At 45.4% G+C, this 144179-nt stretch overlaps 1 protein-coding gene and 1 long non-coding RNA gene across 3 annotated transcripts; one reads left to right on the top strand and one right to left on the bottom strand.

Moving 5' to 3' along the window:
- Positions 1–64088: 64088 nt before the first annotated feature.
- Positions 64089–82897, bottom strand: LOC129711372 (uncharacterized). 2 transcript variants are annotated; one of them, XR_008725831.1, is made up of 3 exons: positions 82760–82897; positions 81688–81769; positions 64089–64604 (listed from the first exon to the last, which is right to left on the bottom strand). It is a non-coding gene; the product is annotated as an uncharacterized LOC129711372 (long non-coding RNA). The 2 variants fall into 2 exon arrangements; XR_008725832.1 differs by lacking the exon at positions 64089–64604 and adding an exon at positions 73880–74600.
- On the top strand, positions 82792–116438 carry LOC129711371 (Krueppel-like factor 9). The gene is made up of 2 exons (XM_055658990.1): positions 82792–83242; positions 111627–116438. Exons 1-2 carry the CDS (start codon positions 82792–82794, stop codon positions 111938–111940), a joined length of 765 nt encoding a protein of 254 aa, XP_055514965.1. The 3' UTR covers positions 111941–116438.
- The last annotated feature ends 27741 nt before the right edge of the window (positions 116439–144179 follow it).

The raw sequence follows: 144179 nt of genomic DNA, 5'->3' as shown, positions 1-144179 counted from the left end.
ACTGAAGTGCAGGAGACTAAATGATAACCTGGCAGAGGTTATATTATTATGAGAATCATAAGGACGGTAAATGCTAGGATGCCATCTATGCAGATGCCAAAATCCTGCTAAGAACACAAAGTGTTGGAGTAACCCAGCATGTCAGCCAGCATTTCTGGAAGGCATGCAACATTTTGGGACTGGATGGCAGATATCAGAGTGTTTTTCCCAGGCTGGTGGGTATAATATTAGAGGGCATAAGCTGAAGGTGAGAGGAAATCTGAGGGGCATGTTACATTGGCCGGCAGTGGTTATATGGAAATGGTCAAAGGAGATGGTGAAGGCAGGATTAATTAGAACTAGACTAAGTGGGACCCGTTGGGTCCCTGTCACATGGGAGGCCTGGTCCCCCAACGCAACCCGTTCCCCAATGCAATATTCCACCATTCAGCCATAGCTCCCAACGGTGCAGGCGTGGCTCATTCCCCTCATTCCCTAGCACTCCCTCCCCTCCTCTTCATCCTCCCTCTGCTTTTCCCTCTCCTCCTCCCCTCCCCAATCCCTCCCTCACCTCTCACTCCCTCCCTCCCTCCATAACTCCTCTACCCCCCTCCTATCCCTCTATCCCCCACTCCTCACCTCCTCCTCCTAACCACCCTCCTCAACTCCCCCACTGCCATCCTCTCCCTCTATTCCCCAATCCCTACCTCCACTCCTCTCCCTCTATTCCCCCTCCTCCTCCACTCTCCCTCCTCACCTCCCCAGGATCTCGAGGTTGCCGCTCCTTTCCCCCGGAGCAGCTGTGGCTGTGGCCGTCCCCTCCGGCCGCTTCTGGCCAACTGGCTGTGCACCTGTGGTCGTGTAACGCTGGGCGAGGCGGGTCCCGCCGGTGAATGACAGGACAGGAGACCAATCTGTGTGCCAGTCTCTGACAGAAGAGACCAATCTGCGCATGCGCGTTTTTAAAGATTTTCAAACCTAAATAACTTTGAAACTATACCACCGATTGGAACAAAACTTGGTACACTTGAGCACAGGTGAATGGTGAGTAAGGTGACAAAATCATAGCACTGTCGTTTACCGTTTTTGCACAAAGAGATAAAACGCAAACCGGAAGAGCACAAGATCAGAGTTTTAGTTATGTATAGATATCAAAAGACATTTGGACAGGTACTTGTATTAGAAAGGAGTGAGAGGAATATGGGCTTTACGTAGGTGAAGAGGATTAAAGTCGATAGTTGTAGGACATTGTTTCCTGAAAGTGGCAACACGGGTAGACGTTGTGGTGAACCAAGCATTTGGGTCTCTTGCCTTCACTCGTCAGATCATTGAGTACAAATGTTGGGACATTATGTTACAAGTATACAAGAAGTAGGTGAGACCACTTGTGTGTGTGAATGAAGGGCTTGAGTTACAGGGAGAGTCTGGATATGCTGGAGCTTTTTTCCCTGGTGCGTAGTTGCCCTGAGAGTTGTGTAAAAATGTAAAATCAGCAGGGGCATAGATGCGGTGAATCATCACCTCCATTTTCCTAAGGTAAGATATTTTAAAACCAGAAAGCATGGATTTAAGGTGAGAAGAGAAAGATTTAAAGCAAATCTGCGGGGCAGTATTTTCACACACAGAATGGTGGTTATAGAGTCATAGAGTGTTAGTGTGAAAACAGGCCCTTCGGCCCAACTTCCCCACACTGACCAACATATCCCATCTATACTAGTCCCACGCCTGCTTTTAGCCCATATCCATCTAAACCTTGCTGAAGTGAAACAAGCTGTTAGGGGAAGTAAAAACAAAGAATTATTAATACTGGTTTTCCAAAAGATAGACGATAGGTCCTGACCCGACAAGTGACCTGTCCTATTTCTCCAGAGATGCTGCCTGACCCGCTGAGTTACTCCACCACTTTGTGTCTATTTATTGTTAGAGGAAGTACTGTAGTTTAGGAAGGTACGACTACAACATTGAAAAGACGTTTGGACAGGTACATGAATAAGAATGGTTTAGATGAATATGGACCAAACACAGGCAAATGGCGCTCACTCTGGTAGGCAACTTGATTAGCATGGATGAGTTGGACTGAAGTGGTCTGATTCTATGCTTCATGGCTCTATGACTATAGCATTACAGTCAGCATGGACAAGTTAGCCCATTTCTAGGAAGTACAGTTTTCTTGATTCTATGACTCTACTCTGGCTTCATTTAACATTGAAAAGTACAGCACGCCTTGGCCCACAATGTCTGTGCCAAACACAATGTCAAGATAAACTAATCTCCTCTGCCTGCACATGATCCATTTCCCTCCTCTATCTGCATATCCATATGCCTATCTAAAAGCCCCTTAAATGCCTCTATCGTATCTGCCTCCACCACCTTTCCTGGGAGCACATCACTGGCACTGTGTAAACAATGTACCAGACATATCGCCATGGAACTTTGCCTCTCTCATCTTAAAACCATGCCTTCTAGTCTTTAACATTTCCATCCTGGTTCTATCCCATATCTCTCCACTCTTTTCCAAGCCAAGTACTTGTCCAAATGTATTTTAACATTCTAATTGTATCTATCTCCAACACCTCCTCTGACAACTCGTTCCATATAATCACCATTCTCTGTGTGAAAAACCTGCCCCTCAGATCACCTTTAAACATATCCAATCTTTGTCTCTCATTATTGTATGTATTTTTATCTGGTCTCCCCTCAACCTCTGGTGTTCCAGAGAAAACATCTTTCTACACGGGCAGCACAGGGGCACAGCGGTAGAGCTACTACATTACAGCGCCAGAGAACCAGGTTCGATCCTGACCACGGGAGCTTGTCTGGACAGTGTTTGTATGTTCTCCCCGTGACCTGCGTGGGTTTTCTCCGATATCTTCGGTTTCCTCCCACACTACAAAGATGTACAGGGTTGTAGGTTCATTGGCCTGGTGTAAATGTAAAACAAGAATTGTTCATGGTGTGTTAATGAGCGAGGATCGGTGGTCAGTGTGGACGCGGTGGGCTGAAGGGCCTGTTTCCGCACTGTATCTTTAAACTAAACTAAACTAAACTAAACTAAACTAAACTAAACTAAACTAAACTAAACTTGATGGGATACCTAAAATTTAAAATTATGAGAGGCACATGAAATTATGAGAAGCTTTTTTTCTCAGGGTGGAAATATCAAAGACTAGAGGGCATAGCTTCAAGGTGAGAGGGGCAAAGTTTAAATGAGATGTGCAGGAGATGTTGTTTGCACGGATGGTGCCTGGCACGCACTGCCAAGTGTGGTGGTTGAGGCAGATACAATAATAGCATTTAAGAGACCTTTCGGTAGGCGCATGGATATGCAGGGAATGGAGGGATATGGATTATGTACAGGCGGATAAATTATGGTCTTGACATCATGGTCAGCACAGACAGTATGGGCTGAAGGGCCTGTTCCAGTGCTGTAATGTTCTATGTTCTATCTTCCATGCTCCACTGGGGGATACAGTCAGTTGAAATCGGAAAGCTACAGTCTTGAAGTTGACTTCAAATGATATCATTCATTTCCTTTGCTACTTACACCTCTCTAATGCTGTGAGAGCAGGGCTCACTATTCAGCTCCCAACTTGTGAAATCCAGTGCTGTTCTGCAGAAGGAGTACAAATAAGGATGAGAGAGAGTACAGAAAGGAGATAGAGAACATCGTAAACTGACTACAACCTTTCTCTAAATGTCAGCAAGACAAAGGAGATAATGCCCGACTTCAGCGATGTACATATTCTGGTTTACATTGACGGTGCCGAAGTAAGGATGGTTGAAAGCTTCAAGTTCGGAGTAAATATCACCAGCAACCTGTCCTGGACCAACCATATCAAAGCACATCAACGCCTCTACTTCCCCTGAATACTTGGGAAGCTCAACATGTTTCCAACAACTATCACCAACCTCTACTGATGTTCTGTAGAAAGCATTTTATCTGGATGCATCACAGCATGGTATGGGAACAGTTCCATCCAAGACCGCAAGGAATTGCAGAGAAATGTGGACGCAGCCCAGGCTAGCACACAAACCAATCTCCCATCCATTGACTCCACCTACATTTCACGCAGCTTCGGCAAGGCCAGCAGCATAATCAAGGACATCTCGCCTCAGTCACTCCCTCTTCTCCCCTCTCCCATCAGGCAAGAGGTACAGAAGTGTGAAAGCACACATCTCCAATGACAGGGACACTCAAGTCAAGTCAAGTTTATTTGTCACATACACATACAATCCGGTAGGCGGCGCGACTCTCGTCAGCAGCGGCCTCTGCAGCCCGTCCGCGTTTTTATTATTTTTTGTCTATGTTTTTATGTAGTTTTTGTTATTTTTTGTTGGGGAGGTGGGGGTGGGTGGGAGGGAGGCAGGGGTAACTTTTAAATCTCTCCCTGCACAGGAGACCCGACCTTTTCTTGTCAGGTCTCCGTTATCGTTGGGGCTGCAACGAGGAGCGGCCTCCAACAGGAAGAGACCGGGGACTCTGGTGCCGACGACTCACCTCACCGTCGCGGAGCTGGCCGAGTCCGGAGCGGGTGGAGCGGTGGAGGAGCGCTGCTGCTGCTGCGGCCCGACCTCCGGAGATTCGGAGGCTGCAGCTGCGGGTCTGGTGGACGGCGGCATCGGGAGCCCGCGGGTCCCTGGAGGGAGACCGCTTTTCAGGGCTCTCGCAACGGCGACTTCTCCCGCCCGAGTTGCGGGGTCGAAGAGCTCCTGGAGCGGGGCCTGACATCACCGCCCCGCGCGGCTTGGAATGGCCGCGGGACTCTGCGAGCGCACGCCGGGGGCTCTAACACCAAGACCCGGTGTGCGACCTCGCACCACCCGGCGTAACTTTAATGGCCGCGGGACAATCACCATCGCCAGCCGGGGGCTTTGACTTTGACTGACATGGGGGGGGGGGGGGGGAGTGCAGTGGAGAGATAAGTGTATTTGGCCTTCCATCACAGCGATGTGATGGATGTTTGTGTAAATTATGTTGTGTCTTGGGTCTATTTGTTTGTAATGTATGGCTGCAGAAACGGCATTTCGTTTGGACCTCAAGGGGTCCAAATGACAATTAAATTGAATCTTGATCTTGATCTTGAAGATGTGCGGGGAAATGAAAGTGGCAATGCTTGCGGATTGTGCAAAAACAACAGAACAACAGAACAGAACCAGTATTTACATTTTAGAAAAAAAAATTAAAAAAGACACAACACAACAGTAAATTAGTAAATTAGTCCCTGGTGAGATAAGAGTTTACAGTCCTCATGGCCTGTGGGAAGAAACTCCGTCTCATTTTCTCCCCAGTTGTTATCAGGCAACTGAGCCATCATATCACCAACAAGAGAGCAGAGCTGAGCTACCATCTACCTCATTGGAATAACTTAGACTATCTTTCATCGGATTTTACTGGACTTTATCTTGCACTGAACATTATTCCCATTATTCTGTCCCAGTACTGTAATCATGCATAGTCTTCCCGCTGACTGGATAGCATGCAACCAAAACGCTTCTCACTGTACCTTAGCAGTTGTGGCATGGTTTCTGTGTTGCATAGATTTTTTATTCTGAATGGTTTATTTTTGGGAAAAGAAAATGTCATGTGGCCAACTTGCAACTAACGTGGCTGGCTATCTTCACAAGTGGAAATGAGACAGCTATCCAGGTGTGAACATGGTAAATAAACTCTGTTATTCACACATCCAGTAGCTGCCCACTGTCTGATAAAACAGATAGAGATACTGACACAATGCAACTCCTCATGTCAATGGATGAAATGCCAAACTTAGCATTCCGTTGCAATATTTTAGACTTTAGAGTTACAGCATGGAAACAGGCCCTTCGTCCCACCGAGTCAACGCTGACCAGCGATCACCCCGTACGCCAGCACTATCCTACACACTAGGGACAATTTGCAATTTTTACCAAAGCCAATTAATCAACAAAACGGTACATCTTTGGAATGTGGGAGGAAATTGGAGCACCCGGAGAAAACCCACATGATCACAGCGAGAACATACACACTCCGTACAGTCAAGCACCCATAGTCAGAATTGAACCCAGGTTTCTGGCACCCCGTTTTTAGTCATTCTGCTAGTCATTATACTAAACAATGGAGAAACAAAAGCCAGCAACTTTCACCATAACTACAGCAACACAAACTTCCCAAGTATTAATCTGCTCATGAGGGGCATTCAATAATGAACCCAGAGGATCAATTAATATGACCACACTTTAACCAGAGGTCAAAATCAATATTCATTCTTCTTGAAAGTCAGCACTTTGTTAACTATTTTTTTCTCCACAGATGCTGCCTGACTTGCTGAGTATCACCAGTATGTTCTAGTTTTATTTTTAGAGATCTAAACCTGACAGTCCAACACCTCAAATGTGACTTTGTAAAGAAAGTTACCTTTCATGTCTTTGACATATTTTTTAACGATTTATTGGGTCACATTCCAATGGTTTACGTGACAATTGTGCTCCTGAACTGGTTTTGAATCTGGGAACACCCATATTTATTCTTAACTCTATCATCAGCTAGCATAGATAATGGAATGAGAGACACAAAGTAACTCAGCGGGTCAGGCAGCATCACTGAAGAAAAAGCATGGGTGAAGTTTCGGGTCAGAACCCTTCTTCAGATTGAGGTAGATGGATGTATGTTTCAATCTGTTTGCGCTTTCCCGAATGGAGCAGGAGAAAGCCAAGCAGAATTGCTTGAGTGGGTTTCTTCCAAGCTTCCAGTTGCATTGTATCACCCAGGGACAAGGAAGATTGCAAAAAGTGGTGAAGACTGCCCAGGCTATCATGAGTACTGACCTCCCACCATCATAGTGATCTCCAGGAGTTGCTGCCTCACAAAGGCAGCCGGCATCATCAGAGACCCACACCACCCTGGCCACAATCTCATCTCACTTCTGCCAGCGGGAAGAAGTTACAGGAGCGTGAAAATTGTAACGTCCAGGTTCGGGAGCAGCTTCGTCCCAACAACCATTGTGATGGCCAATTCAATGGATATTTTGAAGCTGGAGATTGATTAGTACGGGTGTCAAGGGTTATGGTGAGAAGGCAGAAGAATGGGGTTGATATTTCAGCCACGATTGAATGGTGGAATAGACTTGATGGACCGAATGGCCTAATTCTGCTTTGAGAACTTATGAAACTTATGAAACCCATGCAGTCAGAAGAAGAACACGTAAGGTCCACACAGATAGCACCCAAGGACCCAACTGTGTCTCTGGTGGTGTGAGTCAACAGGTCTTCCAACTACGCTACTGTGTTATCCCCTTTTACATTAAATGTGAGAGTTAAAAATCTGCATAGGTTGCCCTGATTTTCTATTCTGGCTGGGACAGAAACTACGATTAAGTCTTGAGACCATGTCAGGAGATTAGAGTGATATAGCATGGAATGGATCCTTCGGCCCAATGCCTACATCGACCAACATGTCCCATCTACACTAGTCCCACCTGCCTGCATATGGCCCATATCCCTCCAAACCTGTCCTATCCATGTACCTGTCTAATTGTTTTTGAAACTTTGCATTTGTCCCTGCCTCAACTACCTCCTCTGACAGCTCTTTCCTTACACCCACCACCCTTTGTGGGTAAACAATATCCCTCATATTCCTATGAAATATTTCCCACTTCACCTTAAACCAATGTCCTTTGGTTCTCGATTCCTCTACTCTGAGCAAGAGACTCTGTGCGTCTAATTGTGTCATCAAATGTCATGGGATAATGTAGTAGGGAAAATGGCACATTTTGTTTTAGTTCCATTGTCCTTTTCTGACGAAGCACAGATATGCTTATTCATTGAAATTGGGCTCAGTACAAAAACATGTGAAATAAAAAAACAGAAAATGCAGGAAATCCACAGCGGGTCAGGCAGTATTGATGAAGGAGAAACAATGAGTGGATAATATTTCATCATAAGTGATAAAAGTTGGGGATATAGAACGTAGTACAGTACAGCACAGGAACAGGCCCTTCAACCCACAATGTTTGTGTCGAACATGATGCCCATCTATGCTGATCTCCTCTGCCTGTACCTCCATGCCCCTCTATTCCCTGCACTTCATGTGTCTAACTAAAAGCCTCTTAAACGCCACGATTGTACAGAATCTGCCTCCACCACCACCCCTGGCATTGTGGTCCAGACCCCCGCCAAGTTCTGTGTAAAAAACATCCCCTGTACGGAGTTTGTATGTCCTCTCTGTGACCGCGTGGGTTTCATCCGGGTGCTCCGATTTCCTCCCACATTCAAAAGGCGTGTGGGTTTACAGGTTAATTTGCCTCTGTAAATTGTTCTGAGTGTGTAGCATAGAACTAGTGTATAGGTGATTGGACACAAAAAGCTGGATTCACTCAGCGGATGAAACAGCATCACTGAGGAAACGGAATAGGTAACGTTTTGGATCAAGACCCTTCTTCAGATTCAACAGGTAGAATTGGTGAGGCCAATTCTGGAGTATGGGGTACAATTTTGGTCGCCTAATTATAGGAAGGATGTCAACAAAACAGAGAGAGTACAGAGGAGATTTACTAGAATGTTGCCTGGGTTTCAGCAACTAAGTTACAGAGAAAGGTTGAACAAGTTAGGTCTTTATTCTTTGGAGCGCAGAAGGTTAAGGGGGAACTTGATAGAGGTCTTTAAAATGATGAGAGGGATAGGCAGAGTTGACGTGGATAAGCTTTTCCCACTGAGAGGAGGGAAGATGCAAACAAGGGGACATGACTTGAGAATTAAGGGACAGAAGTTTAGGGGTAACATGAGGGGGAACTTCTTTACTCAGAGAGTGGTGGCTGTGTGGAATGAGCTTCCAGTGAAGGTGGTGGAGGCAGGTTCGTTTTTATCATTTAAAAATAAATTGGATAGTTATATGGACGAGAAAGGAATGGAGGGTTATGGTCTGAGCGCAGGTATATGGGATTAGGGGAGAATACGTGTTCGGCACGGACTAGAAGGGTCGAGATGGCCTGTTTCTGTGCTGTATTTGTTATATGGTTATATGGTTATATAGTTGGTCAGCACAGACTCGATGGGTTGAAGGGCCGGTTTCCACGCTGATTCATAAGATCATGAGTTAGGAGTAGAATTATGCCTGTCGACCCATCAAGTCCACTCCGCCCTTCAATCATGGTTGATCATAATTCCTCCTAACCCCATTCTCCTGCCGTCCAATTCCAGAAACTAAACTAATTGGGGTCAGCTCCAGACTCAAGAGTTCTCTTTCTTTTCCAAGCAGAGTGGAGCTGACCAAGTGGAAAACTCACTTGCATTCTCTGGGATTTCATGACCGGGGCGAGTCGGTATTTCTGCTGTGAATGGTGATTCTGAGTTTTGCAGCAAAGGCCTAGATTAACACATGCATTCAAGCCATTCACGATGTTTCAGGTAAATGTAAGCTCGGGGTCAGGGATGTTTACTGTAGAGAAACATCTCTGACGCAGTAGACCCTACCACATATGTCTAACCAGCAGGAAGCACAGTGGTAATGACACCGGGGTGTCACATTCCCCACATTGACCTGTTTACTGTCAAATGCCTGGCAGATAGATGCTTTCATCAAATGATTCATTTATCAAATGCAGTTGTGTTGGATTATGATATCAAATGAGGACGAGGACTTCCTGCAATGGATCAAACATTTTAGCTGAAAGTGCAATGATTGTTTAGCATTACACACAGACATGAATTAGGAGCAGGAGACACCTGCCTGTTGACCATTCTCTAAGATCATGGCTAACCTGACTAGAGTTACAGAATCAAAGAATCATACAATGTGGAACCAGGCCCATCGGCCCAACTTGCCCACACCGAGCAGCATGTCCCTTCTACACTAGTCCCATCTCCCTGCGTTTGGCCCAGATCCATCTAAACCTATCCTATCCACGTACCTGTCTAAAACGTTGTGATAATATCTGCCTCAACAATTTCCTCTGGCAGCTCGTTCCATACACCCACCCTTTGTGTAAAATATTTGGCCCTAAGGTTCCTATTAAATCTTTCCCCCTCATCTTATAGGGGTGGCACAGTGGCACAGCAATAGAGTTGCTGCCTTAAAGCACCAGAGACCACGGTTCGATCCTGACTACAGGTGTTGGCTGTGCCGGGTTTGTACGTTTTCCCTATGACCGCAAGGGTTTTCTCCAGGTGCTCCAGTTTCCTCCCACAATCCAAAGACGTAGAGGTCTGTAGGTTAATTGGCCAGTAGAATTGCAGATTGTCCCTAGTGTGTAGGATAGTGTTAGTGTACGCGGTGATCGCTGGCCAGCATGCACTCAGTGTGCTGAAGGACCTGTTTCTGTGCTGTATCTCTATAGTTTATCAGTTCACTATCAATTTATTTTATTGTCACGTTGACTGGTACAGTGAAAAGCTTTTGTGGCGTGCTAACCAGTCAGCAGAAAGACAATACATGATTACAATGGAGCTATTTACAGTGTACAGATACATGATAAGGGAATAAAGTTTAGTGCAAGGTAAAGCCAGTAATGTCAATTCAAAGATAATCCGAGGGTCACCAAGATAATAGTCTAAAGTCTAAACCGACGTCCTGTGGAACCTTGACTCTGGCACACTGCAACCTTTTAGCTCCATGCTTATCATAAACCTATGCCTTGCTTTAAAGGTGGTCTAAATCTTTGCTTCCCTAGTTTCACTCGGTGAAGAGAGTTGCAAACAACAAAGAAAGTGGAAGCAGGATGTGGCCCACCCTCCTTTGTACCTCATGGTTGACCCAATCGTGGCCTCAACACCTTTCTCTCAATCGTTCTCCATGCCCCATTTCTGCTTAGCAATTCACAAGTCTGTCAACCACTGCCTTGAATATATCTGTGACTCCTCCTCTACAGCTCTCTGTGCTAAAGAAGACATTTGGACAGGCACATGAGCGGCACGGTGGTGCAGTGTTATATCTACTGTCTTACAGAGCCAGAGACCCAAGTTCGATCCTGACTACGGGTGCTTGTCTGTATGGAGTTTATACCTTCTCCCAATGACCTGCGTGGGTTTTCTCCAAGATCTTCGATTTCAGCCCACACGCCAAAGACTTGCAAGCAGGTGAATTGGCATGGTATATATAAATGTTAAAAAAAGGTCCCTTGGGTGCGTAGGATAGTGATAATGTGCGGGGATCGCTGGTCGGTGTGGACTCCATGGGCCGAACGGCCTGTTTCCATGCTGTATCTCTAAACTAAACTAAACTACACATGGATAGGAAAAAGGGTCCTATCCTGAAAAAATGACCATATGGATAGGAAACATTTAGAGCATATGGGCCAAACATGGGCAAATTGGGACAAGTATAGATGGGGCATCTTGGCCGGCATAGACAAGTTGGGCCAAAGGGCCTGTTTCTGTGCTGTATCTATAAACTAGACGCCTTCTGTAAATCTAAATATAAAACATCCACCCTTTTGTTCCTGTTACTCTTCAAACAATTCTAATGAATTGGTCAAACATTTACAAAAGCAACACATTGGCAAGCCTGATGCCAACATTTCCCAATAACCAAGGTTAAGCTCATTGACTTTTTGTTCCCTAGGTTTCGTTTCCTACGTTTTTTGAATAAAGGAATTACATTTGACATTAGCAATCTATTGGAAACTTCCCCCAATCTGATAACATTTAGAAAATCTAAATATTAACTAATTCATCAACAAATGGAGACAGTGAACCTATCTGAAGCTGTTGCCAGATATAATAACAAGGAACTGCAGATGCAAAGAATGATAGAAAATGCTGGAGTAACTCAGCAGCTCAGGCAGCGTCTTCATAAGTTATAGGAGCAGAAGTAGGCCATTCGGCCCATCGAGTCTACGCCACTCAATCATTGCTGAAATATCTTTCCCTCTCAACCCCATTCTTCTGCCTTCTCCCCATAACCCCTGACACCCTTACTAATTAAGTACAGGATCTATCAATCTCTGCCTTAAAAATACTTTATGGCAGCCAACTGTGGCAATGAATTCCACAGATTCTCCATCCTCTGCCTGAAGAGATTCCTCCTCATCTCCTTTCTAAATGTACGTCCTTTTACTCTGAGGCTCTGCCCTCTGGTTCTAGACTCTCCCACTGCTCTCCTGTCAGTGAAAAGACAATAGATGCACACGATTAAGCCAAATACAGTGACAGAAACAGGATACAGTGTATAACAGTTGGTGCAAGACAAAATCTAGTAAAGTCATGGTGTGTTTTCAGGTTGGGATCCTTCTTCAGGCTGATTGCAGGGGCAATGGGCAAAGAAACTTGGAAGAGAATGTCCAAGCATCTCCTCATCTGAGGACATCTGTTGTCTGAAGAAGGGTTTCGGCCCGAAACGTTGCCTATTTCCTTCGCTCCATAGATGCTGCTGCACCCGCTGAGTTTCTCCAGCTTTTCTGTGTAACCTGACATCTGTTGCCAGCTTAGTTTTGTCTGCCCTCTTATCTATTCCAGCTTTGTGTCACGCTCCCCCCAAGCAAACAGTCTGAAGGAAGGTCACAACCTGAAATGTCACATCCATATTCTCCAGACCTGCTGAGTTACTTTACTTTACTTTAGACTTTAGAGATACTGCGGGGAAAAAGGACCTTCGTCCCACCGAGTCTATGTCCCTTTATTCTGCGGGTGTAGCCTCTGGTCCTCAACTCTCCCACTAGAGGAAATATCCTCCCCATATCCACTCTCTTCAGGCCTAAGTGACAAGCTGCACGTCCTGGTAATTTGCAACAAACCCCACCCCTGAGGGGGAGGTATTTGGGGCAGTTGAGTGATTGGGGGGCACCGTGAGCCTGCAGCCCTTTACTTATGACCTCGGAATGAAACGACTTAAAACATTCAACTTGCAAACAATTAATAGACACAAAGGCCTGGAGTAACTCGGCAAGTCAGGCATCATCGCTGGAGGAAAAGGATGGGTGACGCTTCGGGTTGGAACCCTTCTTCAGACTGATCACAGACCCCCCCAGTTCAGAGCCAACCCAGATTACTGACAGTATATCCACAGTGTCTCATAACATTTCTCCTCCGACACCCTGTGTTCCACATTGGCTGCCATGTGGCATCACAGCAGGCCCTCACTCCAACTCTCCCACACCTGTTCTCCAAGTCTGTTCTCCAGAGATGCTGGCTGGCCCGCTGAGTTACTCCAGCACTTTGTATTTATCTTTGACATAAACCAGCATCTGCAGTTCCTTCCTACATATCATTGCAAATGATTAAAATGGCTTTTCAAAATTGGCAAGCTTAATCCTTCATATTATATTATACAGTGCATTCAGAATGACTTTTTCCACATTTTGTTACATTACATCATTTTAAAATGGATTAAATTCATTTCTTTATCATCCATCTATACATAATACCCCAGAACAAAAACAGTTAAAACAGTGTTTAGACATTTTTGCAATGTAATTAAAAATAAACAACTGAAGTATCACATTTACATAAGTATTCAGACCCTTTACTCAGTACTTTGTTGAGGCACCTTTGACAGCGATTAAGCCTCAAGGCTTCATGGGTATGATGCTACAAGCTTGGCACACCTGTATTTGGGTAATTTCTCTCATTCTTCTCTGCAGATCCTCTCAAGCTCTGTCAGGTTGGATGGGGAGCATCGCTGTAAAGCTATTTCCAGATCCCTCCAGAGATATTTGATAGGGATCAAGTCCGGGCTCTGACTGGGCCACTCAAGGACATTCACAGACTTGTCACAAAGCCACTCCTGCATTGTCTTGGCTGTGTGCTTAGGATCGTTGCGCTGTTGGAAGGTGAACCTCCGCCCCAGTCTGAGGTCCAGAATGCTCTGGAGCAGGTTTTCATCAAGGATCTCTCTGTACTTTGCTCCGTTCATCTTTCCCTCGATCCTGACTAGTCTCCCAGTTCCTGCCGCAGAAAACCATCCCCACAGCACGATGTTGCCACCACCATGCTTCACCGTAGGTATGGTATTGGCCAGGTGATGAGCGGTGCCTGGATTCCTCCAGAAGTGACACTTGGCATTCAGGCCATCGAGTTCATCTTGGTTTCATCAGACCAGACAATCTTGTTTAGGTGCCTTTTGGCAAACCCCAAGTCACGTGCCTTTTACTGAGGAGTGGCTTCCGTCTGGCCACTCTACTGTAAAGGCCCGATTGGTGGAGTGCTGCAGATATATTTGTCCTGGAAGTTTATCCCATCACCACAGAGGAACTCTGGAGCTCTGTCAGAGTGGCCATCGGGTTCTTGGTCACCTCCCTGACCAAGGCCCTTCTCCCCGGATTGCTCAGTTTGGCCGGGTGGCCAGCTCTATGAAGAGCCCTGGTGGTTCCAAAGTTCTTCCATTTAAGAATGACGGAGGCCACTGTGATCTTCGGGACCTGCAATGCTGCAGAAATTGTTTTATACCCTTCCCCAGATCTGTGTCTCGACACAATCCTGTCTCGGAGGTCTACGGACAATTCCTTCGTCTTCATGGCTTGGTTTTTGCTCTGACATGCACTGTCAACTGCGGGGCCTCATATACCTGTAGACAGGTGTGTGCCTTTCCAAATCATGTCCAATCAATTGAATTTACGACTGGTGGACTCCAATCAAGTTGTAGAAACATCTCAACGATAATCAATGCCCAAGCTCAATTTTGAGTGTCATAGCAGAGGGTCTGAACACTTATGTAAATGTGATATCTCAGTTATTTCTTTTTAATTACTTTTCAAAAATTTCTAAACACCTGTTTTCGCTTTTTTATTATAGAAACAAGGAACTGCAGATGCTGCTTAACACAAAACAATACAAAGTGCTGGAGTAACTCAATGGGCAGGCAGCATCTTCGGAAAAATAACCTTTCTTCAGACTGTGAGTCAGGGGAGAGAGAAACTAGAGATATGGGTACATGAGTAGGTGATATGACAGGTCGAAACTCTTCTGATTGAGGAAGGGTCTTGATCCGAAATGTCATCTAGCCATGTGCTCCAGTGATGCTGCCTGACCCACTGAGTTACTCCAGCATCAAGTCAAGTCAAGTCAAGTTTATTTGTCACATACACATACGAGATGTGCAGTGAAATGAAAGTGGCAATGCTCGCGGACTTTTGTGCAAAAGACAAACAACTAAACAACCAAACAAATTCTAAACACAATCATAACACACATGTTCTTTTACATAATAAATAATGGAAGGAAAAACGTTCTGTAGAGTTAGTCCCTGGTGAGATCTTGTGTTCTTTTGAAACTCTGCCCCACTGACTGTCCTGTCAATGCTCCGCTCCCCAACTCCTGTACGGTGTCTCTCACCTTCACCACATTTTCTGGCATAAATGACATTTGTCCCATTTTATTCAGAGTAATCAAGGTTTTGTTAAACCTGCTCAGTTGGTCTGCCTTTTCATCAGAAGTGTTAACAATAAATCACTCAGTGCTGAGGTGTGACCACACCTTAGACAGAGCCAGGCAGACTGCCTTTTAATGAGATGACTAACAGCGAGCACCCATGCAGAAGATGTGCCAGTAGTTAAGGCAATAATCCAAATAAAAAACAAGATTGCGTGACCACAGTTCCTCAATAAACACCTTAGTGAATGAACTGCAGGTTGTGCAATCCATCCAAACTGTGGCAAGAGCATCGAGGAAAATCTCCAAGCATCAAAGAGGAACATTTCAGGCAGTACATTAGAACATAGAACAGGACAGAGTAGGAACAGGCCTTTCGGCCCATCATGTCAATGCCGACTATGACGCCGATCTCTCTAATTCCTCATCCTGCACATACAAGATACAAGATATATTTATTTGTCATGTGCCATTTGACACAGTGAAATGTGATCACCATACAGCCATACAATAAAATAAAGAACACAACACCATAGAGTCCAACATAAAACATCCCCACACAGCAGAATCAAAAGTTTCCCACTGTGAGGGAAGGCACCAAAGTCAGTCTCTTCTTCGATGTTCACCCGTGGTCGGGGTCTCCAGAGCCCTCCACAGTTGCAGCTATGGGCAGCCCTCCACTCAGGCCCGCTCGTCGGGATGTTGAAACTCCGACGTCGGGACTGGAGGCCAACCTCAGCGGCTTCGACCTTCGAATCGGCCGCTTGGTCTGTACAGTCGTCAGAAAAGAAGTCCTGATCCAAAACCTCACCTGTCTATTCCCTCCAATGATGCTGCCTGACTGAATGAGTTCCTTCAGCACATTCTGGGCATTGGCAAAACAGGGGTGGCACAGTGTACAGCAGTAGAGTTGTTGCCTTACCACGCCAGACACTTATGCCCCTGTCCCACTTAGGAAACCTGAACGGAAACATCTGGAGACTTTGCGCCCCACCCAAGGTTTCCATGTGGTTTCCGGAGGTTGCAGGTGGTTGCCGGAGGTTGCAGGTAGTGAAAGCAGGTAGGGAGACTGACAAAAACCTCCGGGAACCTCCGGGAACCACACAGAAACCTTGGGTGGGGCACAAAGTTTCCAGAGGTTTACGTTCAGGTCTCCTAAGTGGGACAGGGGCATAAGGTTCGATCCTGACTATGGGTGCTGTCTGTATTGAGTTTTCTCCTTGTGACCTGTGTGGGTTTTCTCCAGGTGCTCCAGTTTCTTCCCACACTTCAAAGACGTGCAGGTGTGTAGGTTAATTGCCGTTGGAAAAATTGTAAGTTGTCCCTCGTGTGTAGTGCTAGTGTACAGGGTGGTCGCTGGTCGGCGCAGACTCGGTCAGCCAATGGGCCGGTTTTTGCACTGAATCTCTAAATTCTAAGGAAACCAAGCATAGACTCGGCAATTATTTCACTGAACACTTGCACTCAGTCCACCATGGACCACTGGATCTCCTGGTTGTTAACTCCCCTTCCCATTCCAACACTGACCTTTCTCGCCTGGGCCTCCTCAATTGCCAGAGTGAGGCCACTGTAGGTACTGGAGGACCAGTAACTCAAATTCCACTTGGGTTGCTTACAAGTCAATGATATGAGTATCGAGTTCTTCAATTTTAAGCCACTGAACCGCTCCACCACCTTTCTCCCACCCCCATCTTCTGTTCACCTTCTGGATTCACACCTATTTCTCTCCTCACCCTCACCTTCCACCTGCATTCTTTCTTCTTCTACCTTCACAACTCGCCACTCTTCAATCCCTTTGTCTCACACATTCCATCTTTACATCTCTGAACTTTGTCCAACCATTTGTCTATCAACACCCCCATTCCCCGCAACTATTACCAGCTTCACTTTGTCCAGCCCGTCCTCTCTTCCAGCTTTCTTGTCCTCCCTACAATCAGTCTGAAGAAGGGTACCGACCCAAACCGTCACCTATACATGTTCTCCAGGGATGCTGCCTGACCTACTGATTTAATCCAGTATTTTGTGTCCTTTTTCTTCATCCAGTGCTTTGTATATTTTTGCTGCATCTAACAAATGAAGGGATATGGGGAGAAGGCAGGCACGGGTTACTGATTGCAGATGATCAGCCATGATCACAATGAATGGCGGTGCTGGCTCGAAGGGTCAAATGGCCTCCTCCTGCATCTATTTTCTATGTTTCCATATTTCTATGTAATCCCTGCCTAAATGTGTCTTAAACCTTGCTATCGCATATGCTTCCACCACCTTGACTGCACATCCCAGGTATGGGACTTTTTTTTCATCTTTTTCTGGCAGTGTTCAGGACAATACATGTAAATTCACGATCTGATGTTTTAAAGCTGAAATTTGCAGTCAGAATGACAGCAGTAAGAAACGAGTTTTAAAGCCATGTGTTCTTGTGATCACACAACACACTCTGTGAACCTGACCCCCTACAGAGCCCAAGCACAGTGCCAGGAAGCATTGGGAGTCTCCATCATGCTAGAAAACGAGGATACCGGAGAGGCCTTCATGCCAGTTTGAGTTTGTGTTTAAGATTAGTTTATTGTCACGTGTACTGAGCTACAGTGAAAGTTGTTGGTTACATGCTAACCAGTGAGCAGAAAGACTGTACATGATTACAATCGACCCAGCCACAGTTTAAAAATACACGATAAAGGAAATAACAAATTAGTGCAAAGATAAAGTCAAGTAATGTCCGATTAAAGATAGTCCGAGGATCTCCAATGAGGTAGATAGTAGCTCAGGATTGAGGTAGATAGTAACTCTCGAGACTGAAGTGTGGAGCATGCGAAGCACCCCTCCCCCCTCCCTGCCATTCTTCTGGCCAATGTACAATTGCTGGAGACCAAGTCGAAGACCCATTTCCTCATCAGCATGTCCCCAACAACCATCACCAACTTCTTGTTCAAGAAGGAACTGCAGATGCTGGAAAATCAAAGGTAGCAAGTCTGAAGAAGGGTTTCGGCTCGAAACGTTGCCTATTTCCTTCGCTCCATAGATGCTGCCTCACCCGCTGAGTTTCTTCATCACCAACTTCTCCAGATGCGAGATACATCACAGCATGGTTTTGAAACAGCTCCATCCAAGACGGCAAGAAATTGCAGAAAGTTGCGGGTGGACATAGCCCAGACCATCACGTAAATCAAACTCCCTTCCATTGACGTCATCTGCACTTCATGCTGCCTCGGCAAGGCCACCAGCATAATCAAGGACCAGTCTTACCCCGGTCACTCCCTCTTCTCCCCTCTCCCATCAGACAAAAGGTATTGAAATTTGAAAACACCTTCCTCCTGATTCAGGGACAGTTTCTTCCCAGTTGCTATCAGGCAACCAAACCATCCTCTCACCAGCTCGTGTGCTGTCCTGACCTCCCAGCTACCTAATTGGAGACATTTAAACTATCTTTAATTAGACTTTATCTTGCACTAAACGTTGTACCCTTTATCCTTTATCTGTGCACTGTGGATGACATGATTGTAATCTTGATTAGCCTTTTCTTTGACTGAATAGCACGCAAACAAAAAGCTTTTCCCTGTACCTCGGTGCACGTGACAATAATAAACTAGACTAAACTATGTTTTGGTCACATTGTTACAGGAAAGATGTTGTTCAGCAAGAAAGAATCCAGAGAAGATTTACGAGGGGAGGCACAGTGGCACAGCGATAGAGTTGCTGCCTTATAGCGTCAGAGACCCGGGTTCAATCCAAAGGGTGCTCTTTGTACAGGGTTAGTAAGTTCTCCCTGTGACCGCATGGGTTTTCTCCGGGTGCACCAGTTTCCTCCCACATTCCAAAGACGTACAGGTTTGTAGGTTAACTGACTTCGGTAAAAAATTGTAAATTGTCCCTAATGTATGCTGGATAGATCGGGTAGATACACAGAGTCTCTTGCCCAAAGTAGAGGGATTGACAACCAGAGAACATATGTTTAAGTTGAAGGGGAAAAGATTTAATAGGAATTTGAGGGGTAACATTGTGGTGGATGTATAGAACAAGCTGCCAGAGGAGATATGTGTAAGACGGAACTGCTTACACAGAAGGATGCTGGTTTAAACCGAAGATAGACACAAAAAGCTGGAGTAACTCTGCGGGACAAGAAGCATCTCGGGAAAGAAGGAATGGGTGATGTTTCGGGTTGAAAAGGGTCTCAACCTGAATCATCACCCGTTCCTTCTCTCCAGAGATGCTGCCTGTCCATCTGAGTTACCCTATCTTTTTGTGCCAGACGAGATAGTTGAGGCAGGAACTATCCCAACATTTAAAAAGCAGTTAGACAGGAACATGGATAGGACAGCTTTGGAGGGATATGGACCACATGCTGGCAGGTGGGACTAGGGTAGCTGGAACATGTTGGCTGGTGTGTGCAAGTTGGGCCAAAGGGCCTGTTTCTACACTGCATCACTCTATGACTCTGTGATAGTGGTAGTGTATGGGGTGTTCGCTGGTCAGTGCAGACTCGGTGACCTGAAGTGCCTGTTTCCGCGCAGTACCTCTAAAGTCTTAAGATGTTGCCAGGACTTGAGGGCCTGTGCTCTATGACGAGATTGAGCAGGCTAGGACTTTATTCCTTGGAGCGCAGGAGGATGAGCATAAAGGCTCGTCCCTCTTGCAGACGTGTTTATGACCATGAGCGAATTAGAAAGGATAAATGTAGAGTGTTTTACCTAAAATAGGGGAATCAAGAACCAGAGAAAATACATGAAGATGAAGTGGGAAACATTTAATAGGAACTTTATGGGGAACAAAGGATGATAGATGTATGGAACGGGCTGCCAGACCAGATAGTTGAGGCAGGTACTTTAAAAGAATTTAAAAAACATTTGGACGGGTACATTGATAGGATAGGTTTAGATGTTTACAGGACAAACACAGGCAGGTGGGACTAGTGCATGTTGGTCCCAGCAAAAGCATCTGTTTCCACTCTGTATGATATAATGACTCTCTGACTCTAAAAGATCGAGACTCACCGAGGCCGTGCTCAGCTAAGCTCTCCAGACTGAAGGCCTTTCCATCCATTGAAAATGGTAGAGCTTTGGGGAGCGTTGTAGAGCAGAGGAATCTTGGAGTGCAGGTGCACGTTTCCTTGAAGGCCGAGTCGCAGCTAGATAGGGTGGATAAAAAGGCTTTTGGCACATTGACTTTGATCAGTCAGAGTATTGAATATAGAAGTTCGGAGGTCATGTTGCAGATGTATAAGATGTTGGTGAGGTCACATTGTGTTTTGTGTTCAGTTCTGGGCACCATGCTATAGGAAAGATGTTGTCAAGCTGGAAAGGGTACAGAAAAGATGAGCTATAGGGAGAAGGTACACAAAATTGCTGGAGAAACTCAGCGGGCGCAGCAGCATCTATGGAGCGAAGGAACTAGGCGACGTTTCGGGCCAAAACCCTTCTTCAGACTGATGAGGGAGGGAGAGATTGAGTTGGCTGGGACTCCATGCCTTGGAGCGCAGGAGGATGAGGGGTGATCTTATTTAGTTTTGGAAACCCTGTTGTTGAAAAGATGTTGTTAAGCTGGAAAGAGGACAAAACAGATTTACGAGGTTTCAGCAGGAATCGACTGCCTGAGCTATAGGGTGAGTTTGAACAGGCTAGGACTTTAGTACTCGGAGTGCGGGGAAATGAGGGGTGATCTTACAGAGGTGTGTAGGATCATGAGAGGAATAGATTGGGTAAATGCACAGAGTCTTTCACCCAGAGTAGGAGAATCAAGTTAGCGGACATACTGTTTGTTTAAAGTGAGGGGGGAAAGATTTAAGAGGAACTTCAGGGCAACCTTTTTACACAAAGGGTGGTGGGGATATGTAAAGGGCCTGTCTCACAGGCGATTTTTTCAGCGACTGCCGGCGACTGTTACAGTCATAACAGGTCGTCGAAAAAGCGTCGACTGGATCCCTCCCCACGACAATGTCTATGACAAGCTACGACAAGCTACCACCTAGTCGACATCAAGCTACTGACAACCGGCAACCCATGAAGACGTCCACCTATGACCACACCTACGACAACCTACGACCACACGTCACCAAAGTCACCGTATGTCCACCCACGACAAGCAAAGACCCTGTCGGCGATAACTGAAGACAATTTAGTTGCCGGTACCTGTCGCTGGTTGACGTCGGTTGACGTAGGTAGTCGCCAATGGAATTCACCGAATTCAGATCCCCACGACAACCAACATCACCTGCCAACAACTTGTGTCGTCATGGCGACAACCTACAACAGCACCTATGACAGAAGAAGACAAACTACGCCAAGCCCACAGTCTCTGAAAAGTTTTGAACATTTCAAAATCCAGTGGTGACCAGAAAAACATTACGACTATTTAGGCGACTTGAGGAGACCACACACGACCAGACAATCGTCACCCCGCGAACATGTCGTGACAGCCTAGTTGCCTGTAGTTGCCGAAAAAGTCGCCTAAGTGGGACAGGGGCTTAATGAGCTGCCAGAGGATGTAGTTGAGGCAGGTACTATCACAACGTTTAAAAAAATACTTGGATAGGTACAAGGATAGAATAGGTTTAGAGGGATATGGGCCACACGCAAGCAGGTGGGACTAGTGTTAATGAGGCTAATTAACTAGTGTTAATGAGGCTAATTGATCTAGTTGGGCCAAAGGGCCTGTTTCCACGTGGTATGACTATGAGTAGGAAAGAACTGCAGAATTTTGGTTTAAAATCGATTCTATGTCTCTATGACAGCTGTGGCAGGGCTTGCACTCCATCTATATAACTAAAAGTCTCATCTTGACAACTTCCTGGCTGCGCTGCATATTGATTTTAGAAAAATGCTACCCTATATCGCTATGATTTTTGGCCATCTTATTCACAGTTCTCCTCCACGGAGGCAGCCCCATGGATTTGTCCGATCCATGAAAAAAAAAGTTGATTGTTTAAAAAAAATCATGTGATCAGCTGATTGGTCCTCATGCCTGTGAATCACCAGGATGAAGGTAATGTCCCTTCTGGGGGGGGAGGAGCAGACCTATAAAACCTGGATGCCCGGACATTAGTCAATCACTCTGAAAGATTGCGAGGGAGAGGCCATAACTGTGACTCTGTGAATCAACTGAACTGTAAGTCTACAATGTACTTGCAATTAATGATTTGTTAGTGAAAATGACATGAGTTGTTTGGCCTGCCCTGTGCTTGAAACTGCAATGGAAATGGAATTGAAGGAAAAATGCAATGAGCTGTTTAGCCTGCCCTATGCTTGAAACTGCAATGGAAATGAAAATGAAATGAAAATGCAATCAACTGTTTGGCCTGCCCTGTGCTTGAAACTGCAATGGAAATGGAAATACTAGCCAGTCAGCAGAAAGGCAATACATGATTTCAATCGAGCGATTTACATATACCACCAGGGGCGCTGGGGAGATGGCAGCCCTGCCGGCGGTCTGTTCGTTTTTACTTTATTTTGTTATTTTTAGTTTGTTAAAAGTTTTGTTTTTAATGTTCTTCGGTTTGTGGGGGGAGGGGGGAGGGGATCGGGGGAAACTTTTTCACGCTCTTACCTTCCCAGAGATGTGATCAATTTTCGGATCAGATTCTCCGGACTGTTTGGCCTAATATCGATGGAACTGGAACCCTCCTCGGACTGTCGTGAGCCCCACTGCGGGGCGTGGACTTAACATCGGAGCGGATCCCTTGCCTGGGATCACTCCCACCGTGGACTTACCAACAAGGCCTCGCAGTCTCGGGAGAGGCTAGTCAGGAGCTCCAAAGCTGCGGAAGGCTCGACCAACTCAGACGCAAGGTTCGTATCGCCCAGCGCGGTGGTGCTGACATCCCCCCGATGCGGGAGCAGATCGCCTCGACGCGGAGGGCCTGAACGTCGCCGGCTACGGGTGTCAAGATCATCCCGTCAACGGAGGCTCGAGGCCCCCGACCGAGGAAGAACAAAAGGAAGGACTTTAACTTTATTTCACCTTCCATCATAGTGAGGAATGTGTAGGAGTCACTGTGGTGGATGTTCATGTTAAAATGTGTTTTTGAGTGATCTTTAATTGTATGACTGACCTGGCCAATGAAATTCCTCGTATGTTGAAAAACATACTTGGCAAATATAGTGTGATTCTGATTCTGATTCTGATTCTGATAGATACATGATAAGGGGATGAGGTTTAGTGCAAGGTAAAGCCAGTAAAGTATGATCAAAGATAGTCTAAGGGTCACCAATTAGGTATTTAGTGGTTCAGGACTGCATTCTGGTTGTGGTGGGATAATTCTGTTGCCTGATAACATCTGGGAAGAAATTGTCCCTGAACCTGGAGGTGTGCGTTTTCACACTTCTATATCTACCCGATGGGAGAGGGGAGAAGAGGGAGTGGTCAGGATGCGACTCGTCCTTGATTATGCTGCTGGCTTGCAAGGAGCTTGACACTTTAAATATGACAAGACAAATAAGGGAAGCACCTGATAAATGTAAAACAATGTCAACAAACGCAATACATGACTGCAATTAATTCAAGCAGAATGTTTAACCGCATTGTCCCAGTGCCAAAGATCAGTTGAAACATGATTACACATGTAACAAGAAGCATCGTTTATCACTGGCAAGGCAGAATGATCTGAATGATGAACTAACTTGTGTATCTGCAGAAACCAGGCCCAAGGATGGTTGTAACCTTCCACCTGGTTATTCAGATGATCTGTAAGCAGTCATTGCTGGGCATGGAATTCACTGGCAAATGGGAGTTATATAGCACAGGTTAAGACCAGGTTATACTGTTTATATATAGCATTTTTTATAAAGAATGTGCACTGCTTTTGGATCAGAGCTGGGAAATGTGATAGATGACATGTGAAGGGGCGGCCTGGTGATGCAGCAGTAGAGTTGCTGCCTTACAGCAGCAGAGATCCCGGTTTGACCCTGACAATGGGTGCTGTCTGTGAGGAGTTTGTATGTTCTATCTGTGACTGCGTGGGTTTTTTCCGGATGCTCCGGTTTCCTCCCACACTCCAGGTTTGTTGGTTAATTGGCTTCGGTAAAATTGTAAATTGTCCCTAGTGTGCAGGATAATGCTCGTGCACGGGGTAATCACTGGTCGGCACGGACATGGTGGGCCGAAGGGACTGTTTACGCACTGTGCCTCTAAAGTCTAAAATCACACGGTTAGAAACAAGACAAAGTGCTGGAGTAACTCAGTGGGTCAGGCAGCATCAGTGGAGAACATGGATAGGTGACGTTTCACAGAGTGCTGGAGTAACTCAGCGGGTCAGGCAGCATCTCTGGAGAACATGGATAGATAGATAGCCTTTTATTGTCATTCAGACCGAAGTCTGAACGAAATTGCAGAAGTCATACATATAATTGACCTGTTTACCGTCAAATGCCTGGCAGATAGATGCTTTCATCAAATGATTCATTTATCAAATGCAGTTGTGTTGGATTATGATATCAAATGAGGACGAGGACTTCCTGCAATGGATCAAACATTTTAGCTGAAAGTGCAATGATTGTTTAGCATTACACACAGACATGAATTAGGAGCAGGAGACACCTGCCTGTTGACCATTCTCTAAGATCATGGCTAACCTGACTAGAGTTACAGAATCAAAGAATCATACAATGTGGAACCAGGCCCATCGGCCCAACTTGCCTACACCGAGCAACATGTCCCTTCTACACTAGTCCCATCTCCCTGTGTTTGGCCCAGATCCATCTAAACCTATCCTATCCATGTACCTGTCTAAAACGTTGTGATAATATCTGCCTCAACAATTTCCTCTGGCAGCTCGTTCCATACACCCACCCTTTGTGTAAAATATTTGGCCCTAAGGTTCCTATTAAATCTTTCCCCCTCATCTTATAGGGGTGGCACAGTGGCACAGCAATAGAGTTGCTGCCTTAAAGCACCAGAGACCACGGTTCGATCCTGACTACAGGTGTTGGCTGTGCCGGGTTTGTACGTTTTCCCTATGACCGCAAGGGTTTTCTCCAGGTGCTCCAGTTTCCTCCCAAAGTACAGAGAGATCCTTGATGAAAACCTGCTCCAGAGCATTCTGGACCTCAGACTGGGACGGAGGTTCACCTTCCAACAGCGCAACGACCCTAAGCACACAGCCAAGACAATGCAGGAGTGGCTTTGTGACAAGTCTGTGAATGTCCTTGAGTGGCCCAGTCAGAGCCCAGACTTGATCCCTATCAAATATCTCTGGAGGGACCTGGAAATAGCTTTACAGCGATGCTCCCCATCCAACCTGACAGAGCTTGAGAGGATCTGCAGAGAAGAATGAGAGAAATTACCCAAATACAGGTGTGCCAAGCTTGCAGCATCATACCCGTGAAGACTTGAGGCTTAATCGCTGTCAAAGGTGCCTCAACAAAGTACTGAGTAAAGGGTCTGAATACTTATGTAAATGTGATACTTCAGTTGTTTATTTTTAATTACATTGTAAAAATGTCTAAACACTGTTTTAACTGTTTTTATTCTGGGGTATTATGTATAGATGGATGATAAAGAAATGAATTTAATCCATTTTAGAATGATGTAATGTAACAAAATGTGGAAAAAGTGATTCTGAATGCACTGTATAATATAATATGAAGGATTAAGCTTGCCAATTTTGAAAAGCCATTTTAATCATTTGCAATGATGTGTAGGAAGGAACTGCAGATGCTGGTTTATGCCAAAGATAAATACAAAGTGCTGGAGTAACTCAGCGGGCCAGCCAGCCAGCCAGCATCTGTGGAGAACAGACTTGGAGAACAGGTGTGGGAGAGTTGGAGCGAGGGCCTGCTGTGATGCCACATGGCAGCCAATGTGGAACACAGGGTGTCGGAGGAGAAATGTTATGAGACACTGTGGATATACTGTCAGTAATCTGGGTTGGCTCTGAACTGGGGGGGTCTGTGATCAGTCTGAAGAAGGGTTCCAACCCGAAGCGTCACCCATCCTTTTCCTCCAGCGATGATGCCTGACTTGCCGAGTTACTCCAGGCCTTTGTGTCTATTAATTGTTTGCAAGTTGAATGTTTTAAGTCGTTTCATTCCGAGGTCATAAGTAAAGGGCTGCAGGCTCACGGTGCCCCCCAATCACTCAACTGCCCCAAATACCTCCCCCTCAGGGGTGGGGTTTGTTGCAAATTACCAGGACGTGCAGCTTGTCACTTAGGCCTGCAGAGAGTGGATATGGGGAGGATATTTCCTCTAGTGGGAGAGTCGAGGACCAGAGGCTACACCCGCAGAATAAAGGGACATAGACTCGGTGGGACGAAGGTTCTTTTTCCCCGCTGTATCTCTAAAGTCTAAAGTAAAGTAAAGTAACTCAGCAGGTCTGGAGAATATGGATGTGACATTTCAGGTTGTGACCTTCCTTCAGACTGTTTGCTTGGGGGGAGCGTGACACAAAGCTGGAATAGATAAGAGGGCAGACAAAACTAAGCTGGCAACAGATGTCCTCAGATGAGGAGATGCTTGGACATTCTCTTCCAAGTTTCTTTGCCCATTGCCCCTGCAATCAGCCTGAAGAAGGATCCCAACCTGAAAACACACCATGACTTTACTAGATTTTGTCTTGCACCAACTGTTATACACTGTATCCTGTTTCTATCACTGTGTTTGGCTTAATCGTGTGCATCTATTGTCTTTTCACTGACAGGAGAGCAGTGGGAGAGTCTAGAACCAGAGGGCAGAGCCTCAGAGTAAAAGGACGTACATTTAGAAAGGAGATGAGGAGGAATCTCTCCAGGCAGAGGATGGAGAATCTGTGGAATTCATTGCCACAGTTGGCTGCCATAAAGGTATTTTTAAGGCAGAGATTGATAGATCCTGTACTTAATTAGTAAGGGTGTCAGGGGTTATGGGGAGAAGGCAGAAGAATGGGGTTGAGAGGGAAAGATATTTCAGCAATGATTGAGTGGCGTAGACTTGATGGGCCGAATGGCCTACTTCTGCTCCTATAACTTATGAAGACGCTGCCTGAGCTGCTGAGTTACTCCAGCGTTTTCTATCATTCTTTGCATCTGCAGTTCCTTGTTATTATATCTGGCAACAGCTTCAGGTAGGTTCACTGTCTCCATTTGTTGATGAATTAGTTAATATTTAGATTTTCTAAATGTTATCAGATTGGGGGAAGTTTCCAATAGATTGCTAATGTCAAATGTAATTCCTTTATTCAAAAAACGTAGGAAACGAAACCTAGGGAACAAAAGGTCAATGAGCTTAACCTTGGTTATTGGGAAATGTTGGCATCAGGCTTGCCAATGTGTTGCTTTTGTAAATGTTTGACCAATTCATTAGAATTGTTTGAAGAGTAACAGGAACAAAAGGGTGGATGTTTTATATTTAGATTTACAGAAGGCGTCTAGTTTATAGATACAGCACAGAAACAGGCCCTTTGGCCCAACTTGTCTATGCCGGCCAAGATGCCCCATCTATACATATAGACCCCGACCTCGGGTGGACTATGAGGAGGAGAACTGGATATTTTTAGTGCCTTCCCTCACAGTGAATTCTGCTGTGGGGGGACGTTTCTTGTTGATTTCTATAGTGTACTGTTCTGTGTCTTTTTTCTTTTTCTTTTTTATTTTATATGGATTTATTGACATTTAATCTATTCAATGAATTTAATCAATCTCTGTAAAGCACTTTGGTTCAAAGTGATTTTGTTTAAAAGTGCTATATAAATAAATATTACTATATTACTACAGGTACTACTATACTTGTCCCAAATTGCCCATGTTTGGCCCATATGCTCTAAATGTTTCCTATCCATATGGTCATTTTTTCAGGATAGGACCCTTTTTCCTATCCATGTGTAGTTTAGTTTAGTTTAGAGATACAGCATGGAAACAGGCCGTTCGGCCCATCGAGTCCACACCGACCAGCGATCCCCGCACATTATCACTATCCTACGCACCCGAGGGTCCTTTTTTTTTAACATTTATATATACCATGCCAATTCACCTGCTTGCAAGTCTTTGGCGTGTGGGCTGAAATCGAAGATCTTGGAGAAAACCCACGCAGGTCATTGGGAGAACGTATAAACTCCATACAGACAAGCACCCGTAGTCAGGATCGAACTTGGGTCTCTGGCTCTGTAAGACAGTAGATATAACACTGCACCACCGTGCCGCTCATGTGCCTGTCCAAATGTCTTCTTTAGCACAGAGAGCTGTAGAGGAGGAGATATATTCAAGGCAGTGGTTGACAGACTTGTGAATTGCTAAGCAGAAATGGGGCATGGAGAACGATTGAGAGAAAGGTGTTGAGGCCACGATTGGGTCAACCATGAGGTACAAAGGAGGGTGGGCCACATCCTGCTTCCACTTCCTTTGTTGTTTGCAACTCTCTTCACCGAGTGAAACTAGGGAAGCAAAGATTGAGACCACCTTTAAAGCAAGGCATAGGTTTATGATAAGCATGGAGCTAAAAGGTTGCAGTGTGCCAGAGTCAAGGTTCCACAGGACGTCGGTTTAGACTTTAGACTATTATCTTGGTGACCCTCGGATTATCTTTGAATTGACATTACTGGCTTTACCTTGCACTAAACTTTATTCCCTTATCATGTATCTGTACACTGTAAATAGCTCCATTGTAATCATGTATTGTCTTTCTGCTGACTGGTTAGCACGCCACAAAAGCTTTTCACTGTACCAGTCAACGTGACAATAAAATAAATTGATAGTGAACTGATAAACTATAGAGATACAGCACAGAAACAGGTCCTTCAGCACACTGAGTGCATGCTGGCCAGCGATCACCGCGTACACTAACACTATCCTACACACTAGGGACAATCTGCAATTCTACTGGCCAATTAACCTACAGACCTCTACATCTTTGGATTGTATCTCTTCCATCCCTTTGTCCCACACATTCCGTCTTTACATCTCTGAACTTTGTCCAACCATTTGTCTATCAACACCCCCATCCCCCGCAACTATTACCTGCTTCGTTTTGTCCAGCCCCTCCTCTCTTCCAGCTTTCTTTTCCTCCCTACAATCAGTCTGAAGAAGGGTACCGACCCAAAACGTCACCGACACATGTTCTCCAGGGATGCTGCCTGACCTACTGAGTTACTCCAGTATTTTGTGTCCTTTTTCTTCATCCAGTGCTTTGTATATTTTTGCTGCATCTAACAAATGAAGGGATATGGGGAGAAGGCAGGCACGGGTTACTGATTGCAGATGATCAGCCATGATCACAATGAACGGCGGTGCTGGCTCGAAGGGTCAAATGGCCTCCTCCTGCATCTATTTTCTATGTTTCCATATTTCTATGCAATCCCTGCCTCAGATTCAGATTCAGATTCAATTTTAATTGTCATTGTCAGTGTACAGTACAGAGACAACAAAATGCATTTAGCATCTCCCTTGAAGAGCGACATAGCAAACGATTTGAATAAATAATAATAAGTGTCCGGGGGGGGGGGGGGGTGGTGATTGGCAGTCACCGAGGTACGTTGTTGAGTAGAGTGACAGCCGCCGGAAAGAAGCTGTTCCTGGACCTGCTGGTTCGGCAACGGAGAGACCTGTAGCGCCTCCCGGATGGTAGGAGGGTAAACAGTCCATGGTTGGGGTGAGAGCAGTCCTTGGCGATGCTGAGCGCCCTCCGCAGACAGCGCTTGCTTTGGACAGACTCAATGGAGGGGAGCGAGGAACCGGTGATGCGTTGGGCAATTTTCACCACCCTCTGCTAAAAGTTGCCTACATGTGTCTTAAACCTTGCTATCGCATATGCTTCCACCACCTTGACTGCACATCCCAGGTATCGGGCTTTTTTTTCATCTTTTTCTGGCAGCGTTCAGGACAATACATGTAAATTCACGATCTGATGTTTTAAAGCTGAAATTTGCAGTCAGAATGACAGCAGTAAGAAACAAGTTTTAAAGCCATGTGTTCTTGTGATCACACAACACACTCTGTGGACCTGACCCCCTACAGAGCCCAAGCACAGTGCCAGGAAGCATTGGGAGTCTCCATCATGCTAGAAAACGAGGATACCGAATAGGCCTTCATGCCAGTTTGAGTTTGTGTTTAAGATTAGTTTATTGTCACGTGTACTGAGCTACAGTGAAAGGTGTTGGTTACATGCTAACCAGTGAGTAGAAAGACTGTACATGATTACAATCGACCCAGCCACAGTTTAAAAATACACGATAAAGGAAATAACAAATTAGTGCAAAGATAAAGTCAAGTAATGTCCGATTAAAGATAGTCCGAGGATCTCCAATGAGGTAGATAGTAGCTCAGGATTGAGGTAGATAGTAACTCTCGAGACTGAAGTGTGCAGCATGCGAAGCACCCCTCCCCCCTCCCTGCCATTCTTCTGGCCAATGTACAATTGCTGGGGACCAAGTCGAAGACCCATTTCCTCATCAGCATGTCCCCAACAACCATCACCAACTTCTTGTTCAAGAAGGAACTGCAGATGCTGGAAAATCAAAGGTAGCAAGTCTGAAGAAGGGTTTCGGCTCGAAACGTTGCCTATTTCCTTCGCTCCATAGATGCTGCCTCACCCGCTGAGTTTCTTCATCACCAACTTCTCCAGATGCGAGATACATCACAGCATGGTTTTGAAACAGCTCCATCCAAGACGGCAAGAAATTGCATAAAGTTGCGGGTGGACATAGCCCAGACCATCACGTAAATCAAACTCCCTTCCATTGACGTCATCTGCACTTCATGCTGCCTCGGCAAGGCCACCAGCATAATCAAGGACCAGTCTTACCCCGGTCACTCCCTCTTCTCCCCTCTCCCATCAGACAAAAGGTATTGAAATTTGAAAACACCTTCCTCCTGATTCAGGGACAGTTTCTTCCCAGTTGCTATCAGGCAACCAAACCATCCTCTCACAAGCTCGTGTGCTGTCCTGGCTTCCCAGCTACCTCATTGGAGACATTTAAACTATCTTTAATTAGACTTTATCTTGCGCTAAACATTGTACCCTTTATCCTTTATCTGTGCACTGTGGACGACATGATTGTAAACTTGCTTAGCCTTTTCTTTGACTGAATAGCACGCAAACAAAAAGCTTTTCCCTGTACCTCGGTGCACGTGACAATAATAAACTAGACTAAACTATGTTTTGGTCACATTGTTACAGGAAAGATGTTGTTCAGCAAGAAAGAATCCAGAGAAGATTTACGAGGGGAGGCACAGTGGCACAGCGATAGTTGCTGCCTTATAGCGTCAGAGACCGGGTTCAATCCAAAGGGTGCTCTTTGTACAGGGTTAGTAAGTTCTCCCTGTGACCGCATGGGTTTTCTCCGGGTGCACCAGTTTCCTCCCACATTCCAAAGACGTACAGGTTTGTAGGTTAACTGACTTCGGTAAAAAATTGTAAATTGTCCCTAATGTATGCTGGATAGATCGGGTAGATACACAGAGTCTCTTGCCCAAAGTAGAGGGATTGACAACCAGAGAACATATGTTTAAGTTAAGGGGAAAAGATTTAATAGGAATTTGAGGGGTAACATTGTGGTGGATGTATAGAACAAGCTGCCAGAGGAGATATGTGTAAGAAGGAACTGCTTACACAGAAGGATGCTGGTTTAAACCGAAGATAGACACAAAAAGCTGGAGTAACTCTGCGGGCCAAGAAGCATCTCTGGAGAGAAGGAATGGGTGATGTTTCGGGTTGAAAAGGGTCTCAACCTGAATCATCACCCATTCCTTCTCTCCAGATATGCTGCCTGTCCATCTGAGTTACCCTATCTTTTTGTGCCAGACGAGATAGTTGAGGCAGGAACTATCCCAACATTTAAAAAGCAGTTAGACAGGAACATGGATAGGACAGCTTTGGAGGGATATGGACCACATGCTGGCAGGTGGGACTAAGGTAGCTGGAACATGTTGGCTGGTGTGTGCAAGTTGGGCCAAAGGGCCTGTTTCTACACTGCATCACTCTATGACTCTGTGATAGTGGTAGTGTATGGGGTGTTCGCTGGTCAGTGCAGACTCGGTGACCTGAAGTGCCTGTTTCCGCGCAGTACCTCTAAAGTCTTAAGATGTTGCCAGGACTTGAGGGCCTGTGCTCTATGACGAGATTGAGCAGGCTAGGACTTTATTCCTTGGAGCGCAGGAGGATGAGCATAAAGGCTCGTCCCTCTTGCAGACGTGTTTATGACCATGAGCGAATTAGAAAGGATAAATGTAGAGTGTTTTACCTAAAATAGGGGAATCAAGAACCTGAGAAAATACATGAAGATGAAGTGGGAAACATTTAATAGGAACTTTATGGGGAACAAAGGATGATAGATGTATGGAACGGGCTGCCAGACCAGATAGTTGAGGCAGGTACTTTAAAAGAATTTAAAAAACATTTGGACGGGTACATTGATAGGTTAGGTTTAGATGTTTACAGGACAAACACAGGCAGGTGGGACTAGTGCATCACTAGCTACTGATCACCCCTCATCCTCCTGCGCTCCAAGGCATGGAGTCCCAGCAAAAGCATCTGTTTCCACTCTGTATGATATAATGACTCTCTGACTCTAAAAGATCGAGACTCACCGAGGCCGTGCTCAGCTAAGCTCTCCAGACTGAAGGCCTTTCCATCCATTGAAAATGGTAGGGCTTTGGGGAGCGTTGTAGAGCAGAGGAATCTTGGAGTGCAGGTGCACGTTTCCTTGAAGGCCGAGTCGCAGCTAGATAGGGTGGATAAAAAGGCTTTTGGCACATTGACTTTGATCAGTCAGAGTATTGAATATAGATGTTGGGAGGTCATGTTGCAGATGTATAAGATGTTGGTGAGGTCACATTGTGTTTAGTGTTCAGTTCTGGGCACCATGCTATAGGAAAGATGTTGTCAAGCTGGAAAGGGTACAGAAAAGATGAGCTATAGGGAGAAGGTACACAAAATTGCTGGAGAAGCTCAGCGGGCGCAGCAGCATCTATGGAGCGAAGGAAATAGGCGACGTTTCGGGCCGAAACCCTTCTTCAGACTGATGAGGGAGGGAGAGATTAAGTTGGCTGGGACTCCATGCCTTGGAGCGCAGGAGGATGAGGGGTGATCTTAATTAGTTTTGGAAACCCTGTTGTTGAAAAGGTGTTGTTAAGCTGGAAAGAGGACAAAACAGATTTACGAGGTTTCAGCAGGAATCGACTGCCTGAGGTATAGGGTGAGTTTGAACAGGCTAGGACTTTAGTACTCGGAGTGCGGGGAAATGAGGGGTGATCTTACAGAGGTGTGTAGGATCATGAGAGGAATAGATTGGGTAAATGCACAGAGTCTTTCACCCAGAGTAGGAGAATCAAGTTAGAGGACATACTGTAGGTTTAAAGTGACGGGGGAAAGATTTAAGAGGAACTTCAGGGCAACTTTTTTACACAAAGGGTGGTGGGGATATGTAAAGGGCCTGTCTCACAGGCGATTTTTTCGGCGACTGTTACAGTCATAGCAGGTCCCCATGAAGACGTCCACCTATGACCACACCTACGACAACCTACGACCACACACGTCACCAAAGTCACCGTATGTCCACCCACGACAAGCAAAGACCCTGTCGGCGATAACTGAAGACAATTTAGTTGCTGGTACCTGTCGCTGGTTGACGTCGGTTGACGCAGGTAGTCGCCAATGGAATTCACCGAAGTCAGATCCCCACGACAACCAACATCGCCTGCCAACAACTTGCGTCGTCATGGCGACAACCTACAACAGCACCTACGACAGAAGAAGACAAACTACGCCAAGCCCACAGTCTCTGAAAAGTTTTGAACATTTCAAAATCCAGTGGTGACCAGAAAAACATTACGACTATTTAGGCGACTTGAGGAGACCACTCACGACCAGACAGTCGTCACCCCGCGAACATGTCGTGACAGCCTAGTTGCCTGTAGTTGCCGAAAAAGTCGCCTAAGTGGGACAGGGGCTTAATGAGCTGCCAGAGGATGTAGTTGAGGCCGGTACTATCACAACGTTTAAAAAAATACTTGGATAGGTACAAGGATAGAATAGGTTTAGAGGGATATGGGCCACACGCAAGCAGGTGGGACTAGTGTTAATGAGGCTAATTAACTAGTGTTAATGAGGCTAATTGATCTAGTTGGGCCAAAGGGCCTGTTTCCACGTGGTATGACTATGAGTAGGAAAGAACTGCAGAATTTTGGTTTAAAATCGATTCTATGTCTCTATGACAGCTGTGGCAGGGCTTGCACTCCATCTATATAACTAAAAGTCTCATCTTGACAACTTCCTGGCTGCGCTGCATATTGATTTTAGAAAAATGCTACCCTATATCGCTATGATTTTTGGCCATCTTATTCACAGTTCTCCTCCACGGAGGCAGCCCCATGGATTTGTCCGATCCATGAAAAAAAAAGTTGATTGTTTAAAAAAAATCATGTGATCAGCTGATTGGTCCTCATGCCTGTGAATCACCAGGATGAAGGTAATGTCCCTTCTGGGGGGGGAGGAGCAGACCTATAAAACCTGGATGCCCGGACATTAGTCAATCACTCTGAAAGATTGCGAGGGAGAGGCCACAACTGTGACTCTGTGAATCAACTGAACTGTAAGTCTACAATGTACTTGCAATTAATGATTTGTTAGTGAAAATGACATGAGTTGTTTGGCCTGCCCTGTGCTTGAAACTGCAATGGAAATGGAATTGAAGGAAAAATGCAATGAGCTGTTTAGCCTGCCCTATGCTTGAAACTGCAATGGAAATGAAAATGAAATGAAAATGCAATCAACTGTTTGGCCTGCCCTGTGCTTGAAACTGCAATGGAAATGGAAATACTAGCCAGTCAGCAGAAAGGCAATACATGATTTCAATCGAGCGATTTACATATACCACCAGGGGCGCTGGGGAGATGGCAGCCCTGCCGGCGGTCTGTTCGTTTTTACCTTATTTTGTTATTTTTAGTTTGTTAAAAGTTTTGTTTTAATGTTCTTTGATATGTGGGGGGAGGGGGGAGGGGATCGGGGGAAACTTTTTTTCACGCTCTTACCTTCCCAGAGATGTGATCAATTTTCGGATCAGATTCTCTGGACTGTTTGGCCTAATATCGATGGAACTGGAAGCCTCCTCGGACTGTCGTGAGCCCCACCGCGGGGCGTGGACTTAACATCGGAGCGGATCCCTTGCCTGGGATCACTCCCACCGTGGACTTACCAACAAGGCCTCGCAGTCTCGGGAGAGGCTAGTCAGGAGCTCCATAGCTGCGGAAGGCTCGACCAACTCAGACGCAAGGTTCGTATCGCCCAGCGCGGTGGTGCTGACATCCCCCCGATGCGGGAGCAGATCACCTCGACGCGGAGGGTCTGAACGCCGCCGGCTACGGGAGTCAAGATCATCCCTTCAACGGAGGCTCGAGGCCCCCGACCGAGGAAGAACAAAAGGAAGGACTTTAACTTTATTTCACCTTCCATCATAGTGAGGAATGTGTAGGAGTGACTGTGGTGGATATTCATGTTAAAATGTGTTTTTGAGTGATCTTTAATAGTAAGATTAAACGAGTACTTACCAGTACGAAGTTTGATCTGTATTTTATGAGGAGTTACGGTGAGGGATTAAGTGAAGACCCCAGCTCCAGTGCGCATGCGGCATACTTCGAAGCAGCGGTGTGAAATCACAGAATAGACACAATATTTGAAGTAAGATAGTAAAGATCACGAGACATCAGTTTACTAGTTCGATCTGTATAATGAGGGTGGGAGCGGCGGGCACTTAATCCCTCACCGTAACTCCTCATAAAATACAGATCAAACTTCGTACTGGTAAGTACTCGTTTAATCTTACTATTTTACTTCGGAGTCACGTGAGTGATTCCGTGAAGACTTCAAAGGTCTGTGATTTCAAACCGTGTAACAGTTTTTATTTCACTCACTGCCGAAGTTTATGAGGGAGGAAGTGTTATCGTAATCAACCAGTGGGTCTGCTTTCAAAAGAAACAGAAAGGTATTTGTTAACAATAACAACATAAAAGAGCTCCTCTGAGCTTAAATTAATATTGCAGTTTGTAATATTCTCCTGCAATTAAATCAGGTTTATCAACGGTTTATAATAAAAATGTTCTGAACGCGGTTCCCTTGACCATTCTGCTGTATTGAAAATGTGGTCAACCGGGATGTCCATTCGTTCAGCCGCTGATACCAATGCTGCCCTAGTGGAATGGGATTAAATGTATTATTATCTATTCCGGCAGCTTTCAGTACCTGTTTGAGTTACTGTGGTTGACCCATAGGCTTTCCTCTCCCTCTAAGATAGTGGGTTGTGTCTATATATAGTAGTAAATGGGTCACCACACTTAACCTGGACTCTGGTGGGTAGGCCCGGAATCCCACCAGTGAATCGGGCGTTCCTGGTCCATATAGCCATATAACGACTACAGCACGGAAAACACAGGCGATCTCGACCCTGCTAGTTCGTGCCGAATCCATATACCTGCGAGTTAGATTTACCAGACCTAAATATGAACTTGATGCGTCTGGGGTAATCACCATGTATCCAGTCTAGTTTATGGAGTGACCGGACTCTTTGAGCGTGTACGAGAGCCATAAGCATGAGCCTTTTTTAAAACATAGATTAAGCAAGCTGAGGGATCTGGCTGGTGCCATTCTCTGAGGTATGTCAATATCACACCAATATCCCATACATGGGTATATACCTGGGTGTTTGGGGCTTATATTATAGTTGCCCTTCATAAGTTTACCTTCAGTGGATGGGATCCCATGCTCTGCTGACATGCGGTTTTAGATAAGCAGATAAGGCGCTCCATGCTGTATTTACGGCACTGTAACTCACCTTTTAGTCATGGTGTAGATGTTCCAGGAACTCCAATACGTCAGTGGTTGAATAGTTCGTTGTCCCTGCGTCGTGGCAGTATTTTACCCATGTTAGCTTTTAGTGACTGTTCGCAGGGATGCCGACATGGTGGTAATGGTTCCTTTGGATAATCCCAGTCCCTGGTAAGGTCTATTCAAAACCTGCACCCAGGAGTTTGATGTTTCCCTGGCATGGGTGGCTTATGCCTGATACTGGGTTGAGTCAGCAACCATGGTCCACTAGGGAAATCCATAGGTGACTCGCCCACCGTGTCGTGATGAACTGGGAACCATGGCTGTAGGCCGGTCGGGCACGTTCAATATCTCGGAGACAGATCCCATCTGTATTGCGAAGTGCCCGACTGATGAGGCAGAAGGGAGGAAGGCAAAGCAGAAATTCCCCCTTCCAGCGTATAGGCATCTATTGCTGCTGCCTCTAATCTAGTTCCTAAGTCACATACATGGGTTACTGGTAATTCCGTCTTGTGCAACCAAATTGATATCTGGCTTTCAAACTGCTTAATAAATTTAGCAGATATTTTGGGTTATGACATCTATTCAATGTAATCATAAATTTTACCCCGTGACATGGTGTCTCCCACTGTGTTCTAGCTCCCTAGGACATAGGCAGCTGATAGTTAAAATGTCTTTTGACACACCATTGCCAGATTTGTTTGACCAATTTGTTGCACAATAATGATTATTATGCTCCCCATATGGTTGATATAAGCCACCACCATAGTATTATCAATCCGTAACCACATATGTACGTGCTGCATTTGAAATGCATATGCTTTTTAGCCCAATAGGCGATCACCAATCCCAAGAAGTTGATGCCCGGTATGTGTAGTAACGATGTTTGTGACTTGGTCCATCTGTTACCTGTGCTGGATATGGAGTTTAGTTGCTCCCCAGCCTAAAGTACTGGCATTGGTTTTTAAAATAACCAAGTTGGGATTGGTGATGATAATAGGGCTGAAAACTATGCCAAATATATGTCTGCCCACCACCTTAATTGTGATATAGCTTCAGTGGGTACATTCATGATTTGATTATAGTGACCCAAGTATCTTGGCAAAGTAACAGTCATATGGACGGAATTATTATTGAAGCCCAGATAATCCTTGGTAGTAACGCTTCAATTCTGGTTTATCTGGGCGTGGGATGAACCTCAGCTTTAGGGAGCTGTTTCGTAGCTAGAACTGCTCCACAGCTAATTCCTTTGTTTCCCCTAATATGAGGATATCATCCAATATGTGCCATGATTATGCTTGTTTTCTTAATATTTTCATGGCCATTTATAATAGTTTAGGGCTGAGGTTTAGACCATATGAAATGCTATATGCTCCCATGGTTGCCCTAACCGGGATATCCATGATCCAGGTAAATATATTTAGGTATCTATAATGATCCTAGTGTATGGTATAAGATAGTTAGCATCTCCCATATCAATGCTCCCCATAGGTATCCTAGGGAGATCAGATGTCTGGCAGTGACAAAACTCCACCTCCATCTTAAAGTGGATATACTCAACAGATTTATTTAGTGATATTAGATAAATGATGATGCTACATTCATCATCTTTTATAGTTTTGGTGAATATATTCGATACAAATTCCAATCCGTTTAGTAATGTGCCTGTTTAGTTCAGCTTGCCTTCTCACTTCTCTTTTCTTAGAGGGAGAAACAGCCCTTTGGGCGCATTGCTGAACTGGCAGTAAAATGCCCAATTTGAATTCGTTTTTATCCTCTAATGCTGTTGAGTATATTTTGGTTATTTGTGACAGCATCCCATGCTTAGCCCACTCCCCATGCAGTTTAGTAGAACACCCTTGTTTTAGTGTAAACTGGGAGGAACCAGACTACCTACCTCCATGCTTGTTGTTTTTCATGAAGGCGTAGTTTGCTGGTATGCTGGTGCTGTCGGTGGGGCGGCGCATCTTCCCACGGCTCCGCTCTGGGCCCCGTCTAAAAAGAACTATGGGGGATCTGCAGCGGTCACCAGGCTTTCACCAGTCCTTGTTTGATATAGCTGGTGGATGCCGAGGGGTGCTGCCAGCTGGGTGTTGGATGTGATGTCCTGCTCGTCCCATAGCCTGCTCCCTCTTCCCCGCAGCAGCGGTTTGCATAGCCCCATATATTCGGGGTTGCGGGCAGGTCTATATGCACCATCGTTCAGTCGAGTATCCCAAATATGGGAACATCTTAGGCGTCAGCACCAAAGGCGAGCAAAGGTGGTAACATCTTGACCTTCCGTAGAATTCGCTGCTTGTCTGTGAGTCTACGAGACCCAGCTGCCTGCGGATTTGCCTCTGGAAAGGCCTGCTCCTGCAGGGCTTTTGTTGGGAAGATGGTCGCGTGGAGGAGCCATGTAGTGGCCCACGACACCCAGTGGCTCTTCCTGATCCTGCTCCCCTGGCATACTGCTGTTCTCGTCCGCCTGCCCAGCGCTTAAGCCAGCCCAGCCCTGGCCTCCTTAGCCCTTAAAAAAGGAGCATAAAGGATGCGCTAAATGGGAGGAGGCAAAGCACTCCACTCCGCTGTTGCATCAATCCCTCGACAAGGGAGATGGCTAGTGCAATAGCACTGGGGTAGGAGTCAGCTCCCTTGGCATTCAGCCAGTGCCCCTTTACACCGGCGGCACAGGGAGCGGCTCGGTGTTGAGTGAGCGGGAGCATTGAAATAGCTCCACCGCTACCGGTGGCTGCCTCCCAGATAAGGACCCTCGTGTGGAGTTGGGCAGGCAGTCCTTCTCCTGGAGGTGAACTTCATGACCTCCTCTGGCTTGGGGAGACAGACATACTTATTTTGCCTTCTCCAACCTGTTCCAGCTTGGAGGAAGATGGCTCCTGTAGAACCTGTAAATTGGTAAGATTTCCCCTTACCTGTAAGTAGAGGCTGCCTGCCGTTTTCCAGGCGGCGTTGTGGCGGTTCCCGGGCGGTGATTCTCCTGGTCAGGAGTCTGCAGGGCTGCCGGTCGGGTTTTTTAAAATTTCCCGCCCGGTCCGCGGCTGTACGGAACAGCTGTTCAGCGGACCGGTATAGCGCAGCTCCTAGCAGCGGTCCGCAGCGTTAGCGGTCCGGGTGGCACCTTTTCCCCGTCACTGTCGGCCCCACGCTGGAGTCGAAACGGGGCCCGCTCACCATGCCTCACTTTGCTCCCCCTGGAGCAAAAATCACAAGGCCCGATTAAGGTAAGTACTTACCTCTCGTCCCTGGATGCGGGAGCTAGCCCGACTCCCGCTGGCTGCCGCGTTCTGCACGCTGTGCGATAATGCCGCATGCGCACTGGAGCTGGGGTCTTCACGGAATCACTCACGTGACTCCGAAGTAAAATTGTATGACTGACCTGGCCAATGAAATTCCTCGTATGTTGAAAAACATACTTGGCAAATAAAGTGTGATTCTGATTCTGATCTGATAGATACATGATAAGGGAATGAGGTTTAGTGCAAGGTAAAGCCAGTAAAGTATGATCAAAGATAGTCTAAGGGTCACCAATTAGGTATTTAGTGGTTCAGGACTGCATTCTGGTTGTGGTGGGATAATTCTGTTGCCTGATAACATCTGGGAAGAAATTGTCCCTGAACCTGGAGGTGTGCGTTTTCACACTTCTATATCTACCCGATGGGAGAGGGGAGAAGAGGGAGTGGTCAGGATGAGACTCGTCCTTGATTATGCTGCTGGCTTGCAAGGAGCTTGACACTTTAAATATGACAAGACAAATAAGGGAAGCACCTGATAAATGTAAAACAATGTCAACAAACACAATACATGACTGCAATTAATTCAAGCAGAATGTTTAACCGCATTGTCCCAGTGCCAAAGATCAGTTGAAACATGATTACACATGTAACAAGAAGCATCGTTTATCATTGGCAAGGCAGAATGATCTGAATGATGAACTAACTTGTGTATCTGCAGAAACCAGGCCCAAGGATGGTTGTAACCTTCCACCTGGTTATTCAGATGATCTGTGAGCAGTCATTGCTGGGCATGGAATTCACTGGCAAATGGGAGTTATATAACACAGGTTAAGACCAGGCTATACTGTTTATAGACAGCACTTTTTATAAAGAATGTGCACTGCTTTTGGATCAGAGCTGGGAAATGTGATAGATGACATGTGAAGGAGCGGCCTGGTGGTGCAGCAGTAGAGTTGCTGCCTTCCAGCACCAGAGATCCCGGTTTGACCCTAACAATGGGTGCTGTCTGTGAGGAGTTTGTATGTTCTATCTGTGACTGCGTGGGTTTTTTCCGGATGCTCCGGTTTCTGCGTCCAGCGTGCAGCTGCGACCAGACTCCGGTGGATGGTGACACCAGGAGCTCGCGGGTCCCCGGTGGGAGACTGCTTCGCGGGGCACCGGCAACGGCGACTTCTCTCGCCCAAATTGCGGGGTTGAGAGTGACCTGGAGCGGGGCCTTACACCGCCCGGCGCTGCTTTAATTTGCCGCGGACTTGCTAGCGCCCGCCGGGGGCTCCAACACCAAGACCCGGGGCAGGGCCTTACATCGCCCCGCGTGGCTTTGAGTAACCGCGGACCTGCTAGCGCCCGCCGAGGGCTTTGACCTCGACTTCGGTAGAGGAATGGAGAGCAGGGAAGAGACAAGACTTTGCCTTCCATCACAGTGAGGAGGAGACTCACTATGATGGATGTTTGTGTAAATTGTGTTGGTGTGTGTCTTGGTTCTTTTCTTGTGTGACTGCAGAAACCAAATTTCGTTTGAACCTCTTGTGAGGTTCAAATGACAAATAAAAGGTATTGTATTGTATATATTGTATATTGTATTGTAACTCAGCGGGTCAGGTAGCATCTCTGGAGAACATGGATAGGGGACGTTTTGGGTTGAGACTATTTTTCTTTTCTTCTAAAATATACTTGGCTATCTATGGATGGACCAAATGCAGGTAGGTGGGACTAGTGTAGATGGGGCATCTTGGTTGGCATGGGCAAGTTGGGCACAAGGGCCTATTTCCATGCTGTATGACTCTCCATGACTAACTTTGTGAGCACATCTCAGGAGCAACCATGCTACAGATTAAGAATGTGCAGGCTGAGAGGGAATAGGAGATGCCAGACAGAAGAAGAGTAATGGGCCTGTCGCAGGCTATTTGGTTAGGTGACTATAGGCGACTAGGCTGTTGCCACATGGTCGCAGGGATGTTGCCAGTACGGTTGTGAGTAGTGTCCTCTGTCGCCCAAAGAATCGTAGCGTCTGTCTGATCGCCGCTGGATTTTTAACATGTTCAAATATTTTCTGCGACAGTGGGTTTGACGCCAATGAGCTTAGCCTGACTTTTCCTGACGTAGGTGCTGTCGTAGGTTGTCGCCAGGATGATGCAGGTTGTTGCCAGGTGACGTAGGTTGTCACCAGTGCTGACAATTCCAGTGGCGACTACCTACGTCAACCTATGTCAACTGGTGACAGGTACCGGCGACTGAATTTGTAGATTATCGTAGCTTGTGGCGGGTGAATGTAGGTTGACTTCGGTTGTTGTAGGTTGTTGCCTGTGTGGTCATTGGTGGAAGTCCTAATGGGTCGCCGGTTGACGGCAGCTTGCTTGTCGTTCCTTGATGTTGACGAGATGGTAGGTTGTCGTAAACATTGTCGTAAACATTGTCGTAAACATTGTCGTAGACTTTGTCATAGGGGGGTCCACTCGCCGGTTTTACGGTGACCTGCTACGACTATGACAGTCCCCGGCAGTTGCCTAAAAAATCGCCTAAGTAGGACAGGCCCATAACAGACAGGGCTAAGAGCAACCCTTGCTCACCAGTACTAGTTTTCATGATAATTATAGTTTTAAAGATACAGCATGGAAAGAGGGCCTTTGACTCATCACCCAACCATCAGTCTCAGTCAAAAGAAGAGTCTTGACCCAAAACGTCACATATTCCTTTTCTCCAGAGATGCTACATGACCCGCTGAGGTACTCCAGTATTTTGTGTCTATCAACGATCACCCGTACACTAGTACTACTCAGAGACGGGATTGTGTCGAGACACAGATCTGGGGAAGGGTATAAGACAATTTCTGCAGCATTGCAGGTCCCGAAGAGCACAGTGGCATCCGTCATTCTTAAATGGAAGATTTTGTAACCACCAGGGCTCTTCATAGAGCTGGCCACAAGGCCAAACTGAGCAATCCGGGAGAAGGGCCTTGGTCAAGGAGGTGACCAAGAACCTGATGGTCATTCTGACAGAGCTCCTCTTTGGTGATGGGAGAACCTTCCATAAGGACAGCTATATCTGCAGCACTCCACCAATCAGGCCTTTATGTTAGAGTGTCCAGACGGAAGCTGCTCCTCAGTAAAAGGCACATGACAGCCCGCTTGGAGTTTGCCAAAAGGCAACTAAGGGACTCGCAGACCATGAGAAACAAGATTCGCTGGTCTGATGAAACTAGGATTTACATTTTGGCCTGAATACAAAATGTCACGTCTGGAGGAAACTAGGCACCGCTCAACACCTGACCAATACCATACCTACGGTGAAGCATGGAGGTGGCAGCATCATGCTGTGGGGATGTTTTTCAGCGGCAGGAACTAGGAGAATAGTCAGGATCGAGGGAAAGATGAAGATTAGATTAGATTAGATTAGATTCGTTTATTGTCATTCAGACCTTTCGGTCTGAACGAAATTCTGTTTCCCTGCAGTCATACATATAATTAAAAAAATGACAAAAACACACAATCAACACAAATTTAACATCCACCACAGTGAGTTCACCAAACACCTCCTCACTGTGGTGGAAGGCAAAATCTTAAAGTCTCTGGCTCTTCCCTCTTTGTTCTCCCTCTGTGCCGAGGCGACGGTTCAAACTCCGCGGGTGGTCGCTGCCTCGCCGCAGCTCAGAGGCCGAGTCAGGTCTCCGCTGCCGCCGCCGCCGCCACAGCTTCGGTGCCGAGTCAGGTCGCTGCTGCTGCCGCCGCTGCCGCTGCTGCTGCCTCGGTGCAGAGCCAGGTCTCCGCCGCTGCTGCCGCCGCCGCCGCCGCCGTCGCCACAGGCTCGGTGCCGGGTCAGGTCTCCGCCGCTGCTGCTGCTGCCGCCGCCGCCGCCACCACAGCCTCGGTGCCGGGTCAGGTCTCCGCCGCTGCTGCTGCTGCCGCCGCCGCCGCTACAGCTTCGGTGCCGGGTCAGGTCTCCGCTGCTGCTGCCGCCGCCGCCGCCGCCACCACAGCCTCAGTGCCGGGTCAGGTCTCCGCCGCTGCTGCTGCTGCCGCCGCCGCCGCCACCACAGCCTCGGTGCCGGGTCAGGTCTCCGCTGCTGCTGCTGCTGCTGCCGCCGCCGCTACAGCTTCGGTGCCGAGTCCGGTCTCCGCCGCTGCTGCTGCTGCCGCCGCCGCCGCTACAGCTTCGGTGCCGAGTCCGGTCTCCGCCGCTGCTGCCGCCGCTACAGCTCCGTTGCCGCCAGCTCCGCCATTAGGCCTCGGCGCAGACGGAGACGGGGGATACGACTGAAGAAAAAGTCGCATCCCCCGAAGGAAGAGGCCAAAGCATGTTTCTCCCACCCCACCCACATACATACACAACTTAATAAAACAAAATGAACTAAAACATGACAAGGAACAAAACGAAAGAAAAAAAAACAGACGGACTGCAGGTGGGCCGCAGCTGTTAAGCCAGCGCCGCCATCTTGAATGGACGGAGCAAAGTACAGAGAGATCCTTGATGAAAAACAGCTCCAGAGCGTTCAGGACCTCAGACTGGGGCGGAGGTTCACCTTGCAACAGGACAACGATCCTAAGCACACAGCCAAGACAATGCAGGAGTGGCTTCATGACAAGTCTGTGAATGTCCATGAGTGGGCCAGCCAGAGCCCAGACTTGAACCCAATCGAATATCTCTGGAGGGATCTGAAAATAGCTGTGCACCGACGCTCCCCATCCAACCTGACGGAGCTTGAGAGGATCTGCAGAGAAGAATGGGAGAAATTACCCAAATACAGGTGTGCCAAACTTGTAGTGTCATACCCAAGAAGACTTCAGGCTGTAATCGCTGCCAAAGGTGTCTCAACAAAGTTTGAGTAAAGAGCCTGAATACTTATGTAAATATTTGTGATATTTCAGTTATTACTTTTTAATTACATTGGAAACATTTCAAAACACCTGTTTTTACTTTTTTATTATGGGGTATTGTGTGTAGATTGATGATAAAAAAACATAATTTAATCCATTGTAGAATAAGGCTGTAATGTAACAAAATGTGGAAAAAGTGAAGGGGCCTGAATACTTTCTGAATTCACTGTAAGGCTCACTCCTCTCTCAGCTTTCTTGCCCCCTCCCCCACAATCAATCTGAAGAAGTCCTGTCCCAAAATGTCATCTATCCATGTTCTCCAGAGATGCTGCCCGACGTGCTGAGATACTCCAGTACTTTGTGTCCCTTTATGTACAACAACATCTGCAGTTCCTTGTTTCTACATTGTAGGTTTCCTGATGGGCACTAATTTACAGCAAGTAGGCTGGAATGATGCGTACACAATGTCGTGAAGAATGAACCTGACCCAATTTCCCGGCTTAAGTTCAACTGAATAATTAAAGGAAATTCCTGCCATGAGGGCATAAACCTGGGAGCATGTTTGCAGAAAAATTGTGTTAGAAATTGACCAGTCATCATGAGCAACACAATTTGTATGTTCTCCCCATAACCTGCGTACCTTTTCTCCGGGAACTCTGGTTTCCTCCCACAATTCAAAGATTTACAGGTTTCATAACCTAATGTGAATGGTTAGAAATTGACCAGTCAATAGATCTGTGAGCAACTACAAAATAATGTGTGCATAACCGCTCCCCATCCAACCTGACGGAGCTTGAGAGGACTACTCTGGTTTCCAAATTACCCAAATACATTGGCGAATGGCTGTAAGCTTCAGGCCAAAGATGCCAAAGATGGTCTCAGCAAGTTTGAGTAAAGAGAGCCTGAAAACTTATGTAAGCTATTTTGTGATATTTCAGTTATTTATTTTTTATTTACATTGCAACATTCAAAACACCTGTGGAAGGTACTTTTTTATTATGGGGTACTTGTGTGTAGATGATGATAAAAAAAAATAATTTAATCCATTGTAGAAAAGGCCCTGTAATGTAACAAAATGTGGAAAAGTGAAGGGGCCTTGAATACTTTCTGAATGCACTGTAAGCTCACATCCCTCTCTCAGCTTTTTGCCCCCTCCCCCACAATCAATCTGAAGAAGTCCTGTCCCAAAATGTCATCTATCCATGTTCTCGCAGAGATGCGCCTGACGTGCTGAGATACCCCAGTACTTGTTCCTCTTTTCACTCCTCACGATATCTCCACATCTCTCCTTTCTACCATTGCAGGTTTCCCGATGGGCACTAATTTACAGCAAGTAGGCTGGAATGATGCGTACACAATGTCGTGAAGAATGAACCTGACCCAATTTCCCGGCTTAAGTTCAACTGAATAATTAAAGGAAATTCCTGCCATGAGGGCATAAGCCTGGGAGCATGTTTGCAGAAAAATTGTGTTAGAAATTGACCAGTCATCATGAGCAACCCAATTTGTATATTCTCCCCATAACCTGCGTAGCTTTTCCCCAGGAACTCTGGTTTCCTCCCACAATTCAAAGATTTACAGGTTTATAACCTAATTGGCTTGGTAAAATTGTAAATTGTCCCTAGTGTGAAGAATAGTGTTAGTGTAGGGGATCGTTGGTCGGCGCAGACTCAGTGGACCAAAGGATTTGTTTCAACACTATCTCTAAACTAAACTAAACATCCATGTCGGAATAGCAAGATGGATTCAACAGTGGCTGAATGGGAGAAGCCAGAGGGTAATGGTGGATGGCTGTTTATCGGGTTGGAGGCAGGTGACTAGTGGGGTGCCTCGGGGATCTGTGTTGGGTCCTTTGTTGTTTGTCATGTACATCAATGATCTGGATGAAGGTGTGGTAAATTGGATTATAGTATGATGATACCAAGATATGGGGTTGTTGGATAATGAAGAGGATTCCAAAGTCTACAGAGTGATTTTAGGCCATTTGGAAAAATGGGCTGAAAGATGCAGATGGAGTTTAATGCTGAATAAATGTGTGAGTGCTACCCCTTGGCAGGACAAATCAAAATAGGACGTACATGGTAAATGGTAGGGAATGAGATACAGTTTGAACAGAGGGATCTGGTATAACCGTGCCCTTCTCCTTTCTCCTTGAAGGTGTATAGATATGGTGGTAAAGAAAGCTTTTGGTATGCTAGCCTTTATAAATCAGAGCATTGAGTATAGAAGCTGGGATGTAATGTTAAAATTGTACAAGGCATTGGTGAGGCCAATTCTGGAGTATGGTGTACAATTTTTGGTCGCTTAATTATAGGAAGGATGTCAACAAAATAGAGAGAGTACAGATGAAATTTACTTTGCCTGAGTACCCTCCTTTTCACAACTAAGGGTAGGGACCTGATAGAGGTCTTTAATATGATGAGAGGATAGACAGAGTTGATGTGGACAAGCTTTTCCCTTTGAGAATTGGGAAGATTCAAACAAGAGGACAGACTTCAGAATTTAGGGAGTTCATTCTTTTCATCCTGAGAAGTAGTAATATGAGGGTAACTTCTTTACGGTTACAGAGTGGTGGCGGTGTGGAATGAGCTGTTTCAAAGTCGGTAAACTAAAAATCCATGGATAGGCTATGGGAAGGGAATGGAGGTTATGGTTACTGCTTTCCCTATCCTCTCAAACATTTGTTCGGCAATCGAATGTTGAAATGTTTATGCTGATCCATGTCCCTCTCCTCTCTCCCACTCCTTACTGCTTTATGGAATCGAATGTTGAAATGCTGATGCATTGTTAAAATAACATGGGTAGTTCACATTGGAAACAAACTGATGAAGTTGCTCCAGGCTAGTGTAAAAAATGTCCAGCGTAATGAACATCAAAGCAAAATACACACACTGACATTTAATACGGTGAAATGGTAATGACTTTCCTTGCCAAGCCTAAACGGGAATAGTCCCTGGAATGAGTGGGTTAACATATGACGAGCATTTGAAGGCACTGGGCATGTACTCACTGGAGTTTAGAAGGATGAGGAGGGACCTCGTTGAAACTTACCGAATAGTGAAAGGTAATGTGAAGATGATGTTTCCACTAGTGGGAGAGTTTTTAGGCCAGAGGCCATAACATCAGAATGTAAGGACGTACTTTTTGAAAGGAGATGAGGAGGAATTCAGCTGGTGTTAAATCTGTGGAATTCATAGAAACATAGAAAATAAGTGCAGGAGTAGGCTATTCGGCCCTTCGAGCCTGCACCGCCATTCAATATGATCATGGCTGATCATCCAACTAAGTATCCTGTACCTGCCTTCTCTCCATACACCCTGATACCTTTAGCCACAAGGGCCACATCTAACTCCCTCTTAAATATAGCCAATGAACTGGCCTCAACTACCTTCTGTGGCAGAAAATTCCAGAGATTCACCACTCTGTGTGAAATATTTTTTTCTCATCTCGGTCCTAAAAGATTTCCCCCTTATCCTTAAACTTTGACCCCTTGTTCTGGACTTCCCCAACATCGGGAACAATCTTCCTGCATCTAGCCTGTCCAACCTCTTAAGAATTTTGTAAGTTTCTATAAGATCCCCCCTCAATCGTCTAAATTCTAGCGAGTACAAGCCGAATCTATCCAGTCTTTCTTCATATGAAAGTCCTGACATCCCATGAATCAGTCTGGTGAACCTTCTCTGTACTCCTTCTATGGCAAGAATGTCTTTCCTCAGATTAGGAGAACAAAACTGTACGCAATACTCCAGGTGTGGCCTCACCAGGACCCTGTACAACTGCAGTAGAACCTCCCTGCTCCTATACTCAAATCCTTTTGCTATGAATGCCAACATACCATTCACTTTCTTCACTGCCTGCTGCACCTGCATGCCTACTTTTAATGACTGGTGTACCATGACACCCAGGTCTCGTTGCATCTCCCCTTTTCCTAATCGGCCACCATTCAGATAATAGTCTACTTTCCTGTTTTTGCCACCAAAGTGGATAATCTCACATTTATCCACATTATACTGCATCTGCCATGCATTTGCCCACTCACCCAGCCTATCCAAGTCACCTTGCAGACTCCTAGCATTCTCCTCACAGCTAACACTGCCACCCAGCTTCGTGTCATCCGCAAACTTGGAGATGTTGCATTCAATTCCCTCGTCCAGATCATTAATATATATTGTAAATAGCTGGGGTCCCAGCAATGAGCCTTGCGGTACCCCACTAATCACTGCCTGCCATTGTGAAAAGGACCCGTTTACTCCTACTCTTTGCTTCCTGACTGCCAGCCAGTTCTCTATCCACGTCAATACTAAACCCCCAATACCATGTGCTTTAAGTTTGTATACTTATCTCTTATGTGGGACCTTGTCGAAAGCCTTCTGAAAGTCCAGATATGACACATCCACTGGGTCTCCCCTATCCACGCTACTAGTTACATCCTCAAAAAATTCTATAAGATTCGTCAGACATGATTTAACTTTCATAAATCCATGCTGACTTTGTCCAATGATTTCACCACTTTCCAAATGTGCTGCTGTCCCATCTTTAATAACTGATTCTAGCAATGTCCCCACTACCGATGTTAGACTAACTGGTCTGTAATTCCCCATTTTTGCTCTCCATCCCTTTTTAAAAAGTGGGGTTACATTAGCTACCCTCCAATCCTCAGGAACTACTCCAGAATCTAAAGAGTTTTGAAAAATGATCACTAATGCATCGACTATTTCTGGGGCTACTTCGTTAAGCTCTCTGGGATGCAGCCTATCTGGCCCTGGAGATTTATCGGCCTTTAATCCATTCAATTTACCTAACACCACTTCCCGGCTAACATGGATTTCACTCAGTTCCTCCATCTCATTTGACCCCCGGTCCCCTGCTATTTCCGGCAGATTATTTGTCTTCCTTAGTGAAGATGGAACCAAAGTAGTTATTCAATTGGTCTGCCATGTCCTTGTTCCCCATGATCAATTCACCTGTTTCTGACTGCAAGGGACCTACATTTGTTTTAACTAATCTTTTTCTTTTCACATATCTATAAAAACTTTTGCAGTCAATTTTTATGTTCCCTGCCAGTTTTCTTTCATAATGAATTTTCCCTTTCCTAATTAAGCCCTTTGTCCTCCTTTGCTGGACTCTGAATTTCTCCCAGTCCTCTGGTAGGCTGCTTCCTCTGGCTAATTTATATGTTTCATCTTTTGTTTTGATACTATTCCTGATTTCCCTTGTTATCCACGGATGCACTACCTTCCCTGATTTATTCTTTTGCCAAACTGGGATGAACAATTGTTGTAGTTCATCCATGCAGTTTTTAAATGCCTTCCATTGCATATCCACCATCAACCCTTTAAAAATCAATTGCTAGTCTATCTTGGCCAATTCACGTCTCATACCCTCAAAGTTATCTTTCTTTAAGTTCAGAACCCTTGTTTCTGAATTAATTATGTCACTCTCCATCCTAATGAAGAACTAAACCATATTATGGTCACTCTTGCCCAAGGGGTTACGCACAACAAGACTGCTAACTAACCCTTCCTCATTACTCAATACCCAGTCTAGAATAGCCTGCTCTATCGTTGTTTCCTCTACATGTTGGTTTAGAAAACTATCCTGCATACATTCCAAGAAATCCTTTTCCTCAGCACCCCTGTCAATTTGATTCACCCAATCTATATGTAGATTGAAGTCACCCATTATAACTGTTTTACCTTTGTTGCACATATTTCTAATTTCCTGTTTGATGCCATCGCCAACTCCACTACTACTGTTAGGTGGCCTGTACTCAACTCCCACTAGCGTTTTCTGCGCCTTAGTGTTTCGCAGCTCTACCCATATCGATTCCACATACTCCAAGCTAATGTCCTTCCTTTCTATTGTGTTAGCTCCTCTCTAACCAGCAACGCTACCCCACCTCCTTTTCCTTTCTGTCTATCCCTTCTGAATATTGAATATCCTTGGATGTTCAGCTCCCAGCCTTGGTCACCCTGGAGCCATGTCTCCGTGATCCCAACTATATCATAGTCATTAATAGCTATTTGCACATTCAACTATATCATAGTCATTAATAGCCATTTGCACATTCATTGCCACAGACAGCTGTGGAGGCCATCAATTGATATTTTTAAGGTGGAGATTCGCAGATTTTTGATTAGGAAGGGTGTTGGGGGTTAATGTGAGAAGATAGGGGAATGGGATTGAGAGGGAGAGATAGATCAGCCATGATTGAATGGCAGAGTAGATGATGGGCCAAATGGACTAACTCTGCTTCTTGAACTTCTAAACATATGAAAGCAATTACACTTGGCTCCATTATACAATAACAGACTGTACAAAGTTAAACCACGGCTTGTGATCCCCTCCCCTTCACATTGAACCAATCTACTTCCAACTTTATCATTAACTAGACTAAGTGGGACCCGTTGGGTCCCTGTCACTCGGGAGGCCTGGTCCCCCAATGCAACCCGTTCCCCAACACATTATTCCACCACGCACCCATAGCCCCTAACTGTGCAGGCGCAGCGGGGCGTGAGCGAGGGATTTGTGGGCGGCGGGGAATGTGTGGTAGGGGGGGGAAGGGAGTGTATGGGTGGGGGGCTTTCGGGGGGAGGGGTGTGGGGACAGGGGTTGTGGGGGAGCGGTGTGTGGTGTGAGGGTTGTGGGTGGGGATGGGGGAGGTGTGAGGGGGTAGGGGTGTGGGGGGCAGGTGGGTTTGTGGGAGGGGAGGGGTGTGGGGGGATGGGGGATTTTGTGGGGGAGGGTGTTGTGGGGGAGGGGGGTGTGTGGGTGTGTGTGGGCGGGGGGGAGGGGGTGGGGGGGGGGGGGGGTGTGTGGGGGGGGGGAGGGGTGTGTGGGCAGGGGGGTTGTGGGGGGAGGGGGTTGTGTTGGGGGGGGAGTTCCGAGAAAAGACGAGGGTTGTGGGGTGAGAGCGGGGTATCACGAGGGAGGGGGGCAGGGGCCAGCGAGGGGGACCAGAGGGGAAGGGGCTGGAGCTGGTGGTGCGATGAGGACTCACAATGGGCGCTGATCGTTCTCCTCCGCCGGGATCAGATTCTCCGCTTTCCGTTTGGCGACATCTCCCGTGCCGGGCCGGGCCGGGCCGATTCCAGTCCCTCAGAAAATTGTGTCCGGTTAGAAACCGCCGGCCATCCTCAGCTCCAGTAAAGACGTGATGGCGCAGGAAGGGGCGGACCGTCTTGCGGAGTGACAGGAGAAAAGACCAATCCACGCGGCGCTGACCACCAGGAGAGGAGATCGATCTGCGCAGCGCGGTTTTTAAGACTTTTAAACCTCGCCAAGTTTTACAATAGACCACCGATCAGAATGAAACTTGGTTCATTCACAGCACAGGAGAACAGTGAGTGAGCTGGCGATAAATTATAGCGCTATCACGTTCTGTTTTTGCACAAATACGCAAACCAGAAGATAACAAGATCAGTTTTTATAGATAGACAGACAGACATCCATGAGGTGGGCCAGCAGGTAAGTTCATAAATGTTAGGAGCAGTATTAGGCCATTTGGTCCATCAAGTCTACTCCACCATTAAATCATGCTGATCTACCTTTCCCTCTCAACCCCGTTCTGCTGCCTTCTCCTCTTAACCCGTGACACCTGTAATAATTAAGACTAACCTAGAGCCACTGCTTTACAGCACTAGAGACTCCAATTCGATCCTGACCTCGGTTGCTGTCAGTGTGGAGTTTGCACATTCTTCCTGTGACTGTGCGATTGTTCCAGGTGCTCCCGCTTCCTTTCGCATCCCTACAACATGCAGGTTTGAAGGATAATTGGCTTCTGTAAATTGCGCCTCGTGTGTAGGAAATGGATGAGAAAGTGGGATAACATAGAACTAGTGTGTGCGGGTGATCGATGGTCCGCATGGACTTGGAGTGTAGAGGGCATGTGACAATGCTGTAGTCTTTAATCTTTAGACATACCTCAACTTACTGAGTCCATGCTGACCAGCGATCAGCCCATACACTAGAACTATCCTACGCACTAGACACAATGTGGTCACAGATAGAACGTACAAACTTCGTACAGAAAGCAGTCAGGGTTGAGTTTCAAAGGTTCAAAGGTTATTTTATTGGTCACATACACGTAGGTGTAGTGAAATGCTTCTTGCCAATGCAGCACATAAAGAAAGAATATAGACATAATACAGACATGTTAGAGAATAAATAAGTTTAAACATAAAAACATAAAAAATTTTGTTGTCAATGCATTTCGTTGTCAATGCATTTCGTTGTCTCTGTACTGTACACTGACAATGACAATTAAAATTGAATCTGAATCAGAATCTGAATCTGAAAAACATCACCCCACAATGGTTCCCATTATGAGGGAAGGAACACTGTCCAGTCCCCATCCCATGTCCACCCATAGTTGGGCCTATTGAGGCCTCCACAGTTGCCTCCACAGAGGCCCGCTGTTCCAGACCCTTCTCGCCGGGTGATGGTGCTCCGGCATCGGGAGAATCCTCTCAGTGGCATAGCAACCCTGGAACGGCTGCTTCCCTTACGACCATTGCTTCCAAAGCCAACAAGGCCGTGCCGGATGGAGCTCCACCACTGGTGATCTCGGTGTGAGATCTCAGGCTCCCGATGTTAAAGCCAGCGCCGCTGCCGCTCCACAGTCCCGCAGCTACGCGATGTTTTTCTCGGCGGTTCCAGCGCGGCGACCCGGGCAAGGCATCGCCCGCTCCGTGATAGCTCTTCTGCGCTGTGCCGACGCCGAAGCCGAGGTACTGGGCGGTGCCCTCAGGAAACGCCGCTCCAGGCCCGCTGGTAGGCCGCGAGGACGGGTCGAAAGTGCAGCCCGGAGAAAAGCTGCCTCTCCGACCAGGTAGGGACCCTGAAAAGCAGTTTCCCCCTCCCCCCCCCCAACCCCCACATAAAAAAGACTATAGCTCCAAAAACAATAAAGCTCACTAAAAATTAAAAAAAGAGTGATAAACGAACAGCTGCATGCTGGGCAGCCATATCACACAGGACGGTTGAACCTGGGTGTCTGGCACTGTGAGGCAACAACTCTACCATTGTGCCACTGTGTCGGCCTACATCTCTAAACTAAACTACAGTGAAGCAGACCATCTAACGGAGCTACTGTTGGATGGCTGCAAAGGCACACCGTTGCTCTCTGTTCCATCTGACAATCATTGTCCTCTCTGCTTGTGCCCTGCCTGATATTAAGGATGGCACACAACCATACATACTGCAACTAGGTGTAATTATGACCTTGGGTACTGTCTATGTGGAGTTTGCATGTTCTCCCTGTGACTACATAGGTTGCATAACATGCGGGTTGTTAGGGCACTTAATGACTTACGGTTGCCGTAGTGTAACTGGCTGGAGGAGAAAGTTGATGGGCATGTTAGGGAATATGGAGAGGGCAGCATGGTGGCGCAGCGGTAGAGTTGCTGCCTTTCAGTGCCAGAGATGCGGGTTCGATCCTGACTATGGGTGTTATCGGTACAGAGTTTGATTCATCGTGTGACTGCGTGGTTTTTCTCAGGGTTTATTTCCACACTTCAAACACATACAGGTTTGTAGGCTAATTTGGCTTCAGTAAAAAAAAATTCTAATTGTCCCTAGTGTGTAGGATAGTGCAGTGTACTGAGATCGCTGGTCGGCGCAGACTCAGTGGGCTGAAGAACCAGTTTCCGCACTGTCTCTAAACTAAACTAAAAACTAGGTCGCAGGATAGAAGTGGAGGCATGGGGAAATCAGTAACTGCAGATGCTGTTTTACAAATGATGGCACAGAATGTTGGAGTAGCTCGGGGAGAATGGACACAGTCTCCGCAGAACAAAAACGTGTGACCATTCGGGTCGGGATACTTCTTTGTTCTCCAGAGATTCTGCCTGACCCGGTGAGTTACTCAAGCACTTTGTGTCCCTTGTTGAAAACTAGCATCTGCATTTACATGTTTCAACAAGCCAATGGTCCTTCTTTCCGAAACAATCTCTCAAATATCATGTTCCCCATTGTTGATTTTGGATTGCATCCAGGAAAATGTGTAGGCTGGTGACACTTATGTTTGAGAATAGAACAAAATGGGGGCTTGGGATTGCTCTTTAGTGTAGTTGTGCTGCACGTGTACCAAGGTAAAGTGGGAAGCTTTTGTTGCGTGTAGCTTTTGTTGAGCTCTGTAAGCAGGTGTAGGTATGAAGGGCCTTCTCTGTCATGAGGAAATATGAGAATTGCGTTCAGCTTCTTTGCCCAATCTACCATGCTCTAATATTAATCTAATTGCTCTAATGTCAATCACCCAACATAAAGTGAAACATTCATTTCATCCCTTCGCCAAGCATTCACTCCCCGAGATGGGTTTCAGCAAAACGAGCCTAGGCTGTCAATGTTGGGAAAGCTGGCATTTTAAACCAATCTAACGACAACTAGTTATCTGCGCTGTAGAATCTGTGTTTACTGAGATAATTGCCATTAGTTTAGTTTACTTCATTGCCACATGCACCGAGGTGCAGTGAAGAGATTTTTGTTGTTATCCAGTCAGTGGAATGACTATACTGTACATGATTCCAATCCAGCCATCCACAGTGTACAGTTACATGATAAAAGGAATATTGTTTAGTGCAAGATGATCAATATTTATACTGTTGGGTTCAATAGACAATAGACAATAGGTGCAGGAGTGGGCCATTTGGCCCTTTGAGCCAGCACCGCCCTTAAATGTGATCATGGCTGATCATCCCCAATCAGTAACCCGTTCCTGCCTTCTCCCCATATCCCCTGACTCCGCTATTTTTAAGAGCCCTATCTAGCTCTCTCTTGAAAGCATCCAGAGAACCTGCCTCCACCGCCCTCTGAGGCAGAAAATTCCACAGACTCACCACTCTCTGTGAGAAAAAGTGTTTCCTCGTCTTCGTTCTAAATGGCTTACTCCTTATTCTTAAACTGTGGCCCCTAGTTCTGGACTCCCCCAACATCGGGAACATGTTTCCTGCCTCTAGTGTGTCCAAGCCCTTAACAACCTTATATGTTTCAATGAGATCTCCTCTCATCTTTCTAAACTCCAGAGTGTACAAGCCCAGCTGCTCCATTCTCTCAGCATATGACAGTCCCCTCATCCCGGGAAACCTACGTTGCACTCCCTCAATAGCAAGAATGTCCTTCCCCAAATTAGGAGACCAAAACTGCACACAATACTCCACGTGTGGTCTCATTAGGGCTCTGTACAACTGCAGAAGGACCTCTTTGTTCCTATATTCAATTCCTCGTGTTATAAAGGCCAACATGCCATTTGCATTCTTCATTGCCTGCTGTACCTGCATGCTTACTTTCATAGACTGATGTACAAGGACCCCCTGATCCCGTTGTACTTCCCCTTTTCCCAACGATGCCATTTAGATAGAGTTTCCCAACTTGACGCCATTTAGATAGTAGGGTTCATAAGTTTCATTAGATAGTTAGGGTTCATAAGCTGCCCATCCAAAATATGAGGTGCTGTTCCTCCAATTTGCGTTGGGCCTCACTCTGACAGTGGAGGAGTCCCAGGACATAAAACGTCTGTATGGGAATGGGAGGGGGAGTTAAAGTGTTTTGCAACTGGGAAATTGCGTAGGCCGAGGTGGACTGAGCGGAGGTGTTCAGCAAAACGATCGCCGAGCCTGCGCTTGGTCTCACTGATATTGGCTTAGTATAATTGTAGATTGTCCCCAGTGTGTGTAGGATAGTGTTAGTGTGCGGCGATTGACCGTAGGTGTCGGTGATCGCTGGTCGGCGTGTTTCCACCATGTATCTCAAAACTAAACTTAACTAAACTACATGCCCTGAACCTTCAAACACTCCTCATATGTTAACCCAATCATCTCTGGGATAATTCTTGTAAACCTCATCTGGACTCACTCCAACACCAGCACATCCGTCCTCAGATATGGGGTCCAAAACTGCTCACAATACTCCAAATGTGGCCTCTCATTAGTAAACCTTATAAAACCTCAGCAGTGACCCTAGGCAAAATCACTGCATTCTTGTAAGTGAAAAAATCATTGCATAAAAAGCATCAGTATTTTGCCCAAAACATTTAGTTGAAGAATATGAATATGAAATCCTACTAGGACACTGGTTATGATGAATAGGAACAGTCCATTGACAGCAGACTTCTAATTACATTTAACACCATGCATTTTATTAATTGTTTTATTTTGTTAATTACTAATGCAATTACCAATATTAATTTTGCTTTTAACAGAACGAAGGCCACTTATCAAAAACCCAAACATAGAAACATAGAAAATAGGTGCAGGAGTAGGCTATTTGGCCCTTCGAGCCAGCACCGCAATTCAATATGATCATGTCTGATCATCCAAAATCAGTACCCTGTTCCTGCTTTCTTCCAATATCCCTTGATTCCGTTAGCCCTAAGAGTTATATCTAACTCTCTCTTGAATACATGCAGTGAATTGGCCTCGACTCCTTCCGTGGCAAAGAATTCCACAGATTCACAACTCTCTGGGTGAAAACGTTTTTCCTCATCTCTGTCCTAAATAAGCTACCCCTTATTCTTAAAAGATTAAGATTCCTATTTGTCTGACTTTGGACTATGGACGTACATTTTTTGAGTCAAAGATGCAAGCCTGACAAAAAGGTCTCTTATGAAAGTTATCACTTAAAACCATTGTAGTCCACTTCATAAAATGAGGACAAGCCCCGACCCAAAACGTCACGTATCCATGACCCCCAGAGATACTGCCTGACCCGCTTTACTCCAGCATTTTGTGTTTTGCTCAAGATTCCAGCATCTGCAGTGTCTTATTTCAGCTCTCCTAGGCTCTCTGGACACGGTGGGGGCCTTGCCACGGTGTTTAAGAAACATTTAACTGCCGCCTCCTGAATGCTGATTATTTTCCAGCTTCGAACATCAACTAATTATAGTAGTTCCAGTCCGTCCCATTTTAATTGTTCTTGTGTATCGGGGACCAAAAATGCATAAGGACTTTATCACACAATTTGCTGATCTTATCTCTAGCTTGTTGCCCAAATTTGACTGGGTCCAGATTCTTGGTGATGTTAACATTCATGTCTGATGTCCTACTAAGCCTCTTGTGAGTGAATTTATGAACCTGGTTGAATCCTTCAATCTGACCCTACTCACCACTGGACCCACGCACAAGCTTGGCCATACACTCCACCTGGTGCTATCGTCTGGTCTCCCAATTTGTAATATAGAAATTATTGATGCCTGTCTGTCAGATCATAGTGCAATTATATTTGATGCATCTCTGCCTTTCTCTCCCTCAAAATCCCATCTCCCTGTTCGCTACTCGCGCTACATCAACTCTTCGACTGCCAGTAAGTTCTCTGAGGCTCTCATAGCTGCTCCCGACATCTGCACCATCGAGGCATCCCCCCCCCCCCCCCCCCCCACCCCTCCATCTCAGCACAGACAACCTCATTTCTTTATTCAATACCACTTGCTCGTCCATCCCGGATTCTGTTGCTCCTCTTAAAATGAAAAAGCCTAAGCCAAAAGGCTGGCCCTGGCTCAATGACACAACCAGAGCCCTACGAAGAGAGTGCAGAAAATAAGAACGGAAGTATGAATCTGATAAGCTTCAAATTTACTTCGAACTTCTGAGAAACAATCTTCTCAAATACTAGGAAGCAGTAATGTCTGCGAGAACACAATACTTTTCTGACCTTATTTCCAAAAACGCCCATAACTCCAAGGTCCTATTTACTACCAATACCTCTGTCATATGTCCTGCCCCCAGTACCAACTTAGCTGGGACACCTGCTAAGTGCGAAGAATTTACTACATGTTTTACCAGCAAAGTTGAGAACATTAGATCAAATATTTCCCCTCCCATCCGTGACCTAGCTGTCTCATTGGTCTGCTCTTCTAAATTAGACTTTTTCCAACCCGTTACTCTACCCTCCCTTGTAAAGCTGGTCTCCACTATGAAAACTGCAACCTGCCCCCTTGGCATAGTCCCCACTGCCCTTCTGAAGGATGTCTTTGCAATAGCCGGTCCCTGTATCCTCTCTATCATCAACAGTTCTCTGGCCACTGGCGCTGTTCCTACCTGTTTCAAGCACGCGGTGGTCCAGCCCCTCCTGAAAAAACCTAACCTAGACCCCATCTTGCCAAGCAACTACAGACCTATTTACAAACTGCCTTTCCTTTCAAAAGTCCTTGAAAAGGTAATTTTAAATCAATTAATGCTTTACCTTAACCAAAATACTATTATGGAAACTTTCCAATCAGGTTTCAGAGCTCCTCGCCATCGACTCCGGCGACTGTGCAATCCTGCTCCTTCTCGACCTCAGCGCAGAATTTGATACTGTCGACCACACCATCCTAATTGACTCTCCGGTACGGGGTTGGTATTGATGGCACTGCCCTGAGTTGGTTCATCTCCTGCCTCAAAGATAGGAGTTTCTCTACCAACATAGGCAATTCTTTCTCTTCCCCAGCTAGGCTTTGCTGCGGGGTTCCACAAGGCTCCATCCTAGGCCCCATTCTCTTCTCCCTGTATATGCTAACCCCTAGGGCACGTCACTCAAAGGCACGGCATTTCCTTCCACTGCTATGCAGATGAAACACAGCTCTTTCTCCCCCTGAAACCCAACAACCGATCAAATCTACTCAGTGTTATGCATTGCCTCGAGGATATAAAGTGTTGGATGGTGCAGAACTTCTTCCAACTAAATGAGAGCAAGTTGGCGTTGGCGGCACGACCAACGTCGCGCGGCCTCTGCAGTCCATCTGTCTTTTTTTATTTTATTGTCCTGTTGAGTGTATAGTTTGTGGTGGGTTTTTGACTGTGCATGTGTGGGGGGCGGGGGGGGAAACTTTTAGATCTCTTCCCTGTACGGGGACCCGACCTTTTCCCAGTCGGGTCACCATTGCCGTTGGGGCCTACCGCCGTGGGGCAGCCTCCAACCAGAACGACCCGGGGGCTCAAGTCACGGAGCCTGCGGAGCTGCGGACCTACCATCGTAGAGCTGGCCAGCTTCGGAGCGTGGAGAGCTGCGGTGGCTGGTGACTTAATAAAACTTAAATCTTTAACCTCAGCATTATTTTCTTTATGGGATCGCGGCCCCAATGCAGCCCCAATACATCCATGTAGCGGAGAGAGAGTTGGCAGATGGTGCCAGTGTATGCCTGAAGTAAGGGCAGTTTGACGTATCCGTTAATAAGGCAGGCAAAGCTGGGGCTCATGCGAGTGCCCATGGCTACACCTTTAACATGGAGAAAGTGGAAGGAATCAAAGGAGATTTTTTGAGGGTGAGGACAAGTTTTGTCAGGTGGACGAGAGTGTTACTGGAGGGAAATTGAGGGGTCCCTTTAGTTTCGTTTTTCCTTTTGTTTAGAGTTTCAGTGCGGAAACATGACCTTCAGCCCATTAAGTCCGCGCAGACCAGCGATCCCCGGAAACTAACACTGTCCGACACACACTAGGGACAATTTACAATTATACCAAGCCAATTAGCCTACAACCTGTATGTCTTTAAACAGGAGTACCCGGGGAAAACCCACGCAGGTCACAGGGAGAACATACAAACTTGGTACAGAGAGCACCCGTAGTCCTGATCTAACCCAAGTTTAGTTTAGTTTTATCCGGCGCTGTAAGGCAGCAACTCTACCACTGTGCCACCTTGTGTAAGAGGGTGAAACAGAGGGTCTTTAAACCCTTAGGTGGGGCTGGAGGTGTAGAGGGACTGAATGTCTATGGTAAAGATGAGGCAATGGGGGCTGAGAAATTGGAACTTGTCAAAAGAGAAGGTGTTGAGGGAACCTATTTCTGCCACTGGAATCACACAAACAGCCAAGTGTTTCCACACGACTTTCATTGGCACCTGGTGAGTGTTAATGGGAGTCAGATGTACATGTGTGTTGATGCAGGGTAGGAGCAGATCACGTGAGGCCTGTAAGACTGCAACAGCTTACCAGCAGTCACTGGCCATGATCACGATCCCTGGGAGAGCAGCCAGAGGGCTCGGACCGGCCAAGTACAGCACCTTAACGTGAATGACCACTGAGCCAGTGAGGATGAAAGGAAAGCGCGAGATGGTTTTTGCGTGCAGTTCCGTCGCCCCATTACAGGAAGGATGCGGAGGCTTTACGGAGGTTTTTTTTGATGGATATATTATTATCACATGTCACGGTGAAATTCTTTGTTTTACTTACCGTACACAAAGTGTGCAAAGAGTCCCCAGGTATAGCGTGCCGACAATGTTACAAAGTCTTCAATGTGATTTCCAATGGTCCATCTTTGTTCTTGACTCCCACCCTGCCATGCCGGAGAGTGAAGGAAAGCAAGGGTTGCTACACACTTTAATTCCCGCTCCCATTCCCACACTGACCCTTCTGTCCTCGGCCTCCTCCACTGTCAGAGTGAGCCTTTCCCCACCCCAGTTCCCTGACTAGTTTCACTGTCCATCTGATTAATTTACTGATTGTATGCCTCCTCTTCAGCTAACAATGAAGCATTTTACATTTCCTTATCCACGTCTGCTTTGATCTGTCATTTTCACGCCTTACCCATCCATATCTCTAGACTCCCCTTCCCGACTCAGTCTTAAGAAGGGTCTCGACCCAGAATGTCACCTATTCCTTTTCTCTAGTTATTCCAGCTTTTTGTGCTAACCCCCTTTGTTCTCAGCACCCCCCCCCCTCCCCCACCCACACCGGCTTCATCTATAAACACTGCATCCTTGACAGACTTCCGTCACCCACCCGGACCTGTCCGTGGAGATTTATCAGAATGCTGCCTGGATTAGGAGCTTCAACTACAGGGAGAGGTTGGACAGGCTTGGATTGTCATCTCTGGAACGTCAGAGGTTGAGGGGAGATTCGATAGAAGCATTTAAAACAATGAGGTGCACAGATAGGGTAGACCGTCAGAACTGTTTTCCCAGGGTGGAAATAGCCAACCCAAGAGGGTGTGGCTATAAGGGGAGAGGGTGAAGTTTTTAAGCCGTGGCCAGCCTCACCAGCAGGCCTGGCATTGCCCGCCATGGACCAGGGACTCGCACAGAAGGCCGAAGAGGAGGAAATCGGCAACAACAGTCACGAGGAGGAAGGCAGGAGGTTACACCCGCCGTGCCTAGCCATACCCTACAGCAGGCCCCGCTCGCTCGCCCACCCAGAGAGGAAGGTCGGACGGAGGGCCGGTAAGCAGACCGGTGGTGGGAGGGAGAGCACTGTCTCGATGGGGGAGTGGGCCACTGAAGGCCCTGCAGCAACCTGGGCCTCGGCTACACCCGCGCTGCTCCAAGAGGCTGAATGCGTGGACTAAACACGGCTTACAGCAGTCGAGTACAACATGGCTACGCTTGGCCAGGCTGACCCTCCAATGTAGCCAGGACAATGGGCCTTCATGGTCAGGTCAAGAACCCAGCATTTAAAACAACTGGGACTTGAAAATGGTGCCTAAAACTGGCGATTCTGTATACTGTCTCAGTGTACTACTGCTATACATTCGTACTGTACCTTAGATTTATGTGTGGTGATACTTGTACCGAATTGTATTCAAAAATGATTTTCACTGTACCTTCGTACATGTGATAATAAAGTTTCAGTTTCAATTTAATTTATTGTCACATGTGCCGAGGTAGTGAAAAGCTTTTGTTGCAGTCTGTTGCTAACCAGTCAGTGGAAAGACAATCTATCTTCTGTACATAATTAAAACTCTCATCTTGTGCTTTTCCGGTTTGTGTTGTATTTACATTTGCGCAAAAACGGTACCCGATGGCGCTATGATTTTTTGCCACCTTGCTCGCCATTCTGCTGCAAGTGCTACAAGTTTTGTTCCGATTGGTGGAATATTACAAAAGTTATTAAGATGTAAACATAGTAAAAAACGCGCATGTGCAGACTGGTCTCTTCTGTCAGTAGATTGGTCTTCTCTCCTGTCATTCGCCAGGACGGTGACGCCCCATCCGGCACCAGCTGTCAATCACTGGCAGCAAGTAGAATAAAGCGGAATGAGCGGAGTGAGCAGAGTAGGAGAACGGGTGGGGGCTGCGTCTGTGTCAACCACCACCACAAGGGAGCTGTTGAGTGAGGCCCAGGGGCCGCTGAGTGAGGCTGGGGCCCAGAGCGGGAGCCGTTGAGTGAGGCCCTCTCTTCCCAATGGCTCTTTCCCCCGTCTTTTCTCCGAGCTCTCTCTCCTCTCCCCCTCCAACTCCCCACTCACACACACCCCCTTCCCCCCACACGCCCCCCCTCCCCCCACACATCACCTGCCCCCCCACACATCACCTTCCCAATACCCCCTGCCCACATACCACCCTCTCTCCCTCACAAACCCCTGCCCACATACCCCCCACACCCCTCCCCCTTCCCCCCCATCCCACACACAACCTCCACCTCCCACACACACACACAACACACAGGCCCTCCCCTCCCACCCAACTCCCCCACCCACACCCACCCAAAGACCCCCTGCCCAGGCACCACTCTCCCCCACACACACCTGAAGCCGTCCGTCCCCAGCTGCAGGACGCCCCCTTCCCCCACCGGCCCCCGCCTGAAGCGATCCCCATTCCCAGCTGCAGGACGCTCCCAACTGGCCCCAGACTGAAACCGGTTGGGGCAGCAGCTGCAGTGGTAGACCATGCCGGTGGGCAGCGATAGGTCACGGCAGTGGTATGCCACCACAGCTGCAGGGGTAGGCAGCGGCAGGGGTAGACCATGGCAACAGTAGGCCACGGCAACAGTAGGCCACGGCAGAGCTCCCCCTCTTCCCCCCCCCCCCCCCACACCGGGACCCCGACTGGGCCTCGTCTGAAGCCGTCCCCGCCCCCCGGCTGCAGAACTCTCCGGCCGGCCCCCAGCTGTGGTCCATTTGGCCCACAACACCAGTATTAGCCCAAGAAAAATCCATTCCACCCACAATATCCGACCTAGCCTTCGGAAACCAGTCCCTTCGGCCCACGACAGCTGTACTCACCCAAAACAAGTCTATCCTGAAGCCATCCGCCTCCCCTGGCTACAGGACGCTAAGCCCCCTCCCCCTCCCCCAAGCCGTCCCCGTCACTGGCTATAGGATGCTTCCACCGGCCCCCACCTGAAGCCGTATCCCTCCAGCTCCCCGGCTGCAGGTTGCTTACTTTTAGTGCTTGTAGAATTTGTACAGAGGATGCAGCTTTAGATCTGTGTGCAGCCTGGATTTCACATACAGGAAAGGTGTAAATGCGTTGGAGAGGGTGCAGTGGGGATTTGTGAGAAAATGGGGATCTGCCCGAAAAATGACAGCTGTAAAGAAGGATTCGGTAAGGTCAGGGTTTACTTTAGTTTCGAGATACAGCGTGGAAACAGGCCCTTCGAGTCCACGCCAACCAGCGATCCCCGTACACTAGTGCTATCCTACACACTAGTAAACTATTTACAATTTTTTACCAAAGCCAGTTCACCTATAAACCTGTACGTCTTTGGAATGTGGGTGGAAACCAGAGCGCACATGGTTACGGCGGTAATGTACAAAAGCCGTACAGACAGCGCCTGCAGTCAGGGTCGAACCTGGGTCTCTGGCGCTGTAAGGCAGCAACTCGACCGCTACGCCACCATGCCGCCCCAGGGTGTATTCTTTGTAGCAGACAAGGCTGGAGAAAGACTTAATTCGGCTGTATACCTAATACAGATAAACAGGAAGAAGTTATTTTTCCTTACCTGGAGGGTTGGGGAAGAGATATTTAAAGAAGCTAGGCACAGAATGCTGGAGTAACTCAAGGGGACAGGCAGCATCTCCGGAGAGAAAGAATGGGTGACGTTTTGGGTCTAGACCCTTCTACAGACTGATTTAAAGTAGTTATTCAGAGAAGATGAAATATCTTTTTTCTAGATAATGGCACATGCCAGGAAGGCTGCCTGAATAGGTGGAAGGCACTGACCCGCACCCCTCACCCTAACAGTGTTATAGCATCACTGAAAATAAAGCAAAATATAAGTTCATAAATTCTAGGAGCAGAATTAGGCCATTTGGCCCATCAAGTCTACTCTGCCATTCAATCATGGCTGATCTATTATTCCCTCCCAACCCCATCCTCCTGCTTTAGCCCCATAACTCCTGACATCTTTACTAATCAAGAATCTGTCAATTTTCGGCTTAAAGGTATCCATTGACTTGGCCTTAACAGCCGTCTGAAGCAATGAATTTCATAGATTCACTATCCTTTGTTTTAAGAAATAGTTAGCCAGACACATGGATAGGACAGGTTTGGAGGGAATATTGGCAAACGCGGGCAGGTGGGACTAGTGTAACTGGGACATGTTGGCCGGTGAGGCCAAGTTGGGCCAAAGAGCCTGTTTCTACGTTGTATCACTATGACTCTTTGACAATTCTTCTTCAACTCCTTTCTAAAGGTACTTCCCTCTATTCTGAGGCTTATAAAGAAAATAAGAAAATGAAGTATCATTGAGTTATGATGTACAACGATGTGTACATTAAGAGCCCTTGTTTGTGGGTCTGTGGGTCTGTCGGGGAATGTCAGGCTGGCCCTGCTGCTCTACTTCAACTGGCACACACACGGTGGGTCAAACAACCTGTTTCTGTGTCAAACTTTCTGTGGTCTCCTACATGCTCAAGAAATCCAAATGCATCTCTGGGCCCCTTGACATTTTATTACACAAGAGAGAAATCTGCAGCATTATTAAAACCCACAATTTCTTCTGAAGAGTAGGCGAATGGGCAGTGGGACTTTTCCTTCAGCAGTGGACTGCGACTCATGTGCCACAAATTGTGCCTTGTTACGTCCGATCTTTGCTTCTAAACTAAAAGACAATAACAATCGGGTTGCTTCCATGCAGGACAAAGCACCATTATAATGTTTCAGTTTTACTCCAAGTACCAATGTGGCACTAGAACCATTTCTTTGAATGAGGTAAACATTCTCTTTATTTGAGTAAATCAGAACAAGAATGAAAGAGGAAATAGTTTATAAAATGGAGTCTTTTATTTATTTATTTAAACATATATTTAAGCATATATTTTTATTATATACAGTATTCATTATATCTATACTGTATTATTTTAATGCCTGGGGCAAGTTGAACCATTGGAACTAATTTGGTTTCTAAATTAGTTCCAAATGGCACTAATTTGAAAATGTTTAAGCTCTTTATAGTTTCAAGAATGAATCTGTCAAATAAAATAATTTCATATGGCAGAATATAATAAATGAATAAATAAAATAATAATAATACTAATAGATGCCTACTGTTCCACTGGAAAAGCTTAGTAAAAATGTGGGATGGAGAGAACCAGAGAGAGGTTTTACCATTGTATAACAGTGACGACTTCAAGTTTTCTAATGCATGTAGAATAATTTGAATAGTGTCTCTGCTGCACCAGAAAAAGGATGCAAATTGCTGGAGTAAATCAGCGGGACAGGCTGTATCTCTGGAGAATATAGATAGGTGACATTTCGGGTCAGGATCCTTCTCCAGAGATGCTGCCTGACTTTAGACTTCAGAGATACAGCGCAGAAGCCGACCCTTCGGTTCAACGAGTCCGCGCCAACCAGTGATACCTCGTATGGTAGCACTATCCTGCACACTAGGGACAATTTACAATTACAGAAGCCAATTAACCTACAAACCTGTACATCTTTGTAGTGTGGGAGGAAACCGGAGCAACTGGAGAAAACCCACATGGTCACAGGGAGAGAGTAAAAACTCTGAACAGGCAGCATCTATAGTCAGGCTTGAATGTGGGTCTCTGGCGCTGTAAGGCAGCAACTCTACCACTGCGCCACCATGCCGCCTCTGTGTACTGACATACTGTATTACTCCAGCACTCTGTGTTATTTTGATTAAACCACTATTTGTTGTTCCTTGTTGCTACAATAAGAAAAAAAGCATTTGTGTAGGCAACAGAACAATACAGTGCAGCTCACAGAGAGAATGGCTGGCAAGCAAACGGAAGAAACAATTAAAAAGGTAAAAACATTCATTCTTCCTAACGCCATTCTCCTGCTTTCTCCCCATAACCTCGGACACTCGTTGATCTCCAGGTAATCCATCATCTACTTCCTCTCATTATCCAGTGGGTAAGAGTGCCGTTATTACACTAAAAACTAGCCAACGTAATGTTCTTGGACCAATTTAGTTGTCAGTAAGCTTAATTGACCCATACTAAGTCATGAGACATTCATTGTTTCACGTTTACTGAAACATTGTGAAAGGAGGGCTTCATTTCTGTACAGGATTGTAATCGCACTCTGTCATCTACGCAAAGGATTCCCAAGCGACCACTTGATCAATGCCTTACTGGTATACATTCCTGCATAACATTAATCTCTTGTTCAGTGCTCCTTACTGATGAATAACCAATCCTAGCTTTCAAAAATCGATCAAGCTCTAAGTATTGGTGAAAACAAAAACATTAAATATGACATTAAACCAATTCGTACAAAAATACATTTATAATATTAGCAATTTCAAAAAAGTATCCTGGGGAATGTGAGAAGAATCCATGTTTGAAACTAATGTACAGTGAAATGAGGGAACACTCTATAGAAACAAAAAGAACTCAAAGTTTTGCAGTAACTAAGCGGGTCAGGCAGCATCTCTGGAGAACAGGGATAGGCAACATTTTGAGTCGGGTCTTTAAAAATGGGTCCCGACCTGAAACATCACCTATTTATATTCTCCAGAGATGCTGCCCGATTCGCTAAGTTATTCCAGTACTTTGTGTATTTTTTTTTTATAAACTAGCATCTGCAGTTCATTGTATCTATCCATAGATGCTGCCTGAGCTGTAGAATATGTTCAGTCTTTAGCAATCTTATTTTTCTTGGTTATTTTAAAATCAATTGCCTCACCAGAGTTGTCTTGTTTCTATAATCACCAACATCTTCTGGTTTCTCTATTCATTTCATCAAACAAGAGGACATGACTTCAGAATTAAGGGACAGAAGTTTAGGGGTAACATGAGGGGGAACTTCTTTACTCAGAGAGTGTTAGCGGTGTGGAATGAGCTTCCAGTGGAAGTGGTGGAGGCAGGTTCGTTGGTATCATTTAAAAATAAATTGGATAGGCATATGGATGAGAAGGGAATGGAGGGTCATGGTATGAGTGCAGGCAGGTGGGACTAAGGGAAAAAAAGTTGTGTCGGCATGGACTTGTAGGGCCGAGATGGCCTGTTTCCGTGCTGTAATTGTTATATGGTTATATGGTTATATTTATTAACTTGGAAGTGAAGGAGGAATCATTAAGTGGGGTGAGCGCAGGCGAAAAAGTTTGATTCTGATGAAGTAATGAATAAAAAAACAAGTTGATGGAAGTGAACTTGAAGGATTGTGACTTGCAGGGACTTGGAACCCAGAGGTGGCATGTAGGATTGGGCTAGATCATTGATAGACACAAAAGGCTGGAATAACTCAGCAGGCCATTAGACAAGTTCTCTGGAGAAAAGGAATAGGTGACGTTTCGGGTCTAGACCCTGAGAGTCAAGGGCATGGGAAATGAGAGATATACTGTAGACAGTGATATAGAGAGATATAGAACAAATCAATTAAAGATATGCAATAAAGTAACAATGCTAAAGGAAAAAGGTCATTGTCAGCTGAGGGCTAGGTGACAACGAGTTACAGTCTATGAGACTCAACAAGACAACTTTGAAGCTAGTATGATTTGGGTGGAGAAGTGATGGAGAGAGAGGGGATACAAAGGTTCCTTGAAGTTAGAGAAATCAAAATTCTTACCATTGGGTTGTAAGCTGCCCAAGCGAAAAATTTCAGATGATGTTGATTGATTGAATTGATACAGCATGGAAACAGGCCTTGCGGCCCATGGAAAGGCACAAAAAGCTGCAGTAACTCAGCGGGCCAGGCAGCATCTCTGGAGAAAAGGAAAGGTGATGTTTCAGGTCCTGACCCGTCATCATACTCACCTATTTATTTTCTCCGGAGATGTTGTCTGACCTGCTGAGTTACTCCAGCCTTTTTTTATAAAAATCTATCTTCGGTTTAAAGCAGCATCTGCAGTTCCTTTGTACACACTTGCGGCCCATGGACAATTACACTAGTTCTGTTATCCCACGCTTGCATCCATTCCCTACACACTAGGGGCAATTTAAGGAGGCCAATTATCCTTCAAACCCACGTGTCTTTGGGATGTGGGAGGAAGTTGGAGCACCCGGAGGAAACCCACATGGTCACAGGGAGAATGTGTAAATTACTTACTGACAGCACAGCACCTGAGGCTAGTATTGAACCCATGTCTCAAGCGCTGTAAGGCAGCAGCCTTTTTATTGACTAGCAGAAACACTGGGCCGAATGTATCATACTGTGTCATACATCATTTCCGCCACTTTCTACATGAATCCACCACTAGATACATCTACTCCCCTCTCTGCTCAACATCCCCTCTGCCATCTCCACCAACTCCTCTTCCCACAGCATTTCCAGTATGTGTGCAGGAAATTATGGACTTTTTCCTTTTTTCCTCTTCCCACCATCCTAGAAACAAAAAAAATCCTTCCATGTGAAGCAGTGACTTCATTTAGAGACCCAGCACGAAACAGGCCCTCCGCTCACACCAACTACTGAACATCCATTCACACCAGTTCAGTTTAGTTTTAGTCCAGTTTAGAGATACTGCACGGAAACGGGCCCTTCTGACTACTGACCAGCAATCACCATCCACTAGCACTATCCTATACACTAGGGACAATTTACAATCTTTACCAAAGCAAATTAACCTATAAATGTCTTTGGACTGTGTGAGGAATCCGGAGCAACCTGGGGAAATGTACAAACTCCATATAGACAGCACCTACAGTCAGAATTGAACCTGGGTTTCTGGCGCTATAAGGCAGCAACTTTACCGCTGTGCCACCGTGCCGCCCTCTATGTAATCCTACTTTCTCATCCACTCTCTACATACTGGAGACAATTTACAGATGCCAATTAATCGACACACCCAAACACTTTTAGGATGTGGGAGGAAACCGGAGCACCTGGAGAAAACCCACACAATCGCAGGGAGAACATACAAACTCCACACAGACAGCACCCGAGATCAGTATTGAACCCAGGTCTTTGTTGACTGGCAGAAACAATGGTCTAAATGCACCCTACTGTGCCATAAATATTCCCTACAATTTGACCTGGTCTATCTACATTATCAATATGGCAAAGAAAGCACATCAGCACCTTTCTTGTGCAGACTACTAAGCACAACTTCAATGACTCTAATCAATTTCTACAGATAAACCATAGAAATCATCCTATCCAAATGCTTGGTTTAGTAAATATTCTGCCCAATGTTGTGAGAACTTATCGAGTTGTGGACGCAGCCCAGTCCATCATGCAAACTAGCCTCCCCCCACTATCAACTCCTTATACACTTCATGCTGTCTTAGGAAAGCCGCCAACAGAATCGAGGATGACACATCCAGGTTATTCTCTCTTGTCCCCTCTCCTGTCGGGTAGAAAGAACAAAAGCTTGAAAGCATATAGCGCCAGATGTAAGGACAGCTTTTTACCCTATTATCTGGCTCTAGAAGAGCCCTCTCATACGCTATAGATTCCAGTCTACCCTGTTGCAGCATTTGCACTTTCTTTACTTGTACTTTCTCTGCAGCTGTAACACTATATTTTGCACTCTATTTCATAGTCATACAGCACAGAGATGAGCCCTTTGGCTCAACTCATCCATGCTGACCAAGATTCCCCATCTAAGCTAGCCCCATTTGCCAGCGTTTAGCCCTCAATACTCTAAACTTTTCCTTTTCATGTACCTGGCCAAGTGTCTTTTAAATGCTGTTATAGTACCTGCCTCAATTACCTCCTCTGGCAGCTCGTTCCATTTACTCATCATCCTCCGAGTGAGAAGGTTTTCCCTTGGTTTGTATCAAATCCTGCCCCTCTCATTTCAAACATATGTCCTCTTGTTTCTGATTCCCATACCCTGGGTAAAAAACATTCGCCATATTAGCCTCATAGTTTTATACACATGACTCATATGATTTTACACATTACATTTTATACATTATCCTCTCATGATTTCTATTCTATATTTGCACTGTTCTATGATGTATGGTATGATCTGCCTGGATAACATGCAAAATATTTTTTTTTGCTGTATCTCAGTATACTTGACAATTATAACTCAATACCAATGACAAATGTGCTTTATGCATGCTAGATTTATGTTTCATTGCAAACATCCAATTTAATCATGGAGTCTTAGTTATGGCCGATTAGGAAAAGGGGAGATGCAACGAGACCTGGGTGTCATGGTACACCAGTCATTGAAAGTAGGCATGCAGGTGCAGCAGGCAGTGAAGAAAGCGAATGGTATGTTAGCATTCATAGTAAAAGGATTTGAGTATAGGAGCAGGGAGAGTCCACTGCAGTTGTACAGGGTCTTGGTGAGACCACACCTGGAGTATTGCGTATAGTTTTGGTCTCCTAATCTGAGGAAAGACATTCTTACCATAGAAGGAGTACAGAGAAGGTTCACCAGACCAATTCCTGGGATGTCAGGACTTTCATATTAAGAAAGACTGGATAGACTCGGCTTGTACTCGTTAGAATTTAGAAGATTGAGGGGGGATCTTATAGAAACTTACAAAATTCTTAAAGGGTTGGACAGGCTAGATACAGGAAGATTGTTCCCGATGTTGGGGAAGTCCAGAACAAGGGGTCACAGTTTAAGGATAAGGGGGGAAATCTTTTAGGACCGAGATGAGAAAAACATTTTTCACACAGAATTCTCTGGAATTCTCAGCCACAGAAGGTAGTTGAGGCCAGTTCATTAGCTATATTTAAGAGGGAGTTAGATGCGGCCTTTGTGGCTAAAGGGATCAGGGGGTATGGAGGGAAGGCAGGTACGGGATACTGAGTTGGATGATCAATCATGATCATATTGAATGGTGGTGCAGGCTCGAAGGGCTGAATGGCCTACTCCTGCACCTAATTTCTATGTTTCTATGCAGCATTGTAACAGGCCCTTTGGCTCCACTTGTCCATGCCAAGCAAGATATTTTTCCAAGCTAGGTCAATTTGCCTGCGTTTAGTCCATATCACTCTGCAATTTTTCTAGCCACACGATTGCCCAAATATCTTCTATACATTGTAATTGTACCCATGTCTACAATCTGCAGCTTCCCCAGGCAGCTCATTCCATATGCACTTCACCCTCTGTGAAAAGTTGCCCCTCTAGTCCCTTTTAAATGTTCAGTAGGAAGGAATTGTTGGTTTATCCCGAAGACAGGCACAAAATGCTGGAGTAACTCAGCGGGTCAGGCAGCATCTCTGGATAAAAGGAATAGGTGATGTTTCAGTTCAGAACCTTTCTTCCAACGCAAAACATTATTTAATATTTTTCTCCAGAGATGCTGCCTGACCCGCTGAGTTACTCTTTTACATCTCTCCTCTCAGATTAAATCTATGTTCCCCAGTTTTACAATCCCCAGCCCTGGTAAAAAAAGACTGTGGCCATCCATCTTGCCTAGGTCCTTCAAGATTTCATACAACATCACCTCCTTTGCTCCAGGGAAAGAAGTTGCAGACTAGCCAACCTCTTACAACTTCAGCCCGTCAGTCCTGGTCATTCAGATATATTCCCTTATCATGTGTCTGTACGCTGTGAATGTCTCAATTGTAATCATGTATCATCTTTCCACTGACTGGTTAGCATTCAGCAAAAGCTTTTCACTGTCACTCGGCACACATGACAATAAACTAAAGCAAAACTAGTAACATCCCTGTGAATATTTCCTGCACTCATTCGAGTGTCATGATATAGCCGGGTGACTAGAACTGCGCATAATACACCAAAGTGTGGTCACACCAACAACTAATACAGTTGAAGACCATATCGCAAATTCCTGTACTCATTGTCCTGACCGATGGACACAAGCAAGCATGCCAAACACTTTCTTTATCACCCTCTCTACCTGTGTCATATCTCTCAGGGAGTCACAAACCAGTACCTACAGTCCTCTCTGTCCTATAAAAAGTCCTGGACCCTGCCTTTACTGTGCAAGTCCTGCCCTGGTTTAATGTACTAACCTTGCCTTTATCCGAGTTAAATTCTACCTGCCATTACTTTGCCCACATCGACACATAGATAACTTTCTTTGCTGACCACTACACCAACAATTATGGTCTCATCCACAAACCTACTAAGCATGTTAACACTGGTGTCATCCAAACCATTAACGTGGATGAGAAACAAGAGTGGACCCAGCACTCATTCCTAGGGCACACCACTGGTCACGGGCCTCCAATCACTATCACATCTCCGCTACCACCAGCCAATTTTGGCATGCACTTGGCTATCTTATCCTGGACCCTATATGATTTAACCTTCCAGACTAACCTGCAATACAGAACCTTCTCAACTGCCTTCTACAGTTAAAATAAACCATAGAACAGTACAGCACAAGAACAGGCCCTTCAGGCCACAATGTCTCTACTGTATGTGATTCCAAGACCAACACGTATCTGTTTGCACATTAGCTACAGTAAATCCTTGCATTTCCTGCATATCCATGTGCCTATCCAAACATCTCTTAAATATCATTATCATTTCTTGCTCAAGCACCACCCCTGGCAGCATGTCCCAGGCATTCACCACCCCCTGTGTAAAATGCTTGCCCCTAAAACTTTGACCCCCGCACCATAAACCTTTGCCCTCTAGTATTTCACTTTTGCATCCTGGGAAAAAGGTCCTGACCACCAATCCTATTTCTGTCTCTCATAATTTTATATACCTCAGTCAGATCACCCTGCAACCTCCATCATTCCAGATAAAACAATCTAAGTCTGTCCAACCTCTCCGTGTAGCTAGTACTCCATAAACCCAACAACATTCTGCTAAACCTCCTCTGCACCCTTTCCAAAGCCTCAACATCCTTCCTGTAACTGCACGCAATACTCTAAATGCTGCCTAAATGCTGCCTAACCCTAAGTTCTATAAAGCTGCATCATAACTTCCCGACTCTTCTACTTAATGTTCCGGCCGATGAATGCATACCACATGCCCTCAGTGGTCTTCTTCATCATCTTTTCAGAAAAAAAACGTGGATTTTTACTAATCAGTCCTTCCCTTTCCAAACCCTGGTAGATCCTGTTCCTCAGTATTCCCTCCAGTATCTTTCACACCACTGATGTTGGACTCACTAGCCTGTAGTTCCCTGCCTTTAGTTTAGTTTAGTTTACAATTTTTAATGCATTCAAATTAACCTACAAACCTTAATGGGCCTGACCTGCTGAGTTACTCCAGCACCTTGTGTCTTTTTTTTAAATACAAACAGCAAATTAATAAAGCAGCAAGATATATTTTTATTATTAGCAGTTATGCCTATATTCTGTTTATAATAAGGTGCCAGCCACTACAAGACATTCCTGCTTTCAGAAGGATTGTGGCGTCATGCAATATGTGGAGTGGGCATAACCATACTGCTCTGCACAAAGTAATTGATTATCATGGGTGATATTGAATGCTGTTGGTGTCATGTGGATTCTGAGTGTCATCCACTTTGCTCCATGACCACCCCAGGGCACCATTGGAGTCTTCCTTTCTTCTGACACGTATTCAAAGAGGAACTCAAAGCCCTCATTTCTGAGCCAAAGGGTGTGTGCAGGATTTACAGTCATGGTGACTCTAAGTCAGCCTGCGTGAGGAAATAAATAAAGGTTGAAGAAAAGCAGACTTCATGAGTAGGAGCAAGCAACTTAAATATAAACAAATGATTGATGCATTACTGACCCAGTCTAATCAATTACTAATGTAAATCAGAAGGCAACGTGCAAAGCTGGTAAAAACCTCTTTAAAAATGCAGGTCAAGTTCGGATGAAGTCATCGGAGCCCATGCTCTGAACACACAGGTCAGAACAGCAGAGGTGCCCTTCCCGTCCCACTTAGGCCGTGCCTACTTGGATTCCACAAGAAGCTGGAAAGAGTGCAGAGATTTACGAGGATGTTGCCAAGGCTACAGGGCCTGAGCTATAGGGAGAGGTTGGGCAGGCGAGGACTTCATTCCTTGGAGCACAGGAGGCTGATGGTTGATCTTATATAGTTGTACAAAATCATGAGGGGAACTTTTTTGGTTTAGTTTAGAGATACAGCCTGGAAACAAGCCCTTTGGCCCACCATGTCCGCGCCGACCAGCGATCCCCGCATAGTAACACTATCCTACACACAGTATGGACAATTTTATTTTACATTTACCAAGCCAATTTACCCACATACATCTTTGGAGTATGAGAGGAAACCACGGATCTCGGAGAAAACCCACGCAGGTCAAGGGGGGAACATACAAACTCCAGACAGACAGCACCCGTAGTCGGGATCGAACCCGGATTTCCGGCGCCACAAGCGCTTTAAAGCAGCAACTCTACGTCTGCTCCACCGGGGAATAGTTGAGTTTAGTTTAGTTTATTTTGAGTTTAGCTTATTGTCACGTGTACCGACGTACAGTGAAAAGTTGTTGCTGCATGCTAACCAGTCAACAGAAAGATAATACATGATTATAATCAGGCCATCCGCAGGGTACAGATAGATGATAAAGGCAATTCCTATTAGTGCAAGATAAAGCCAGTAAAGTCTGATTAAAGATAGAGATACTACGAAAGCCTCCAATTATAGTAGTTCAGGACTGCTCTCTCGTTGTTAAGATGGTTCAGTTGCCTGATAACAGCTGGAAAGAATCTTTCCCTGAATCTGGAGGGTAGATCTTGAAAGATACTGTCTTTTAGATAGAGAACAGGAATCAAGAAGCAGAGGACATAGGTTTAAGGTGAGAGGGGAAAAATTTGATAGGAACCTGAAGGGCAACTTTTTGACACAGGGATGGTGGTGGGTATTTGGAACAACATTGAAAAGACATTGGACAGGCACATGGATAGGAAAGGTTTTGGGGGAATATGGGTTAAACGTGGTCAAGTGGGACTATTGTAGATGGGCCATCTTGGTTGTCATGGGAAAGTTGGGCCAAAGGGCCTGTTTTCAGGCTGTAGGACTCTAAGAGGCTGAGAGGTATTTGTTAATTGATTTTCAGTTCCCTTGTTGGCAAGAGAAACATGAGGGGACAAGAGATGGCAGGTGCAGGAACATGGAGAAAGAAAAATGTATCGAAGAATCTCAGTGGGAAAGTCAATGTTTTGGGTCTAGATCCTGCCTCGGGACTGAGATGTAGAGGGGAGATGTCAGCCTCTGTCATGCCTCTTCCTCTGTCAGCTTGTTCCATATACCAACCACCCTAGGTGTGAAAAAGCTACTTCTCAGTTTTTCATTAAAACTTTCCCCTCTCACCTTAAACAATATCCTCTGGTTATTTCTTCCTATATTCTGGGTGACAATCTCTGTGCATCTACCCTATCTATTCCCCTCATGATTTTATACACCTCTATAAGATCACCCGTCATCTCCTGCGATCTAAGGAATAAAGTCCTAGCCTGCCCAACCTCTCCCTATAGCTCAGACCCTCGAGTCCTCGCAACATCCTCGTATAACTTCTCTGAACTCTTTCCAGCTTTTGATCGAATCCCGGTAGGCATGGCCTTAGAGGGAAGGGAAAGGAAGGGCCCCTCAGGTTCCCATTTAATCTTTCCCCTCTCACCTTAAACCTATGTCCAGTGATTCTTAAATAAACACAAAATGCTGGAGTAACTCAGCGGGACAAGCAGCGTCTCTGGAGGAAAGGAATAGGTGACGTTTCGGGACTAGACCTTTCTTCAGAGTCTGAGCCTGAAGAAGGGTCACGACCCAAAATATTGCCTATTCCTTTTCTCCAGAGATGCTGCGTGACCCGCTGAATTACTCCAGCATTTCTGGTCCCTTACAATCAGAGACAAATTAATTTATAGTGAGAAACAAAGAAATGTCAGAGCAGTTAAATTAGTACCTTGGTTCTGTCTTCATTAAGGAAGACACAAACAATCTCCCAGAAATATGAGGGGACCGGGGATCTTGTGGGAGGGAGGAACTGAAGGGAATCCACATTAGTCGGGAAATGGTATTAGGTAAACTGTTGGGACTGAAGGCACATAAATCCCAAGGCCTGATGGTCTGCGTCCTAGAGTACTCAAGGAGGTGGCTATAGAAATCGTGGATGCATTGGTGATCAATTTCCAATGTTCTCTCGACTCTGGATCTGATCCTGTGGACTGGAGGGTAGCAAATGTAATCCCACTTTTTAAGAAAGGAGGGAGTGAGAAAATGGGAAATTATAGACCAGTTAACCTTACATCGATAGTGGGGAAGATGCTGAAATCGATTATTAAAGATGTTACAGCAGCACATTTGGAAACAGTGACAGGATCAATCAAAGTCAGCATGGATTTATGAAGGGGAAATCATGCTAGACTAATCTGGACATTTTTGAGGATGTAACAAGTAGAAAGGATAAGGGAGAGCCAGTGGATCTAGTGTATCTGGACTTTCAAAAAGCCTTTGACAAGGTCCCATACAAGAAATCAATGTGCAAAATTAGAGTATTTGGGGTAGGGTATTGACATGGGTAGAGAACTGGTTGGCAGACTGGAAGCAGAGAGTAGGAATTAATAGATCCTTTTCAGAATGGCAGCCAGTGACTAGTGGGGTGCCGCAAGGCTTGTTGCTGGGACCGCAGCTATTTACAATATATATTAACAGTTTAGAGGAGGGAATTAAATGTGACCTCCAATTTTGCGGATGACACAAAGCTAGGTGACAGTGTGAGCTACGATGAGGATGCTATGAGGCTGCAGCATGACTTGGATAGGTTCAGTGAGTGGGCAGATGCATGGCAGATGTAGTTCAATGTGGATAAATGTGAGGTTATTCACTTTGGTGGCAAGAACAGGAAGGCAGATTATTATCTGAATTGTGTCAGATTAGGAAAAGAGGAAGTGCAACGAGACCTGGGTATGCTTGTGCATCAGTCACTGAAAGTAAGCATGCAGGGACAGCAGGCAGTGAAAAAAGTGAATGGCACGTAGGCCTTCATTGCAAGAGTATTTGAGTTTAGAAGCAAGGAGGTCCTACTGTAGGTAGACAAAAGTGCTGGAGAAACTCAGCGGGTACAGCAGCATCTATGGAGCGAAGGAAATAGGCAACGTTTCGGGCCGAAACCCTTCTTCAGACTGATGTTGTACAAGGCCCCGGTGAGACCACACCTGGAGTATTGTGTGAAATTTTGCTCTCCTAATTTGAGGAAGGACATTATTGCTATTGCAGGAGTGCAGCATAGGTTCACCAGATTAATTCCAGGGATGATGAAGGAATGGAGTTACTGGGCTTGTATTCACTGGAATTTAGAAGGATAAGAGGATATTTTATAGAAACATATAAAATTATTAAGGGATTGGACATGCCAGATGCAGGAAACATATTCCCGATGTTGAGGGAGTCCAGAACCAGGGGACACAGGTTAAGAATAAGTGGTAGGCCATTTTGAACTGAAATGACAAAAACCTTTTTGACACAGAGAGTAGTGAATTTGTGGAATTCTCTGCCTCAGAAGGCAGTGAAGGCAGATTCATTGAATGCATTCAAAAGAGAGTTAGATAGTGCCCTTATGGCTAGCAGAATCAAGGGATATGTGGAGAAGGCAGGAATGGGGTACTGATTATTGATGATCAACCATGATCACATAGAATGGCGATGCTGGCTCGAAGGGTCGAATGGCCTACTCCTGCACCTATTGTTCAAGTATCTATGGTGGAACTGACATATGATGAAATAATGTGTCGACTAGGCTTGTATTCACTGGAATTTAGAAGGATGAAAGAGGATCTTTTAGAAACATATACACATAGAAACATAAAAAATAGGTGCAGGAGTAGGCCATTCGGCCCTTTGAGCCTGCACCGCCATTCAATATGATCATGGCTGATCATCCAACTCAGTATCCTGTACCTGCTTTCTCTCCAAACCCCCTGATCCCTTTAGCCGCAAGGGCCACATCTAACTCCCTCTTAAATATAGCCAATGAACTGGCCTCAACTACATTCTGTGGCAGAGAATTCCAGAGATTCACCACTCTCTGTGTAAAAAAATCTTAGAGGATTGGACAGGCTCGATGCAGGAAAAATGTTTCCAATGTTGGGGGAGTCCAGAACCAGGGGTCACAGTTTAAGAATACTGGGTAAGCCATTTAGGACTGCGCTAAGGAAAAACGTCTTCAACCAGAGAGTTGTCTTCTTCTTGTGTATATTGTGCACAGCCTAAAGTTGTAGGACAACTTGCTCTATTTGATCTTATTTAATTGTGTATGCCAGGTTGATTGCATTCGCCGAAACAGGGCGGACCACGTGAAGGTTGCAATCTTCCACCCCGACCCAGAGAGTTGTGAATATGTGGAATTCTCTGCCACGGAAGGCAGTGGATGCCAATTCACTGGATGTTTTCAAGAGAGATTTAGCTCTTGGGGCTAAAGGAATCAATGGATATGGGGAAAAAGCAGGAACGGGGTACTGATTTTAGATGATCAGCCATGATCATATTGAATGGCAGTGCTGGTTCGAAGGACCGAATGGCCTACTGCTCCACCTATTTTTCTATGTTCCTATGTCTATATTTGGTATAAAGCAGCATCTTTCTGCACATTTTGTCTGCTTCCCTGATTCTTGATTACCGTTCTAAGGGCAAAAGATTCTACGCATATACCACATGATCTTATACACAGATTCAACCTTTTTGGTACATGAATTAGAGGAGAGGTAAGGAAGGAATATTTACCCAAAGGATGGTGGTTTGAAAAGCATGGCCAACATAAATAGGGAAGGTAGAATCCTCCAAAATGTTTAACAACTACCTAGAGCTTCACTTGTAGAGCTGTATCTTTATAGGGATGTAAATGGCCACCTCCATCCACCATATTTCGCTTATGCACTCTAGGCGGCACAGTGGCGCAGCGGAACAATTCCTGCCTTACAGCGTTTGCAACACCATTTTATCCTGACTACAGGTACTGTCTGTACAGAGTTTGTACGTTCTCCCCATGACTGCGTGGGTTTTCTCCGAGATCTTCAGTTTCCTCCAACACTCCAAAGATGTACAGGTTTGTAGATTAATTGGCTTGGTATAAGTGTAAAACTTCCCCTAGTGTGTGCATAGGATAGTGTTAATGTGCTGGTCGGTGCAGACTCGGTGGGCCGAAGGGCCTGTTTCCATGCTGTACCTCTAAACTAAATTAAACCTATTCCAATGAGGCTTTGTGCCAATTCTGAATTTGAAACTGGTGAAAGAAGAAAATTCAGAGATTGTCCAGTTGATTGTCGCTCGTAAATCCAATAGGATTTTAGAAGCGACTTCACTTAGAGAGGAAAATACAAAGTGCTGAAGGAACTCAGCCGGTCAGGTAGCATCTGTGGAGGGAATGGCCAGCCAACATTTCTGGTCAGTCCCTTCTTCAGGGAGGACTCCAGGGATTACCCAGGGAGTAGTTAGAACGCGACGGACTAAAGGAACGTGAAGAAGGGTCTCGTCCCAAAACCATGTTCTTAGTCAGAGTATTGAGTATTGTTTGGACGTTATGTTAGTTGTACAAGTCATTGGCGAGGCCACATTTGGGGTTTCAGTTTTCGTGACACGCCTTTGAAGGAAAGATGTTGTTAACCTGGAAAAGGTGCAGAGAAGCTTTGCGAGGTTGTTGCCAGGATATGAGGGCCTGAGCTATAGGGAGAGTTTGGGCAGGGGAGGGCTTTATTCCTTGGAGTGCAGGAGGATGAGGGGTGACCCTATAGAGGTGTATGAGAAGAACATGAGGGGAAATAGATCGGGTAATTCAGTCCTTTACCCAGAATATAGGCATCAAGAACCAGAGGGCATAGGTTTAAGGTGAGAGGAGAAAGATTTAATAGGAACCTGAGGGGCACCTTTTTTTACACGAAAAGTGGTGGGTAAATGGAAGGATATTGGCCAAACTCAGACAGATGGGACTAGTGTGGATGTTGGTCGGTGTTGGCACGTTGGGCCGATGGGCCTGCTTCCACAATGTAGGAATCAACAAGAAAATAATGCGAGGGAGTGAAGGTTATGCTGCAAAACCCAAATACAGTGGATGCAAGAAATCTAAAATTAAACGTCTTGCAATACTCAGCAGGTAAAGCAACATCTGTGGAGAGAGAAACAAAATGTGTTAATGGAGAGATGCTTTCTGGATATGTCCGGGATTTATGTTTTTCTGCAGAGGTTTGCAGTGATTTATTTTGAGTGGGAGAGACTTGGAGTTTCAAATGGCTGATATCTGCTTTGTCCATGATATATTCGTTTATTGGCATCTGGGCTCAGCTCTGATGGGCAAGGCAGGATTTCCACACGTACAACAACAGACCCCCCTGAGAGAGGCCCTCTATTCTGAACTCCATCACCCAAGAGTTTAACAGGTGGATAATGGAAAAGGTTCCAGGATGTTCTTAATACCCAAGTGGGAAAAACTCATTCAAAGAATTATTTGGCCTCTGTTGAGGACTGACTGTTGTGCATCCAAAAGATGATCTGAAGAAGGGTCTCGACTCGTAACATCACCCATCCATGTTCTCCACAGATGCTGCCTGGCCTGCTGAGTTACTCCAGCACAGTTCTATCCTTTTGTGGAAAATCTCAAGGAGAGATACAGTATGGGAACAGGCCCTTCAGCCTAGCCAATCAACCACCATTTCCTGGGAAGTACAGAAAAAAAGTCTGAAGAAGGGTTTCGGCCCTAAACTTTGCCTATTTCCTTCGCTCCATAGATGCTGCTGCACCTGCTGAGTTTCTCCATCATTTTTGTGTACCTTTGATTTTCCAGCATCTGCAGTTCCTTCTTAAACACCATTTCCTGGGGATGTCTTCACCGATTCTTGAGGACCCATGCTCCTAGACGATTTAAAATGGAAAAAGAGCATTTGGAACGGTATTGTACAACCTCCAGACCTTGCAGATGGATAAGGTAACATTGGAAACAGCATATTGGTGCAAACCTCCCACCACCTCACGCTTGCCCACTTACAACAGAATCAGTGGCTCCCACCTTGGCTCATCAGGACCCATGGGGAAGCAGGTCAGCACTATCTCCATAACAGCATTTAAATGAAACCTGGACAAGAACATGGACAGGGAAGGTTTAGAGGGATAAGGACAAATGGACTGGCATAGGTGGGGCATGGACCATCCGGGCCGATGGGCCTGTTTTTGCGCTGTGAGTCTCTGAGACAAGGGGGCTTCTTCTCACGTGTAGGGCGATACTCTGGGTGGGTTAAAGGCTCTATTTCCGCATTGTGGATGATGTGTAGTTACTAAACACGTTTCTATTAAATCCCATCTCCCGTCTGACTGTTCTCTGCGGTAACATGTAATTTACCCGTGCACACCCGCCCACATGGAGTGCAGCTCTCGCTGAAGTTAACGACTGGGCCGGGCTGCTGGAGCCACCCCTCCCCCGCGGTAGCATCATCCACCAGTTTCACGAAACGCCCTCGCATACTAGCCGGCGAGAGAAACGATGCAGGCTCTATCTTCACTGCGCACTCGTTTTATGAGCTTCTGACATTTGGAAACCTTCCAAACTGGTCCCTGCCCCTGGGTGGTGTTGCACTCTCTCTCCCTCCCTCCCTCGCTCCCTGCGCCCGGAGACAGGGGGTTTCCAGCGTCACCGAGTGGTTCGCAGCCTGGGATCCGCCCGATCCGCGCGTCACCGCCCGACCCGAGGAGGCGGTCCGGCCCGCAGACAAAGCATCGGGGCCGCGGCGAAGCGGCCTCATTCCGCCCGCTCCCCACTAGCTGCCGTTGCCCCAATCCCGGGCTGCCCGAGGAGGCAGGAAGAAGAGGGGGAGGAGGGATAAAGGTCCCATCTCACATCACACTCACACACAGAGGGGAGTCTCCTTCCATTCCCAGCCATGTCTGTGTTCGCCTGCCGCGACTACTTCGCCGCCGAGTGCCTGATGTCGATTTCCAGCGGCGCGGTGGTGCACCGCTCCCCGCTCAAAGGGGAAACTTGCGAGCTAACTTCAAAGGAGGACAAAGAGGTGAGCGACACGTTGAAGGAAGGCGGCAACCTGCTGATGGTCGCCAGCATTTTGACCGGCTTGCAGAAATCCAGGCCGATGTCTTCCAACTCGGAGAGCAGCAATTCCTCCTCCGGCGAGAGTCTGGAGAGCGGCTACACGACGCTGTCCGAAGGACCCTACACCACCCCGACTCTGATCGCCACAAACTGCACGTCGGAAAAGCGGAAAATCAAGCGTTCGGACAAGTCCTCTGCGAAAAAACATCTGTGTTACTTTACCGGGTGCGATAAAGTGTATGGAAAATCGTCTCATCTGAAAGCACACATGAGGACTCACACAGGTAGGACATAAGGTTTAATCCACATGACCTATGAAACAAAGTTGCCACCACGTTTCATTTTGTGCTCGATGAAGCTCATCGTTTCTTTGTTCTGTGTAATTCACGGGCATTCTTTAGTCTTTTGAAACACCACGCATCTTGTGCTGTAAACCAGAACATAATTTATGGCCATTAACAGTCCTCGGTGATGTTGTGAGTTTTATTTCGGCTTTGTTTTAGATCAACTATAATAGGCATCGTTCCAACTGAATAAAAGTTGCGGATGGTATATTTAAAGAAATATATTGTTGATTGGCATGAAACAAAGAAGTTTGCTTGAAGCACTCTCCCCACCCCACCCCCACCTTTGGACGGTAACATCCCCATTTGCAGACTTACCAATTCTGAGAAGGGGAGGTCACTAGTGGAGCAGACAATGAGAGTTCTCGGTAGCAGGCCCATAAATATTGTATAAATTGGCGGATTCAGTTCGACGCTGGACAAAAGGCAATTGATATTTAACGTTCCTTTGTTGGTGTGGGGTTAAATTTCATGGGTTGAGTTTATTTTGGAATCCGCAGGTTTCAACTAGTGTGGGGGATGTGAGTCTAGGGGTCCGAGGAGCAGAGTTTGTATCCTTATGTAGTTGGAGTTGGCTGCTGTTAGAATTATAGCTCCAACGCCCCCTTTTTTTAAAATTAAATGCCAGCTTGTTCCTTGCGGTCGGTTTAGATAATCTGAAGAGGGGGCGGGGTAGGTCACGCCACCTGTTACTGAGTCGGTTAATTTACAGCCGCCCCCTTTTAACGACTCTCGCGGCAAATGCGGGGAACGTGGTGGGTATGCGTGCCCCCCCCCCCCCCCCCCCCCCCCATCCATGTGGCACGGTGGGGTTTCTGGCTGCGGTTGAGGCAGTCGCGGTGCCACATGGCACTCGGTGGGTGATGGTGCTGCGCCCTGGAGAGGCTGTCTGGGCGTTTCTCCGTCTGATACAACCCCCTACTACCCCACCCACTCCAGTAAAATGTCTACAGCCCGCGTCATTTCCCACCGTGTGCCCTTGGTTGAGGGCTTCATCCCTCTGGGGGAGGGGAGGGGATGGAGCGGGTGTGGCGGGGAGACAAAGCTGGAGGTGTCAGCGCGGAAACACCAGGCTGGCGGGCAGCCAGTGTGCAGCCCTCCGCCCACTCGCGTCGGGCTGGTCAGGGGTGGAGAACTAGCGCCTTTCTGCTTCCTAAAAGGAGGAGAAAAAGCCCATAATTGGGATACGCCGGAACTGACCGTCAGGTGACGGTGGTGGGCTGATTTGCTGGGAGTTTAGATTGCAGGAGATCGTTTGCGGTAATATTGATCCAGGAAGGGCGAGGCGTGAGCATCGGAATAGGGCTTTTTGAGGGGGGAAAAACCCCGAACCGCGTTGCGTGACTTGGAAGGATCAGTGGACCGAGATGGGAGGGGCCGAATTATTTTTTTTATAGAGGCATGTGTGCTAGAGGCAAGCGTGAGTTTCAGCAGGTTTTAACCGAAGATGGACACAAAATGTTGGAGAAACTCCACGGGACAGGCAATATCTACAGAGACAAGGAGTGGGTGGCTTTTCGGGTCGAGGCCCTTCAGACATTGGTTTGAAGCACAGTCGTGAAGACATTTATCTCTTTCCTACAAGGAAAATCAGGATTCCTGCAAATACACAACAAAATATATACTTCATAAGTTCTTCGAGCAGAATTAGGCTATTCGGCCCATCAAGACTACTGTGCAATTCAATCATGGCTGATCTATATTTCCCTCTCAAGCCAATGCTCCCACCTTCTCGCCATAGCTTGTGTAAGAAGGAACTGCTGGTTTACACCTAAGATGGACACAGAATGCTGGAGTAACTCAGCGGGGCAGGCATCATCTCTGGAGAAAAGGAATGGGTGATATTACGGGTCGAGATAGACTTGACCCGCTGAGGTATTCCAGCTTTCAGTGTCTATCTTCGGTTTAAAGCAGCATCTGCAGATGCTTCCTACACATCCATGTTCAGTTGGGTTCTCATGGAATGGTCACCGCCATCCACCATATTTCGCACATCACTCAGGGCAGCACAGTGGCGCTGCGGTAGAGTTACTACTCTTGCATCCATCCATCCATCCATCCATCCATCCATCCATCCATCCATCCATGCTCTGCCAAGTTGCTCCAGCACATTGTATCTTCCGCATTGACTACATTTCCCACAATGCTGAGTAGTTGGTGACACGGTGAGCCAATCAGGAGTAATGGAGGGCGTGGTTTCCATGGCGTGGGCCAATAGGCAGAGAGGGGGCGGGGCTAGCCGCGGGCCACGTGCTTCACCACAGGGCGCCTCCACTCGCTTCCTGGTGACTCAGTCTCTGCAGCCCTCTGCTGCCTCGCACGCCACCACGCTTGTTTTGCAGCATGTGGGCTGTGCACAAGCACGGTTCTCTGGGAATGTGATGCAACCGTTTGGGAGTTTCTGAGAACTGCCTGGATTTAGAAGGCATCCTGTCTCCCCGTTGCCAAGCATGCATTCCGATTAGTGGAATTTCGCCCCTGTTATTTCCCAGAACTTAGTTTGGCTCAGGGGATCGTAGCGATTGCAAATGGTGAAATCCAAAATGTAATATATCACTCCATTTTCCAAAATAAACAACGTTGAGGCAAACAAAATCTGGAACAAAGGAACTGCTGGTGCTGGTTTACAAAAAAATTACAACATGCTGGAGTAATTCAGCAGGGCAGGGGGCATCTCTGCAACAAATGCTGGGAATGAAGAATAATTTACCAAAAAAAAGTTTGTGTGGAATAATGGCCTACATGTTGAATGATTTAATTTGGAATTGGAGAGCTTAGTTTAGAGATGCAGCATGGGAACAGGAATTGGGAGAAGGGGATAGAGTCCTTACAGGAAGCAGGGTAGGAAGAAGTGTAGTCCTGATAGCCATGGGAGTTAGTGGGTTTGTAGTAGATGTTGGTCAGTAGTCTGTTACCTCCCCTTTCGGCTTTCTGCAGAGATCGCTCATAACTCCCTGGTTAACTCGTCCCTTCCTACCCAAGCCACCCCCTCCCCTGGTACTTTCCCTTGCAACTGCAGGAAATGCTACACTTTACCTCCCCCTCGACTGCATCCAAGGACCCAAGCAGTCTTTCCAGGTGAGGCAGAGGTTCACCTGCACCTCCTCCAACCTCGTCTATTGCATCCGCTGCTCACGGTGTCAACTGCTCTACATCGGCGAGACCAAGCATAGGCTTGGCGTTCACTTTGCCCAACACCTCCGCATATTTGGTTTCTCCAATTTCAGGTAGTCCTTGCTTTCTCCCTCCTTCCCCTCCCTTTTTCAGCTCTCCCACAACCCACTGTCTCTGCCTCTTCCTTTCTTCTTCCCGCTCCCACATCAGTCTGAAGAAGGGTCTCGACACGAATCGTCACCAATTGCTTCGCTCCATAGATGCTGTTTCACCCGCTGAGTTTCTCCAGCATTTTTGTCTACCTTCGATTTTCCCGGCATCTGCAGTTCTTTCTTAAACATGTATCTGACTAAGTAGCTTTTAACTTTTATAATTGTATCTTCCTCTATCACTTCCTTTGACAAATTGTTCCATATAGCCTCCATCTTTTGTGAAAATAGTCAGTGCTACCAACTCTCACGCGTTGAGCGTGAGACTCGCGCCCTCAAGCAAACTCTAACGCCCTCACGCTGATCAGAAATTTCTCACGCTCAGTGGTGAGAAATTTTGTGATCAATGAAAATGTAAAAACTCGGATTAACTGCATGGTCTGCGGGTGTTGGAAAGCCGAGGCTGCGGGAGGGATGGGAGCAGAGGCAGTGGCGGGGACAGATGCGGGGAGCCGGGACTCGCAAGTGTTTGCGGGGCTGAAGCTGCAGCTTCGGCCATGGAGCACTCCGGACAGTGCACGGGTCCCGGGCCGCGGAGCCGTTGGAAGTGCTGCTGCCGCGAGAGTCTCTGCCGAAGGGACAGACTCTCAAAGGGAGGGGGAGAGAGAGAGGGGAAGTAGACAGGGAGAGGGGGGGGGGGGAGACAGAGGGGGCGTGAATGGAGAGAGAGAAGAAGGAGAGGGGGGAAGAGAGAGAGGGGTGAGAGGGTAGGAGAGAATGGGGGAGAGAGGGGTGGTAAAAGAGAGAGGGAAAGAGAGAGAGATGAGCGGGAAGCAAAGAGGGGAGAGAGAGCCAGGGGGAGAATGAGGTGGGAGGGAGAACTGGGGGAGAGAGAGGGGGGAGAGTGTAGAGATAGAGGGGGGACGAAGGAGAGAGTGAGAGTGAGGTAGTAGGGAGAGAGGGGGAAGGAGAGAAGAGAGGGGGGGGGAGAGAGTAATGTGGGAAGTGGAGAGAGTGAGGAGTGAGACAGGGGAGAGAGATGGGGGTTGAGAGGGGTGAGAGTGAGGTGGGAGGGAGAAAGAGTGGCAGAGAGGGAGGGAGATAGAGAGGCAGGGTTGCCAACTCCCATGCATTGAGTGTGAGAATCACGCATGTCACCAAATTCTCAATGCTGATCACAAATTTCTCTCGCTTTGTTGTGAGAATTTCTGTGATCAACGAAAATGCCAAAACTCGTATCAACTGCATGGGCCGCGGGTGTTGGAAGCGGAAGCAGCGGCGGGGACAGATGCGGACGGGGAGCGGGGCTGGAGAGTGTTTTCAGGGCTGGCGAGTCGCTCACTGCAGCTCCGGCCATGGAGCAGCCTCACTGCAAGAGTCGGCTGTTGGAGGCGTCGAACCGTTGCGCTGCTGCCGTGAGAGTCTCGGTGCCGAATTCGCCCAGGTGACCGGCATGGATCAGGCTGCGGCTCGGTTCATTCTGGAGGACAACCAGTGGCTGCTGGAAGTAAGTACCAAGCACTGGGTAGATACGGTGGAAGATAGTGGACTTCAAATAGAAATATAGAAATTAGGTGCAGGAGTAGGCCCTTCGAGCCTTCGGCCATTCAGTATATGATCATGGCTGATCATCCAACTCAGTATCCCGTACCTGCCTTCTCTCCATACCCACTGATCCCCTTAGCCACAAGGGCCACATCTAACTCCCTCTTAAATATAGCCAATGAACTGGCCTCAACTACCCTCTGTGGCAGAGAGTTCCAGAGATTCACCACTCTCTGTGTGAAAAAAGTTCTTCTCAGCTCGGTTTTAAAGGATTTCCCCCTTATCCTTAAGCTGTGACCCCTTGTCCTGGACTTCCCCAACATCAGGAGCAATCTTCCTGCATCTAGCCTGTCCAACCCCTTAAGAATTTTGTAAGTTTCTATAAGATCCCCTCTCAATCTCCTAAATTCTAGAGAGTATAAACCAAGTCTATCTAGTCTTTCTTCATAAGACAGTCCTGACGTCCCAGGAATCAGTCTGGTGAACCTTCTCTGCACTCCCTCTATGGCAATAATGTCCTTCCTCAGATTTGGAGACCAAAACTGTACGCAATATTCCAGGTGTGGTCTCACCACTGCAGTAGAACCTCCCTGCTCCTATACTCAAAATGGGGGTGGTTTGTGAAAGCATCCTGCTTGCCTGCTAGATTTTCATTTACTGTAACTGCAGAAGGAATGTTCCCGATGTTGGTGGTGCTCAGAACCATGGGTCACAGTTTAAGAATAAAGGGGGGGCCAGTTAGGACTGAGATGAGAACAAACTTTCTTCACGCAGAGAGTTGTGAATCTGTGGAATTCTCTGCCACAGAAGGTAGTGCAGGCCAATTCACTGGATGTTTTCAAAAGAGAGTTGCATTTAGTTCTTGGGGCTAATGACATCAAGTGATATGGGGAAAAAACAGGAAAGAGGTACTGATTTTAGATGAATAGCCATGATCATATTGAATGGCAGTGCTGGCTCGAAGGGCCGATGGCCTATTCCTGCACCTATTTTCTATGTTTCTATGCTTGAGTATATGGCAATAAAACTCGATCACTTGATTTTGAAGCATTCATGCATGGTGGAGGTATAATGTAGTCATAGAGTGATACAGTGTGAAAACAGGCCCTTCGGTGCAACTTGCCCACACCCGCCAACATGTCCCAGCTACGCCACCTGCTTTTGGTCCATACCTCCAAACCTGTCCTATCCATGTATCAGTCTAACATTTTCTTAAATGTTGGGATGGTCCCTGCCTCAACTACCTCCTCTGGCAGCTTGTTCCATACACCCATCACCCTTTGTGTGGATAAAGTTTCCCCTTAAAAAGTTACCTCTTAAAAATACTACATACAAAAACCATTGAAATCATACTTCTACAGTGCACTAAAACATGATTATAATACATCAAATTTCAAAAAGTTCCTACCCTGGGAGGGGGGATACCCTTCTTCCACACCCCCTCCACACTCGGTTGCTCCACTATCCCCCCCACCCCCCGGTCGCTATACTCCCTCGGGCTTGGTCTCTCGCAATTTCTCACTCCCAACTCTCAACCAATGTTGGCAGCCCTGAAATAGTTGCCCCATGAACAACTATTGTACAGCCCTGGACCAGGTCCTTCAGCCCACAGTTTGTGCAGAACATGATGACAGGTTAAACAGATCTCATCTATCTGTACATGAGCCATAATCCTCAATTCCCTGCACCTCCACGTGCCTGTCTAAAAGCCTCTTAAACACCACCATTGTAACAGGCTCCACCACCAACCCCGGCAGTGTGTTCCAGGTCCTCACTGCACTCTGTGTTAAAAAAAAAAAAAAAAGTTACCCCGCCCACTTTCTAGCTATGCTCTCTAGTATTAAATACTTTCAACTTGGGGAATAAAAGTTCTAACTGTCTACCCTAACAATGCCTCTCATAATTTTACATACTTCTATCGTCTCCCTTCAAAAAGACAGTGGCCAACAATAATTTTCTTTGGCAACCATGATTTTATATCCCTCTATCCCGAGTCATCTCTTGGCCATCAGGGGAAAAAGTCAACCTATCCAGCCACTTGGAACTCAGATCCGGGCGGTATGGTGGCGCTGGGGTAGAGTTGTTGCTTTACAGCGCCATGGCCTTGGGTTTGATCCTGACTATGGGGGCTGTCTGTACGGAGTTTGTACCTTCTCCCCGTGACCTGCATGGGATTTCTTCGGTTTCCTCCCACACTCCAAAGACGTACTGGTTTCTAGGTTCATTGGCTTGGTATAATGTGTGTAGGATAGTGTTAGTGTGAGGGGTTGGCGTGGACTCAGTGAGCCGAAGGGCCTGTTTCCCTGCTGAATCTCGAAACTAAATATCCAAGTGAATCTTCTCCATCTTTTAATTTACAATTACTGGGATCAAGGATGGGATAATTTTAGAATGTCAGGAACACACAATGATCAAAATAAAATAGTGTGTCTTGTGGGACAAATAAATATGATGTATTGCCAAGATTTTCCTTGAATAACTTAAGCAAAATCCTGCTGAGGAAATTTGCAGCTAAAGTAAGCAATGTGCTACACACATCCTGTGCCAGTGGTTTCCAATTTGTAATAAACAATTCTGCATTATTTGGACAATGAACATGTTTGTTAATGAAACTGTCCTGCAGGGATATGGATGGCTTGGTTTGGCACCATATTTAGCAGCCATCTTATGCCCCCTCCCCCCCCTCCCCCACACACACAAGTTGTGCTGGGGGTGGAAGTTAGGACAAGTCTATCTGGGGAAATAGTTGTTCTCTTTGGGGCTATTTACATACGTTTGTCTAAAATGTAGCTCTGGTTTTGCGGTTTACAAAACTAAAGTACTCCCTATTTTTTTTTCTTCCTGTTGTGTAACAGCAAATCTCACTGCTGCTATTTCCCAATGCTAAATGAAGATGCAGTACAGATTTAGTTGTGGAGTAGAGATATGATTTCCAAATGGGCACAGGCAAATTTCCTGAGGGTTGAAGCTCAAAAGCATTAGATGCACGGGGGAAACTTTGCTGATCTTTTAACAATCTTTCAGAATGCAGAGTTTCAATTTAGTTTTGAAATCCATGCCGGCATTGTTTATAATTTAACGTTTGAAAAATACTTTGGTTATTGCAGCTGATAATTTGAAGTTTGCAGATCTGACAATCGTGCGAGTCCACCCACGAGTTATCCCGAGTTTAAAACAAATCAAACTCGTGGTAATCACGTAAAAGGAACATAGCGGGAATGTCGGAGCTCATGGACATAACTTAGTGCCTCGTAACGCTAACGGCAGGTACTCGGGAAACGTGTTAACTTGTGAATTTTTCAACATGTTGAAAGATTTCCACGAGTCAAATATACTCTTGAAGGAAAATGTTGATACTTTTAAACTCGTTCTAATACTGTACTAGCCCGTGAGTTTACCGTATTAACTTGTGGGTACTCTGAACTCGGCAGCTGGACAGAGAAAAAAAAAAGGTGAGTAAAAAAAGGTTTGCCAAGTCTGCCTGTCAGGAAACATAGAAAATAGGTGCAGGAGTAAGCCATTTGGCCCTTCGAGCCTGCACCACCATTCAATATGATCATGGCTGATCATCCAATTTGGAATGATCTCCAGATGCTGGAGACACCTGTGGGAATCTCACCTTAGCCTTTGGAATAGCGGGGGGGGGGGGGGGGGGGGGGGGGTGAAGGGAGTGAATGCATTCCTGTTTGAATAAGTGTAGGAAGGACCTGAAGATCGTAGTTTACACCGAAGACAGGCACACAACGCTGGAGCACCTCATCGGGTCATGCAGCATCGCTGAAAAAAAATCTCGACCCGAAGCGTCGCCTATTCCTTTTCTCCGGAGATGTCGCCTGACCCGCTGAGTTACTACAGATTTTTGTTTGAATAAGATTATTTGAAAATGAAATGATCCACACCAACTCTTAAAAATGAATCGCCTTTATGTGAAAAATAAAGCAATTACAAAACTTTGCCAACACGAAGGGGAATATCCTTTGGGGTCGTTCGCTATCATCCGCAGTCATGTATAAAACAGTGCAGGATATGATAACATGGCCAATGATACAGGTGTGAGGCGAGATCCCTGAAATACCAAATGCCGAGCGATGAATAAACGTGAGAAATGTACTAACCGTCAGCCTATATATTGAAAAATCCCAAAACTCAGGTTCAATGAGTTTTAAAAAGTACATTAGACAAAAAACCTTTACAAATAGCGAAGCTTCACGTATGGCAGCGCACACACTTGGTGAAAATGCCCCAAAGGGCGGAAACAGGCCCTTCGGCCCACTGAACCAGCTGTTAAACACTCATTTACCTCAAACTCATTTCTGCCGCATTCACATCAATTTCCCACCTGAGCCCCATTCGACCACTCACCGACACATCAGGAGAAGGTGACAGTCCTTCAGGTGTTTTTGCCATTCATTTCTCATCGAGTCATGGGTTCATACAACACAGCAGGTGTTGCGGGGGGGGGGGCATTCATACAACAAAGCAGCATGTGGGGAGCGAAAGGGAGCACTTGGCGGAAACAACATAAAATAGTACCGGAGGTTAGAATCGAACCCGGGTCCCTGGAGCAATGACACACGCTGCTCAAGTGAACATATAATGAAATGAATGATGACAGACAATAATCAGATTAATTGAACTCATCAATGGACATAGATTTAGAGCAGCAGTCGGAATGATTTTTTTCTCAACCCAGTAGGTACTGTAGTCGTAATCTGAGAAAGCGGCTGAGGCAGGTTTACAAAGTATATGGGCCAGAACTCGAATAACGGTCAGGAAGGCTATGGTTGGAATGGACATGGTGGGTGGAGGAGGCTGTTTCTATGTTGTGTGGAACCCATGACTCAATGAGAAATGAGTGGCAAGAACAGCTGAAGGATTGTGAGATAATGATCATGGATGACGTTTAATGGAAGGTCCTCCACACATACAGATAGACTGCCAAGAAGAACTTCATATCTACACTCAGATGGACTGGCAGATGGAGGCGAGAGGAGTTGAGAAAAGAGGAAAAGCCCAAGAGAAATACAGGGAAAGGGATATTGGAAAAGACAGATGCTGGAATCCTGAAACGCATGTCAAAACATTTACAAGGTATAAACACATAGCAAATAGGTGCAGGAGTAGGCCATTCGGCCCTTCGAGCCAGCATTGGCATTCAATATGATCATGGCTGATGATCCAAAATCAGCACCTTGTTTCTGTTTTCTCCCCATATCCCTTGATTCCGTAACCCTAAGAAATTTAAACATGAGAGGCTTTTTATAGTGGAAAAAAATCTGCATGGCATCATTTTTATCATGTGATGATTTTTCCACACGTTGGTAGTCGTTGTTGGTTCAAGAGTAACTCGATAGAGGAACTTGGTACATCGCAGAAATTAGAAGTAATCGGCAAACTTAGGCATACACGTGGGAACTCGTTGAAACTCATGAACATGAACTTGGAATCTCGTAGAACACGAGTTTGATATTTTCTTTAACTCGAGAGAGCTCGTGGGTGGACTCGCACCGTGGGACAGGGCTATAAGAAAATCTAGTTTGTAACATCATATAGTTTGGTGTGGTGCGTAGCATGCCTGAGAAGGTGGAATGATTTGCATTTTTGATCTTCACTGCTAAGGTTGCATGACCAATTCCTTTTCTTTAATGCAATTTTTTTTTAAAGCTGATTTCAACAGGGGTGGATCTTTTTTGAAAACAAATTGGCAAAAGTCTTCGTACTTTAGAGATACAGGCACTTCGGCCAGCAATCACCCCGTACACTAGCAGTATCCGATACAATAGGGACAATTTACAGAAGCAAATTGCCCTACAAAACTGTATGTCTGGAGTGTGGGAGGAAACTGGAGCACCCCGTCACAGTATCGTCACCTGGCCATTCTCTTTATAATCATTTTTAATAAAAAGAAATGTTAAACAAAATGGGCAGCACATTGGCGCACTAGTAGTGTTGCTGCCTTACAGCGGCAGACACCCGGGTTTGATCCTGACTATGTGTGCTGTCTCTACACAAGCTTGTTCATTCTCCCCGTGACCTGCGTGGGTTTTCCCCAGGCGCTCCGGTTTCCTCCTGCACTCCAAAGACATTCAAGTTTGTAACATAATTGGCTTCGGTAAAAATTGTAAATTGTCCCTCATGTGTCAGTGGGTGTGGATCGTTGGTCGGTGCAGACTCGATGTGTGGAAGGGCCTGTTTCCGTGCTGTATCTCTGAACTAAACACCAGGAGAAAGGTCGCAGGGAGAACATATCAACTCTGTACAGACAGCACCTGTAGTTGGGATCATGTTCATAAGTCATTGGAGCAGACGTAGGCCATTCGGTTCATTGAGTCTACGCTGCCATTTAATCACGGCTGATTTATTTTTCCCTCTCAACCCCATCCTCCTGCCTCCTCCCCCATAACCTTTGACACCCATACCAATCAAATATCTGTCAATCTCCACTTTAAAAATATCACTTTCACTATTTGGCAAATTTCAATTACCTGTTGCTGTGTGCCATTTTTCTATGTTCTAAGTCTGGTATTATGATAACACTTCTGGCCCATAGAAACCCCCACCCTTTGTAAATTACCAACACATCTTCAAAATCCCCTTCTTCTCAACCTTCCAAATTGAGAACTCCTTTGAATTGGATTTCCACCCCTGTCACAGCACTGAGAGAAAAAGTACAACGTCTGCTGGGAGGTTGGTTAGAAGATTGGGGCAACACTCTAGTTTGTGAGAGAACTGTTCAGAACTCTGATAACGGTGGGGAAGAAGCTGTTCTTGAATCTGGAGGTTCATGTTTTCAAGTTTTTATATTTTCTTCCCGAAGGAAGGAGAGATGACCAGGATGAAAATGTTGACCATGTTGACCGTTTTTCTGAGGTAGCCTAAAGTGTATATGGAGTTGATGGGATTCTGTGGAATTCATTGCCACAAAACGCTGTGAAGGCCAAGTCAATAGACATTCTTAAGGTAGATTCTTGGTTAGTGCGGGTGTCCGGGGTTATGGGGAGAAGGAGAATGGGGTTAAATGGGGAAGATGCATCTGCCATGATTGAATGGCAGAATAGACTTGATATACTGAATAGCCTAATTCTGCTCCTATCACTTATGAAAGTGGGGAGTCTGGTCCGTGTGATGGACTGGGCTACACCCACAACTCTGCAATGTCTTGCCCTCTTGGGTAGACCTGTTGCCAAACCAACTAGTGATGCGTGCCCACATCCAAAACCTATCCACCGTTTTGTAAATACCATCTGGTCAAATTACTCCTTGTGTCTGCAATCTTTGATATCCCTGTAACATTTCAGAATATCTCCGCACCTATGATTTTGGCCTTCACACCATCCTTGTTTTCTGGGCCTTCAGCTGCCAAGGCCAACTCTTGGCCCCTCTACATCCTTTCCTCTGTGAAGCTCATTAAATTGTATCTCTTCGACCATACTTCTGAACATCTATCTTTTGTGACTCAAAATATATATTTTTATAATAGTCCCTGTGAAGTGCATTGCGAGCTTTTGTTCAGATTAATGTGGTTTGTACAATAACAGTTGTGTCATGAAAAGAGCACGTGAATTGATTGGCTGTCTTGGAAATGTGTTCCACGTCTTGAATGCTTGGTAGTTACTTCAATTTCATCTGAACCATTTTAAAATTTCCAGTTTCAGCATTTTTGTGTTCTGCTTTTTTTGTACGCATAGATGGTTGAGATCTCAATGTGAATAGGGCAGTACAGTGGTCCTCATGGACATGATGGGCAAAGGAGCTTGTTTTTGTGCTGTATAAATCCGTGACTGTGTACATTTTGGAATGACAGTGATGCAGTGGTACAGTTGCTGCCTTGCACTGCCAGATTCCTGGGTTCGATCCTGACTATGGGTGCTGTCTAGACAGAATTTGAACAAGGGGAGTGTACAGACAGCACCCCACATCAGGATTGAACTCGGATATCTATCGCTGTAAGGCAGTAAACTCCACTGCTGCACCACTCCGCTGCATCGTGAGTTGCAGAAGCTTCCTGCATTGGAGGTGGTCTTGCTGATGACCCAGGTGGGTTGTCCAGTACTCGCCTATTAGTTGGATACGATACAGAGGTCTTGAACAGTAGGTGGCACGGTAGCACAGCGTGTTTCAGTGCCTGAGACCCGGGTTCAAGCCGGACTACGAGTGCTTGTTTGTATGTTCTCCCCGTGATCTACGTGGGGTTTTTCCAGGAACCTTCGGTTTCCTCCAAAGACGTACAGGTTTGTAGGCTATTTGGCTTGATATTAATATAAGTTGTCCCTAGTGTGTGCAGGATAGTGGTAGCGTGCAGGGATCGCTGGTTGATGCGGGCTCTATGGGCTGACGGGCCTGCTTCTGCGCTGTTTTGCTAAAATAATCTAAACATTGTTTACATGGGTGCCAAAAGTTAAAGGAGTTGATGACAGTGGAGGTGTGTATAAAATAAAGTGGGACAAAATTTAGGCCTTCACAAATGTGAACTTGGAGAAAATGACTGTCCATCCAGCAAACAGTTCTCCTGCTTGCAGATCATCCAGGGGTTGCTGAGGCACTTGCCACTTTCATGTTTTGGTGGAAGCTGTTGTCTTTTCCTTTGGGTGATGTTGGGGAAGGGTCCACTGGCAGATTCCATCTTGGACGGGGGGGGAAGGAGATGTTATTGTGGGCGGGTTTGGGGTTTGACGGGATTGAGAATGGAAGTGATGGAGGAGGCAGATTTGTGGAGAAGTATTGGTGGTGGAACGGAGTTGTCACTTGTGTCCATTGTCAACCATTGCTACAGATGGATGACGAAGAAATGACCTTTGCCCAGGTCACATCACAAACACTTAGCGTTTTGGCCTTTACCTGATCGGAGGGCATTTAGGAATATCACAATGAATTTAGAAAGCTGCGGCAAGTTTTGTTTTGGAAGAGAATATTTGGAAAAATGAAGGAGGAAGGGCAAGTTTGAAGGAGATAAAACTCCTGACTCCGTTTCTGTAGGCAGCAGGATGGGAAGCTTCAGAGGGTGTCGTCGTTGTGGCTATCCCTCGAGGTCAAAGATGATGGTCTATGTTCTGTTATAGACTCTCAGGTGGCTTATGAGTCCAGTCCTGACTTTGAAAGTTCTTCGGCATTCAGGACAGGTAATTCCAGATGGCAGATCGGGCTTTGGTTGTTGCTTCTCTTTCTTTTCTTCTCTTTTCTTCTAATTCTGCGCATCTCTTGGCTTTGAAGGTCGCTGTTCCTTCTTGGATGATGGTTCGCCAGAGTTTCCTGTCCTTGGCATTGCTTTCCCAATTGTCAATGCCAAGTTCACATTTCTTCATGCTGGCTTTTAAGGCATCTTTGAATCTCTTCTTTTGTCCGCCTCTTTTCCGTTTGCCTTCTCTAAGCTGGGAGTAGACGGTCTGCTTTAGTAGACACTTGTCTTCCATCCGAACAACATGACCGTCCCATATTAGTTGATTCTTGATGGCGAAGGCTTTGATGCTAGATTTTTTGCTTCATTCAGCACGCTGACGTTGGTTCTTCTGTCTTCCCAGCTGATATTTAAGCTGCTTCGAAGACATCGTTGATGGAACTTTTCAAGTGTATTCAGATGGTGTTGGTATGTTGTCCAGATTCCTGATGCATACAGGAGCATTGGAATCACCACTGCCTTGTACACTAACATTTTGGTGTCTGTTCGGATGTCACGATTTTGAAAGACTGATTCAAAGACGTCCAAAAGCTGTTCCAACACGCCTATGGTGGATCTCGCCATCAAGGTCGACATTGGATGAGAGGTGACTTCCAAGGTTCGGAAAGTGATCCACATTTTCCATGTTGTTTCACCAAGTTGAATTGATGGTTCTTTCCAATTTGTCTCAGTTGTTGCGATTGGTAGATAACCTGAGTCTTCTTGGATGTAGATATATCACGTCAACATAGAAACAAAACACATTGCTGGAGTAACTCAGCGGGTCAGGCAGCATCACTGGAGAACATGGATAGGTGACATTTCGACGTTGGGCCCCTTCCTTAGACTCGGTTTATGAGGAAGGCCTAGGACAGGTTTAGAGGGACATGGGCCAAACGCAGGCAGAGGGGACATGTTGTGGGTAAGTTGGGCCTTGGGTTCTGTTTCCACACTGTCAGATACTATGACTCCAAAGCCCCAATCCATATTCTCCAGGGTTCTGTCTGACCCGCTGAGTTACTCCAACATTTTGTGCCTTTCCTTGGTAAACCAGCATCTGCACTTCCTTGTTTCTATGTCTACCTAGAACACCCTTTTGCCATTCGGGTCTATCTGGAGAGTCTCTTTGTCATTGTGAACATCTGGAGAGTAAGGCACATTTTTATACCTTGCTCATGTTGAAGAAGCCTTTGCTTCTTTCCTCTCGTGGACTAAAGTGACCGTTGCTCCAGTCACATCACACTTCATTTATCACTTTAATGGTGCTCGTACATATTCCAGACTGGTGGGAATTGTGGATGGCTACACAGGGAGCACACTCAAACTCTGAACTCTAACATGCTGTCGGCACAGTAACTGGTTAAGCACTCATATGTGAATCCTTGTTTCAGGCCCATGTACAAACTCTGCAAAGAGGGAGTAGTGGGACAGGGCACCTGCAGGGTGTTTATTGTCTCGGCCATCTAGAGTTACTGAAAATACTTCCTGCCTAGTTTCTTACACAAGCTTGGTCCTTTCTTTTTTGCAGCGTTGCCTAATTGTGCAACTTCATTTTTTTTCTTTTCTCGCTGGATCATGAGGGGAACTTGTATCTAAAATATTTTTGAAATAAGTATTGGTCTAATCCATTTTGAACTGTGTCCCTCCCTTTGCATTCTTAACAAGTACGCTGAGACTGAATAGCCTTTTTAATAGTTTTCATTGATCTAAATATACTGACACTCTTAATGTTATCGCGAGAGCAAGATTTATTTTTGATTCCCTCCTGGACATGGGCAGCAGTTCATAAGTTCTGGAAACATAATTAGGACATTCAGCCCATTAAGTCTATTCCGCCATTCAATCATGGCTGACCTATCGTTCCCTCTCAACCCCATTCTCCTGCCTTCTCCTTGTACCCCTCAACACAAATCTAGAGAGAAACAGAATTAACATTTTGAGTTGATGTCTCTTTTTTAAATTTCCCGCCACTCCCATCATTTTCAATTTTATTTTGGGCTTCCTACATCTGCAATATTTTGCATTTAAGTGCTGAGACACAATTACGCTTGAGGACGTGACCCTGGGAGCGACTGAGAGACTTGCTGGAATATCAGTGGAGGCCATAGGTGCACAGTGGCACAGCGGTAGAGTTGCTGCTTTGCAGCGCCAGAGACCTGGGTTCGATCCTGATTACGGGTGCTGTCTGTGTGGATCGTTCTCCATGGTTTTCCTATGGTACCTCCAATTTTTCCCGGCTTTCCGAAGACGCATAGGTTTGTAAGTTAATTGGCTTCGGTAAAATTTCCCTAGTAGGCAGGCTAGCGTTAGTGTACGGCGTGATTGCTGGTCGGCACTGACTCGGTGGGCTGTAGTGCCTGTATGCCTCTAAAGACACGTCTAAAAGCAGAATAATGCCAACTACAGTGCCCTCCATAATGTTTGGGACAAAGACACATCATTTATTTATTTGCCTCTGTACTCCACAGTTTGAGATTTGTAATAGGAAAAAAAATCACACGTGGTTAAAGTGCACGTTGTCAGATTTTATTAAAGGTTATTCTTATACATTTTGGTTTCACCATGTAGAAATTACGGGTGAGCAATTTAAATGTTTAACTGCCTCGTCAATGCAGATATAAGAGAACTCTCAGTACCTAGTCTTTCCTCCAGTCTTTCAATCACCCTTGGAAACTTTTATTGCTGTTTATCAACATGAGGACCAAAGTTGTGCAATGAAAGTCAAAGAAGCCATTATGAGACTGAGAAACAAGAATAATATTGTTAGAGACATCAGCCAAACAGGCTTACCAAAATCAACTGTTTGGAACATAATTGAGAGTACTGGTGAGCTTACTAATCGCAAAGGGAGTGGCAGGCCAAGGAAGACCTCCGCAGCTGATGACAGAAGAATTCTCTCAATAATAAAGAAAAATCCCCAAACACTTGTCCGATAGATCAGAAACACTCTTCAGGAGTCGGGTGTGGATTTGTCGATGACCACTGTCCGAAGAAGACTGCATGAACAGAAATACAGAGGCAACACTGCAAGATGCAAACCACTGGTTAACCGCAAAAATAGGATGGCTGTTACAGTTTGCCAAGAAGTACTTAAAAGAGTAACCACAGCTCTGGAAAAAGGTCTTGTGGACAGATGAGACGAAGATGAACTTATATCAGAGTGATAGCAAGAGCAAAGTATGGAGGAGAGAAGGAACTGCCCAAGATCCAAAGCATACCACCTCATCTGTGAAACACGGTGGTGGGGTGTTATGCCCTGGGCATGTATGAAGGTACTGGCTCACTTATCTTCATTGATGATATAACTGCTGATGGTAGTAGTATAATGAATTCTGAAGTGTATTGACACATCCTATCTGCTAAAGTTCAAACAGATGCCTCAAAACTCATTGGCCGGTAGCTCATTCTACAGCAAGACAATGATCCCAAACATACTGCTAAAGCAACAAAGGAGTTTTTCAAAACTAAAAAATGGTCAGTTCTTGAGTGGCCGTCAATCACCCGATCTGAGCCCAATTGAGCATGCCTTTTATATGCTGAACAAAACTGAGGGGGACTAGCCCACAAAACAAGCATAAGCTAAAGATGGCTGCAATACAGGCCTGGCAGAGCATCACCAGAGAAGACACCCAGCAATTGGTGATGTCCATGAATCGCAGATTTCAAGCAATCATTGCATGCAAAGGATATGCACCAAAATACTAGACATAACTACTTTAATTTACGTGACATTGTTGTGTCCCAAACATTATGGTGCCCTGAAATGGGGGGACTATGTTTAAACACTCTTGTCATTTCTATATGGTGAAACCAAAATGTAAAAAAAAAACCCTATATTAAAATCTGACAATGTGCACCTTAACCACATGTGATTTTTTTTCTTTCTAATACAATTTGCAAATTGTGGAGTACAGAGGCAAATAAACAAATGATGGGTCTTTGTCCCAAACATAATGGAGGGCACCGTACGTTGATGCGGAAGTCAGATTAAATAAGAATGAGAAATTCCTAAAGGGAATTGACTAGGTGCGTTTTACAACAGTGTTATTGATTAGTAGGACTGGATGTTACAATCCCTAAGGTTTTTCACTACAATTGATATTTGGTATTCTTGGGGATGACCACTGGGTGATTTTACCATCAATCAGACACATCTTCAGTTGTGTACCTCAACGTCACTGGGTGTTTCGGCCTTTGATCACAAGACACCCTCAGTCGAGGCAGGCCCACTGCAGGGTGATCAACCCTGGGTGTGTGTCTTATGGTTAGCCTCTAGATGGTCACGTGGCAGCCCAGACAGCATCTTTTCTCTTCAGCCACAGCCAGTGACTGCTCCATTCGGCTTTTTTCCTTCGACCTTCCTCTCTACCGCTGACTGTGGCTGGTTGGGCTCCGGACTTGTGTCCGTTGGTGAGACAGTACTTGGTTGAGCTTGGCCTGGGGTGCTGATAACCTGCCACTGGGCTTCACGCGACTGATTGGACCTACCTCTTAGAAAATAATGGTCAATGCGAGGCCCCACACCAAGCTCTCCCGGGCACTTTTCCCTGCCCTGGTGGATCTTGAGACCCTTCTCTGATGTTGTCTTTTCCCAGCCACAGATGCAGCTTTGTAGCTTATGTCCTGCCAGGGCTGCTGCTCTGTCAATTGCTGTGCTAGTTCTCTTATTCCTTCCGTAGCAATATAAGGGTGGATCCACAATGCTGATTAGTGATGGATCCTGCTGGCATGAGGAGCTAGCCCATGCCAGCCCCGGTGGGGTCTATTCCCTCCGGTCAGCAGTCTCTCCAGGCCGTCACTAGGTCTTTCCCTGGTTGTCAGCTGCCCTTTGGCAGTAGTAATGGTAGTAAACGTGAAGCTGTTAACTTGGAATTACAAATATTATTATTCAATTCTGCAATTGATTAAGTTCCTGGGAGAGGTAGTTACCTAAATTTGAAGAATTCAATGTCCATGCTGTTGGGATGTAAGTTTCCTCTAGTTTGCTGTTCCTCCAGTTTGCATTTCACCTCACTCTGACGATGGAGGAGGCCCAGGACAGAGAGGTCAGCGTGGGAATGGGACGGGGGTTAAAATGGTTGGCACCCAGGAGATCAAATAGGCCTTGGGGGGATCGAGCAAAACGGTTGCCAAGTCTGCCCAGCTTCTCCTCTCCTCCAGCTTTCTTCCCTCTCCCCCCTTCTCCAACATCGACCTGAGGAAAGGTCCCAACCCGAAGCGTGATCTGTCCATGTTTACCAGGGATGCTGCCTTACCTGCTGAGATACTCCAGCACTTTATGTCTTTTTATCACATCTGTGGCAATGATGATGAAGAACATTGGATCAGTAATACAGTTCCAATATTACTGGCATAGTTTTCACTCGACCAGATCCTGAGCCAAATGAATTTAACTTTAATGAATAGGTGGCGTGCAAATCTGGCACAGTGCTTTCTGGGGAAGCAGTGGCGAGCGGGAGTGGAAGGGGACATTTAAGGACAACTGGCCAGTGGAAGTGCATGCAAAAATGACAGTGTGAAATAAAACCAGAAAAGCTGAAAACGCTCAGCAGGCCAGGCAGCATCTACGCAACTGTGATAATGTGTATTTGAAAGGGAAGAGAAGCAATAAGTCTTCTCCCCACAGAGGCTGCCTGACCCACTGAATATTTTCAGCATTTTTCTGGTTTGACTAGCTTCTGCATTTTTTCTTATCATGCAGGTGGTGGCGAACCTTGAATGGGGTAAATGGCTCAAAGTTCAATAATATTTTGTGGGGAGATTACTATCACAACATTCGAAAAGCATTTAGACAGGTGCATTGATATGATGGGTTTGGAGGGATATGGGCTAAACACAGGCAGGTTTGACTAGTGTAGAGGGTCATGTTGGTTAGTGTGGACAAGTTGGGCCAAAGGGCCTATTTCCATGTTGTATAACTCTATAAGAGACGTGTATGTCTGAATTCACCTTGTAAGGCAGACAAGCAGATGCAGTATCTTTTATAGCACCAGATTGTTACAAACCATTGTAATAGATGAATCTCGGAGGCCAATAAAGAACAAAGGAGCTGCAAAACTCTGGGCGGTGTAACCCTCATTGAGGGTGAAGAAATCGACCTGATGGAAGCGACTGCAGATAGTTTCGTGGATGCTGATTGCCTAGGGCACTGTTGAAGTGTATTTTCAGTGTACTCTGAATAGCTTTCTGAATGCGCATATTTGCTGAATACAGGTCCAGCATTAATATCCCGGCATCCTTGGTTCCAGAGCCTTTCTGAATTATCTGTTTTTTCTGGACCAACAGAGGTGACTGCCTCCAAGAAGAGCAGAGTTATGGCAATGGATCTGCTGGCTCCGGCCAGGCCAGAGTTCCAGAGCCCCGGCCACAGGGGGGGAAACTTGACCCACCAAACGGCCGCGGAGATCCCGATAAGGTTGAGATTGGCCACCTGACCAGGCCTAGGCGCCATATATATTTGGAGGGGGTGTGGTGGGGACATCCGGGAGGGGAGTTCAAATGCACTATAGTAATTATGTTCGAATTAAAGGAGGTGCCAGACCACCAGTTGCCGGAAAGTCCATGGTGGACCTGTACATGGCAGGGCTGGCCGTAGATTCTGACACCACATTTACTCCCAAGGCTACTATACTGTTGAGTGTTGGCCAGTTAGCAAATCCCGGCATCTTATCAAGCAGAACTGCGATGCCTTCTGGCACTGGTATATTTAGCAGGCTTATTTCTGGAGTGCATTTGCCTTGTTTTTATTTTCCTACTCTGTCACTGCCGCAAAGGCTGTTGGCAACCACAGTTACAATCACTTATAGCTAATGCTTATGTCGTGCATTATAATCCTGGAAACCGTCCCTTTCCCCAGCAGCTGCACAAACCAAGTTCAATGTAGTTCATGTGCTTTGTATCATTAACCTGTCTTTATGTCTTGGTCTTGTCAGTGGCTCTAATGAGCAGTTACTTAACTCGCATTGGATGCCAGTGATGTGACAGGGCTGGATGGTGTAATAGGCTAGAATAAACAGCCCTGTTCACTTCAGTCCTGGCAGATGGGTAAAAGGCTTGTGAGGGTCAAACAACATGCTGTATTCAGCAGACCTTGGCTTAATCGAACTCTGTTGAACAACATTTGGATTTGGTTGTGCCAAGACTCTAGACTTTAGACGTAAGAGATAGTGTCAAAACAGGCCCTTCGACCCACCGACTCTGCGCTGACCAGAGATCACTCAGTAAACTAGCACTATCCTACAAACTAGGGACACTTTACAGAAGCCAATTAACCTACAATCCTGTACACCTTTCGAGTGTGTGAGGAAACTGGAGCACCTGGAGACAACCCATGCGGTGATAGAGATAACGTACAAACACTGTACAGACAGCACCCGTAGTTAGGATTGAACCCTGGTCTCTGGCGCTGTAAGGCAGCAACTCTACCACTGTGTCACCCCCTATGTCTGAATTCCATTCATTCAAATTATTAGTGTAAGCACCAAATTCCCACGAGTAGGTACATTGCCTGAAATTGTGGTGGATTGAATCCGAAGTGGAAGTTCAAATTCCATTGCAATTGTTAATGGATGGAACTGAACTAATCTTCTCAGCCGGCACCAGAGTCTGGCCAAAGCTCTCTAACGTGCGATGTTTCTAATGGGCCTGTCCCACTTTTTAGGTGACTGCAGGAGACTTTACAGTCGCCACATGTTTGCGGGTGGTTGCCGGGGAGTCGCCTTCATGGTCATGAGGAGTTCCCACATTTTGGGAACTAGTTGCAGCCTCGTTATGGTCGCCGAGAATTTTTCAACGTTGAAAAATTAGCAGCGACTAGAATGAGGTCGCCATTAGCGAGAATTCTCAATCCGTAGATGGTGCGCAAGGAGGTCTTAGTGGGTTGACAGGAGGTCGAAGGTTCTCATAGGTTGGAGCCGGTGCTGACTGGTGAATTTCATTGGCTCATTGGGGGGAAAAAAGGTAAGCAGTAGTTTTCAGAAGCAAGGAACCGACCGGTAATGTTAAATGTCCACTGAACTTCACAGCCATGTATCTCTGGCTTCTTAAAAGTTGTCTCCACTACTACTCCCCCAACCCCCCCCCCCTCTCTTTAAAATGACTTACCATACACTGTGCTCAGGGCTGCCAACACTGGGTGAGAGTTGTGAATGAGAAATTGCAAGAGATCAAGCACCAGGGAGCATAGTGACCCTGGAGGGGGGGGGGGGGGGGGGTCTCCTGTCCCATTGGTACAGGGCTTCTGCATTTTTCAGCTTGAAATTGTGCAATCTGGTGCATACTGTAGCAAGTCTTTTAACTTACACTTGAATGCAATATTTATGCTTTAAATTGGATTAGCTATGAATAAGGCTAAATTACATTCCTAATTACATTCCACAGTAGAGCCAGGCTCTGATCAACAGGTGCAGCATATGAATGATCAGTGTATTCATGTATGGAAATCAGATTATAACTTGGCCCATGTTGACCAACCTGGGTCTCACTGCACACCTGGTACTACTCCTGACCCGGACTCCAGTTGCATACCTTCTCTCATTCCTGACCCTGAATCCACCCTTACACCTGGCCCCCTATTTTATGAGGAGTTACGATGAGGGATTACGTGAAGAACCCGTTCAGCACGCATGTGCGGCATATTTCAAAGCAGCGGTGTGGAATAGACACAGTTCTATTCATAGCTGCTTACCTGCTTAGGTTCCCAGTGCTGAACACTCCCATTGTCCCAGCTTTGACTGCACACCCAGTACTATTCCAGACCTTGACTCTGGATGCACACTTGGCCTTGCTCCTAGCTCCTCTGCACTGACAATATATCTGGCCCACACATAAAGCCCCATATCTGACCCCTGGACTTAACCTATTATGTTCAAGTTCACAGGTGCTTATCTAATGCGGTAATCTTTTATGGGGCTGTTCACAGACCAAATTTTGTATAACAAAATTTGCTACATCCATTGGCTTCCTTGTTATCTAACATGCTAGTTACTTTGTCAAAGAAGTCATCAATTGGTTGAACACAATTTCGCATCCATAAAATTATACTCACTCAACTGTATAATTATTCTGTTACCATTTCCTTCATTTTCTTAACAAACTGTCCTGAAGTCATTTTCACCCCCAACATTTTCAGTATTTTGCTGTCTTCCTCTCAGGTGGGACTTTTTCGAAATGCAATAACTATTAATGCAATTCCGAAAGTCCAACAACTATATTTACGCAATATTCTATCAAATGTGATCTTGAGAGTACATAATATTTTCTCTGGTATTCATAGCACAACAATGATAAAAAGATCTTAGTGTCGATAGCACCTACCTACATGCATACATTATTATATTACAGTTAATATGTACCGAGGGCAAATTTTTGTTCCAATGCTCCCCATTCCCAATTACTTTTTCTTTGAAGCGATTGAAATCCAAGTGAGTTTAAATGGCATCATAAAAGTAAAACGTGGTTGGTTGGAGCTCTGTCACTCCTTTAAAATATGCTCCTTCTTTGAACAAGCTCTTAAACATCGCATCTGAAAGTTTACATTTGATTACACTCCTTGAGGATGTTCATCTACGTGTTCAATTAATAAAACAACGAGTTGGGAACATTTCTATTCAACCTGTCAAAGGAATTTAAGAGGGTGGTTTAGAAATAGTCAGTGAGGTAAACAATGAGGGACAAATGACAATAGTGCTACCTTCCCAATAAACTGAAGGAAATAATGGGTTATCAGGGCTGTATGTTGTGACAGACAGCCTGACACCTTGCATGTTATTTTAATATTACACTTATCCCATACCCCTGGATATTCTGGATTAATAAATTAAGGTTTTGTCAACTAATTACAAATCAATCACATTAGCCAACTCCGAAACACGAAGCACTGAGCATTGAGGTCCAGACATCACGGACAAATGGCCTCAGTTCCCCGCTCACATCTGGCAGTGCTCTCTGTCTGAACCAAGGGCCACAGAGCGTTTTTGAAAGTGTGGGGGCTGAGCGATCACTGATCACTCGCCTTGGGGGTATCCGGTGAGGGAGTGGAGCAACTGAGTGGTGGGAGGGTGTGTCCCCCCCTCCCATGGTAGGGACTTTATTTGTATTTGATGTATTAAAATCATGTTTTAGTGCATTGTAGAAGTATGATTTCAATGTTTTTTTGTGTGAAGTATTTTTAAAAGAGGTAACTTTTTAAGGGGTAACTTTTTCCACACAAAGGGTGGTGGGTGTATGGAACAAGCTGCCAGAGGAGGTAGTTGAGGCAGGGACGATCCCAACATTTAAGAAACAGTTAGACTGATACATGGATAGGACAGGTTTGGAGCGATATGGACCAAAAGCAGGTTGTGTAGCTGGGACATGTTGGCAGGTGGGGGCAAGTTGCGCCGAAGGGCCTGTTTTCACACTGTATCACTCTATTATATTATACCTCCACCATGCATGAATGCTTCAAAATCAAGTGGTCGAGTTTTATTGCCATATACTCAAGCATAGAAAATAGGTGCAGGAATAGGCCATTCAGCCCTTCGAGCCAGCACTGCCATTCGTATGATCATGGCTGTTCATCTAAAATCAGTACCTCTTTCCTGTTTTTTCCCCATATCCATTGATTTCGCAAGCCCTAAGAACTAAATGTAACTCACTTGAAAACATCCAGTGAATTGGCTTCATCTCCCTTTCACAGATTCACAACTCTTTGGGTGAAGAAAGTTTGTCCTCATCCTAACTGGCCTACCTTTTATTCTTAAACTGGTTCTGAACTCCCCCAACATCGGTAACATCTTTCCTGCAGTTACAGTAAGTGAAAATCTACCAGGCAAACAGCGTGCTCTCTCCAACCACCCCCATTTGAAGGCCACTATCTTCCACCATTTCTACCCAGTGCTTGGTACCTACTTCCAGCACCCATTGGTGGTCCTCCAGGATGCACCGAGCCGCAGCCTGAAGGGCCTGCCCCACTTAGGCGATCTTTTGGGTGACTACAAGCGACAGTGGCAACAATTTTTGCTGTTGGAGGTTGTCGTGAGGTGTCGTAGGTGAATGCTAGAAAAACTAGTCCCAGGCAGTCAACTAAAGAGTCGCCTCAGTGGGACAGGCCCATAGGTGCGTGGGAATAGCGTAGATCAGAGGAGTTGTGACCTGCTGCATCACTCACTGTCCAGCCCACTCTGCAAGGCACTGATAGATACAAAAAGCCGGAGTAACATACAATTTCCTCTCTGTGTCTGTGGATCGACTTCAAGCACCAGAGGCCCATTGATCTGCGGTGCTGTCAATATGTGATTGGCTTTGTGGAGATCAGAGCCAGATGCCATCGTGTCCCGGCCCTCGGTCCTACACAGCCCTGCTAGCCGGACAGGGTTCAGTTTAGAGATACAGCGCGGAAACAGGCCCTTCGGCCCACCGAGTCCGCACCGACCAGCGATCCCCGCACATTAACACTATCCTACACACACTAGGGACAATTTACACTTATACCAAGCTAATTAACCAGACTTTCAGTCTGAAGAAGGGTCTCGACCCGAAACGGCACCCATTCTTTCCCTCCAGAGATGCTGCCTGACCCGCTGAGTTACTCCAGCGCTTTGTGTCTATCAGTTTTAACCAGCATCTGCAGTTCCTTCCTACTCATGTACCTGTCCAAATGCTGTTTAAATGTCATTGTGGTAATTTCAAGTGTCGAATGAAGACAAGAGTGTATAGTTGTCGCATGCAGCGACATCAGAACAATGACATTCTCAGTTGCTGCAACTTAACAGGCCGGTTAAAGCAACAACACACAGATACATGTAAATAGATTGATTTAGTTTACTATTGCCACCTGTAGCGAGGTACAGGGAAAAGCTTTTGTTGCGTGCAATCCGGTAAATGCAAGCAAGCCGCTCACAATGTACAGATAAAGGAGAACGGGCGCAATATATATAATCAATAATACAATGGATTAATAATCAGTAATATTGGGTAATCATCCCGGCATATCAGCGGAGGCCCAAGTATTAGCATTACTATTAATGCCCCACAGCGCCGGAGACCCGGGTTCGATCCTGGTCTCGGGTGCTGACTGTGTGGAGTTTGACCGCGTGGGTTTCCGCCGGGTGCTCCGGTTTCCTCCCACATCCCAAAGACGTGTGGGTTTGTAGGTTAATTGGCCCTCTGTAAATTAAAAAGGAGTAATATGATTATTCCAGTTCTCAGCAATCCCTTTCCCCACCCTCCAGCTTATTTATTTTAATCTATTTTCTTTCTCAGACCCATCAACACCCCTGCCCCTGCCGAAACCTCCCACCGCTGGCCTACTTTCGGGGCAATGTACAGTGGCCAAGTAACATTTAAAACTGTGTAGGATGGATCTGCATACTTTGGTTTATATCGGCTATAGACATAAAGCGCTGCAGTAACTCAGCGGGACAGGCAGCTTTTATAACTTTTATAACAACATTTATAACGCCGATCTTTTGGGACGTGGAAGATGAAGTGTGGCACCTGCGGAAACCCATTGCAGTCCCAGGGAACATGTGCAAACTCCACAGTCGAGTTGCACTTGCTGCCTTGGCAGGAGTAACCTTGCCATTAGTCCCTGAGCTAACCCGGGATAGACTGGTACAAAACTCCCTATCCAAGAAACAAGTGGACCATTGTTATAATGCTATTATAACCAGGCAATAATCTACTAGCTCAATGCAGATTTGTGTGGGGTGCCCAACAAAGTGTGCCTAGTCAGAGTTCTCACTTGCTGTTGTGTGGATATGCTTTGAACAATTTATTTTAATCTGTTGCGTGGAAAACATATGGGTTCGAGTCTAATGGTTGTTTCAACAATCTGCTTAATTTTATTCTTCTGCGGCAGGATCTAGAATCACAACATTTAACCCATTGTTGGCACACTGTGCTGGAGTAACTCAGTGAGTTAGTCAACATCTCTGGAAAACATGGATAGCTGACGTTTTGTGTCGGGCATCTTCTTCAGACCCTCTTTTGAATGCAGAACAGTCAATTCTCAACAGAGGCCGAATATAAGTTTGAGTTTTTCCACTTTTGTCGGTAGATGCGTCCCAAACCGAAATATATCGTACCCATGTTCTCCAGAGATGTTGCCCAACCCACTAACCTATTCCATCGCTTTGTGTCAATTTGTGTAAACCGGCATCTGCAGTTCTTTGATTCTACATTTATACCATTCTGTTCGTTTTACATCTGGCAAGTTGGAGTGATACAGATTGGAACAGGTCTTTTGGCCACACTGAAACCGTGCTGCCCAGCTATAACCCCGTACACTAGCACTATCCTACCACACTAGGAACAATTTACAATTAACGGATGCCAAATAACCTACAAACGTGCAAGCCCACAAGTGTGGGAGGAAACTGGAATACGCAGAAAAAACCCCACACAGTCACAGGGAGAACCGACAGCACACGGGATTGAACCCGGGTATCTGGCGCTGTTAGACAACAACTCTACCGCTGCATCACCATGCCGCCCATAGTTACCCCCTTGGATTCTAGTCTTCAGACCTATCCATGTTCTCCAGAGATGCTGCCTGACCCGCTGAGTTACTCCTGCACTTTGTGTCCTTTTGTGTAAACCAGCATTAACACTTACTTGTTTACATATTTATCTGAGTTTGTTGGTTAGTTAGACTTAAGTTAGACTTAAAATTGCCCCCTTGGTTTCTAGACTCTCGTGCCGGAAAATCTTCCATTATGCATCAGGCAGGAAGATGAGTTTGTGTACCCTGCCTGATGCATATTGTGAGAGAGCTGGGGTTGGGGGTTTAGTGAGGAGGGGCTACAGAATAGTTTCTGTGCGTTTGTCAATGTATCACAGCTTGGTTTAGGCACAGCTCCGTCCAGGACTGCAAGAAACTGCAGCAAATTGGGGACGCAGCTCAGACTATCACACAAACCAACCTCCCTTCCATTGACTCCATCTATACCTCTCGCTGCATCAGCAAGGCCTACAGCATAATCCAGGATGAGTAGCACCCTGGCCACTCCCTTTTCTCCCCTCTCCCATCAGGCAAATGGTATAAAAGTGCGAAATCGCACACCTCCAGATTTAGGGACAGTTTCTTCCCAGCTGTTATCAGACAACTGAATCATCCCACCACATCCAGAGAGCAGTCCTGAACTACTATCTACGTCATTGGTGACCCTTGGACTATCCTTGTTCGGACTTTGCACTGCACTGAACATTCCGTTATGTGCCCATGCACAGTAAATTGATCGATTGTAATCATGTATTGTCGATCTGCTGACTGGATAGCAGGCAGCAAAAGCTTTTTGTCGCTGTACCTATTTACACGTGACAATAAACTCAACTAAAGCTGCGTCCAATGCCTGATGGTGAATTCCATTTTGTTTTTCAGGAGAGCGACCGTTTCCTTGCACCTGGCCACAGTGTTTGAAGAAGTTTGCCCGCTCTGACGAGCTGGCCCGACACTATCGCACGCACACGGGCGAGAAGAAATTCAAGTGCCCGATGTGTGAGAAGAGGTTCATGCGCAGCGACCACCTGATGAAGCACGCCCGCCGCCACCCGGACTTCAAGCCCGCCATGATCGTCAAGCCAAACAGCAGAAGTGCATCGCCCCCCAAAATGCTGGCCCCCACCTTCCACAGCCTGGCGCCCCCTTCCACCGTCATTCCATCTCCAAACCCAGCTAGTCCCGTGTTCAGTTAGACGGAAGAGAGTCCAGTTTGTACCAAAAGTCTTGTTTAAGCTCCTACCCTCTGAGCATGTGTGGACTGTGCTTATAGATGATCTTCGCTTTTGAACCTTTTCGGTCTCTGCGGACAAGTGTTGGGAGAAGGGCCTTTATCATGAGCATTGTTTTTGCACACACAGTGACTGGACCCAGCCACAGAATTGCTTGCTTCTTTGTTCGGATAGTGAAATAGTGTGAGTTGTGGATGTTGTTTTAATATTGTCCCCAGTATTATTTGCCCTATTAGACCCAATGCCCTTTTAAAAAAAAAAATTATAATTTTAACTTATTGCAGAAACTCCACACAAGCTTTTGAAGTATATTACAGCCATTATGTTTAATCAACCTAGTTGAAAATTGACCTATTTTAGTGGACTGAATGAGCAGCAGTAAACTAAACAGCTAAACAAAGCTCCACTGTGCTAACACATCATTGAAAAAGAACTATAAAAGACACTTTAGGGCAGTTTTAACTGGATCAGGGAGAGTAAAAGTGAAGTCACTTTTTTTCAGGTTTTATGAATAAGTCTTTATATGTTCAAATGAATTAAAAAACCTTGAGGAATCAAATCTGCTTAGTTTGTCCATCAATTTCCAGCCATCTATTGTTACACAGTTTCCCTCCCCTGAACGTCGTGTTCAGCTAAAGATCCGAATTATTGTAACTTGCAGGATTTCTACAGTGACAATGATTTGCAGCTTTTTCTTTCCAGTTGATACCTCTCAGGGCTACAAAAGATCTTTCCAATATGACACAGACATAGGACTGCAATTCCGGGCACTGACTTCTCTGTAATAAACAATTGTTTCTCACTTGAGGGGAGGCTGCTGAGTTCCACAGCAAAATGGCAAAGTCCTTCTGCACATTTGTATGGACAATGGGCAGACCAGAACTGAGATTGAGATTCAGTTCAGCTTTACTCTGATGTTGAGAAATTTTCAGTTTAGAAAGAGCTATGCCATTCGGTACTAAACAAAACTCTTGTCCCATCAATCTGCTTTTTGTTTGATTGGTCTTTTGAAGATCAAATGCACCCTGGATATCGAAGTAATGTTCAAGAGAAAACATGGCGTGTGCAATGTTGCCTGTTTCTCTGCGAGCTTCACTGTGTTAAGTGGGAAAAATGTAACCTTCTTTCAGAGGCACCTTGTGTTTTACACGAGGAGGGGGTAACGTGCTTGTAAAGTGGCGCGTAAGTTAAACGTAAACACTGTCGGCAGTACATTTGAGGGCACTATTCCAAATTGTGAACACCCAGTGTGTAAATATAGCTTTGGTGTCACAGGACAAGCACATTATTTCAAAAACCCATAACTCTGACATGTGTGAAACATAAGGTGCCTTTACTTGAATCGCAACAGTATTTTCTATCCTGGTACTTTGGAAGTCAGTTGCCATTTTTCTGGGAAACATGTTCAATGGAATTGGCTGAGAGTAAATAACATGACAGTGCTTGCTCATAAAACTAAATGTTACAGACGGCTTCTGGGTAAGAGTTGCAGCCCTTTCAACATAGTTGGGATATTTATTGAGATTTGCTCATCACTGATGAGAACTGTACAAACACATGCACAGCAAGAAAGTTGCATTTTTTTAAGCTTATGCTGGAATTTTATTGAAAGGCGTTTGACTGGCATTAGCCTACTCAATGTCATCTGTGTGCAAAAATAATATAGCAGTGGGATTATGTGCATACTGCCTTTCTTAAAGTGCTCCTTTTAATAAGGTATTTTTGTAACATTTCTACTCAGGGGGCTGTGTGTGTTGCTAATGCATGCATTTCACCATATACATGTGGAGTGTGTGAATATAAAGTTTTTACCTGTTCAGTGTGTGAAATTTGGAACTATATTGTTCCCAGTAATTTGTTTGTGGTAAACTGTTGACCAGTTACCAAAAGGGAAAATATTCATATTCTTTATCTAAAAGTGTTCTACTCTACTAAAATTGCTAGATGTGTGTTTGGAAGAAAAATGATAGATATAACTTTAAAAAAGGTAAATGTAAATATCTGTGGAAAGCATGTTTTTCAGGTGATTTTAAATCTACACTAATTATTTTACTATAAATAGCTTGTGCACTAATGCACACAACTCTCAAACAGTTATGTTGCAGGAATTCAACCTTTCATATAAATATCCCCATTTCAGTCTCCAATCTTTCAGTCTTCTCCAGGTTTTTTCTTTAAATAGTGTGACCTGATAGGCAGTTATGATTATTTTATCTCTCCCATATCCATATATATATATGTAAGTTTATCTTATTGATGTTGGTCCTAAAATGGATTTGACATATTGCAGTTTATTAAGGAAGTTTCAAATAAATCCTTTTTGGGTCCAGGTGATGATGAACTTACTTTATTTGCTGGCTTGACATAATTTGGGAGTTTATTCTAGAATTAAGAATTGTTATCAGAGTTAATATTCCTATCATATGTCAAAATTATTTTGCATAGCAAAATAATGTGAAGACATGATTTATGAGTTATATTTACTTGTCCACACTCCCCGCATGATAAAACAGTAATGGTTGTTTTCATTACCATATTGCTTTAGGTTTTTAATCAAGGATAGAAATTCCTCATTAAATGAACAGAAAGAATGAGTAAATGGTCCACTGGTTATCAAAGCAATGCATAGCCTTGAAGCATTCCAAGTTTTGTTAGTATAGTTTTGTAATTTATTTCCATTTTGCAAGCAAGACATTTTAGTCCTGCATATCTGATATTTATCGCAATGATGCCAAGGTTGGTGATGAAGGATTTGGACGCTGATTTGCAAGAACATGCAGTCTGGGACAGGCTATTTGGCTGAAGAAAGCTGATAATTGTATCAGTGTCCTTAAACCATTGACAATTCTAACTTTTTTACCTTTTGCTGGAACCTTCTTCACATACCTTGACGCAATATTCTGGGCGTTCACAGTTATTGAGTTATTTAAACTCCCCCTGTGGCTGCACTAGAATCCTTGCTTGAATGCTTTGTTTAAGTTTTCCTTTTTTATTAAGGGAAAAACAGCGTTATTTTTTAATGTCCTCAATGACCGTTTATTCATTACTTATTCTGCAGCCTACCATGGGTTGCTATGGTAATGCTTCCAAGATAGCACCCAACCCAGGTGACTATTTGCTTGCTAGCTACAGAAGTGGATCTACGATCACACATATTACAACCGCTCCACACTTTTATGTCTTTCCCCTGACTGGTTAGCACGAAACAAAAGCTTTTCACTGTACACGTGACAATAAACTAAACTCAAACTAAATTTTTTTTTAAATCCGAACTAGTTAACTCTTCTCTAGTAAAGCCTTGTTTACCTTGGCCTGTAATCACCATCATTTGCAGAGTCCCATAATGTTACTATCAGGTTCCTCAAGAATTAGATGTTGCTTGGAGAGAAAAGTAATGATATTCCCAAAGCCTGGCCCTCTAGGCTGGTGATGATAGTATGATGGATTAATTTTTAACACAAGGATCGATATGCGGCCGAATACCAATGTCTCACAATATATCTATCAACCTGCCACATGGAATAAAGCTAATTTCTGCTCCCTTCCTCTGCAGGGATTGCATTTAGTTGTCTAATTGTGTGACGGTCCAACTTTTAATTAGGATGTCGGGCATATGGTTCAGTTTGATCGAACTAACTTCTGTTAGCTGTTCATCAAATGATATTGGAGAAGCCTGCTGTTGGCTCTGGATCATCTGATCACCAAGATAGTATGACTGAACAATGGTCGACCATGTAGCTTGTTTTGTGACGTGCTTTTTATTTCATTTGTAGGTGTTGAGGTGTGAGGAATGCCATATGTGAGATGTTAGTATTTAAGGATGTGAGGATTGTATCATTCCAGTTTTTAACTCGGAAACTAAGGCTGCAGGCAGCCCTTCATTTATTTGCAATAAAATAAGTATTCAGTACAATGAGGCCAGTAATAGGGCATCAGTGTAGATCCAACAATAAGCTTCCATAATAAGTAGCTTGTTTATCTTCTTGGGTCAAATTTATCTTGTGTTGTGTAAATTGCCTTCTCCAGACAGACAATGAATAAATTATACAATTGTTGGCTTCAGTGATGTAAACTCCAGAGTGTTTTAAACTGAGGGTCATTTACTATCCACTGCCTCTTCTCACTACTACCGTGCTGTTCTACTACTGGTAGCAATTGTAGATAAAGAGTTAGTCACAACTCCTGCACAAACAAGACCCGAGGAAACAATACTGTCTTGGGAGCAATCTAACTGGTAGAAATATTTATTGTAAGGAGAGCCCTTCTGGTTTTCAAAACATATTGCACATTTTATTAAACAAATCATTATTTTATTCAGCGTGTTTTACTTAATTTGTACTTTGGCAACCTTTTTTTGCTTTCCTTGTTTTATTAAAGCAACTGAAAGATGCACACAAGCATTAACATTTTGATGGCTGATACCTTTTTATTTTATCTTCCCCCCCCCCCCCCCCCCCCCCCCCCCCCCGTTTTCCCCCCTTTATCATGTCCTGCTTGTGAGGGTGACGATTTATGCTAGTGCACAGTTTTACTCACTTGTCTTTGGTAATTTGGTGGTCTGCTTCCAAACTCAAAGGCAGCAATGGCTGTCAATGCAATAATCAGACTTTGCATCAAGGTCAGGAAGGCCACTGGCTGACATCCCCCCCCCCCCCCCCCCACTTTTTAGGAAGAAAAACTACAGAATCTCCATTGCTGTCTGAGATTATGTAACTCGGACAGGGGTTTTCTTGGTTTAAATGGCTAAGAGTCTCTCTCTCTCTCTCTCTCACACACACACATACATACATACACACACACACACACACACACACACTGAATCAATTAAAAATGGAGAATTATTTTAACAAAGGACCGTTTGCATATCGGCTCTTTTTCAATTTGGCATTCAATAAAAGTCAAAAACAATGCCTCTTTTAAAAAAAAAATAATTCAATGGGAGCACCGTCGAATAATAAACCTTTACAAATACAGACATGTGGAATATAAACTGGATTTTTTTGTGCATCTGGCCCGTCAAAGTGTGGCAATTTAAACAATGTTTTTAATCTTTCAAAATAGATGCAGCTTCAGAGAGAAGCGTCTTATTCAGGAATTACCGGTGTATGTGCCTAAAAAGGAATCCTGTTTTCACTATTAATATCCCTGTGTTTCCCTAAGTCTGTACATGTAGTACCCATGTAGCAGTTGGTATTACTGGAAACTTTGTATTTTACTTTTTTACAGTCTTTTATGGATATTGTCTTTTATAATATTCTGGTGGTCAGTTATATTAGTACATGTGCTGATAATTGCAGAAAGCTACAAAGCATCACAGAGAGATTACTCTTTGACATTTTGCATGGTTGACTGAATTTTGTATAGAGTGAATAAACAATGATGTCCTAATTAAAGAAGCCTATGTGCTGCTTTCTTATACAAAATAAGGGCTCTCGAAGTTGGTCTCTAAAATGAATGCGTTACAGCAACTGACACCTCCTTTAGTTTAAGGGAGGTACTAAATGCTGGAGTAACTCAGCGGGACAAGCAGCCTCCCTGGAGAGAAGGAATGGGTGACGTTTCGGGTCTTGACCCCTCTTCAGTTTAGTTTAGAATACAGAGCGGAAACAGGCCCTTTGGCCCACCAAGGCCGTGCCAACCAGCAATCCCCGCGCATCTTACACACACGCTAGGAACAATTTACATTTATACCAAGCCAATTAACCTGCAAACCTGTACTTTGGAGGAAATCGAAGATCTCGGAGAAAACACACATGGTCACAGTGAGAACGTATAAACTCCGTACAGACAGCATCCATAAAAAGGATCGAACCCTGGTCTCTGGCGCTGTGCCAACATGCCGTCCCTTATACCAGACAAAATTATAATGACGCCTTTAAACCTCCCCCCCCCCCCACACACACAAAATGTGAGGCAAGCAATCTGAAGATCATCGGGACTTCTGCGTTGTTAGGCAGGTCGGTTTGCCCCTGTGGCCGAGGTTCAGGAACTCTGACCTTGCCGGGGCCGACAATTCGGTTCCCAGAGCTGACTTCATGGGCCAGTATCTCAGCCCCCCCAAGGCCATGACCTCTGTTGGTCTAATAAAACTGATAGGCTGGAATCAAGGGTGCTGGTGGACCTGTACTGGCTTCTATTTTCCTCCATTCTATTTTTCCAGTGGCTCGTGTCTGGAAACTGCTCAAGACAAAGAGTTCTCTAACTTTTATCCCTGAGCTGTTAACCATTTAAGCCAGCTCTAAGGTGGATGTCATAACTAACATCTGCAGTTTCACAAAATTAAATGTTACTTTTGTTCTACAGAATTTATTTCTTAAGCCTAACGGTTTTGGTGCCAGTTAGTGTGGTACAGTTGCGCAGCGGTAGAGATGCTGCCTTACAGTGCCAGAGACCCAAGTTTGATCCTGATTGCGGGTGCTGTCTGTACGGAGTTTGTACGTTCTCCCTGTGCCCTCGTGGGTTTTCTCCGGGTGCTCCAGTTTCCCCCCACACTCCAAAGATGCACAAGTTTGTAGATCAATTGGTCTCTGTAATTTGCCCCCAGTGTATAGGATAATGCTCGTATACTGGGTGATCACTGGTCTGTGAGGAGTTGGGGCGCTGAAGGGCCTGTTTCCATGCTGTATCTCTAAACCAAAGTCCCGCTCTGAGATTGGAGTGTGTTATTTGGTCATGTTTAAGTGTGGAAACAAAGATATGCTGCATCACATTGCATAAATGCTATCCAACCTCAAAACCTGCCTAAACCCTGTGGTTCTGATGCATTTTAATGATGGAAGTGGCATCACTTACGAGAGGCTACAGTTAACTTTGTGCCAGAAGACAGAGGAAGTGTACAGCCAAAGTTCCTGTTCCTACTTCCTGTTCAGTGACAACCATCAGCTCCCCACGTTGCCTGGCCCTGTAACATCATAGTAGATATTGATAGCTCAAAGTGTAGTTTGCGTTAACAGCGAAAAATATTCCTGCAGCAGACAAGGGTGCAGGGAAGATTTACGAAGATGTTGCCGGGACTTGGCCTGAGCTATAGGGGGAGGTTGCGCAGGCTAGGACTTTATTCTTTGGAATGTAGGAGGATGAGGGGTGATCTAGTAGAGGTGTATAAGATCATTGGGGGAATAGATAGGTAAGGGCATAGTCTATTACCCAGAGTAAGGGAATCAAGAACCACAACAGGTTTAAGGTGAGGGGGGTAAAATTTCATAGGAATCTAGGGGCAACTTTTTCCTCCTCAAAGGGTGGTGGATATATAGAACGAGCTGCCAGAGGAGGTAGTTGAAGCAGGTACTATTACAACATGTAAAAGATATTTGACAGGTATATGGATTGGTGTACGGATATGAGCCAAACACAGGCAGGTGGGACGGGGATAGATGGGGCATCTTGCTCAGTGTGAGAAAGTTGGGCCAAAGGGCCCGTTTCCATGCAGTATAACTCTAACTAAGATAGCCAAGTGAAAATGTATTGGGCAAGAGTAAGCAAATAGGTCTGGAGCACATTCACTCTGCGTAGCAAGGGTCACCAATGTAAGGCATATTTACAGAGGATTGGATGGCCTGTATATTTATTTTTATTTTGCACCCGCCATCCCCACACACTTTCTAGGAACCAGTGTTGAGGATCTACTGATGAGGAGTGCTGGCCTGCTAATGCTACACTTCCCGGTTGATTCTTTAGACTTTAGAGATGCATGGCAGAAACCGGCCCATCGGCCTACAGCATCCGGACCGGCCAGCGATCACCCCGTACACTAACACTATCCTACACAATAGGAACAATTTACTTTTTGTTTTAAACCAAAGCCAATTAACCTGCAAACTAAAGATAGACGCAAAATGCTGGAGTAACTCAGCAGGACAGGCAGTGTCTCTCGAGAGAAGGAATAGGTGACGTTTTAGGTTAAGATCCTTTTTCAGACTGAGAGTCAGGGGAGAGGGAAATATGACGTGGAAGGGTACAAAGAAAATGTAAGATGTGAATGGAACAGATGATGATCACAGAAATGTACAATGGTTCATTATTGGCTGAGGAGAAGTTGACAAAGAGTCGTACAAACAGTCTTTGGAGTGTGGGCGGAAACCGGAGCACCCCCCAGGGGAAAGCCCATGTGGTCACAGGGAGAACATATAAACTCCATACAGACATCGCCCATTGCGAGGATCGAACCAGGGTCTCTGGCGCTGTAAGGAAACAACGCCGTGTGCCGTCTGTTCTGGGACAGGCTTCCCAACAGCAGTCTATTGGCCATAGTAATGGAGAGCTGCTGATACAGTGTAACACACTGTGACACACGGCATTATTTCAAGAATGCTCTTTGCAACAAATTTGATCAGACATTTTGACTTAAGCTTTTGATTGGTGTTACACAGCAGCTAATACACAGTGTTTGCCTTAAACAATACAAGCCAATGATCACAAAATGCTGGAGTGACTCAGCGGGTCAGGCAGCATCTCTGGAGAACATGGAAAGGTGATGTTTTGGATGGGGAGCCTTCTTTGTTCTCCAGAGATGCTGTCTGACCCGCTGAGTTACTCCAGCGGTTTGTGTCCGTTTGTTTAAACCAGCATCTGCAGGTGCTTGTTTCTACAAGCCAATGGTGCTTTTTTCCAAAACAAACTAAAATATGTTGTTCTCCAATCTTGACTTGGATTGCATCCAGGAAAATGTGCCGGCTGGTGACACTCTTTTTATGAGAATTTAACAAGACCTCATCAATTATATGTTTCAGAGTCCAGCTCATTTAACTTTTTGTTTTGATAGTTCCCAATTGCAGGAGGAACAGTACGCGCTGCCTAGTAACTGAATAGATATTTGGGGAAGAGACAGGGAACTGCAGATGCTGGTTTACAAGTTTGAACTTATTGAGGGGAGGTAGGAGCTGCTGATGCTGGTTTAAACTGGAGACAGACACAAAAAGCTGGAGTAACTTAGTAAAAGCTGGTGTAAATTGGAGTAACAGGCAGCATCTCTGGAGAGATGGAATGGGTGACGTTTTGGATCTAGACCCTTCTTCGGACCAAAAAAGTGGATAATGAAAAACTGACAGGTGGTCGGGTTTGGGTGAGACCCAGGCTCTGGGGAGGGGAAGGGTCCCAGGAGAGGTGCAGTGGCGTGGGGGCTCAGAGGGGAGGGGAGGGGGCAAATAATATCAGCACATTTGCTGTGAACTTTGAATATTACTGGGAATAGAGGAAAACAGCATGGACATGTGACCAGGGAAGTATATTTAGACTTTAGAGATACTGTGCAAAAACAGGCCCTTTGGCCCACTGTATCTGTGACGACCAGTGATCACCCCGTACACTAGAACTATACTACACATAGTAGGAACAATTTACAATTTTCTAGAAGCCAATTAACCTACAACCTGCAAGTCTTTGGAGGGTGGGAGGAAACCGGAGCACCTGGAGAAACTCCACGCGATCATAGGGAGAACATACAAATGCCATACAGACAGCAGCACCCATAGTCAGGATTGAACCAGGTTATCTGGCGCTGTAAGGCAGCAACTCCACTGCTGTGCTACTGTGCCACCCTGATGCTGGGCCTGTTGAACGTGGCGAAGATGGCAGTCAGGAATGATACAATTGGACTTCAGCTCACATGGAAGTCAAGTGCACAAGTTATAGGAGTAGAATTAGGCCGTTTGGCCCATTCGTTCATGGCTGGTCTCTGCCTTCTAATCCCATTTTCTGCCTTCTCCACAGAACCATTGGCACCCGTTCTAATCAAGAATTTATCTATCTCTGCCTTAGGAATATCCACTCATTAGGCCTCCACAGCCCTCTGTGGCAATGAGGTCCACAGATTTTACTTCGGAGTCACGTGAGTGACTACGTGAAGAACCCCGCCAAGACGCATGCGTGTCATATCACTACACGCATTGCAACGAGTCACAGCAGGGGAACGATGTTCCCCTTAGCGGCAAAATTGAAAACCGATAACAGCAGGTAAGGAGACTCTGCGTTCCTTCCACTTACCTTACAGGTGGAGACATGGACCAGATCCACGAAGGCTGCGGGAAAGCTGGCGGGGGAGAACCATGGAGTTGCGGGCAGCCAGCAGTAGCAGCCAACGGCACGCCAATCTCCCGTAATGGGAACAGCTGTGCCCGACTTCGCTCCCGCACCGGCCACGGCCGGGCGGTAGAGCGAAGCAAAAAACCAACAGAGTCGTTGACTCCGATGAGTCCGACTCTGAATAGCCGCGAGCGGCCAGTGCCCGTGCGCATTGGGGCCGGTTGGAGCGGCTGGGAGCGGGGAACAAAAGCAGCTGCGACGGCCAGTGCCCGTGAGCACTGGGGCCGGTTGGAGCGGCTGCAGGAACTGGAGCAGGAGCGGCTTCAGGAGTAGCGGCTTCAGGAGCAGCCACGACGGCCAGTGACCATGAGCATTGGAGCCGGTTGGAGCGGCTGCAGGAACTGAAACAGCAGCGAGTGGCCAGTGCCCGAGAGCATCGGAGCCAGCTGGAGCGGCTGTTGGAGCAGGTAAGTGGCAGGCTCCGGGAGATGGAGACTGGTCACAGGGGGCAGCTAGTAAGCCCCACAGCAGTACCTCTTGTAGGGCTGCACAGTGTTTCTCCCTCATCAAAGGGCAGTATAGGAGGTCAATTCTGGGCTGAACCTGAAGAGGGGTGCAGAACATACCCCTAGTGCACATGGGGTGCAAGAAAACCTATTGGAAGACACTTACCATCAGGGAACTGCAAAACACTGAATGTTCCCAGTATCAACCAGTGTATTTGAAAACATGGCAGACCCAGGGACTTGAAACTACAGAAAGTTCTGAAAGTCCTAACAGCAGGAATTACGGTTTTCGCCCGCACAATAAACAAAAAAGACATGATGCAAGATCACCAGGATGCACTGGCTTTATTTTGCAACTACCAATACGAGTAAACAGCATTAGAAGAAGTGCCATCCAACCGGCTTTAGACCCTAATTTGCAGGCCTATGCAAACCTGGAACCTCCAAACCACCAATATTACTATTTGGAGGCAACTTATCAAAACAGGTAAAAGAACTTGACAAAGAGGGTAAAACCCAGGGGCTCATTAAAGCAACGTCTAAAAATACATCCTGGGGAATGCGCTAACCCTCAACACCGACCCAACTACAGATCCAGACACCGGCACCTCAACGTCCACAGAGGATGCCGAAAAAGTAACAAACCTACCAATAGTAACCATGAAGGTAGGTGGGTCTGGTTCCTTACGAGGTTGGTGGGAGATTACAATTCTATCTGGATGCATGGAATAAATTAACTACCGACACTTATATTTTCAGAAGTATAGGGTTATACCATAGAATTTATACAAAACATAATCCTCCAGTTCAGCATGTACCGAACCGGATGTTCGTGCTTACAGGCAAAGAAAAGAACAAAAGTGCATGCTGAACTACAGTGCCCATATAAAAAATGAGTAATGGAGGAAACCCAACACGAATCACGGGAATTCGTGTCCAAAATCTTTATTATAAACAAGATGGTGGTTGCCACATCATTATAGATTTGACTAATTTGAATACTTTCATACTATATATTCATTACTAGATGGAAACCTTTGTTACTGCTAAGCAATTGATTCCTAGGTTACTACATGGCAAGCATCGTATTAAAAGATGCTTACTATACAGTACCCGTTAGAGGTGACCACAGATGTTATTTAACACAATGGATCATCTGGGGTTCACCCTTAACACAGTTCACATGTCAGTTACTTTGCCGAAAGAAAAGGTTACAGCCTTAATGGAGGCTTGCAGCAAAACAATACCATCCATCAGACTGGTAGCAAGAATAATTGGCATTATAGTGGCTGCGTTTCCAGCCACACAAATCGGACCTTTACATTATCAAAAATTACAGAGGGCAAACATTCGTACACTCAAAAAATGATGGGGGTCATTTTGACAGACCAATGAAGCTACCAACAGAGGCCACAATGGAACTAAAATGGTGGAAACATAACATTAGGCAATGTTCCGATCCAAACATTATTAGCTACTCGTCTATGGAACTACATACTGATGCCAGTGCACTTGGATGGGGTGCTACCAATTCCATCTCCAGCTGTGGGGGAGATGGAATGCACAGGAGGCATCATTATTACAAACACTGGGCATAAACTACTGGGAATGTTAAGTGCATTCCATGGCCTTAAGTCATATTGTTCTGGGTTATATCACCAGCATGTTAGACTACACATTGACAATACCACCGTGTTAGCATATATCAACCATGTGGGTGGAAACAAATCGACATCATGTGACAATCTGGCCAACACCATTTGGCAATAGTGTATCCAGAGAGATATTTGGATATCAGCTACCTACATACCAGGTAAACTGAATTAGTGGCAGACAACAGGTCACGCTAATTCTATGAAAACACTGAATGGGTGTTGGATAAAAAATGTATTGCTGAAATTACAGCACGGTATGGAATACCAGATATCGACCTATTCGCATCCATGCTCTCACCAGTTATCGAATTATGTTCATGGGAACCAGAACCTGTGGCAGTGGCTACAGATGGAATTTCGCTGCATTGGGGGATTGTTTATTTATGCATTCCCTCCTTCTGCCTCATCAGTCGGGTATTTAGGAATATACAGTAGACTCCGCGTCTGGTATTTTGATAGTACCCGATTGGCCTACTCAATCATGAGTCCCGGTGATACACGACATGGTTTTAGAACCATGCATCACCATCCATCATAGACCTAATTTACTGGTTCATCCCGCAACAAGGGAAAGTTACCCATGTCATAATTATATAAACCTATTAATTTGTAGAGTTTGAAAGCACCTCTACTACACCTGGGACTGACGGACCGAACAGTGGATATTATTTCAGCGGCCCACAGACAGTCCACCAAAAAACAGTACTTGGTGTCATCAAGAAATGGGAAATACTGTCACAACAATAAACATCACCCACAGATCTATGAACATCCCGTCTGTTCTGGAATTCCTGGCAAGCCTCCATTACGATGAGAGGCTCAGTCATAGTGCCATCAACTGCGCCAGAAGTGCTCTGTCAACATACCTGTGGCAAGGAACAGAGTGGCATTCTGTTGGGACACACCCTGGTAACCAAACTCATGAGGGGCATTTTAATGTTAATCCCCCAAGAACCAGGTACTCCCAAATATGGGATGTGAGCATTGTACTGACCATGTTAAGAAACTGGTCTCCAGCTACAGCTCTGTCCCTACAGAAACTGCCTATGAAAACAGTCATGCTGATGGCCTTGGTCACGGCATAAAGGGTCCAGTCGCTACAGAAACTAAGGCTGGACAACGTGACTATTTCATCTGGAAATTTAACTTTTCACATCAATGAATTAGTCAAACAGAACAGACAGGGGTCAGCAGGCCTAAAAACAGAATTCAGGGCCTACCGGAAAGATGATCGTCTCTGTATTGTAACACACTTACTATTATATATGGAGTATACTAAGATCATCAGAGGGAAAGAAATGTCACTTTAATCAGCTACAAACAGCCACTCAAAACAGTGACAGTCCAGACCATCTCTAGATGGCTAAAAAAGGTCCTAATAAAGGCTGGAGTAGACACTAGCATTTTTAAATCTCACTCCACCAGGGCTGCAGCTACATCGGCAGCTATGAAGTTGGACGTTCCTATGGACCAAATCCTCAAGACAGTAGGATGGTCAACGGAGGAAACTTTCCAACGACTTTATAACAAACCAGTCATTGAACCTGGAACATTTGCAGAAACAAATTTAAGTTCTGTAATATAATTTACCCCATAAATAGGGGCAATAATTGGTGTTAATATATTTATCGTTGGGTTTCAATATCGTATTGATGTCTAATGATGTTAACTCTATTCTCCCCATAATCAAGGCAGATGTGATGCATGGACTCGTTTCCACGGCATGAAATCACAGAGCTTTAAAATCTTCACGTAGTCACTCACGTGACTCCGAAGTAAAATAGGTGAAGGAGAGACACAGGTGAGAGAATGCAAGAGTTACTAGAAATTCGAGAAATCAAGTCTCATACCACTGGGTTGTAAGCTACCCAAGCAAAATATGAGGTACTGAGGTACCAATTTGTGTGTGGCCTCACTCTGACAGTGGAGGAGGCTCAGGACAGAAAAGTCAGTGTTGAAATGGGAAGGGGAGTTAAAATGTCGATGCAACACCTGTTCCTATACCTTCTCCCTCAAATCTATCCCGACAATCTTTTCAGGTGAGGCAGAGTTTCATTTGCACCTCCTCCAACCGCATCTACTGTATCCGCTGTTCCAGGTGTGGACTCCTGTAAATCGGCGAGACCAAGCGCAGGCTCGACAATCGTTTCAGATCCGTTCAGTCCGCCTAAACCTACCTGATCTTCCGGTTGATAAACACTTTAACTCCCCCTCCTATTCCCATACAACCCCAGTATGAATATTGACTTCTCTAACTTCAAGTAACCTTTGCTTTCCCTCTCTCTCTATCCCTCCTCCATCCTAGTTCTCTGACCAGTCGACTGATTAAATCCTGGTAGTTTGAGTTCCACTGTACTTTGACTGGTACACATGACTATAAACTGACCTTTGGACTTTGTGTGCTTTAGTTTCACCTTCCCCTAGCTAACAATTGTCTATTTTACATTGTCCTTCACCTTCAGCCCCTTTGATGTCTTGTTTTCCCAACAACCTTCCATCTCTCAGTGTCTCCCTCTCCCTTATCTGGGGACGAGGGGGGTTATCTACAATAGGGTTTTGTTCTAAAAGCAATAATTGGGTGCAGGAAGAGTGACCCAGATACATGGAAATATATCTTGGTATCACTATTAGACACTCAAATATTGACCGAGGCATCAGGGAAAAATAATGGACAACACACGGGCGGCACAGTGGTGCAGCGGTAGAGTTGCTGAATTACAATGCCGGAGACCCGGGTTCGATCCTGACTACATGTGCTTGTCCGTACAGAACTTGTATGTTCGCCCGTGACTTGCGTGGGTTTTCTCCGGGATCTCCGGTTTCCTCTCACATTCCAAAGACGTACAGGTTTGTAGATTAATTGGCCTTGGTAAAATTGTATATTGTCCCTAGTGTGTAGAATAGTGTTAGTCTGCGGGGATCGCTGGTCGGTGTGGACTCAGTGGGCACAAGAACCTGTTTCCATGCTGTATCTCTAGATTACACTAAACTAAACAAAACTGAACTAAACATACATCGAAGTGTTGCACAGTGAAAAACAATGCACACCGACACTGAGCTTTCTTATCTGTATCCACCTATCACTTGCCCGGCTTTGTCCACCCCTGCCCACATCTATTTTCGAACTTTCACCCCACTGCTGCAATCAGTCTGAAGAGGAGTGTTGGCCCAAAATGTCACTTGTCCATGTCCTGCTGAGGGCCATCGACGCTGACGCTCACGCACAGGTCACGAACCCTGACCCTCACCCACAGGTCACAAACCCTGACTCTCACACACAGGTCACAAACCCTGACCCTCACCCACAGGTCACTGACTGTCACCTACAGGTCACTGACCCTCACCCACAGGTCACTGACCATGACCCTCATCTACAGGCCAGGGTCACCGATACAGACTTGAAGCATCTCCTATCCATGTCCTCCAGAGATGCTGCCTGGCTCACTCAGTTACTCCACCACTTTGTTTTTTTCTTTGGTACAGCAGCATCTGCAGTTCATTGCACATATTCAAGAATCAGGTTGCCTAACAATACTGTAGGTAAGCTTTTGTGAATTTATTTTGCTTTGATGGGCTATCTACTAAAACTGCCGGTCTGGGAGAAATTGGCAGTGTTTTCTGAATTACTCCCATACACAATTAAACAAAGATCCACCAGTTGCAGGAAGTGATTACTTGCCCTCTTGTTCAAAGATCCTATAGCGGAGCAAGATAGACCACTCCTGCTAAATGCAATGGGCTGACATGTAGTACGCAACGTGGGCCTTTTTTTCATCCATTTCCGTAACCAGACCCGACCCGACGTGACCCGACTCGCAGTGTAATCAACATTGCAGGGGATCAGTTTGTGTTAATAAATTAAAATTCTGCAAATTAGAAGGTTTTTACCAAATAACTTTTATTTTTACGAGAATGTTACCGTGACCAGCTTCTGTCTCCACACTATTATCCTATGGGATCTTTGGTGCGGAGACGGAAGCCGGTTATGAAAATGGGGCTTGAATCTGCCCATGACCGTACTATGTCTTTTTCGTTGAGTGGACTATCTTGCTCGCTATAGGATCTTTGTTCTTGTTGGCCTTCTTCAACATTACCTTTAAAAAATCTGCCTGTGCCATAAAAATATCATCTATGCTATATCCAAATACTGTGAAAAGTTGCATTTAGTTACACGTGGGCTTAGTGATGAGGTACTAAGTTAAACCCTTCTCTGAGCCAAAGAAATAAAGTTTCTTCATCTGAGTATTTAAAAATAGAAGGAATTTTTCGAGACACAAGGACACAAGCATATGCTGCAATCTTGAGTAAAGCCCAAAGTACTGGAGGAATTCAGCACAGTGTAGCATCTGTGGAGGGATTGGACAGGCAGTGTTTCGAGTCGAGACCTTTCTTCAGACTTTAGAGTCTACTAAGAGTTAGCCAGCACCGCCATTAAATACGATCATGACTGATCAACTAAGATCAGTACACCATTCCTGCTTTTTCACCATATCCCTTGATTCCTTCAGCCCTAAGCTGAATCTAACTCTTTCTTGAAAACATCCAGTAAAATGGCCTTCACTGCCTGCGGTGGCAGAGAATTCCACAGATTCACAACTCTCTGAGTGAACAAGTTTTTCCTCATCTCCTAAATGGCCTACCCCTTATTCTTAAGCTGTGACCCCTGTTTCTGGACTCTCCCAACATCGGGAACATTTTTCCTGTATCTAGCCTGTCCAACCCTTTAAGAGTGTTTTATGTTTCTATAAGATCCAATTTTATATGTTTCTATAAGATATTTTCTTATATGTAAGATATTTCTTGATATTTAAGATATTTCTTGATATATGTTCTTTTATGTTTATTTACCAGATGAAGGATTGCTAATGAGGGCACCATTTATTACCCATCACTAATAAAGTGCTAAAATAGATTCTTTGTCACTAAAATGTTTCTGGTATTTCAACTTCTGTCTTAATCTTACATTTCCTTCCAATCTTGAAATTGAATTGAACTGATTTGTGCAGGTGTCAGAGGAGAAGGTGGGAGAATGGGGTTAGGAGGGAGTGATAGATCAGCCATGACGGGCCGAATAGCCTAATTCTACTCCTATTCCTTATGACCTTATGAACGGAATGGAACGGAATGGAAAGGTGCAATATGGAAGCAGGCCCTTCGGCCCACTGAGTCCATGCTGACCATTGACCACCCGTTCACACTAGTTGATTGTAATCCTAATTTGGCATCCTCTCCCTAAGTTGTTACACTCTTGAAACCTCCAGCAAACCACCTTCTTGGAACCGAAGAATTGCTTAGATATAGGTAGGTGAGAGGATAAATAAACCCTACATTCAGTAGAATTGCCCTTGCACTTAGCAGTAAAAGAAAAATGCCAGCCCTGGTTGAGGAACAAACCGGTGTCTTTGGCGCTGTGAGGCAGCAACTCTACCGCTGCACCATCATTCCTCCCACACTCCAAAGACACATGGGCTTGTAGGTTAATTGGCTTCAGTAAAAACTGTAAATTGTCCTTAGTGTGTAGGATAATGTCAGTGTATGGGGATTGCTGATCGACTTTGTGGTCCAAAGTGTCTGTTTCTGCACTCTATCACCAGACTAATCTAAACAAACCGATGAAGGGTCTTAATCTGAAGATTTTAAGTCTGAAGAAAGTCGACCCAAAACGTTACCAATTCCTCTCTCCAGAGATGCTGCCTGTCCCGCTGAGTTACTCCAGCACCTTGTGTCTATCTTTGGTGTAAACTAGCATCGACAGTTCCTTCTTAAAGTTAAACCATCCCCATGGGAAAAACTGCCCTAATTGTCTTGCCACGCATTGTTTCTCTGATAGCTGTTGGAGGTGACTTGGCTATTTTGAGCAGAGCTGTGTGTCTGGTTAGAACTTGAAGTTTTCAACATTACATTAACCTGAAGTTTTCCAAGTGTAGTTTTGGGATGCACACCCACGTGGAAAATTCAGTGGAAACGATGGAGGGAACTGAGTGAAAAGTCTTTTCTCGCCTGTTGCACTTTTCATTAGTACACGATAATCTGGGTGTAGTCATTGACTGGTGTGAGCATTTAATAGGTGCTAAATTAGCTGCAAAGAATTACAAGCCATGTCAAGTAGCACTGGTGTGTCTGCTCCTGCCAGCCAGTCTCCTCCACAGGAAATTTAGTTCCTGAATCCTTTGCTTTGTTTGGTTTAGAGTTAGTTCTAATAATCTCATTACATTATGCAAACAATACTGAATGATCCCTGGAGGTCCGCTGAATGGAGAAGTAAGATTACATTTCAAACAAGGGCAAACATCTGAAACTGAATGGGATCCATGCATACATAAATTCTTGGAAGAGAAAAAAGGATTTTGCTGACGTTCAAACCAGTTTCCTTTTGCCGAAGAATCACAATGTTTCTCCTCCCCTCCCTAAGGTTATTGAGTTTGAGTATGTTGTTGCACGCGTCAAAATGTACCAGGCTTTTTTTTAAATAATCTGATAAGTAAGGCAGTATAACCAACTGAGTCCTGTTCACACCTGGAACTGGTACTTGCATGCTAGTGCACTCTACATAGAGCCGTGCTGTAGAGAAACAGGTCCTTCAGCCCCCAAAATGGAATGGAATGGAATACTTTGTGGTCACATGTAACAAGGCATAGTGAAATTCTTTACTTGTACACCCGATATATACAAATGATGGCCACCTACGGAGCTGACAAAGTTACAAAGCACGCCGACACCTCCTTTTGTTCACAAAGTCCTCCCCCCCCCCCCCCCCCCCCCCCCGGAAACTCCCACCACCCACGGCGGTCTCTTGTCGCTGGGTCCTCCATTGTTCTTCCCACTCTCTCACAGCGGTCCTCAACACATTTGTTGACCGTCGACTGCCTGAAGACAAATGTAGGTCCCTTACAATCAGAGATGGGTGAATTTATAATGGGAAACATGGAAATGGCAGAACAGTTACATGAGTACTTTGGTTTGGTCTTCACTAAGGAATACACAAGCAATCTCCCAGAAATTAAGGGACAGAGGTTTAGGGGTAATATGAGGGGGAACTTCTTTACTCAGAGAGTGGTAGCGGTGTGGAATGAGCTTCCAGTGGAAGTGGTGAAGGCAGGTTCATTGGTATCATTTAAAAATAAATTGGATAGGCATATGGATGAGAAGGGAATGGAGGGTTATGGTATGAGTGCAGGCAGGTGGGACTAAGGGAAAAAATGTTGTTCGGCACGGACTTGTAGGGCCGAGATGGCCTGTTTCCGTGCTGTAATTGTTATATGGTTATATGGTTAAATACTAGGGGACCAAGGATATAGTGGGAGGGAGGAACTGAAAGCAGATAAATCCCCAGGGCTTGATGGTCTGCATCCCAGAGTACTCAGGGAGGTGGCCATAAAAAATCGTGGATGCATTGGTGATCATTTTCCAATTTATCCCGACTCTGGATTGGTTCCTGTGGACTGGAGGGTAGCCAATGAAGCCTCACTTTTTAAGGGAATTTTAAATACTCAGAGGGAAAGAGAAAACGGGGAATTTTAGACCAGTTAAACTTACATTGGTCATGGGGAAGATGCTTGAATAGATTATTAAAGATGTTCTAGCAGCGCATTTAGAAAACAGTGACAGGATCGGTCAACGTCAGCATGGCTTTATGAAGGGGAAATCATGCTAGACTAATCTTTTGGAATTTTTTGAGGATGTAACAAGTAGATTGGATAAGGGAGAGCCAGTGGATGTGGTGTATCTGGACTTTCAAAAAGCCTTTGACAAGGTCCCACACAAGAGATTAGTGTGCAAAATTAGAGCACATGGTATTGGGGGTAGGATATTGAAATGGATAGAGAACTGGGTGGCAGACAGGAAGCAAAGAGTAGGAATTAACGGGTCCTTTTCAGAATGGCAGGCAGTGACTAGTGGGGTGCCGCAAGGCTCGCTGCTGGGACCCCAATTGTTTACAATATATATTAACGATTTACACGAGGGAATAAAATGTGACATCTCCAAGTTTGCCAATGACACAAAGCTGGGGGGCAGTGTGCGGTGCGATGAGGATGCTATGAGGCTGCAGGGTGACTTGGATAGGTTGGATGAGTGGGCAGATGCAGTGTAATGTGGATAAATGTGAGGTTATTCACTTTGGTGGCAAGATCAGGAAGGCAGATTATTATCTGAATGGTGTTGGATTAGGAAAAGGGGAGGTGTAACGAGACCTGCATGTGCTTGTACATCAGTCACTGAAAGTAAGCAGGCAGGTACAGCAGGCAGTGAAGAAGGCTAATGGCATGTTAGCCTTCATTGCAAGAGGATTTGATTTTAGGAGCAAGGAGGTCCTATTGCAGTTGTACAGGGCCCTGGTGAGATCGCACTTGGAGTTTTGTGTACAATTCTGGTCTCCTAATTTGAGGAAGGACATTATTGCTATTAAGGGAGTTCACCAGGTTAATTCTCAGGATGGCGGAACTTATGAAAGAGTGGGCAACTGAGCTTGTATTCACTGGAATTTAGAAGGATGAGAGGAAATCTTATATAAAATCCTTTTAGGATTGGACAGGCTAGATGCAAGAATAATGTTTCCAATGTTGGTGAGTCCAGAACCAGGGGTCACAGTTTAGGAATAAGGGGTTGGCCATTTAGGGTGGAGATGAGGATTTTTTATTTCACCCAGAGAGTTGCAAATCTGTGGCATTCTCTGCCACAAAGGCAGTGGAGGCCAATTCACTGAATGTTTTCAAGGGTGAGCTAGATTCAGCTCTTTGGGCTAAAGGAATCAAGGGATATGGGGACAAAGCAGGAAAGGGGTACTGATTTTAGATGATCAGCCATGATCATATTGAATGGCTCGAAGGGCCAAATGGCCTATTGCTGCATCTATTTTTCTATGTTTCTAAGGCATAGTCACCGTAGCGAGGCCTCACTACAGCAAACATGAATACCAATCAAGATTCCCCCATTTACGCTGATCCCATTTGCTCATGTTTGGCCCATATCCTTTTCCTATCCTTGTACCTGTCCAAGGATCTTTTAAATGCTGTTATCGTACATGCCTAAAATGTCTCCTCTGGCAGCTTGTTCCATATACCCACCACATGTGTGTGAAAATGTTACATCTCAGGTTCCTATTAAAAATTTCTCTTGCCACCTTAAACCGATGTCCTCTGGTTCTTGATTCCCACACCGTGCTTAGAGATACAGCGTGGAAACAGGCTCTTTGGGCCACCAAGTCCGCACCGACCAGTGGTTCCCACACATGAACACTATCCTACACACATTAGGAACAATTTATAATTTTACTATGCCAATTAGCCTACAAACCTGTACGACTTTGGAGTGTGGGAGGAAACCGGAGCACCCGGAGAATACCCATGTAGGTCACAGGGATAATTTACAAGCTTCATTCAGACAGCACCCTTAGACGGATCGAACCCAGGTCTCTGGCGCTGTAAGGCAGCAACTCCACTGCTGTACCACCGTGCCACCATGTATTTAACCTATCTACTACCCTCATGATTTTACATACCTCTATAAGATCATCCCTCAGTCTTCTGCGTTCTAAGGAATAAAGTCCTTGCCCACTCAACCTCTCACTACAGCTCAGGCCCTCGAGCCCTGGCCACAACTTTGTAAATCATCTCTGTATACTTCCTTTGGTCAGCGTGGAGTTGGATCAAAGGATCTGTCTTGACAAGAACATAGCAGGAGTAGCCCAACAAAGCTCTTCAAACCTCAACTCTTCTCTGTTTAATCCACATTGTCCTCAATATTTTAAATATTCCTCCATGTTAAATATTTTAATTATCTTGCCTCCATCATACAGTTGGGGTTCACTACTTCAAAAGTCAAAGTCAAACTATCCTTTATTGTCATTCAGACTTTCCAGTCTGAACAAAATTTCGTGCCTTGCAGTCATAACATAGAATAAAATAACCAAACACACAATGAACACAGATTTAATATCCACCACATTCACCAGTGAGTCTGAGATTTACTATCTATATAGAATAAATGTTATGCACCTTTTTTAAATAATTACCCCTCCATCTTGTAACATCTATTCTGGCTGATCCACTAAGAATCTCATGTTAGGGTGGCACAGCCTAACATGAGATTCTGACTGGGGTACTGATTGAGGATGATCAGCCATGATCACATTGAATCGCGGTGCTGGTTCGAAGGGCCGAATGGCCTACTCCTGCACCTGTTGTCTATAGTCTATTACAGTACCAGAGATCAGTGTTTGGACCTTTGGTGCTATCAGTGTGGAGTTTGCATTTTCTCCCTGTGATTGGGTGGATTCCTCCCACATCCAAAAGGCATGCAGATTTGTAGGTTACTTGGCCTTTGCAAATTGTCCCTAGTGTGCCGGGAATGGATGAGAAAGTGGAATAACAGAACTAGTGTAAACAGGTCAGTATGGACTCGATGAGCCAATGCACCCGTTTCCATGCTGTATTTCTAAACTAACTAAAAATCATGCTAAACCATCCCTAATTACCCTCTGTCTATCTTATTTCTTAGCAAGGCTGCCAACATTGGGTGAGAGTTGGGAGTGAAAAATTGCGAGAGACCAAGCCCGAGAGATGCACCGAGCCGCAGCCTGAAGGGCCTGTCCCACTTAGGCGATCTTTTGGGCTACTACAAATGACAGTGGCAACCAATTTTGCTGTCGGAGGTTGTGGTAGTTAGACATCTGTCATTATACATAGAGAAAACAAAAATCCTAAGAGGCAATGAGAATGTTGCCTGGGTTTCAGCAACTAAGTTACAGAGAAAGGTTGAACAAGTTAGGGCTTTATTCTTTGGAGCGCAGAAGGTTAAGGGGGGACTTGATGGAGGTTTTTAAAATGATGAGAGGGATAGACAGAGTTGACGTGGAAAAGCTTTTCCCACTGAGAGTAGGGAAGATTCAAACAAGGGGACATGACATGAAAATTAAGGGACTGAAGTTTAGGGGTAACATGAGGGGGAACTTCTTTACTCAGAGAGTGGTAGCTGTGTGGAATGAGCTTCCAGTGAAGGTGGTGGAGACAGGTTCGTTTTTATCATTTAAAAATAAATTGGATAGTTATATGGATGGGAAGGGAATGGAGGGTTATGGTCTGAGCGCAGGTATATGGGACTAGGGGAGATTATGTGTTCAGCACGGACTAGAAGGGTGGAGATGGCCTGTTTCCGTGCTGTAATTGTTATATGGTTATATGGTTATATGGTTATATGAGAAGGCACTTTTGGTCAGCCACAAGCAACCACACAAAAGAGTGACAGTCCAGACCATCTGAAGATGGCTGAAACAGGTTCTAACACAGGCTGGGGTGGATACTAATATTTTTAAATCTCATTCCACCAGGGCTGCAGCTACATCGGCAGCGATACAATTGGATGTACCAATGGACCAAATCCTCAAGGCAGCAGGATGGTCAGGGGAAAGAACATTCCAATTATTTTACAATAAACCAGTAATGAAACCTGGAACGTTTGCAGAAACAATTTTAAGTTCTGTAAATTAATTTAAACCCATAAAAAGCGGTTATAATTTTGTGTTAATAAATTTTATGATTTCAATGTCAAATTCATGTCCAAATTATGTTAACACAATTCCTCCTACAGTCATCAAGGCAGACGTGATGCATGGACTCGTTTCCACGGCATGAAATCACAGAGCTTTAAAATCTTCACGTAGTCACTCACGTGACTCCGAAGTAAAATAGTAAGATTAAACGAGAACTTACCAGTTTGAAGTTTGATCTGTATTTTATCAGGAGTTACGATGAGGGATTACGTGCCCTCCGCTCCCACCCTTGATCATATACTTAACTGGTATCTCTTCTCTAATCTTACTATGTTTAGTCATTACAGTTATCTGTGATTTCACACCGCTGCTTTGAAGAATGACACGCATGCGTCCTGGCGGGGTTCTTCACGTAATCCCTCATCATAACTCCTCATAAAATACAGATCAAACTTCAAACTGGTAAGTTCTCATTTAATCTTACTATTTATAGTTATCATCTTGCCTTTGCTTATTTGTTCCCGCGATACATGAATCCAAGACTTATATTTAAAGGAGAACAAAATATAAATTTAATGACAGATATCAACTAATTTCCCTGATGAAATATGAATTTCCCTGATGAATATGAAGTATGAATATCAATTTCTTTAACATCCCCTCTCTCTCCGCCCCTCCCCCACCCGAGTGGTACTAGCTTCAAAGTCGTCTTGTTGGGTCTCATTGTGTGAGAAGGGACTGCAGATGCTGGTTTAAACCGAAGAGAGACACAAAATGCTGGAATAATTCAGCGGGACGCCGCATCTCTGGAGAGAAGGAATGGGTGACGTTTCGGGTCGAGATCCTTCTAAAGGTTTTGGGTCGAGACCCTTAGAAGGGTCACGACCAGACACGCCACCCATTCCTTCTCTCTAGAGACGCTGCATGGCCCATGCCGGTCATCAGGGTAAATTCAGCACAGAGACTCTAACGGCCGCGGCGCAGCGCTTCCGACAGCCCGGGACTCTTGCACTGAGGCTGCTCCATGGCCGGAGCTGCAGTTAGCGACTTGCCAGCCCCGCAAACACTCGCCAGCCCGGCAAACACTCGCCAGCCCCGGCTCGCCATCTGCAGCTGCCCCCCGCCGCTGCTTCCATCCCTCCCTCCGCCTCGGCTCTCCAACACCCGCAGCCCATGCAGTTGATATGCGTTTTGAAATTCTCGTTGATCACAGAATTTCTCACGAAGGAGTGTGAGAAATTTGTGATCAGCGTGAGAGCGTGAGAATTTTTTGAAATGCGTGAGTCTCGTGCTCAAAGAGTGAGGGTTGGCAGCCCTGTGTTAGTATCCTCTCCAGTAACTTACCTACCACAGATGTTAGACTCACTGGTCTACAATTCCAGGTCAAAAGCATTCCTGCTCACCATTATTCACACGGGGGTGGTGAGTCGATGGAATGAACTGCTAGAGTCTGTGAATGAACTGCTAGACCATGCTGTTGAGGCAGGTACTGGAGGGATATGAGCAGGTGGGTTTGGCGTAGATAGGGAAGATGGGGCATCTTGGTCGGTGCGGGTAAGTTGGGCCGAATGCTCTCTTTTCATGCTGTATGGCTCTATGACAATGTATATAGTGAGGAGAGGAGAAAGCACAAAAAGAGAAATTGATGTAACACCACTATTGCATAACTCAGAATGAATCAGGAAATGAATCCAGGTTCCTCTTTATAAGTGCAGTTCATTAGCATCTAATAAATCATCAGCAAGGGGTAAAATACTCCAATGGGATTATTTACAGACCCCCCCAAACAGTAGTCAGGATATAAGATACAAGTTACATCAGGAGATAAAATCGGTTTGTAGGAAAAGCAATATTACAGTGGTCATGGGAGACTTCAATATGCAGGTAGACTGGGAAAAACAGGTTGGTACTGGACCTCAAGGGAGGGAATTTCTCAGAGTTGGTTTCTTAGAGCAGCTTGTAGTGGAGCCTACAGGGAAAAGTCAATTTTTGATTTAGAGTTGTGTAATGAACCGGATTTGAAAAGGGAGCTCAAGGTAAAGGAATCATTAGGATGTAGCGACCACAAAATGATAAGATTCAACCTGCAATTTGAGAGGGAGAAGATGAAATTAGATGTGTCTGTATTACAGCTGAGCAAAGGGGATGACAGAGGCTTAAGGGAGGAGCTGGCCAAGTTGACTGGAAGGGGACCTTAGCAGGAGTGACGGTGGAACAGCAATGACAGGAATTTCTGGGAATAATACTGAAGATGCATGATCATTTCATTCCAAAGGGGAAGAAAGATTCTAAGGGAAGAATGAGGTGACCAAGGCTGACCTGACAAGGATAAGACAGCATAAAACTAAAAGAGACGGAATGTAACATTGCAAAGATTAGTGGGAAGCCAAACGATTGGGAAGCTTTTAAAAACTATGGAAAGTAACTAAAATGGCAACTTGTTTGCATCCGTCTTCACAGTGGATAGCGAGAGTTTCTTCAGTTATATAAAGATCAACGTGCCTGAAAGTCAAGAGCGTCAGGGGCTGGAAATTAGTGGTGTGGCTATTACTAAGGAGAAGGTGCTTGGGAACCTATTACTAAGGAGAAGGTGCTTGGGAAACTGAGGGTGGATAAGTCACCTGGACCAGATGGACAACACCCCAAGGTTCTGAAAGAAAGGTAGACCCAAAATGCTGGATTAACTCAGCGGGACAGGCAGCATCTCTGAAGAGAAGGAATGGGTGATGTTTCAGATCAAGACCCTTCTTCAGAACTTCAATTTAAACCAGCATCTGCAGTTCTTTCCTACACAAGGTTCTGAAAGAGGTGGCTTTAGAGATTGTAAAGGCATTAGTAGTGATCTTTCAAGACCTTTCAAGAAAGAAAGAGATTAGTTAAAACAAATGTAGGTCCCTTGCAGTCAGAAACAGGTGAGTTGATCATGGGGAACAAGGATATGGCGGACCAATTGAATAACTACTTTGGTTCCATCTTCACAAAGGAAGACATAAATAATCTGCCTGAAATAGCAGGGGACCGCGGGTCAACGGAGTTGGAGGAATTGAGTGAAATCCAGGTTAGCCGGGAAGTGGTGTTGGGTAAATTGAATGGATTAAAGGCCGATAAATCCCCAGGGCCAGATAGGCTGCATCCCAGAGTACTTAAGGAAGTAGCTCCAGAAATAGTGGATGCATTAGTAATAACCTTTCAAAACTCTTTAGATTCTGGAGTAGTTCCAGAGAATTGGCGGGTAGCAAATGCAACCCCACTTTTTAAGAAGGGAGGGAGGGAGAAAACGGGGAATTACAGACCAGTTAGTCTAACATCGGTAGTGGGGAAACTGCTAGAGTCAGTTATTAAAGATGGGATAGCAGCACATTTGGAAAGTGGTGAAATCATTGGACAAAGTCAGCATGGATTTACGAAAGGTAAATCATGTCTGAAGAATCTTATAGAATTTTTTCAAGGATGTAACTAGTAGCGTGGATAGGGGAGAACCAGTGGATGTGGTGTATTTGGACTTCCAGAAGGCTTTCGACAAGGTCCCACATAAGAGATTAGTATACAAACTTAAAGCACAAGACATTGGGGATTCAGTATTGATGTGGATAGTGAACTGGCTGGCAAACAGGAAGCAAAGAGTAGGAGTAAACGGGTCCTTTTCACAATGGCAGGCAGTGACTAGTGGGGTACCGCAAGGCTCAGTGCTGGGACCCCCAGCTATTTACAATATATATTAATGATCTGGATGAGGGAATTGAAGGCAATATCTCCAAGTTTGCGGATGACACTAAGCTGGGGGGCAGTGTTAGCTGTGAGGAGGATGCTAGGAGACTGCAAGGTGACTTGGATAGGCTGGGTGAGTGGGCAAATGTTTGGCAGATGCAGTATAATGTGGATAAATGTGAGGTTATCCATTTTGGTGGCAAAAACGGGAAAGCAGACTATTATCTAAATGGTGGCCGATTGGGAAAGGGGGAGATGCAGCGAGACCTGGGTGTCATGGTACACCAGTCATTGAAGGTAGGCATGCAGGTGCAGCAGGCAGTAAAGAAAGCGAATGGCATGTTGGCTTTCATAGCAAAAGGATTTGAGTATAGGAGCAGGGAGGTTCTACTGCAGTTGTACAGAGTCTTGGTGAGACCACACCTGGAGTATTGCGTACAGTTTTGTTCTCCAAATCTGAGGAAGGACATTATTGCCATAGAGGGAGTGCAGAGAAGGTTGACCAGACTGATTCCTGGGATGTTAGGACTGTCTTATGAAGAAAGACTGGATGGACTTGGTTTATACTCTCTAGAATTTAGGAGATTGAGAGGGGATCTTATAGAAACTTGCAAAATTCTTAAGGGGTTGGACAGGCTAGATGCAGGAAGATTGTTCCCGATGTTGGGGAAGTCCAGGACAAGGGGTCACAGCTTAAGGATAAGGGGGAAATCTTTTAAAACCGAGATGAGAAGAACTTTTTTCACACAGAGAGTGGTGAATCTCTGGAACTCTCTGCCACAGAGGGTAGTTGAGGCCAGTTCATTGGCTATATTTAAGAGGGAGTTAGATGTGGCCCTTGTGGCTAAGGGGATCATGGGGTATGGAGAGAAGGCAGGTACGGGATACTGAGTTGGATGATTAGCTATGATCATATTGAATGGCGGTGCAGGCTCGAAGGGCCGAATGGCCTACTCCTGCACCTAATTTCTATGTTTCTATGTTTCTATGTAAGACACACTAGAATCAGGAGTGGTTCCAGACGATTGGAAAATTGCACATTTTCCCGCTGTACAATACAGCAGCAAAACAGAATAGTGGAAACAATAAGCCGGGTTGCCTGACTTTGGTGGTTGGTAAGATTTTAGAGTCCATTATAAAGGATGAGGTTACGGAGTACTTAGACGTTCATGATAAAATAGGCCAAAGTCAGCATTGTTTTGTGAAAGGGAGATCTTGCCTGATGAATCTGTTGGAAATGTTTGAGGAAGTAAATAGCAGGACAGATAAAGGATAGTCAGTGGATGTTGTTTACCTAGACTTTCAGAAAGCCTTTGATAAGGTGCCACAGATGAGGCTGCTAAGGAAGATGAGAGCCTATATTATCAAAGGGAAGATACTAGCATGGATATCAGGTTGGCTGGATGGCAGAAGGCAAAGAGTGGCAATAATGGGGGCTTTTTCTTGTTGGCTGCCAGTGACTAGCGGAGTTCCACAGGGGTCAATGCTGGGGCCGCTACTCCTCATGTTGTATTTTAATTATTTGGATGAGGGGATTGAAGGCTTTGTGGCCAAGTTTGCAAATGATACGAAGATCGGTGAAGGGGGCATGTGGTGTCGAGAATGCAGGGACTCTGCAGAAGGACTTGGACAGGTTGGGAGAGTGGGCAGAGCAACGGCAGATGGAATATAGTGTGACAAAGTGTGGAGTCATGCATTTTGGTAGTAGAAATAAAGGCGTAGACTATTTTCTAAACAGGGAGAGAATCCAGAAATTGGAGGTGCAAAGGGACTTGGGAGTGCTGGTGGAGAATTCCCCAAAAGTGAATTTGCAAGCCAAATCAGCAGTAAGGAAGGCAAACGCAATGCTAGCATTTATTTCAAGAGGACTAGAATACAACAACAGGAATGTAATGCTGAAGGTCTACAAAGCATTGGTTAGACCGCATTTCGAGTATTGTGAGCAATTTTGGGCCCTATATCTGAGGAAGATGCTCGGGTGAAGTGGGTCATAGTAACATAGAAACATAGAAACATGGAAAATAGGTGCAGGAGGAGGCCATTTGGCCCTTCGAGCCAGCACCGTCATTCATTGTGATCATGGCTGATTGTCCCCAATCAATAACCCGTGCAATAACTTCTCCCCATTTCCCTTGATTCCACTAGCTTCCTAGAGCTCTATCTAACTCTCTTAAATCCATCCAGTGATTTGGCCTCCACTGCCCTATGTGGCAGGGAATTCCACAAATTCACAACTCTCTGGGTGAAAAAGTTTTTTCTCACCTCAGTCTTAAATGGCCTCCCCTTTATTCTAAGACTGTGGCCCTTATTTCTGGACTCGCCCAACATTGGGAACATTTTTCCTGCATCTAGCTTGTCCAGTCCGGTCCAGAGGAGGTTTATGAGAATGATCCCAGGGATGAGTGCTTAACATATGATGAGCATTTGACGGCACTGGGCCTCTACTCTCCGGAGTATAGAAGGATGAGGGAGGACCTAATTGAAACTTATCGAATAGTGAAAGACCTGGATAGATTGGATGTGGTGTGAATGTTTCCACTAGTGGGAGAGTCTAGGACCAGAGGTCATAGCCTCAGAATTAAAGGACATTTTTCTTGGAAGAAGATGAGGAGCAATTTTTTTAGTCAGAGGGTGGTGAATCTGTGGAATTCATTGCCACGGAAGGCTGTGGAGGTCACGTCAATGGATATTTTTAAGGCAGAGATAGATAAATTCTTGATTAGTACAGGGGTGTCATGGGTTATAGGGAGAAGGCAGGAGAATGGGGTTAGGAGGGAAATCAAGAATGATTGAATGGCGAAGTAGACTCAATGGGCTGAATGGCCTAATTCTGCTCCTATCAATTATGAACAAGAACTTATCTGGACCATTAACTACAAATACCAGCTAACCTGCTGACTGTGTCCAGCAAATCCTGTTTATATTTCAGATTTCCAGCATCAACAACTTTTTTTGATTTTCAATTAAAACTGGTAAATAGTTTGCTGTTTTAAATTCTGGTCAAAAAGGTGATTCAGTTGTGAGCTTGAAATAAATTATTTCCCTCAAAGTAAATTAACTTCAAATGTTTTCATCACAAACCTAGAAAATTTGCTCTCTCAACCTAAGATTGAATTTCTATGGGGATTCTCCAACCTTAATAACAATAACAGTTCCATATAAATATAAACTGATAGGGCAATATCCAATTGAGAAAAGTTCGGAGACATTATGCTACATATCTCGAGACCTGGTAATTAATTTTGTATTTTTCTAAAAATTAAGAATAATTAGAATTGATAAGAAGATCATTCAGTCCATTGAGTTAATGCTGGCTTGTGGCAGAGTAACTAGCTGAGTCCCATTTTCTCCACCCTTTTGTTTCTCATCTATAGACCTGTAAGGTATTTAATTATCATCATCATCATCATATATTTATTAAAAGGCTGATCTTGTACGTGTGTATATGTGTGTGTGTATATGTGTGTGTGTACATGTGGTTGTATTTACATCTTCGTAAAAACACTACACGGTAATGATTTCATTTTTACATATTCCGATTTTGAAATTAAAACCACCAGCTTCAACTGATGACGAAGGCTCAGCAAGCAGAGATCAGCCTCAATGAAGATTTCATCCTATATTTGACATGTTATTCACGATTAATGCTTTAAAAATGCCAACTTTCACAAGATTTTTACATATTCTGATTCAAATTTTCCCCTTTAGGCAGATCAGTTTCACTGAACATTTTATGCTTTATTTCTCGACAGTACTGATTAAAGTTTAAAAAAATCAAAATACCTTAAATATCAAACCGACCAGCTTCAACTGATGACATCACAAATGGATAGATAAGCAGGGGAAGGGTGAATTGCTATTGGAACATGCAGTTGTGCTATTGGGATTTTTTTAAAGATCACTGCTGAGGGAGGGGAATGCTGGAATCTTACGTTCGGGAACGGCTTGAGTTGGAGGACCAAGACTCCCGTGGGGGCTGTGGGTAGGGAACGGGTGCGTTGGGGAAGCAGTTGGGTCTGTGGAATTCTCTGCCACAAAGAGCGGTGGAGGTCGGTTCTCTGGATACTTTCACAAGAGAGCTAGATAGGGCTCTTAAAGATAGCGGAGTCAGGTGATATGGGGAGAAGGCAGGAACGGGGTACTGATTGGGGATGATCAGCCATGATCACATTGAATGGTGGTTCTGGCTCAAAGGGCCGAATGGCCTATTCCTGCACATATTGTCTATGGCCTATTGCACCTATTGTCTATTATCTGCACTTGGTCTAGTTCTCATTAAAACTCCATCCAGTTCCCTATTTACCCATGACTGCGTAGCCGGTCATAGTCCAAACTCCACCATTAAGTTCGCCGATGACACCGCTGTGGTTGGATGAATCACAGATGGGGACGAGCCAGGGTATAGAAGTGAGATCGACCGACTGACCAAATGGTGCCAGCACAACAACTTGGCTCTCAACATCAGTAAGACCAAGGAACTGATTGTGGACTTTAGTAGGGGAAGGATGAGGACCCACAATCCTGTTTATATCAATGGTGGTGGAGAGGGTCAAAAACTTCAAATTCCTGGGTATGCATATATCAGAAGATCTTTCCTGGACCAGCACACCGATGCAATTGCAAAGAAGACACATCAGCGACTACTTCCTGAGAAAATTACGGAGATTCGGCATGTCGAAGAGGATTCTCCTAAACTTCTACAGGTGCACGGTAGAGAGCATTCTGACTGGTTGCATCATGGCCTGGTTCGGCAACTTGAACGTCCAGTAGCGAAAAAGACTACAAAAAGTTGTGACCACTGCCCAGTTCATCACCGGCTTTGACCT

This window comes from Leucoraja erinacea, chromosome 29 (assembly GCF_028641065.1).
Source record: "Leucoraja erinacea ecotype New England chromosome 29, Leri_hhj_1, whole genome shotgun sequence".
Taxonomy (NCBI): Eukaryota; Metazoa; Chordata; class Chondrichthyes; order Rajiformes; family Rajidae; genus Leucoraja; species Leucoraja erinaceus.
This window is presented reverse-complemented; position numbering and strand designations above follow the sequence as displayed.

Bases quoted from the DNA above. Each gene is read 5' to 3' on its own strand.
- LOC129711371 (XM_055658990.1), top strand. From the start codon at position 82,792: ATGTCTGTGTTCGCCTGCCGCGACTACTTCGCCGCCGAGTGCCTGATG. The intron at 83,243-111,626 runs GTAGGACATAAG...TTTGTTTTTCAG, and splicing joins ACACATGAGGACTCACACAG to GAGAGCGACCGTTTCCTTGC.